The sequence below is a fragment of the Paroedura picta genome, chromosome 8, assembly GCF_049243985.1.
Source record: "Paroedura picta isolate Pp20150507F chromosome 8, Ppicta_v3.0, whole genome shotgun sequence".
Lineage (NCBI taxonomy): Eukaryota > Metazoa > Chordata > Lepidosauria > Squamata > Gekkonidae > Paroedura > Paroedura picta.
Window position 1 is genome coordinate 30,356,530 of NC_135376.1, and position 120,733 is coordinate 30,477,262.

Consider the following 120,733-nt stretch of genomic DNA (forward strand, 5'->3'; position numbering starts at 1 on the left):
AGCATCTCTTTTCACAGATGACATCTTGGAATAGCTTTTGGATAAATGTCAGAGCATTAAAAATTGCATCAGTTTTGAAAAAGGGCAAATTTCTTTCTTCAGTATTTCTATAAAAAGATCCACACAGATCTTAAACCATCATGATTGCTGTCTTCAGACAAAGCCTATCCTGCCTCTACCACCTTGTCCATTCCATTGTCCAGGGTATTCTTACCCTCTTGCTCACATGGGCCCAATGTAACAGTAAAGGCTGAGGGATCTATCCCAGTGACAGAAGGGCAAATGCTGCCCATTAACTTCAAAGGAAATGCAGTTCTCTAAACACGTGGAGACTCATAAAAAACAAGTAAAAGCACAGTAATAAGAAGATGCAGCAATGCACAATAAACTCTGGATCCTAGACAAAACATAAATTAATTCCTGAACTGCCTTTTAAAATTATTATTATTTAAAATGTTATATCCCACCTTTCTGTTCTTACAGGTGCCACCGAAGTAGCTAGCAATTTATTTATTTTTAAACTTTTATTCCACTCCATCCTAATAGACTCAGGACAGATCACAGCATAAGTAACATCACATGAGTAAATTTCCAAAACTATAAACATAAAAATCTAATAATTTAAATTAGACTCTAAAACACAATAAGAATAAAATAGCAATATTTTGCATAACATGTAATGGTCACCTCTAAACTGGACTTCTACAACTCGCTCTACGCAGGCCTACCCTTATCCTTGATCCGGAAACTACAACTGGTGCAGAACGCCATGGCCAGGATTCTCACTAAGACATCATGGAGATCTCATATCCGGCCGGTACTCCAAGAACTTGGCTGGCTCCCAGTTGAATTCCAGATTAAGCTTAAGGTTTTGGTAATCACGTTTAAGGCCATATGCGGTCTGGGCCCAGTGTATCTGAGAGACCACCTCCCTGCCTTTGCCTCCAGAAGAGCGCTATGCTCTGCCACTTCCAACAGGCTGTGGATCCCTGGCCCTAAAGAGGCACGTCGGACCACAACAAGGGCCAGGGCCTTTTCAGTCTTGGCCCCCACCTGGTGGAAAGAGCTCCCCGGAGAGATCAGGGACCTGCCAGAACTTCCACAATTGCACAGGGCCTGCAAAAGGGAGCTCTTCCACCAGGCATTTGGTGAGGCCGACTGCCCCATAACATCTACAGGTCCCCCTCCCCCCCCCCGACTGAGGGATCGAACCTACTGAGGGAGTGTCAAAGTTATTGTTGAAATACTGTTCTAGTTGTTCTAGTTGGTATGTTATTGTTATTGTTATATTGATTTTGACAGTGTTCTATGTAAATGTTCCAAAATGTTTTATGTAAACTGCCCAAAGCCGTAGGGAAAGGTGGTATAAAAATCTAAATAAACAAACAAATACATAAATAAAATATTGCCCTTAGAAATTTTTTTTTGGGGGGGGGAAGTTATAATAGCATGGCCCTCACTAGAGGTATAGCTTGACTGATACGAACAGGGAGGTCACCAAATTCTGATGTCCAATGTCAGGCCTCAACCATAGGCCTAGAGGAACAACAACAATTAAAACATGCAAGATAAAATGACATTATAAAAACACTAAAGTCCACTCCCTCCCAAACATACATCATTAAAAACATTTTTAAGTTAAATAACAAGAATCAGACCATTTAGTCAAACCATTGGGCTATTGTCTAAACTGACTGCGGTGGATTATACATGGCAAGAAACTTCGCAAAAATTCTGCCCAAAAAGATGTTGCTGTTTTTATTTCTGCATTTGGAGCTGGTTTCACCATGGAAAAGCCGTCATTGTATTTTTGATTATGCACAGCATTCCCCCCTCAGACTGCGTCTTTTCAGTGCAGTATTTAAAACTAGCTTTAAAATGACCCTTCTTTTACAGCGGTCATTTGTTTTTGCATGCATAAATGCAAGCGTGTTTTTGATCTCCTCCCCTGTGCCATCATGCACCAATGAGGGAAATGGACAGCCTCTAGTCTCTCATCCACCAATGGGAGTTTGAGACACCCTTGTTCAGCACAGACCCTCCCACCTTTGCTATGGCAACATTACACCAGCAGAAAATTAATGTATTCATTCCTTCAGAGGCATTTGCAAGCATTTTAATCTACTCTCTACAAGGAACAGCATACCTCTGAGGGGGAAAGGTTGTTGTGTTTTCAAAAGACTGTGTGCCCCTATGGGAATTTCTTGTTGAGGTCTCCGTATTCATGAACGACAGTTCCCATAAGGCCCTGCCAGTAGCATATGCCAGAATGGTGGTCATGTGATATTGCAGCTGACCATCGCCTGTCAATCAGCATCTAGCACAATGGGGGAATTGCCGCCCCACTATTTGCTATGGGAAGTCTTTCTTCCAGTGCATAATCCTTGCAGAAAAGCATGGCCATTTTAAAAAATGAGGATTTAAAAGGGTCAGCATGCTGGCTTCAATGAAAACCTTTCCACGCATAACCCACCTACAGAAAGCCTTTCATATCCTCCTCCTTTTAGTTGATGATGCCAGGAACTGGAGCTGAAACTAACTGGGTATAAGTCTGAGCCACAGCCTCTCCCCTGCGCCTAAAGTGCAGAAACGAGATTCTGTTAGCCCGCAAACTGGCGCAAAATCTCCAAAAATTGTAGTATTTATTTCTTTTTTTAATTGGGTTAAAATATGCACACTACAATGCAAAGCAAAACATTCCATTATTATACAACAACAACAAGCCTTTAAGAGCATATAAAACACAATATAAGAAGGGAAAGTGCAAAAGGATCCACTGCTAGTGGAAACAAAGGCAAAGATCATGCTTTAGGCTAGGACATAATACATTCACGATTTCTCATGGCAAGATATAAAAACTCTGCAACTGATTCAATTATATCAGGGTTCTGGGATGTCAAAAGAAACTGATAATGTCATTATTACACATTATAAATCCCAATGGCAGCATTAAATATATCCCACAAAATATTCAAAATATTCATTTTCATGAATCCAATTTGGTTGTTCTATGCCTGGATAGGGGCTGACTCCAAGTGTTAGATAATATCTTTCCATTATGAGTCCAGATTTCTAACATCACTATTTTTGTTTGCAAAGTTATGAGTTAAAATATAAAAATCTATTATGTTCTCATATTGTCAAGATTTAGAAACAGGATAGGGGGAAAAATCATGCAAGAACTGTTTCTCTATACTCTTTAGGGATGGAACCATGCTTATCTGAATACTTTTCTTTTTGTAACAGATGTCACTGAATAGCTTTTCTCCAAAAATGTTTTGCTCTGGCACAACTCCACCGTATATCTTCACTAAGATTTCTTTAAACATTATGACCTGGTCTTTAAGGTAAGAGTAAAGGCTGCAAGATAGCCCACACATACAACCACGCAGCTATAAATGTAACACTTGATTTGATCTGCTAGGTCACTAGACCACAGCTTCTTTGCATATCAACACAAATAAAACTTACCAAATTTTCTAAACAAACCTCTTTAGCCTTCTGCCACTTTTCTAGACATATTCCAATTAGAATTTCTAGGACAAACATAGTAAAAATAATATCTAACTCTGTTTAAAAAAAATATCAAAGTTACAAGTCAAATACTATGAACGTCAGTGGGAACTTCATGCTCAGTGGGAGGAAATTAAATATGGCTCCTTCAGTTATTCAGAAGTTGGCAGCCATAGTTCATGTCAAGAAAATTATGAACATCTGAAAATGTTTGGTTTGGAAACTGTTGTGGAAACTAAAGAGCTGTTTCTATTCCAGATATAACAACTTTATCTATGTGCGAGAAAGCAAATTTCCTTCATTAAAGCATCACTATATTTTAGGGAGTTCATGCCACAGATGAATGTCTCTAAAATATGCACTAATCACAATTTTGTTTAATGTTCAAAAATAACACATTAAAATGAAGTACTGACTGGTACATATTTACTGATTTGGTTTGCCTCCTACTTTTTGACTGCAATCCCTCAAGCAGGTTGCAATATTAATAAAATGCAACAATTGAGTTGTAAAAATCTTACTATTTCAAAATGAAAGTGATAAACAAATAGACCTTAGAGAAGAGAGTGAAGAGGGAAAGAGCAGAATAAGATGAAAAATGATATTTAAAAAATATTGAACCCTCTCCCCAGTTGTCATATTTGGGTTTGGAAATATCTGGAGATATGGGGTGGGGTTTGGGGGTGGGGTTTGGGGAGGGGGAGAACCTCAGCAAGGCATAATGCCACAGAGTCTACCCTCCAAAATAGCCATTTTCTCTAGTAGGAGATCCCCATATGGCAACCTTGCCCCTCCAATAAAATTTTAAAACATGCAAACATACTGAGTTGCCCACACATTGAGAACATTTAGTCCCTTGTGACTTGGACCGTTTATGCACTGGAGGTTTCATGCTGGGCTGCAAGCTGGAGTTTTAGTTGTGGTGGGTTGTCCCACCTCTTCCTGCACCCACATAGGGGAGCATTTGGCCTGGTGCACGTCATCCGCCCCTGATTTGTGCTCCTGCACAGGAGCTGGGGCAGTGAAGTTCCCAGTGCATAAACGGTCTTGGAGAGGAAAACCACGGTAGGTGACTTTTCACTGCTTCAAGGAGAGTAATATATGATAGTCTTCACCCATTTCCTTCCTTCATTTGGTTCCTAGCTCTGTTTTCCATTTGCACTTAAATAGAATAATTGAATCATAGAGTTGGAAGGGCCCATACAGACCATCTAGTCCAACCCCCAGCCCTAAGCATCCTAAAGCATCCAAGAAAAGTGTGTATCCAACCTTTGCTTGAAGACTGCCAGTGAGGGGGGAGCTCACCACCTCCTTAGGCAGCCTATTCCACTGCTGAACTACTCTGTGAAATTTTTTTTCCTGATATCTAGCCTATATCATTGTAGTTTAAATCCATTACTGTGTGTCCTTTCCTCTGCAGCCAATGGAAACAGCATCCTTCCCTCCTCCAAGTGACAACCTTTCAACCTTTCAAATACAAACATACTGGGTCAGATCAGCAATATCTTCATGTCATAAGGGGTCATTATATTCATTGGTTGTTGCCCTGTGGCTGGTGGGAGAACAGGAGCAATAGAAAAAGTACACCCTACTTCCCCTCTGAAACTAGCACTGGACCTACACCCTTTGTACTGTATATTTACAAGCCCCGTTTGAACATTATGACCCTTCACAAACTGCTCAGAACTTTGGTGACTGGGTAGGTGTATCAGATGCTTATGGAACTAACTGCCTGCCCTCACCTCAGTTCTCCATTGCAAGAAGTGCAGAATTCCATGGTCTTATTGTCTGATTCAGTCCTAAGTGATTGGGAGTTGTTCCAAAGCTCTACGATGGCTCACACCACATAACTGTTCCACATGCCTGTATCACTTGTGATGGCATGTGTTTTCCATTTTTTTGTCTTGGTTTCCCCTAAATAATCCATGAGCTCAACCAAGGTATCCTACTACTAAAGGTGTCATAATAATAATTCTAACTTGGACCAGCCAACCAATATGAAAATTAACTCTTTATTTTTGGAATCTCTGAATTGAACTTTCTGTTTTCAGGTTTATCCCTGGGCACAATCCAGTTGCTGTCCCATTTTTAATCCCCTTGATTTCAATTAGAATAATGGAAGCATATGCTTAATTTAGATCAAAAGGAGTTAGAAATGTTAATGTTGGCTGGATAATATCCTTCAGAATTATTTGGCTGCTAATAAAATATGGAGTGTTGATATTTATATGTATACTAATTATTTATTCCACATTATTCACATCAATATTGTATAATAATTACTGTTTATAAGAATTCATGACTTACAAACAGTAATGATTATACAATATTGAAGTGAATAATACTGCCTGAGACTGTTAAATCCAGCAAGCTTTGTTACAAACCAGTGTATGGTATCTAGTTATTACCTGTGTTGCCACCTGAAGAACTGTGACTGTTCACAAATAATATATTGATTCATTGCTTGAATGATATCTTTGATCTCTCAGAGGCTTCTATACTATCTGGTTTGTTTGGAATTGCCAATGTATTCATTTATGCAGCTTTTACAAAGAATTCAGATGTTGCTGCCAAACCATTATATTGATCATCTTTAATCCGCTCCGAGTGCCACTCGAGGGCCAAGTGGCCAATTGGGAGGCGCGCATAGTGCACCTCCCTATTGGCCACTTGGCCCGCCCTGGACTGGACTGGCCACCCAGATGGTTCGCCGCCGGGAACATCTCCTTTCCCGCCGCCGGAACATCTCCCTTCCCTGCGGAGAGGCTGCCCGCCAAACAAGCAGGGCCGCCACCTCGCTCCTCAACCTGACCACCCAACACGGAGCCTCACCAACGACGGCCCCTGTGGAAATTTCCGGCCCGCCAAGGCCAGCCCCCTGCCCTGCCCCGCTTACACACCAGGCATGCGGCGACTACAGCGCATGCCTGCTACCATCCCTCTCGCCCCGTTGCCACCACCACCCCCTCTTGCCGGGAGCGCCGCGAGCCGCTGCAAGCCGCCTCAACTGACGAGGACCCAGCAGGACCCATCGAGCCCCATCCCTGCCAATGATCTCCGGTAGGCACTGCCACGAGCCCAGTGGACCCGCCCACAGCCCCAACACCAGCCTCCTCTGCGCCCATGCCCACCCTGACCCCCACAGCTGCCCCAACACCCACAGTCACACAGCTAGCGCCCGCTGTATTTACAGAACTGCAGGCTTAATTTCTAGTTATCCATATTGTCCTTCCATCTTGCTTCAGACTCAGATTGTATCTTTGAGGGGAGAGTTGTTTGCACGTTGTTGTTTTTTTAGTCAGCTTTTTTGTGCCCAATAGGGGTGTACACAACCCCCCCCCCCAGGGTTTGTGGGAGATTCCGGGGTATTGGACCCCTAGGCACACACACACTCATAAATTCAGCATTCTGGAAAACACCTGGGTCCAAATACCAGTAAGGTATTCAGATCTTGGTTTTTTTTCCGAAGTCACAGATTTTTCTACTTCAGTAGACCCAAGAATGGTAAAAAGCACTAAAATTTAAAAAGCCAGGATCAGCTTGGGTGTGGGAGCTGGGAACTTTCCATTAGTGTGACTGATCCCAGCCTGCCTCCCATTACTCAGCTGCAAAGGGAGGCAGTCCCAGCTCATGGTGGGGCTGAGTTGTCAGCACCTGCTGCTCAGGTCAATGCTAGGCTGCCCCCTTCCACCCATAGCTCAGTTTAAACTGAGCAGCAAAGAGAACCAGCCCCAGACTGGGGGGTACTGAATGGGCCAATTAAGCTGTGAGGTCTAAATGGCTGGAAGCCATTTCAGCAGTCTCTTTCACGCCCTCCTGCCAAACAAAGGGAACCAAAAGAGACCCGTAAAATGGCTTGCAGCCATGCCAGCTTTACAGTGGGCAGGTGTTCTCTGTCATGATCCAGATATGACCTGGCTATGAATTAAGTATTCTGTTTCCCAGCCAGTTTGCTTAAATTTTGGCATCAGAGATAAGCATGTTTGAGTTTCGAGTTATCAATATGTATTTTTTTTTCCTGTTCTCACAACATAGTGTCTATTTACACCATCCAGAAAATAACATTTGCAGAACATACTGGGGCATGTTAAAAAATAGTCATAATTTTCTTAGATAAGTTATAGCACTATCCAATGGCCTGGTTAGACTTCGCTGGTGGAATGCTTGTTGCCATAGTTACCTACAAGAAACACACACAACATCAACAGCAGACTGCAATGGAAATTAAATTGCTGAGGCACATCACATCTGGATATTGCATGGATATTGTATTTTGAGAATTGTATAACATTCTAATTAATTTAATCATCGATACATATTGTGATTTCCCCCACCCCAGTCAGCTCATGAATGCCTTTGAAAGAATGTGTATGGAACAAGATGTAGTTTGTGCTAGCTCTTTTAAAATGAATGAATTCAAAAGGAAATAGGCCAACAATCCATTTATTTAAACATCACCAACATATATCACTCACAGTCTGGGCCCAGTGTACCTGAGGATCCACTTCTCTGCCTATGCCACCAGAGAGCATTATGCTCCTTGAATGCCAACAAGTTGGCAATCTCTGGCCCCAAAGAAGCAAGTCTGGCCCTGGGCTTTCTCCATCCTGGCCCCCACTTGGTAGAATGAGCTCCCAGAGGACATCATGGTCCTGTAGGACCTAGCACAGTCCCGCAGTGCCTGCAAGATAGAGCTCTTTTGCCAAGCTTTCAGTTGAGGACAATGAGCCAATACAATCAACAGAGCGCACCTTGGACCCTCCCCAACCAGATACACCTCCTGATTCAACACAAGGTAACCCCAAGTCTGGCCACCTCATCAAGAGACAGTTTGTACCATTATATTGTTAACAGTTTGGATGATTACAATGTTTACAAGTTGTAAGTTTTAAGGTGGGACTCATCTCCAGGGGACAGAGATCAGTTACCCTTGGGAAAATGGCTGCTTGGAAGGGTGGACTCCATAGCATTATACTCCACTGAGATCCCGCCCCACCCCAAATCCTGTCTACTCTCAGCTCCCCACCCCAAGTCTTCAGATATTTCCAAACCCAGAGCTGGCAACCCTACGCTGCTTCCATATTAACCCTCCAGTAACAATCCAGCCAACAGTAAGTAAGCATCATGAATTCAGTCTGCAGCCTAGACCAGCAAGAGAAGGAGTCATGCAGAGAACATAAAGTGATAAAGAAGATGAGAGTCTGCTCTGAAACACTACTGAGAGTCGTTCTAGTTGCCTCTATGAAAAGTATCTTGGGAGAGGTAAATACAAGTGTGGTGAAACTACCCTAGGGTAATGTAGTGTTTAGAGAATTTAATATCCATTGAAGGCAGAGGTGACTATAAATCCCAAAATAAAATAAAAAATTAGGTCTGGGGAGACCTGGGTTCAAATCCCTATTCATTCATGATGCTCCCAGGATGACCTTGAGTGAGTTTCTTTTCTTAGCCTAACCCAGCCCCATTGGTTAAGATAGAGGAGTGGTCAACCATACATTGACTCTTCCCTCTCACTGCTTCTCCCTCCTCCCATGTTACTATTAACCAACAAAAATGTTTGAGAACTGTATATTTTCAGACCTTTCTGCAGTGTCACTCATTTACATGCTCCCCCTCCCCTTTAAAAATAAATACTTGTCCTGTGCCAGTAGGTTGCCAACACTGGGTTGGGAAATTCATGGAAAGTTAGGAGTAGAGCCTGGGGAGGTCAGGGTTTGGGTTGAGGAACAACCTCAGGAGGGTATAATGGCCTAGAGTCCACCCTTCAAAGCAGCTGGTTCCTTCAGGGGAACTGATCTCTGTTGTCAGTTCAGCCTGGAGAAAAGGAGGTTGAGAGGGGACATGATAGCCCTCTTTAAGTATTTGAAAGGTTGTCACTTGGAGGAGGGCAGGATGCTGTTTCTGTTGGCTGCAGAGGAGAGGACACGCAGTAATGGGTTTAAACTATAAGTACAACGATATAGGCTAGATATCAGGGGAAAAAATTTCACAGTCAGAGTAGTTCAGCAGTGGAATAGGCTGCCTAAGGAGGTGGTGAGCTCCCCCTCACTGGCAGTCTTCAAGCAAAGGTTGGATACACACTTTTCTTGGATGCTTTAGGATCCTTTGGCTGATCCCGCGTTGAGCAGGGGGTTGGACCAGATGGCCTGTGTGGCCCCTTCCAACTCTATGATTCTATGATTCTATGTCTGGAAGTCAGCTGTAATCCAAGGAGATTTCCAAGCCCCACCAAGAAGTCAGCCAACCCTTTGTGCCAGGAAAGAACAGCTTACATTTGACATACCGACTGTGCTGGCGACGTCACTACCTACAATATTACACTGGCTTTTCAGGAAGAGACGTCAACAGAAATGTTCAGAATGGACCAGTCTCTCAGCTGGCTTCGCTCACTTCTTGCAGGCGCAGGCATTCGGATGAGTCAATGTCTGCATCGCATTACAAAGGTATGATGGATTTCTTTCTCTCAAAAAAGAAAATTTCCCCATGTTTAACTTTCCATGGCAGCATTCATTTTTCTCTTTGAAGTGCTGTTTCCTCAGAGTTTTGTGGAGAGCGCGGAACATTATGGGGCTGTTTTCCAATACAAACGATTGTCCAGACGCCTTTGAAGGTGTGATGAAAGACTATACAAAATCCACACCAACCCTGGTTTTTAACCAGCTCTTAAAACCGAAGGGTGAAGAGAAAATCTTACACCATTAGTTATGAAACTATTCAGCCTCCAGGGAACACTTTCTACTCTGACTCATATGCTGAAGAAGGCCTACACATCTCCATGGGGAGTCACATTTAGATTGTGGGATCGGAGTCAAGTGCTCTGTTTACATATTGCATTGGAAAACATGGCTGCTCTCCTATGCTTAAAACAATGAATAAATGGGGGGCCCATCCTATCTGAGGGACCGCCCCCATGAATGCTTTTGCCATCCCAAACAGCATGAAGTTCACTTTTTACAATTTTTACATGCTATTACTTTTTTGCATTGTTTGCACTTTCACCTGTTTGTGGCAGTGTATTGGCTTTCAGAATGTCATATGGAAATAACGCTTGGACTCCTATAGGCTGTGAATGATGAGCACATTACATGCGTATAGGAAATATAATGGATCCCACAAAGCCTTTTCAAAGCAACTTTGTGATGACAAAGTTGCTTTGAAAAGGCTCTGTGGGATTCACTATATTTCCTATACGCATGTATACCACTTGATATTGTCGGCAGAATGCCTGTTCAGCAGTCAGGACACTGAACTGATTAAGGGTAACAAAAGCTTTGTTTGTGAAACTAACCAACAGGATAGGAAAGAGAAGAAAGGAATGAAGCTTCCCTGGTAGCTGAAAGTTCTAGGCTGTTCTAGAAGAAAAGCCAAAGGTTAACATTCTACAGACAGACAATGAGAAGCCCTTTTTAGAAAGAAGCTATAATCCTGTCTATTTAGAGCTTGCTGCCCCCTGCAGGATCTCCTTCTTTGTACACAAGATATTCCAAAAGAATTGCCCACAATATGACCCTGTTAGAACACAGTCAGTCTTCCCTATGCATTGTGAGGGAAGGTTGTCTGCCCAGAATATTACTCAGTAGCATTGAAGAACCCCTGGTAAGCTTCTGGGGAATGTCAGGGTTGTTTGGAACAACATGAAAGATACTGCCTTACACAAATGTTGAACATCTGGGATTGAATTCTCCCAAGTGTGATATACTCTCAAAATCAGCTGTGAGTACAGATGGGCAAGAACCAGGAATGTTTGGTTTGTGGTTCATGGGGTGTTTAGTTTGCAAACCACAAGCCATCACATGTTTATTCACCAAATGAACCAGTTCTGTTTGTGAGGTTCACAATATGATAGAATACCTCTTCCCTAGTAGGCTAGGAGATCTCTGTCTGACTCTTTTCTGCCTGCCATCTAAGTTTGGTGAAGATTGGATTTACGAGGTCCATGTTACAATCCCCCTAAAGAAGGTGCCCCAGGAAAGTACTTTTCTGCCAATTGGCCTGCCATGAACTTGATTCCATGAACCACAAAAAGTCAAATTTATCATGAACTTTATTTCCTAAAGCAGTTTGTACCCATCCCTAGTTGTGAGGACATGTGATTTGAGGATGTGGTATCAGGAAAGGGAGGTCACCCATTCTGTATCCTTTCCTCCTATTGTTTTTTTCCCATATCAGGGCTACTAGCTACTCAATGGGACAGTCTCACATGAAGAAATGATACAGAGAGGCAAAGCTGAATGAAGTTCTACCCAAGTGCAGCAGTCCCTAGCCATATTAATCTTATCATCAATCTTTTGAGATTGACGCATTGTGAATCTGATGACGGATTCCCCACTGCCCTCAGAGAGAACTCTCGTTTCTTCTGTCTCAAGATCACACTTCTCAGAATCCACTTTTCAGTAGCCTGAGTGTGCTGCAGTAGGTGTACAACAAATTTTAGTCTTCTATTGGGTATGCTTTTCAATCATTTTGATACCGTCATCTGCAAATTAGATCCAAGCATCTTTGTATACACAATCACAGACACATTGTAAACAATTAAAGGCCAGGGAAGGAAGTCTATTTCATCTTCATCACTCTTTACTGGTTTAAAGACTTTTTCTTTCCTCTTTGTTTTTCATCCAGTTAAATGCCATGCAGTTTTCAAAAACAGATTTGAATAATTTAAATATGTTCCTTGGTAATGGCGGACTACAAGAAATCAGCCCAGATAAGCTGTTGAAACCACTGAAATTTTGTGTTTATTAGCCTGGGAAATCTTTATCAACAATCATTTTAACCTCCAGATAATTTCTTTATTGATAGCTTCCTCTAATAAAACATCATTTCTCTCTCTGGGAAATCAGATTTCACTTTAGATATAGACAACTCTTGTACTTTGATCTAGTAGACATCATCCAGTTATTGAGAAGGCTCTTTAATGTGGCAACGGCTCTTTGTCATTAGCACACAGCTGGTATTGATTCTCAGAGCTACAAAGTGTCCTAAACTCCAACACTGACATTTGATATCATCATGGAAAACTCTTTGGCAAGCCTCCTGCCTTGGGGAGTCCAGGAAGGCCCAGTCAGCTGGTGGAACCAGGAGTTTTGTAGAACTCATCTGGAAAGCACATGCTTCTGGGAGATGCAATTAAGTATGAAATACATATTTAAAACTTTCCAGTTTCATTGTCATATCTACTAGGTTAAATGCTATAGAGCGCACATATTTGTGCTAGTTGAATCCATGCCCACAAATGCAGTGCTTTTAACAATTTATTTAAATTTATATACTGGCCTTATATAAGAACATTCCAGAATGTAGTTAGTGAAGGATAACAAGTGAAGGACAGCCTTTTAAATGGTTATCGATTGTTATAGCCATAGGAAATACAAAAGCCAGTCTAAGTATTGCATATATTACTTCTGATCCCCCCGCAAAACAAATCTTATCCCCGTACCACCTAAACAGGAAAGCTATCTTGAATAAGGATAAAGGGGTTCCCATAAGGGTGATTTCAAAAAAACATTTTTATAGACAGCCAAGTTCCTATTAACTGGGCCATTAACCAGTGTGATGTCAGCAGATGTAACTGTTTTCCAGACCACATCAGTCTTGTCATTTGTAGTCCTGGGCTGGTTGGTATGAGTTTCCAATTCAGAATACCTTGTCCTGTGAATACACACATATATGGACCAATCCTTAACATCAGTATTTAACATACCACATGTCTATATTAGATATGTTCAATAAATGTTAACTAATGCCAGGAGCTTGTAGATCATTATCTGTATTAAAAGACTCAAAAAGATGTGTGAATTTCTTTAATAAAGAATAGGCACATTCTTTTGAGAGTGGTTTCCAGTCTTGTGTTCAGACTACTCTTGTGTGAAATTGCAACCTGATTGAAAGGTGGGTTCCAATCACACAGACACATATGTAAAGAATACATGTCTTCCCAACCATGCATGAGAACAACTTTATTACAACCCAGATATGGAATTATTTAGTAACATTTTCAAGGAAAGTTGCTTCCTTAGTTGACCAGGTGTTTATTACATCTCAAATCTTGAGCAAAATATACTGGTCCTAAGTAATTTCCTTCAGGCTAAACCAATGTGTCTTAGCCAATCTTTCAACGTAAAATGAGTGTTTATCAAATGGGATTGGAATAAAAATTATTTTAAGAAGCTAATAATAGTGTAACCATGCAATTCACTATTTGTTGGCCCCCCTACAGGAGACATACTAATCATGTGTCTGGATTTTTTGGAAACAGAATTCTTGTTATCAAGAGGAAATGGTCCAACATCCAATAACATCTTGCCAACTTTTGTTGCTAGATACAGAAATTTAAGTCCCACCAATGCTGATTTCATGGGATTTGGATCACATTATTCTTCATAAGTCAATTGGTGACTGTAAAAAGACCATAAGGCACATCCCTGGAGTCCATTACACACAAATTTCTTCCAAGGAACACATGGCTAACATAAAGATTAATTCTTAATGGATGGACTAGTCCTGAAAAAATGTTCACTTCACAGAAACTTTCTGTAGTTGTCCTGTCCTTCAAACCTCGTGACTGAGATTTTTGTGCAATTTCCAGTATTTCATACTGTGGGTTAATCCAGAAATATTATGAATATTTTATTTCCTACATGAGCTTTCAAATTCTGTATGTATGCTTGTTTGTATGGCTAGTCTGGATTTCAATTTAAAATTGAATTAGATTTATAGCATATAATAATCTAGAATTTGGAAGAAAGTGAAATGGAAAACAAAACACTATCCCAACACCAAGAGTATTCAATATTCTAACAAAATAGAAAGTGGGTTGCAAAGGTTCTGCAGTTTTCAAAGAATTCATACATGCACTGTGTGAGAATTTTTATCAGCATGCCTGTAAAAGCAACTTCTCCCTAGATCGTGTACTGAAAGAAACATTAGCACAAGTCATACATACATGGCTGAAAGAGGGGATGAGATAGTGGATTTTTCGCCTGCCGCCTTAGTAGTAGTAGTTATATTAAGGGGAATTATGGGGGTGTATTGTGTTTTTATTCTTTTATTGTTTGTAAACCACCACGAACCCACTAGGAAGCGGCAGTATATAAATCCAAATATAAATAATATAATAAATAAAATATAGGAAAAGAAATAATAACTATACAGTAGGCTCCTTTACATACAATGTTTAATATGTTTAATATTTACGACACTAAGGACCTTAAACAATTCTATGGACCAGAAAGCTTGAGCAACCTAAATATCACTAAAATGGGATGGAGTGGAATAAGATATTTAGGCAAGTTCCATTTAAGTCAATATCAAGGAAAGTCCAAGAACATGCAATAAAGGTAATACAAAAATGGTATTATACACCAATTAGGGTATATCGGATGAAGAAAGCTGGGGATAAAAAATGTTGGAGAGGCTGTGGAAAGGAGGGAACTTTTATTCATATGTGGTGGGAGTGTCTAGCAAAACTGAAATTCTGGGAGACACTTTTTTTGGAAATTAGTAAAATTATCAAAATGAAATTGGAACCTTCAGTCCAGTTGGTTCTCAATTTATTTCTCAATAAAAATGTTCAATGTAAGCAGAAAATATTGGTGAACTTTCTGATTGTAGCTGCCAGGATGATAATTGCCACTAACTGGAAAAACAAAGATAATATCTCATTAGATAATTGGCGAAAGAAAATTAGGAAATTTATGATGTTGGAAAAGTTAACAAATAACATTAAAATAATTCAAGGGGAGAAAAAGATTGAACATTTCAATACAATTTGGCTTGATTTGGCAAATTACTTAAGGAAATTTTCAGACTGTAAGGTATGTGAGCTAGTGTTGTAATGTGAGACTTGGAATTAGGATGAACAGTTGAAATGTAATAGATGAAATGGACACTGTTTACTGGACTCAAAATTTTCATGAAGCTACAGAGTTGTGTTGGCTTGAATTTTGTTTTGGTGGGGCGTTTCTGTTGATTGTCTGTTATTTATTAAATAAAATTTAAATTTAAAAAAGAAAAAAAGAAGGCTTGAGCACATTTTCCTTATTTTGACACTTATTTCTTTTTTGAGGGGGAGGCGGGGTGTTCTTGACTTGGGTCGGGATATTTTCTCCTTTTTGTTCTCGGAATGATTGAATCATTCATATAGAATGAATATTCCCATTGGAAAAATAAGGCTTTCCAGAACTTAACATACTTGCTCATGTTTTCAAGAAAAAAAATAAGGCGGCTTTGCTTACTGTTGTAAAAATATATTGAATTTTAAAAAGAAACAGATGAAAACAAGTAAATCTCCTAAACTATTGACAGCGTGGGAGTAACAGTGACAGATAAGTTCAGAGGAGGAGATTTGCACATGTGCCAAAATTGAAAGGCAGAATGATGGAAGGAGATGGAGTTCTACTTAAAAGGCATAGCAGGCAAGTTCTTACCACACACAGCCAGTGCTAGAGTCAACAGGCCTATCTCACTACATACTAATTTTGTATCCCTTCCCTAATCAAACAGATAATTTTTGCACTGTACTTTTGCATCCTGATTCCATTCTTTACAACATCCCTCCTACCTTCTGACCGTGATATAAGGACTTGGGGATCTCCATTGTTGCTTGTGTCTGACAAAGCCAACTTTGACTCTCGGAGGTGTATACTCCCAGAATCTTGTTGGTCTTTAAAGCACTATGAAATCAAATCTTGCTATTCTACCGCCGATCAACATGGCTACCCTCTGAAACTGTAGTAGACAAACAAAAATACCCCATAAAATTGTGTGGTCTGGCAGTTTTCATTCTGACATAGGTGATTTTTTTTCCCCACAAGGAAACATTATGTGATTCTTCCATCTAGTCTGAAATGACGTTGTCTAGGAAGTCATACCTGCTCATCGTCTGCTAAAAAGCCCAAAATATATTCAAGATGGGGTAGCCCAGAGTCCCCCTTTTCCCCCATACCATAGGAACAGAGAATGAAATCATTGTCTTGATTGGCAGGTCATGATAGAATCATAGAATCATGGAGTTGGAAGGCACCCCAGGGTCATCTAGTCCAGCCCTCCGCCCCCCCCCAAGGCAGAAAACTCACAACTACCTGTCCAGCCACAGTGATTCCAAATTCATAACTAGATGATGTGTCCCCCCCCTCAAGAAAACCAGAATCCCTGGCCAGTCTGGCCTGGGGGAAATTCAACTCTCAATCCCAAAGTGGCATTTCCCTGGGCATGCAAGAAACGGCTACAAGAGCCAAGCACTGACACAGTCTTCCAGTCCACCCACTTACAATCTGCCTAAGTTTTCAGAATCCGAAGAAGCCCTAACGTCCGCAAACACTGAACTGCCAAAAATGCAGCTTCCCTCTGAGGTAAGCAGATATGATGCTGAAAGCAGAAGGGAGGCACATTTCTATGTTTTGACTCACCTCCTTCTCTCAAGCTTCTGATCACCTTCCCACTCCTGTTACTATGACTCGCTTTGCTAATTAATTTTCTGAGAGGTAAAATTGGAGTTATGATCCCTTGAGTGAAAAGCTGGAAACAGATAACTCGTGAAACTCAATTTTAATTTTATTTTTGAAGTGTAAATGTCCAATTACAAATAAATAATTCATACAATATAACTGAGTTATGATAGACACATTTTCAGGCAGTTCAGAATAACAACCAAGATTAATGAATTTACATAAATAATCAATTGCTATAACAAAAAACAACTTGTCATCCAGTTACATTTTCAGCTTGGTCTACTGTTTATAAATTCTTTCCTTTTGCCAGTTTAGAAGACAACAGATGTGTACAGTTCTCTTACAAGCCCAGAGCACACATATCACATACTTAAAAACCATTAAAAAAAAGAGTCCAATGAGGAAGTCTAAAGGAGGGGAAAGAGAAACCTTGTGCATGTTGGCAACAAACAGCAATTTTCCATGGACTTCTATTATGCTGAATTTGACATATAAATTCTCACGGATGAATCACATTCATGTCACAATTCAAAAAAAAGTCCTCACCATTATTAAAAGCAATAGCCTATAGTATATTTATAGGCTTCATAGTGAATTTTAATTGCACACTGCTTTTAGCCTTAACTTCAGCAAACATTGTAGTGCTAAAAAGACAGCTTCCCCTTGAGGTAAATAGATGTGAATTCTGTAAACTGCAATAGCAGCAACATCAGTAAAACTGTCCACTTTTTCTGGCATACAGAGGAACAATCCATCACTGCTGCTGTTTTCCTTTCAGTGAAACTTGCATTGGTTTCTGTCACAAATCTTGGTGAAATGAATGAGTTTTGGGCAGAAGCAGTGCTGGGTTGACAACTTCTCCTGCCCATCTCTGCAAAAAGCTTTGCTTTTCCTTGTTGCATGAAATATCTGGACCAAAATAGCTTATGTTGAAACCCGAAAAAAATTTAAAATGCTGAAAATGATAGAATGTACACAGAAACTCATGAGAGTGTATCTGTCTCAGATGATGAAAATCTCCTTTACCTGTCCAGTGATGTCAGATCTATTCCCTTGTGGCAAGACCCTATAAAGCTTTTTAACAGTGTTCCTAGTATGTCAATTATTAGGTGGGAAAGACTCAAATGGTTACCCCTGCCCATGTACAAGAGATACATGGATTCATACCTTGGAGAGACAGCTTCCTAATTGTAAAGGGGCCTTAATTATTAATGCTGCAATCTATCTTTCATAGCTTCCATACGAGTTGTCATATATAAAACTCCCTCAATAGAGAGCACATAGTAATGCACACAAAAGCCAAATTGGTTCCTCATTCCTAAAAATATCTCATTAAAAAACCATAATAGTTGGTGGGGCTTGGTCCCATGGAACCAGTAAACATGTAAATAAACATTTATGAAGAATGAATAGTTTTGTGTCGCAGTACAAAACCCATCACAAATATCACCCATGGATTACTAAAACAGAGCTCTGTATCATTTTAACATAGTAACCAGATATTTAGAAACTCAGACATTATACAAAACCATAAAATATTTGCAAAGGCCACATATGTCAGCTGTGTTCTATCGGTAGAGGGCATGTAAGAGCCATAGGGTTCAGTTACGTTATAGATGCATGGCTCATACCTTTTAAAAGATTTTAATGAATCCACTGGAATTTCATTCCATGATGCCAGATGAATAAGATTCTTGAGAGGCAACACCAGTGCAAGGAATTTCCATTTGTTAAGCAATTACTCCAAATGTATTTTATATGTTTTGTAAAACATGTCAGTATGAAACAGAACTCCACATATTACTCTCTTTTGTTTCAAAATTTATTTTCCAATTAAACTGCAACTGTAAATTTGTTTCTCAAATCTATCAAATTCACACTTTCAAAGAATACCAAGCAGCAGTCATGGATTGTATCAAGTAGAGGATGGGCATAATCTAATCCTAAATAAGTACGTCTCAGCCATATTGCCTTTGATGGGATAAATTTAAATTCTTCATAGTGCCATTCAGGCAGAGTTACAGCATTTAAAGTCATACATACAGTATAGGGTAGCACTAGAACTCTCCCACTGCAGGTACCAAGTTCAAGAATGATAAACTCTGACTGGATTGTATTAAAGTCTTAAGTATCTAAAGACCCATTACCAGTATGTAGATCCAAGACCACAATTCTTATACTTTTCTAGGAAAGGAAGTAAATATTTACACATTAAAGCCTTTCCACACTTGCACAGATAAAGTTAACTAATGGATGCCGTTCATAACACCAAGCTGCCAAAATAGATATATTTTTTAATATCATACTGAAAAAATTTGCTGGTGAAAGGCTCTCCAAATATAGAGCAAAGTGATACCCAAAATTTTCAACTCAGCACACTAATCTGGAGATCCATGTGGCTCAGTTGCACATACAGAACTCTGGAAGAAACAGGGATTGCATCATTCTCTTGAATGTCAAGAAAATAGCTTATATTCATCTGCAATTGCTAATTGCCAATGCAAAGCTTTCTGAGTTATTTTCTACTTTGATGGAGTCCAGCATTTGAATTTATAATTAAAATTATTTTCAAACTAAATATTTTGGGCACAACAATGAAACATCCAAATAAATGAGATGCGTGTTATGATCCCGCATATATGCTCAATATGGAAAGATGCTTTATGGGAATGAGCAAACTGATGTCTGACATAATGTTCCTACAACAAGATCCCAACAACCAGGTAATTAAAAGTTTCATCAGACTTCATGAACCACCACCCGTATATCTGAAAAGTTCCCTTCACAAAGAGCACAGTCCACCATCAAAAAACTTTTCTGCAAATCCTACCATGACAGATTTGCGGGAGTGCAGCTTCAACTCACTGTGTCTGGGGGGTTGCAGGAAAACTTGATAATGGACTGTATCTTGAACATTTGGGCTTCAGCTAGCCTTGAACTGGACTATAAATGTTGATTTGTACAAAACAATACAACAAGCCTGAATTGTAAAGCTGGTAAAGCACAAGTAAAACTCTCATCTTTTGAGACATTGTTGAACATCAGGATGTATTTCTTTTTTAAACTGAGTTCTCACTATTTTATCTCACTAGTTTTTCTTTATAAAATGGCCTCAATACATTTTGAAAAGTAAATCATTTCTGTTAAGACAGATTGATTTTAGATGTAACATTTGCTGTGTTAAAGAGAAAGCTTTGCATCAATAGTTTCAAAACAGCTTGTTCTGCAGGTACACCTGCTTATATACAATGTTTTGCCATGACCATTTTTCCTTATTTCAGATAAAAATAAAATATATATGTAGGAGGAAACTGTCAGGCACATACATCCGCTGCTGTTCTATAACATCAGAATATCAGACTGTTTCTCTTGTAATTTTATACAAAACAATTGCACAGCAACAAATAATCTGGATTTCTGGCCAACAATGATTTTTTTTTACCTATAAGTCATTTAATTATACATAATTTCACATTGGTATCTCTTTAAAATTTAAATACTTATGTAAAAAAGGCCCCCAAACTAATCATATAGCCAAGTTATCCCTCTATATATCCAAACTTCAAAAAGTTACAAACAGAACATTGTACAGGATTTATAAATCAGGTTTAAAAACTTGAGGCTTTAAAATCATGTTCATCCAAAAGGACTTTTAGGAAAAGTCACACACTGACAAGGTAGCAAAAGAAACTGAGGAAAAAAGGAGACAGACACAAATTTGCTGCCTTAAAATTTTACTAATCCTGCCAGTTTAAAGATGTTGATATTATCAGAAGTAACAGCATAAGCTGAAAGTGATGAAAGATGTTTTTGTTGGTCCCGAGTGATGAGACATGTGATTCAAGTATTTCCTATTTGATCTGAGCTCACCATAGCAAACTGGTGCAAGAAAAGAGGAATTATTTTACTTTTGTTCCATACATTTGATTAATATCTGCCTGGTAGTGTGCTGTAAGCTCTTTACGCTTCAATTTGAAGGCATCTGTCACCAAACCAGTCTCTGGGGTCCAAGAGTCAGAGCACAAATGAATTTTCAGTGGAATTTCAAATTTCTCCAGATTTGCTGCAATGACAGGAAAAGGTCAACTTAACTGACACTGACAATTTAACATGCTCATTATATTATATTCTTAACAGCTGACTAGTGCTGACAGCAGTCATGATCTCTTAGGAATACATTAGAGGGAATTCAGACTCTTTCATTCACACTCATTAAATGCCTAGTGACATCCATGCGGACAGTGCATGCGGACCTCAGAGTCAGGGCCTGCACGCTTGAAAGTTCAAACAATTCCATACAGCTTTTGTATATAAGGTTGTAAGCAAAATTGAACAATGCAAGGAAACGAGTAATGGTAATTAGTACGCTATAATGTTTTGGCCCTTTCTATCATTTTTATATGGTGTTGCTACTTTGCTGGAAGCATTAACAGTTTTGCCAATCAACTCTTTGTTAAACATGTCAAAGCAAGACATCAGCTGTGAAGGATAGAGGAAGTGACAAAAGGAAAATTAAGCATAAATTTAAAAAGGATGGTGACAAATAAAACTGTAGAAAGCAGAATAAATACATAGATCCAATGTTCCTAAAGTTCTGTGGATTACTGTCCCATAAGGTCCATCTAGAAGGCATATGAATGGCAGTGTGATTAGCAAGAGAAGCCTGCACAAGCACTAGTTGGTATTGATGCAGCTACAACAGGATTCAAGACTTGCCAAAAGGAGTGCAGCATCCAACCATCAACACTCACCTACTCCTACTTGCTATACTGAGAGAGAGAGAGAGATGGTCTATACTGTCTCAAAGCATTGCTGGACAGCCTAGCAGACCTTTGGCTACAGAATTATTTCCCTTCTTTCCATTGCTAGTTTGCCTTCTGCCTTACATAAGCCCTCTTGGTACCCAACAAAGTTCTAGAATAATAAGATAGACAACCATTTAGAACCTTTACAGATATATCAAATGGTTTACAAAATAATAGGATATTCTCGGAACCACACAAATTCTTTGTTCTACACAAGAAAGAGAGAGTGGGTGCTGATGAGGTACCAGAATTGCAGTTAAATATGCCACATTAAATTCTGTTGCTTGCTTACAGTAGCTCAAAGAACTACAGACTGCTTCATAAATTTCAAAATATTCTCCCCCATTTTTTTAAAATTCCAAAGACATAAAACACTAGTGGCAGACACTGCATTTCTAAGAACACCTTCCAGAGACCAAGCCCCATTCAGTAAACATGAGTTGGATTCCTGCCTAGGTCCTTGGGTGCACGAATATTCTCATTCTCTGACTCCTGGTGTTGCTTTAAAGTAGGGTTGATTCCCAAGTCACCAAGTAGCCAAAGAAGTGTCCCCACTACTTCCTAGATCCCTGGATCTGATATGCAATAGTAGGGAGATACTGACTGCCAGGTGTAGCTGTCCAGAACTGGAAGAGGAAAGATCTCTGCCCTGAACATTCCAAGTATTCTCTGCACAACTGTCCTTTTTCTGGACACTTCAGCCTTGGAACATCCCTGATTGCACACATCTTGTAATAATAAAAACTAATTTAATTTTAGAGAGATTCTTCTGTATTTCCAATTGTCTCTTTGGCCCATTGTGCACGGCCGCCGAAACGGCAATTTCGGGTCACATGGAAAACGCGGAGGGGGAAGACGCGACGCATACCGGTTATACACGGGGCGGGGCGCGACGGCGGCAAAACCCAGAGTAACCGATTATGCACGCGCCGATCCGGGCGCCGCTTCTGGTTGCGCCCCGCTCACCCGGAAGCTGCGCTTTCTTCCGTGTTTCACTGACGCGGCTTTTTCGGCGGCATGCACCGAAGCTGCAGCCGGTTGCAGCCGGCTCCGTGCGTTATCCGTGATTTTAGTCGCCGCCATTCCACCCCGAATGTGCGCTAAAACCCCCGTGCATAATGGGTCTTTTAAATGCAATACTTCTACGTTTTAAATATTTGTTTTAATGGAGGAAGTAAAGTACGTGTCCTTTGCTTACCTGTGTGAGCAGCATCGGCTAAAATCTTTTGTACTTCTTTCTCCATTTCAGCAGAGTTACATATTTCTTCCAAAGTTCCTTTAAATCTTCTCTTTCTTGCTAGCTCTGTAAGTTCTTTATGGTTTGGCACAACAAATCCAATGATGTAGGAGTGGAGACTAAGAAGATAAATATACATCAGCATGAAATCAAGGATGAATTTTGGTTCTTTGTTTTATGTAACTATAAAGTTCTATGACACTGCAACACATTTTTTTCCTGAAGGTTTTTTCCTAGAATATAAAATACAAATCTTAGACATGAGCAAACATTAATCCTGTGGCAAGTTTGCTACACTTACACATTCCTCTAGTTTATAAGCTCTTACTACAGGGCCATGGAAACATCCTGCAATGAGCGAGCACCCACCCACCTCCTGTCCTCAGTTTTGCGTTCATGATATTCACACCATATGCCATTTATCATGGGGGAGAGGAGGACAAGTGGCATCTTCAAACAAGATTATCACACTTATTGGTGCATGCAAATGCAAAAAATGCATGCAAATATCAGACACTCATAGGACACCTACAGAAATAGCAACATATTTAAATTCTTAGATGTGGCATTACATTAAAACTTTCCCATTTGCACATAGCAGTTATGTACACAGACATTACCTCTTGATAGGATGGAGAGGTCTCGGATAAGGGGCATGCATCAAATATTTGCACATTTTCCAAGGGGAAAAAAAACTAAGAGCCTAGCTACATGTGACTGCGGCTTTTATGAAACTCCTCTCACAACCAATCAGGAGATGCTGGATTTGTTCAAATCAGCCCGTCTTGCATTTTTGTTCTTTACTAAGATTTATAAGGAGGAGTGAGGAAGACTTGTAATAGGTCTGTGCAGCAGTGTGTCCACGCAGTACTGGTGAGTTGGAAGGGGTTATGCTGCCAGGGGATTTTATAATTGTATTTTTATTGATGGTTTATTGGGGTTTTATTGTAAACTACCAAGGAGCCAGCCTAGCCCAGGAGTGGCATTCAATAAATCAAATCATATATAAATAAAATAAATAAACAAACAAGTAAAAATGTGAAGGAAAATGTGAAGGCTAATAGCTCCTTCCTCCCAGGAACCATCTGTAGATTAAATATGACTCCTCCTGCCTTTAATCAAGAAACAATCCCCTACTTCTGGCAGGACGGGGAAATATGGCAGGAGCAAAGCACCGAAGTCCCTCCAGAATCCTTGCCCATCCAGTTGGCTGTAGGAAGGAGAACTTATGGTGACCCCTGCAAGCAGTTTTCAAGGCAAGTGAGAAGCAGAGGTGGTTTTGCCATGGCCTTCCTATGCACAATCTTCCTTGGTGGTCTCCGTTCCAAGTAGCATTCTTGTGTAGCTTCTGAGATCTAATGAGGTCAGGCCATACCAGGCCATCCTCCCTCACCCTAAGCAGCACGATTCTAAGTTCACAGTGCTTTCTTCTGGGGAAATCAGGTGCCCACTCCCAGCTGATCACCTGAACTAACATGGAAACTTTGCTGCCTTCCTGATTTACTGAAATGCAGCAAATTTAGAATGTGTGTGTGTGGGGGGGGGGGGTTGATCAGAAGTCTAATGATTTTCCTTCTGTTCTCTCTACCCTGAGCAGTCAGCTTGGACTGCACAGTAAGTGAAAGACATGACCTCTACCTCCTCTCCTATTTACAATGGGGAACTCAGTTTCAATGCTTTTGTCCCTACCTAGCATAGGGGTAGGGAATGAGCTCTTTACCCTCTCCCTTTTGTAACACAGACATTAAAAATATTGTTCCTGTTCCCACCCAACTTGGCAAGAAACCTCTTTCTTCTCTCCTTTTTGCAATTTTACTCTATAGCTTTTCTTCTGAAGAGCAGTGGACGAAAACTCAACTTGCAATCAACTGAGAGCTGGCTTCTCACCAACAGAAGGGTGCAAAGTAGTTTGGTAGTTGATAGAGTTGCTCAATGCAATCTGAATGCCAGTATAACTGAATGTTTAATCAGGTATGTTTGATTGCCAAACAGGTTCACTGAGGAATTTGTGGCATCCCTAGAGGGTTTAATGCATATAATAAATTGGAAATTTCTGAAGGGTCGTAAAATACTTTGCCATTTTAGCACAAATAATAACAGGTACTCCAGACATCTTACCTGCTTGCATATACACAAATATTATCTACCAGTGGAAGATTCTTCAAAGCTGCTTCAACTTTACCAAGAGAAATATACTCTCCCGTTTGAAGTTTTACAAGATCTTTTTTACGATCTAGAAAAAGCAGAATAAAACAAAAGTTATTCCTAACAAGGTTTGCCATACTGCCAAAATACTCCTGATAGTCCCATTGTTTACTGCCACACTAAGGTCATCAGAGGTTTAACACTCTAAGGAAGTGTTACAACTTGCTTAATCCTTTTTAAACAATAAAACTGGAATTTTAACAATATAACATTAGCATTACAAATATAAAAATATAAAAATGTATCTAGTGAATTTAATGTCTTGTGTTAAATGTCACTACATTTTCTTTTGTTCCCAGTCATTTTACACACACATACACAGGCGCATAATATATATCACAATCCAAAGAACATTTTCCTAGGAGTAACCCCTATTGAACAGACCTACAGGTCTGTTCTCTCTTTGTTCTCTCCCTCTAACTCCTTATTATAAGATGACAGAATTTGCAGCTTTTACTTCTTGTTGATAGGCCATGGTGGGAAAGCGTGTAGAAGACGGGGTATCATTACAGGGAATTGTTATATTTACTATCTTATGTGTAAAATAATACAAATCTTAATGGTAATAAATGAAAAAACATTAACAGTTCGATCCACTGCACATTTTTGCAACAAAATCCCAGTGAACTCAATTTGTTTAAAAAGTGATTTTTAAAATGGCTCTTTGTGCCTTTTCCATCTTAACCTGATCAGTGAGAAGTATCTATGCCTGCTACAGTCAAATGCTACTCAACTCAACAGGCAACTGCATAAACTCTCCCACAAAATCACAGTATATTATGTATGAAATGTAAAACAATATCAAATAAATATTAGAAGTACTATAACCCTACCATATCCATGGCAGTAAAAAGAATATTAAGCCAACAATATCTGTTCCCTCTTAATAAAACAGTAAGGGGTGTTGGAGTGGGCTGTGTCCGTGATCAAAACTCCCGGATTGGCCCCTTGGCCCCGGACTGACAAGCGGAGGGGCCAATTGGAAGGCGCAAAGTGCCCTTCAAATTGGGCCCTCACCAGGACAGACCAGAGTTCCAGGGCAAACTAAAGACATGGCTGCCAGTCTGCTCCTGACCACCGCAGGGAGAGGAGGTCAGCAGGGCTGCCAAGGGGCATGAGAACAGAGGCTTGGACAGGCTGTGCCAGCCCTTTTCGCCCCAAGGCTGTCCTGTCATGTACAATTGTAAATTGCCTCAGAACCCTGACAGAGCCGGCAGAAGGCTGGTGAGTGTGCTCCCCCCTCCCTTGAGGCCTGCTGCGAAGGAGCCTCTGACAGGCCCTGACTGAAGGGAGGGAGGTGTTTTCCTTCAGAAAGCAACACAGAGGGGCCTGAGGGCATTCCTTTTGAGGGGGGGGGAACTTTCCCCTTCTGCCAAACAGTTGGCTGACAGGGAGGCCACAGAAAAGCCCCTTCTCACTTAAAATACTGCTCTGGCCGGGGGTTAGACACAGCCAAGCCATGTTTTTTTCTTCTTTGCAACTCTCTGCAGATTTGAGGCCACTGCACAGCGTTATTCTGCAGAGGAAGCTGGCTCTTTTGTCTCCTGTTTCATCTGCACAACAACCCTGTGCAGTAGGCCTCAAGTCTTTCAATTCAACAACAACCTGTGTGGGAGGCCTTAAATGTTTCTTCTCTACCACAACCCTGTCCAAAGTAGCCCTTTCTGCCTGGGGAGCTGATCGTTATACTCTCAGGTGAGCTGTAATTCCAGGAGCTCTCCAGGCCCCACCTAGAGGTTGGCTATCAATGGGTTGGAAATATTCCTGGATGTTTGGAGGTGGGACTTCAAAATCGTACAATGCCTCAGAGTCCAGCCTTCAAAGAAGCAATTTTTGACTGCAGTTGGGAGGGATTTGTGCAGGTGTGTCCTTCCTGGGCTATGGGCTATAGCCACCCCTTACCAGCAACTGTTTGTATTCTGGGGCACAGACAGGCAGACCAGCATCAGTCCTGTGAGTCTGGAAAGTGCAGGAAGATCTAAATAAATATTTACAGCCTGAAACTGTAAATAGTGAACAAGTAAATGGCTGGAGACACATGGGAACTGACTTGACTTCTTCCAACCTTGGCCTGGCAAATAAAAAACGAGTATAAAAAAACCTTACTAAGGTCAAGACTGCTGTGCACAGAGAGTCTTCCTCTTGGGGTTGCCAGCTTCCCTGTGAGGCTCTCTACCCCACCTCCCTCATCGGGAGTCTGCTATGGGGAGAGAAAGGGAAGATGATTGGAAGATGCTTTGAAACACCTGAGGCCTGCTGGGTCACTGCGGCCCATTCCCAGTTCTCTCAGACCTCTCACAGCCTAACATAACTCACAGGTTGACTATTGTGGGGAAGAAACGGAAAAGGTGTTTGTAAACCGTTTTGAGACTCCTTTGGGTAGTAAACAACAGAGTACAAAAATCCATTATTCTTCTAAGGAGCAACCATGAAAGAAGCATGTGGGCACATAACATTTTATCAATAGTGAAAAAATGGAGAAGAAGGAACAGGGTGGACATCTGTGTACTGTGACTACCCCATGTTTATTAGGGCAGAGGGGCATTTCGGTGTCTGTGGCCTAATTCACAAAAGAAGGGAAATGACGCAGAACTGGGAGGAATTGGTTTTACGTAATCTTCCCCTAAGAAGAATCTCCAGTCTGATTTTCCCTTCACATATCTGAAGACATGGCTCTGGAAAGCTCATCTGTAACCACTATGCCACAATTCCCAAAGGTCAGTCCTCTCCCATACTCAATGAACATTCTACACCACAGGTTCTTGGCACCCATATCTCCACACGCATGCCCTCATTTGCCACCACGCCACCACAACCTCCCACACAACACACACATTCAACCCCATGCCCTTACAGACTGGACAACTCCTCCCCTTCCTCTTCCCACTGCCAAGCTCTAGTGCCCATTGTATTCTTGGATACAACGGGCTTTACCCCTAGTACGTTTAATAAAAGAAACATCTTAGTAACTCACCAATAATTTTTAGACACCCATCTGCATGAAATTCTCCAATGTCTCCAGTGTAGAGCCACCTCTGTCCATTCTCATCAACCATAAAATCAGCTTTGGTTCGTTCTTCATTTTTGTAGTAGCCCATTGTCACATTTTGGCCTCCAATAAGAACCTCACCCCTGGGATATGGTTTATCGGTGTTAAAATAACCACCTACAGAATTTTCATAAAGTGAAAATTTTAACACTTGTTCAAATGCAGAAAAAGAACATTCCAAAATACAGTATGCAATTTTTTTCATGGAAAAAAGGCAACAGGTAAGTCACACATTTCACCTGGAATGGCTAACCACAATGCATATACAAAACAATTCTATCTCAGAGGGGTTTTGGAAGAGGGTGAACTGTTTAGGTATGTGTTTCCAAATCTCTGGGTGTAAATCAGTCATTGTCTTTATCTGCTAACAGACTTTTATGGTTTGAGTCCTTGTATCTAGCAGTTGCCCAAGTGTGGCACAAGCCTCCTTGGAAATACAGTAAAATAGTTTCCCTCTTTAACATGTCAGCAGAGTATCTAGTCTAGAACTATATATTCTTTCAAAATCCATGGGCACTTATGTACTTTTGAAGGAGAATCAGATAAACTAAGCAGAGACTTCAGTAACCTATTTGTAAAATGTATGTTAAAGGTAAAGGTAAAGGTATCCCCTGTGCAAGCACCGAGTCATGTCTGACCCTTGGGGTGACGCCCTCCAGCGTTTTCATGGCAGACTCAATATGGGGTGGTTTGCCAGTGCCTTCCCCAGTCATGACCGTTTACCCCCCAGCAAGCTGGGTACAGTATAGTAAAAGGGAAACCAATATATCTCTAGTAATTTCATTTGGGGGGGACTCTTTTCAGTATAGTTTCTCCAAAGACTTAGCATTTTTATCGTGTATTTCAAATCTTCCAAAGTGCTTCACGCCCTTTAGGAGCCACAGGAAACTATTTTATAATTGAGAAAGACATTCTTTGAATATATTATTCCCCCACTGTGGCTTGGCAAAGAAAAGAGAGCCATCGTTCGGAGATGGGAGGACAGCAGTTCATGCAGCACTATTCTCCCTGTTACACGCTTCAAATTCTTATTCCATAGCAAATGGATTTTCGAATTCAGAAGTGATATTCGAAGCAATAGCAGAAGCTCTTTCTAAAAAGTACGTCTGAACACAGCCAGGGGGGTGGTATACTTTAGAGAGCCGGATTAGTATCAGGAAGAATCAGGTTTGAATCTCATCTTGTGCCACGGATCCTCGATGTGAGACCACAGGCCAGTCACACACACTTAACCTAACCTACCTCACAGGGTTGTTGTGAGGATAAAATGGAGGAAAGGAGAGTGATGCAAGCCGCTTTGGGTCCCGCGACTAGGGAGAAAGTCAGGGTGTAAATCAATTAAATAACAAATAACACAGGTAAGTCGCTGAGGACACAGATAAACAGGTCTTGGAATCAGAGCCATACTCATCATTTAAAAACACACACATACATAACCCTTTTAAAGTTTGCACAGAATCTTCTCACATTTATTAAGGTTATTGTGGACAATGAAGATTTTCCTACCTTCCTCCCAGTTCACTAGTTTGATTTCACAGCACACCAGGGGAGCACCCACTCTGCCTGTTGTATAATCCCAAACTGAAATGGAAAGACAATGACGTTAAGGAAGGTCAGAGGCGCTCATTGTACTTTTCTTACCTGTGGAGGTGCAGAGTCTGTGCTTAATGGAGGTACCTGCTCCCTGAAACTCTCCAGGGAGGAGAACTGATACCTGACTAGGCTCAACAGACCAGCCAGTCTTGAGCGGTGAAGTGCTTTGTCATTTAAAAATCAAGGTCAAATACTGCTTTACAGCAGCTTCAGGAATAGAGATACCAGTTGGGCATTTTACACGCAGTCTTGATTTTTTAATATATTAATTTATTTTAATTATGTAAAGCTTAGCAGAAAGGGGAGCACTGTAGGATACAAATGCAAAAATTAACAATAAAATATGACACAAACAGCAACTAAAACTCATAGTAGTTTAAAGCAGTTTGACATTCAGTATCTGGGTCTGCTGAGTTTTAGATAGAGTGAAGTTTCACTGTTCTTAGGAGTCAGATCAGAATGCTTCATGGGTGATTTAAAAATACACTTTTATTAAAATTGCCACCTGCAATTGAAATTATTTGACACATGTATGAATAAATAAATTATTTGACACATGCATGAATAAAGAGAGAAGCTATGATTTCTGAGTATCCTTCCCTTATTTCACACTTGACCTTGTTCAAAAATTGAACCTATGCAATCACTTGCCATTACCACCACATAAAAGGTCAATTTGTAGTACTCTGAAGAAAAGGAACCTCCAAGAGGTTCCTTCTGAGAGAATCAGACAAGTAACAGTTTCAGACAGAACAGAAATTCAAAATACTTTCTTTAGAGCTGGTAGCACTAATCTTACTATTCCTTCTCAGTATTTAAAAAGACAACCACCCTCAACCATCCCACATTTTCAGATATAGAGAACTCTATGAATTCCAGACACCCCTACCCACTGAACACTAACTGGCACTCAATTCAACACGTTCTACTAACTTTCTGTGATAGTTCCAGCCCCAGAGGATTCTGTCAGGCCATATCCCTGTCCCACAGGACAGCAGAAGCAGATGTTCATAAATCTTTGTGTTGCTGCTGAAAGCGGAGCTCCTCCACACAACAAGACCCGAATCTTCCCACCTAGCAGCATTCGGACTTTCCTGAAAACGAGGCTAACAAAACAAAAAGGCAGAGCATATTTTTATTTCTTAACAAGGGATAACAAAGGCCTTGCATACCTTGCACCATCCAATTCAAAACCTCTTTCAATGTTTTTATTAAATGGATTCTGAGACAAGAATTTTCCTCTTGCTCAGCATTTCAGATAGTAACTTTTAACAGATACATGTAATCTAATAAATTGGGGATTATTTATTTGTTTCGTTACATTTATATACCACCCTCCCCTGGAGCTTAAAACGGTTTATATGGAACGTAAGGAATTATACAATGAACTCAGTTTTACTAATAAACCAGAATATAACAATGGTAACAGAACAGAACAGTTTAACGGAATACTAACCAAACAAGCCCATGGAGTAGATTCAGATACATAGATTCCAGGGAGAGAGGTTCAGGGGCCCAGTTGTTGTTGATTCTGGCCGACCTCCGCCAAATGCCAGGCGGAGGAGCTCCCTTTTGCAGTCCTTATGAAACTGCTTTAGCTTTGTCAGTATGAAAACATAATCCTCCATACCAATCACAGGCTGCCTTTCTGCTATGCCACAGCTGACTAGCACAAGCTTCTTTCCAAATATTTATTTAGTTAGTGTATTTATATTACAAGAGCCTCTTGTGGCGCAGAGTGGTAAGGCAGCAGAAATGTTGCCTGAAAGCTCTGCCCATGAGGCTGGGAGTTCAATCCCAGCAGCCGGTTCAAGGTTGACTCAGCCTTCCATCCTTCCAAGGTTGGTAAAATGAGTACCCAACTTACTGGAGGGTAAACGGTAATGACTGGGGAAGGCACTAGCAAACCACCCCGTATTGAGTCTGCCATGAAAACGCTAGAGGGCATCACCCCAAGGGTCAGACATGACCCGGTGCTTGCACAGGGGATACCTTTACCTTTATTTATATTACATTTTCCTTCCACTACTGAGAAGTACATAGGATTCCCAGGAAGTCTGCATGCAGGCAATGACTAGATTCATACCAGCTTAGATTCAAACACAGCCAACATGATGTAGTGGTCGAGTGCCATCAGGTTGATTCCTCACTCACATACAACCAGCTTGGTAACTTTGGACTAGTCACAATAATCTTAGGGCTGTTCTCACAAAGCAATTCTGTTATTACTCTCTCAGAACCACCTACCTCACAGGGTGTCTGCTTTGGGGAGAGGAAGGGAAGGTGATTGCAAGCTGCTTTGAGACTCCAGGTAGAGAAAAGCAGAATATAAAAAACCAACTCAACTCTATCATATGCCTCCTAGACTGACCTTGGCACCAATACCTGCCACCATGTTAGCTACTCCTCAGTCAGTCTTGTTTTTAAATTATTTGCATCTTAAGAAAACTTAGTTACTTACCTGTCGCAAAGTGGAGTCGTGTAACCTTTTGAAATCTGTTCCATCTTGTAATTGTAAGCCAATATAAACAGATTACGCTGGAAACTGGACATTTCATTAACTCTATTCATGACATTTTTGTAGATTCGATCCATGATTTCCTGATTAAAGAAATGGATTACTTCTAACAACCAAGCAAGATAACTGTACAATAAAATTGGTTTACTGGCTAAAACTGTGAGATTACACTATACTTATATTAGATTTCATGTTCCCAAAAGGTTAATTACAACAATGATGATTTAAAAAAAATACTTAAACTCTTAAATTCAGATTTATGCCAGACACTGAAAGGCTGGGGAGAAATACTGAAATGATCTAACCTCACAAAGCCACTCTTGCCTCACTGTTTCTTCAGCAAACACCATCCCGAAAGGCAGAAAAGAGAAATGGGATGGAAAAATGACATGGGCAGCAACCCAAAAGAACACTTTCCTGGGAGAAAGCCCTACTGAATACAATGGGACTAACTTCTAAATCTATGTCCTTAGGATTGCTTCCATTGTTTGCTACTGTTTTCACAAAAGCAGTCTTTTCTTTATATATTCTCTGACTTTAAGCATTAGGATGGAAAAAAGGAATCAGACAGGCAGACTACAACTGCTCTGCCCCTGCTCGTCCCAGGGAAGCTTAGCAAAGATAATTGTGTTACCATCATTTTAGGATCTATACAGTTAGGGTCTATATATAGTACTATGCAATTTTTTTCCTGCCTTACAACACAGACGTCTTCCAGAGAGAAGCTAGAAAGAGCAAAAGCCTGTCCCAGCTGGCTTTCTGTCTCTCAAGATGTAAAGAAAACTCACTATACAATCTAAATAAGAGAGTATTGATGAACACAATTTCATTATCTTATATTCTAGTAGATAGCCGGGCCAAGCTGTGGAAACTTATATCCATGGATCAGGATCAGCTGGAGAGAAGGGAGATTTTTCTGTGAATGTGTTGTTTGTTGCAAGTTCCCACTTGTAATATCAAAAATTAGATGGTTTATACTAGATATATAATAACCTAAAGATAACACAGGTTTTTTAAATAATTGGAGTACTCCTCAGGTATGTGGGAAAGCATGATTTCATTAATCTACCAAAAGAAAAAGACCCTATCCCTAAATAAAACAGCCTAGTGAGGTGCCCTAGGAAGAATGGCATGTTGAGAGCAATGAGAATAAGTGGAAGAGACAGACAGGGAAATTGGACCTCTCAAGTCTAAGAGTCCTGTCTAATACCAATTCATAACTGTCATCAGGAAAGCTAAAGTAGTGCCATCCATAAACAAGGGAAGGGGTCCACATATCCTATATGCGGGAAAATTGTAAGCTTTTAAAAAAGGAAACCTCCCCTCATAACAGCATGATCCAAAGTGTGAATGGCAACTGTGTATTAGTTTAAAAACAACATCAAGAAAAGAACCAGCTCAAGTCCCTAACAACTTTTTAGCATGTCAGAAGGGAAAACTGATAGAAAAAATAGACATCATGAAGTGTTGCCTTGCCCTAATTCTCCCAGGCAAACAGGACCAGGATGCTGTAAACTTTTAAAGGGCTTTGAACATTTCTCACAGAGACTGTCAAGATCCGATGCTTGTGGAGCAAGAAGAAGCTCCACAACTCAGAAGTGTCACATTATTGTACTATAGGAGAAGCTGCTTAATTGGGTTACCCTTCTCAGACCCCTGTTTTCTACAGTTTCATTCCTTCCAACAAAAAATTGTTCTTTGCCAACTTAATGGGACAGCAAAACAAGGGCATTCCAGACAAGACAAGCATGCACACTTAGAGAACTCCCCAGGAATGAAGAAAAAATTCTACTTCATAGTTGTTTTTTTTTAAATCCCATGGCCTCATGGGGGTTTAGCATGCTCAGTGCCCTTTAGGAGGCAAAGAATGTTGAGGGCAGTTAAGAGGGAGAGGGAAGAAAAATGGAGATGGAGGAAGAGCATATTTTCTCTATCCATTCTTTGGAGCAAAAATTTTAAATGATAATGTTGCCTATATGAGAAATAAAATACTTCCTTAAGTCTCATTAGCAAATCTTATTTCAGAAATGCTAAATTAATATGTAGTATGAACCATAATAAAATGCCATTAATATTCAAACACTTTTATTAACCTTACTTCTCTTTTTCAATGTTATTTCCTAAATTATTTGTTCAGGTTAATTCAGCTATTGAGGTTTGCTTACGATTTACTATTTGCCCACACAACTTTTTCTATGACAATATCCCTACAGAAAATGCACAGTATATTTAGGTGCTAAATTTTAGATTCAGCCTCACTGATTTATCAGAGAAGTTCTAGAAAGGATTTAGTGTAATTTTCCTGGAGAAAAACCCCCTGACCTTTGGCATCTCTACATGCATCAGCCAATGGAGGAAGCAAATAATATACAGGAACTGCTCTCAAAAGATTGTCTTTGTATGTTACATTTTTAAAATGTATATTTAAAACTAAGCTTACCGGCACAGCAGCCATTAGAGTTGGCATCAATGCAGAAACATCACCTTTACTTCCCTTCTTTATTTTAGAGGACTAAAAGAAAGTAAAGTAAGCTTTAATTCAGCCCACATCCCAAAACACACAATTTGCTTGATACAAAAGATTTGTGTTCATGACATCATGTTTCATCATATCTAACCAGAAAATAAACAAACTTGTCATGAATACTGAAACACTAATACTGCTATAAATAAAATCAAATAATCAAATAAGGCAGGTTACAGCGTGTATATAAAACCCCATTAAAACCCCTACACCATAAAACCAACATAAAAACCTAACAAGATTAGTGACGTACTCCATTACAGAGTCTTTCTCTGCGGAAGCCTAACAAGATTAGTGACGTACTCCATTACACCCTCCCTCCCTGGTAACCCCCCCTCGGAGGGATTGTTCGTTGTAATACCTAGCCTGAGGAAGGGTCTGGTAGATCTTAGTCCTGGCTGAAACCAGAGACCTGGCAGAAGAGCTCTGTCTTGCAAGCCCTGCAGGACTGTGGCAGCTCCTTCAGGGCCCTCAGCTATCCTGGGAGCTCATTCCATCAAGTTGGGGCCAGGACCGAAAAGGCCCTGGCCTGGGTCAAGGCCAGGAGTACCTCCTTGGGGCCAGGATTACTTAATACTTAATTACATATTTTGATACGTATTGGGCAAAATTTAATATAAATTCTGCTTTACACAACCAACCTACCTGATCACTTAGAGTCTGAGGTGATGAGTAGCCAATACGACATCCGTGGGCCAAGCAAACAAGCTCAGCACTTAACTCCAGAACATGAGCAAGAGGCAGGTATCCAATGTAAGTATCTTTTTCTCTGAAAAATATTACAACACATGTTGTGTTCATTATTGCATTCCTCCTTCAATTTTAAAGGAATTCCACCATTCCTCCAAGGAGTTCAAAGGACATATGAAGTCCTTCCTTCCTTCATTTCATCCTCATAACGAACTAAAGTTGGTAAGGCTGAAAGAGAGTGACTGGCCAGGTAAATTTGTGGCTGAGGGCACCTTTGAACCAGGTTTCTACAGTCCAAGTCTGGAACTCTAAGTACTACACTCTCTCTGAGCAAGGGCTGCCACCCCACTGCTATGACTTCAGTATCATGATCTGACTCATACCCTGCTATGGCACCATTACAACACACACATATTGACTTATGTAGCAACAGGAGGCTGGTGATGATGAATAATGCTGGTTCGTACTAACCATCTGATTGGATGTTCTCTTCCATAGGCCCTCTCTCCCTTGGAGCAAAGCTGCAGTCTTGTACAGCTGCTTGTTTGCACTAATGTTGAGGTGACACAAATTTTTCCTTAAACCAAGATTCAAAATACTGAGACATTTTGTCTCAGTTTCATTTTAAATATGAACCATGTTTGTGTCAACTCAGGGAGTGCTAGCCAAAGCAAATGAAAAACCTGAAAAAGACCTTCAATCCCACGTGGTTGAAGTTTTTAACCAAATTTTCAAGTTCTTCCTGTCAACATACTTTTACACTAGGGTTCACCTTTCAATAATGAATCATTTCTGAAAATTAACCTGAAAAGTAACTGATCTTTAGTGAACAAGCAAAACTAAAGATTAGTAAGTCAGAATTCTCTTAAATGGACTTCAAAAAATGGTAGAGGACAGGAAGGCCTGGAGGATCATTGTCCATGGGATCGCGATGGGTCGGACACGACTTCGCACTTAACAACAACAAGTCAGAATTCTAGCTGCATATAAACATGTCTGTGTTTTGTTAATTTATTACAGTTCTAGAAGAAGAGCTTGGTTAAATGGAGCATGTGATCCCAAGATGCTTGGAAGAAAACTGGGCTAACAAATATTTTTAAGTGAATAAAAAAAATTATCTCCAAATATATTGTAAATGTATCCACTTGAGTTAATATAGGAATTGTTTCAATCTTACTAGGAACGTTAAAAATGGCCAGGTACATACATGGCAAGATTTCATACTTACCCTAGATCAGGAATCCTTTCAGCCATTCCAGTTATACCAGAAACAAGGTTACAATGTGAAATCATAACTCCCTTGGGAATTCCCGTAGAACCACTTGTGTACATAATGACTGCAGTGTCTGATGGTGCTGGCCTCATCTTCTGTTTGTTGAGTGACACTTTAACAAAATAATTACCAGGAAAATATAAACTCAGCTGAACATAAAGTGATATTGCAAGCATGATTAAGTTACTCTAATGATGAATAAAGAGGTTACAATTCTTCTATTATTTTTTTTAAAGAGGTACCCCAAGAAGTGAATTCACCTAACCTAAACCAACCAACCGTCTAATGACACCTAGCAAAGTCTCTACAACATTCTGCAACTTATTTCAGCTTCACACCAGTTGGAAGAGTCTTTCTCTGCGGAAGCTTATCTTTTCAGGTAGTTTTGACATTTCTGCCCATCTCATCCCCTGCAGAAGAAGCAACTTGTATATACAAGCTAAAATGTATTCTGGAAATCCTGCTCTATTTGGGGGGTGGGGGGTGGGTGGGGAGAGATTAGTCAACAAATTGACCATTTTTCTGCCTTTCTCTTTCTCTCCCATATTTCCTTCATAGTACAACAACAACAATAAGGAACCATACACATACACCAGAATAGCGGATACTCACAGTCTGCCTTCTAAGCAAGATATGTTTATGTATAACTAGCAACACAGCAGCACTCTATAATTAACATGCCTGATTTTTTCCACTTTCTACTTCCACCCCCCACCCCCCAAAGAAAAAACCCAACTACCATTACAGGAAGAACGAGAAGATGATCAAGTAAGTAAAGAACTATACATACTATTTTCTGCTTTTGCTCCCATAGCTTGAACAGATGTCATAGTGTGAACAATTACACCTTTGGGGAATTCTGACCATGTTGTTGGTTTGCCATCCACAGTAATAATATGGCGCAGTAGTGGAACCTGAGATGCAATAATCTGTGGAGGATACATACAGACATTTTCTAACTGGTCACAGCCCAAGGCTAACAAAGTTTGCCTTGCTTCTTAAACTTTTCAAACAGAACACCATATTCTCACAGTATGGATCGGACACATCTGTTGTTCCCTGTTTTCTCAATCAACCTATTAATTCACTTTAACTCAGAGAAATTTAATTTATTTATTTATTTATTATATTATATTATATTTATATATTGCCCTCCCTTGAGGCTCAAGTGTCTCAAAATGCCATGGCTGCCAAATCTCTCTTATTAGAAAGAATATTCGTACATTTTATAGATCAAGATGAACAGCACTGTTAATCTGTCTGTAGCAGCAGAAACGAGCAAGCAAGAGTCCAGTAGCACTTCCTTCATAGGTCCTATCCGCCTAGAAACACCCAGGAAAAACAGAATGTTTTATTTAGCTAGAATGTTAGAAGATAAGAACCCAGACACTATTTTTAAAGTGGCTAAGTTTGGTTCCCTGGCAATGAAGCTTTGGAAACAATGGTTAAAATACTGCTATACTCCCCATAGCTAGGTAATATATTTTACTGAATGTTTTATTGTTTTTTGTAATGCTCTACACAGTATTTTTTGTTCTGTATGCTATGCTTTTTTATGAATGGTCTTGAACCGCAAGAGAATAAATTCTGATTCTAACCCGTAGCACTGTAACTACTAACATTTGTGTCAGAGTATATGCTTTCATGAGTCACTGCTCACTTCTTCAGATGCCATAATAGCTTAAGAAGTGAGCACTGATTCCTAAAAGCTCATATCATGCCACAAATTCTGTTAAACTTTAAAGTACTACTGATTCCTGCTCTTTTCTATTCATGCATTTTATTATTTTATTATTATTTTATTAATTTATTTTTATTTTCTTACATTTTTATACCACCCTGCCTTGCGAGTCAGGGCAATTCACAGGGAACATGAAATTCAATATGACAAATATACATGAACTCAGCAACTGCATCAATATCAACAACGGCAGCATCAACAGCACTGAAACATTGAATTATTTACTATTTAACCACTAACATTCTGACCATAACCCAGTAGAGTGGTTGGACTGGAATTGTGACCCATGGACATATCTGGTAGAAGGGGGTTCTAGAGGGCCCAATAGATGTGGTCAGTTCACTGGCCTCAACCAAATGCTTGGCGGAAGACCTCCACTTTGCAGAACTGCACTAGATCCAGCAGGGCCTGGATCTCCTCAGGGAGCTAAATTCACTGGGGGGGGGGAGAGAATGACCTGGCCCTGATTGAGGCCATATGTGCTTCCTTGGGGCCAGGGATCACCAGCTCGTTGGAGTTGGCTACGCATAGTGTTCTTTGAGGAGCATATGCTAAGAGGCAGTCCATCCAGACTGCTTACGGCCTGAAAGGTCATATCTAATGAAACTAATATTAAATCTCATCTGCCATTAGGTTCCAGAGTTCTTACTATCATTATAAAATCCTTTAATAAACGACAGTTGAATCTTTATTAAGGAGCATATGATCTTTGAAGTATATTTTTAATAGGCCATGAGTATGTTTATATATTTGGAGCATTAAGGTTTTAGCTTATGAAGTTCATATTTTAAAAGGCATTTAATGGCTTTTTTATGGAGGAAAATGGAGTCTGGAGATAATTTCCAAGCAATTTAAGCAGCATATCTGCAGAAGCAACAAACATATAAAATATCTATACTGATTCCGCACAGAGGCGCAAAACTTGCACTGCCTCCTTGATTGTAAACGCGCGGTTGTAAAGCCACACGTTTGCAAGCTTCCTCACAGGAGACCCCTCCCACATTTTCCCACCGCCTCGTCACGGCTTTTTGCCTCCTGACGAGGTGGCAAGGGAAAACAAGTTGAAACCCTCTCCCTCTTCTCGGCATTTCAATCACAGCACCCCCCCCCCAGACCTGAAATCAATTTTTTTAAGTGCACTTCCACGGTTAACAAGTTTGCCTGGTTGATCCCAAAAAGATCATAATCACTTAGGGGACATTTTATTTTAACTTAGACAAAGTAGCTTTGCGACGTGGACAAGATCATTAAAAAAAAAATTATCAAGCAGCAAATGGAGAGGCGAGGGCGGGTATGAGGGCGGGCAAAACGCTGCAGGGACTGTCACACATTTCTTCCTCCACACAGGCTTGTCCCTGGTTGCTCCTTGATGTGAAGCGTGATACTAGGTGGCAAATTCAGTGTTGGCAATTTCCTTCATCTCAAGGCAAATCTGACCAAAACTCGAGCCAGCCCTTGGGCAGCCTCAGGTTGTTGATAACATCATGCAGAAGCAGCACTAAAACCCATCAGCAAGAGGCTGTCCAGGGGCAGATTCCTCATGCGGAATTGGTCCTAGTCAATATAAGCAGCATATCTGCAGAAGCATCCAACAGATATCTGCAGAATTGTACATGCTAAAGTTCCTATGAAACGAGAAATAACTATATTAAAAGGCTAAACCCATACTGTGGTGCAGAATTATCAGGCAACTATCCACTAACACATTCTGCAAGCTAGCAAGCTGCAAGTAGAATTTATATTTTTGTTTGTACATTATGGTATAAGCAAATCTGTAGATAAGAGAAATATTAAGTTCTACAGTATTCATATAACATTTCCCTTCATAATATTAAGAAAAACAAAACCTATGCATACGGATATATAATTCATTTATACAAGATTACTCCTTACCTTTAATTTTGTTTGCATCAGTTCTCTGCTAGTAATAATGGTTGTCACTTCAGTTTCATTCAAACCATGAACTATTGCAGGGCCGCCCAGAGTAGCATACAGCGTAACAACTGGAAAAAAACAAATAATGAATTTCCTATTTGAGATGCCCATGACCTCAACACTTATATTGCATGCTGAAAACAGTACAGCTGCTTCAAATACAGTATCTGGAACTTTTTGAAAAGCAGAAAATGCAGAAAGTATTTTGATTATTCCATGCATATTTGGCTGCATTTCCTCAAAAGTGTGACTCAGCTTTTTAAGCCCTGTAACAGAATCTTTTACTCTGAATTTTGAATCATTCATGTTCATTATCATTAAAGTCATTATTATTATTAATAATAATTGGTGTAGTAGAAATATTAAAGAATTACATGGATAAGTAGTATGCACAGACTTCCACCCTGTACTGTACATATTTGCCATTCCATATTGTTAGAAAAAAGCAGGGAACCCATGAGATCTTGTAGGGGGGGAATCTCATTCCTTCTCTGCTTTCTACCCACTAGTCAACTGACATTTTTTGCCCCTGTATCCACAGCTTTCCCTTCTTTCCTCCCACTGGCAGCTTCTATCCAGAAAAACTATGCCACAGTAACACATCTCCAGTTGCCAGGCCAGATCTAGCTGCATGATACAGAACCCAAAGGAGTTGCAGGGGGACCTCACTTTCCCCTGTAACCCCCAATCCCACTTTAGTTTCTCTTTCTCTTGTACTGGGAACACCCATAACCTCAATTTTCCGTGCTTTGTTTTCTCCTTTCCACCCCACCAACCAATCTACCTTTTTCCTCCCGCCCCCCTTTTCAGCTGCGTTTATTATTTGCTTCATTTATACCCCACCTTTCTCCAGTAATGGGAGTCAAAGCAAATTACACCATTCTCATCTATGCTATCGTATCCTCACAAATACCCTGTGCAGTTGCTTAGGCTAAGTGTACATGGCTGGCCCAAATCACTCAATGAGCTTCCATGGCAGAATGAGGATTCAAACCTGGTTCTCTCTGTTCTTAGTATGAAACTCACATGGTATGCCTTTTTGTTGCTACCAGGTCTTGTCCCAATGAGTCCGCCCACAAAGGCCAAAAAAGCCCTAGAGAGGGGCCAGCCATCTCATTCTGCCTTTTACTGGCAGAAACCAGGATTGCAACTGACAATACAGTTGTGGTTGACTAGCAACTGCCACAAAGGGTACTCATTTCTCAAAGCTAGAGGCACTGCTTTTATTATTTGGAGTGGTTAACTGGCTAGCGTATCTTTATTTAGATTTTCTGCAAAACTGGGGCTTTTCTCAGATTTGTAGAAATATCTGTTCATGGCTCCAATTTTCAGATTCAAGCATTCACAGATTTGGCCATGCTGAGAATAAGATACACTGAGAATAATAAATTGAAACTAACAAGGGAGGTAGAATTTGGAAGCAACTACTTTCCCCTAATTATGAGGACAATATATAAAATTGACAGGCACTAAAGACAGCCACTAAAGAGGCTTTGATTTAGTAAAGTGATTTTGTATGTGCAAAAAAAAAAAAAACAACTAGCTGCAATTAATATACATGCTAAAGGAATGTGAAGTCATTCTTAAAGACAGCTTCACGTCCCAGTTACAAATGGATCATATTGAAAATATCTTGGCAACCAAAACCAGTGGGAACTGTTGGTAGCATAATTATGGAGCAATTTTCACATAGCTCAACTCCATGGTAAGCCAAAGCGGTGTATGTAACCCTAAATTGAGTGCACTGTGATGTCCTCCTAGAATCATGTCAACATCCATAAAATTGGAGCAATGTAGCCCTATGCTATGCACTGAAAGTGACCTCAGAGACTAAAAACCCAGTACAAAGTTAGATGTGCATTTAAGGGGGTAAATGTAGGAATTGCAACTAATACCTCAAAACTCTTATTCAAAAGTGAGCTGTTGAGCGGAACAACAAAAAAGTCTATTTAACAATGAACCACAGTTCCAAATTGTTGCAGAGCAAGTACACATGCACATTGTTTTCTTTAATTTGGTGGGAGCAAAGTACAAAAGATTGGCTTTATTAGTTCCCATGAGCTCTTTCTGTTTAGTACAGTGACCCCTGTTATGTAAACATAAGATTCCCCACGCCAGCTTTCTGCAAGATGGTGGGGAGGGGTGGGGGGAGCATAATCCCTTGAATAAAAACTCATGCATTTATTCATTCATCTAAAGAGTGTGAAAAAATGAAGTGAAAAATCATGCAGTAGTTAATGAAAGCAAAAAGTATGTGCCGTTTACAAACTGATGTACTGACGTCATGGAGAAATGGATGAAGCGAGCTCCAGCAGCTGCAAGCCATTATCATGCAGCCTGATCTGCTGACTTACCACTGATCAGCCAAAATACGTAACACATTCTTGTGCATACATGAAACATGATTAAAAGTTACAAACAACTCTGAAATAAAAAAAACATCCAGTTGCAGTGATCCAAAGGCAAAGAAAATTCTTCAAATGTAATTTTGCCTAGTATGAACCTAGTCTCCAATACAATACCATACTTAATTGTCCAATGCATAATAAAGCAAAAGACAAAAGGCTAGCTGATTCTATGAAAATATATGTTGGATCCCTGCAAAATTCTATGCATGGAAGTCACTTCTTCGCCTTTATGCTGCAGCCTGCAATGCCCCCAAAATACTGCTCACACGGAACAGAGGTCCCTTAGGAGCAACATGAGGCTGGCATGGAAGGGTTGCCACTGCAGGACAGGAAATAGGTGAAAATAATCTACCCCCTCCCCTTGCACATCCAGATCGTTTCTACAGGATTCAGCCTTATACAACAACCATAAGAAGAGCCCTGCTAAAGCAGACCAGTGTTCCATATCGTCCAGTATGCAATCTCACACAGCTGCAATGGAGAGCTGATGAACAGGGCATAGAGACCAACTCTTTCTCTTGATTTTGCCTCCTACAAGCCAATAATATCATGTGAAAAGCCCTGCTGCGTCACCGTTAACTGAAAAGGAAACACTAAACTGTTTTTCACATGTGTTATGGAAACAACTGTCACTGATCCCCAAACAAATAAAAAGATAATGAGGAGTTCCTCAAGCATTCTGATCCTTTTTTGGTTCAGAAACAAACAAAGGCAACTAAAGAGGGGTCCAACAGAAGTTTATCACAGTGACCACAATATGGAGAAAGAACAGAGCATTTCTCCTCTCTAGTAATGTTAGACCTCAATGACGTCAGCTGATCAATGACACTGACAGGAAGTAAAAATCAGGACAGACAAAATCAGGTAGTGCTTTTCACATAAAATGTAATCAGTTTATGATTATATCGCTACATGATGTAGTGAAAGACACCACCTTACCTGGATTTAAAAGGGGATTAGAAAAAACTCATGGGAGACAAATTCACAATTAGCCATGATTAAATTCAACCTTCAAAAGCTGTATAGTGCGGCAGCGGGGCCCACAGCAAGACAAGGTTGTTGCTTTCATACTCTGCTTGCAGGTTGAAACATTTGGCTGACCACTTCTGAAAACAAGATGCTGGACTTCAGTACAATCCAGCAGAACTTTTGTTTCTTGAATGGGCATTCACAGGAAATATTATGGAAGAACTTCAGGGTTTGGGGAATTTTGTTTCATTACGTTTTGTTTTGTTAAATAGGGTACTATTGTTTGCAACTACTAGGTTATGAAAATAAAATAAGAATGAGGCTAAAAACACAGTATTCATTTTATGCTGATTCATGTACGTGTTATAGGAAAAGAACACAGACATTAATGTAGCAGACAATAAACAGACAATAAACATAGCAAGATTAAGCCTAGCACATGACGAACATAGGAAGAGAATTACTTGTCCAAAACTGGAATAGCAAACATTTTTCCTTGCAAAAATTCAATTCATGCCATTTCCTTGACAGCAATTCAATGTTTGGAAATGAGTACGTGAAAAGTGTATGACCATAATACCATCTGCCAGAAAATAAGTCAGCCAAGTTCATTCATTTGAGATCACGAAGTGATGCGTCATGCTGTGAGCTGAGGCACGTCTCAAGAACTTGAGATGTCCAGCTAAATCCCCACCATCCCGCCTGATGGCCTGATACAGATGCAAACTTCTCTCTAACAGATGTTTAAATGTTTTGAGACACTTTTATGTAACAAATGAAAGCCTCATCTTGAAAAACAGCTTTTTAATGGTCTGAACTGAATTTGCTAGACAACCTTAGGAAGAAAGATTTCTTAGCTTTTCTGAAGATTCTTTAAATATACAATACTTTAGGTCAGGGGTAGTCAAACTGCGGCCCTCCAGATGTCCATGGACTACAATTCCCAGGAGCCCCTGCCAGCGAATGCTGGCAGGGGCTTCTGGGAATTGTAGTCCATGGACATCTGGAGGGCCGCAGTTTGACTACCTCTGCTTTAGGTTCTCAATTACAATTTTAAAAGAACTGAGAAATAAGCAAAATTGTCCATAGATTCTGCCTTCCAATAGGGCATCCCCAAATGTATTTTATTCCTTTAAAGCAAAGTTTCTACAGTGAATGTCATTGTGAAACACATATGGAAAATATTATGCCAGATTGAAAATCCACAGAGATTTTTCAGAAAAGATAAAGAAGCAGGAACCTACTATTCGCTCTTGCTCACAGTTCTATCCTGAAATATTCCCAATGGAGTTTCACTTCCTCTACAGGAATCACTTCAAAGCTGAAATAGATCTTAGCAAGGTAGACATATCAAATTTCAAAAATGTTTATGCCTAAATTACTGAAGAACACAGTATCAGTCAGTTATTGCACAAATATGAAATGTGGGTTCAAATACCTTGTTTTAATTCAAATATAAATAAGGTATGTATGAATTGCAAAGCACAAAGCCAGGGTTTAGCTTAGTCAAACGGAGGCAAAAATTTAAGGCAATTTAACTGCCTCAGGACTTCTTGGACTAAATCAACTTAAGGCAAAGCACTCTGATTTAATCAGATTGTAGCCTGGGTTACAAGTTACAGACATGTGCAGAATATTTTGCTTTAAGCGAGAATGAAAGTTAAAACACATAATTTTGCATATGCTGAGAGCTCAAATAAAGAGTTGCTTTTTGCATCACTAACCAGTAACATTAATTTCTGGAGAAAAATTACATGAATTGGTGATGCTCAAACTCTGAATTCGGGATTCCTTTAAAATTTAGTATATCTCCTCAAATCACCCAACTCCACCTAGTGCTAATTATTTGTTGCATACCTGAATGTGTAGATATTTTCAACTTGCATCCCAGTACTGCGTCTGAGCTGGGTACTCATTTTACCGACCTCGAAAGGATGGAAGGCTAAGTCAACCTTGAGCCGGCTGCTGGGATCGAACTCCCATCCTCATGGGCAGAGCTGCTGGGGGGTAAACGGTAATGACTGGGGAAGGTACTGGCAAACCTGAGAATCTGTGAGCTGGGACACTAAATATTTTAGCATGAATGTTACAAATTGGATCCGTTTTGCTATACTGAACTAGAATAAAGGAGACAGTGTAGCTGCTTCCTACAGTTTTCACACAGGACTTCAGAGGAAGAAAGGAAGAACATCCAGAGTCCTGGTAAATATGGCTATCAGTTCCTTTGCAACAATTTTCTTCCCCATGGAGAGCCAGCTTGGTGTAGTGGTTAGGAGTGTGGACTTCTAATCTGGCGAGCCAGGTTCGATTCTGCACTCCCCCACATGCAGCCAGCTGGGTGACCTTGGGCTTGCCAGGGCACTGATAAAACTGTTCTGACCGAGCAGTGATATCAGGGCTCTCTCAGCCTCACCCACCTCACAGGGTGTCTGTTGTGAGGAACGGAAAAGGGAGGCGACTGTAAGCCGCTTTGAGATTCCTTCAAGTAGATAAAAGCGGTATATAATAACCAACTCTTCTTCTTCTAACTTACAGTTAGTCACAGGCAGTATGCTGAAAAAAGGGACAACCTATACCTACAAGTATAATATTTCAAACTAGTCCATATTTTCCTGCTTTAAAAATAAGAACACCAAAAATTGACAAAATATTAAATGATCAAAACAATTACTAAGTTCCTATAATTACTAAACAATTACTAAGTAGGTCGACCTCAACTGCTCTTCCTCTCCAGGAACTGCTCTTCCTCTCCTTGGATTCAGAATTGCATGGCACAGTGGGCACTCAGCCCTTCCTGCCTCTTCAAAAAGATGACCCTAAGAGTGATCTGAGTCATGCACTGTCACAGCCACTTTACTCACTGACATCGCACAAAGTCAAGTAATATGCAAAGAACAAGAGTTTCATGTAAAAGAATTCCAAAAAAGCTGACCTGAGCATTCCTGGATTGCTTGCACAATCTATACAGCATCTATGATACTACATCATATGCTGCATTTATTCCGAGAAACAGCAGCACAGACATGGATGCATTTCAAACGATATTTAGAGAGACTCTGGAGTAACAACACTGTTACTTTATTGTGCCAGATATTTATTCCCTGTTGCTACACAGCACAGGAATGTTTCCTATATACCAGAGGTAGTCAACCTGTGATCCTCCAGATGTTCATGGACTACAATTCTCATGAGCCCCTGCCAGCGTTTGCTGGCAGGGGCTCATGAGAATTGTAGTCCATGAACATCTGGAGGACCACAGGTTGACTACCCCTGCTATATACATTAGACAGCATGTATCATTGCTTTCATGCCACAGTATCCAAATTTTTCAATGAGATGAAAAGTTAGGCCATTTTTTCCCCCAGTTGTGACATACATACTCACTGTTTACCCAGAAACAGAAAACAAGTTTACCACAAAAATCCTGCCTGGCTGTGCCTATAGCACAGTGGCAAAAATAATATCCTTTATCCAAAAGTGCTTTTGGTTAGCTAGCCTGTTACAACTCATCTTACTTATTAGTCGATAAAACCACCACCACTAAGCATGTACAATAAGTCTACTGGCTTTACTTTGAGCCTCTCAGCCAGAAACAATGCAGCCATATCAGCTCCCAGAGCTATCAAGCAGCCAGCTCTTGCCACTGGCCCAACTCTAGTAAGAGCAATAGTGGTAGAGTAGGATACTGACAACAACCATGCTCATGCTCTGCTCTTGCCTACATGCACAGGCCTTCCAAATGTCAAAAGGTAATGAAACATGAAGGATAAAAGCTTGTAGAGATTATTCAAAAATACAAAATGTACATCCAACTCTTAGTTAAAAGACAGTACAGATACATTTCACATAACAGGATCTACTCTTCTGACAGCAATAATCCCAAGGCAGGGACAAGATGCAGAAGCAACAACACATCCATTAGCAGCAATTACAACATGATCTGCCCGGAAGGGGCTGCTGAATCCAAAATACTTTCTGCAACTGCTTTAAATGGCCTATTATGCCAACCTGACTTTCAGTGGAGTTATACATTTCTTGACTGCAATGGGCTTAGAAGGGTGTGATTCTGTTTAGGACTGCACTGTTAACTCCTTTATATCTGTGACTTGCAGAACTTTAAAAAATGAAAATACCCTCTGAACAATGTACTTTTCATTTGTACATGAATCTTATTATTGCCACTTCTATAGACAATTTGATTGCTCTGGTTAATGTGTTGGTGCGCAGGCAAGATACAAAGAAACAGAGGCCTTGCAGTAATATGGTTGTTTCATTACTTCTGCCTGGTGCCAAATGTCAGTAACACAGGAATTTGGAGAAAATCTTCAGAATGAAGGGCATATTGTGTTTAGCTATAGTAGCATCTTTGTTAGCGAATATAGACATTCAAGTGATCCGAAAACCTCAATGATATACAAAGGTTGATACTCCTCCCAGGAATACTTTGGAGAGGAAAAGACCAGATTGGCCATAGCCATCAACAAGGAACAATCACAACTACTTCCCTTCCAACCCCTCTAGGGAAGAACTCTTCTCTGACAGATGCACAGGGACTGCAAAAGGAAGAAAGCACTCCATCTGCCACTGCTGACCCAAAGACTTCTGGGAAGCTACACCTTCCCCACACAAGAAAGCAAGCCAGTAAAAGAAAGACCTCAACTGGATAGAAATGCTTAGGAGACTGATTTTTGTTCTTTGCCTTCTCCCTTCACTCTCCTTACTAAGTCAACCTTACCACCTGAGAGCAGGGACTTGTATTTCTTGACTGCGGTAAACTGTTTGGGAGTTTACTATTTGAAAACAGGATATAAACAAAATGAACAAATGAAGGAGTAATGCGGCCAAAGAAAATACCTACGCTGATAGTTGTTCATGAAACAAGCTTGTGCAGCAATCATCCATTCTGCTCGAGTCTCACAGAAGATGGCGATGGTTGTCTTTGGTTGTTGACCTAACACAGCTAATCCTTTCCCAAAGTTATTAGCTTTATTGTAAACTTCTTCATATGAAAGCCAGTTATATCTTCCAAGGATGACCTGATGAAAATAATATAGACTTTTATTCAGAAATTAAAGCCTAAGCACTTGCTTTCATGCAGCATTCACGCAGCACAACAGTTTCGCCACCCTGATCTTTTCACCCTTTCCTTCCCCAGTGGCCAGCATTAAGATTTAAGGACCTTCAGGCCTGTAAAGTCTTCTACAAAGATTTGGTACTACACAAATAATAAAAACCAGTAATAAAAAATGCAAGAGGAGCAATGAGGGATTTCCAAGGATGCTTGTATCGTGTTGCTGTGTCCCCAAGTCACAGGAGTCGGGACTACAAGAACACCCCCACAAAAACATACAAACTAGGGTTGAGCGCTGCAGCGAGCTTCGGCTCCTGATGCCTGAGGCGGCCAGGGCTAACATCTTAGTGCTGGATACTCACCAAAAGCAAAAAAGAAACAAAGAGTCCTGCCACCTATAGAGCCAAGTGAGGCCTGTTCTGTTATTTCAAGAAACCAACTCACTTTGCTATCACATATTACGGCCCATAACTATATAGAAGAATTTAGCTGTCTACTATGAGGGGACAAAAGGGGAACAAAAACCAAACCTGAGAAAACAAGTCAGAAACCTGAAGGTTGAACAGCACATTTGATCTATGGTCATAACATGTGCAACCACTGAGACTGTCCGTGCAGTACTGCACATACTGCTATTCTTATGTTTTAATGTTGTTTTTAATCTTATTAATGTGCACTTAATAATAAATATTTGAATTTTAGTATATATTTCAGGTTCCTGCTATGTAAGGAAGACACTTCACAGAATGTCCACCAGAAACTCACGGTCTGCTGAATAAGGGCTGCAGACACACAATTCTTTACTCAACTGCTCTATTTTGAAGAAATCTGATATGTTGAGCCATTTACAAAAATCAGGAGTATTTGTGCTGTACTGAAATCATATTCAAATATGTCTTAATATATTTGGCATTCTTTGCAATTTCATCACAACTACCTAAGAAGCAGAAGTTTCAATTTCAGGTTTGAAAAACCACTTTAAATAAATTTTGTTTCATAATGGCTGTTTATTATGGGAAACAAAGATCAAGGCAACTTAGGTCTAATAAGCTCTGCTTGTTAAACATAAGTTGCTGCCATGTAAGGTTACCATATCAGCAAGATAGGGAAACTTGTTTTCTATTCTAAGCCACCACGGTCAATTATGTCACGGGTAGTCCATGTGCTGTTTTAGCCAAGCAGTAATCAATTATGTATCATCAGTGACTTTAAATAGAAAATTGTTCCAGGAGAACCACCTTCTTATCTGGCGAGCTGGGTTTGATTCCCTGCTCTTTCCCCACATGCAGCCAGCTGGGTGACCTTAGGCTCATCACAGCACGGATAAAGCTGTTCTGACCAAGCAGTAATATCTGGGCTCGCTCCGCCTCACCTACCTTACAGCAGTGGTCCCCAACCTGCGGGCCGTGGCCCGGTGTCGGGCCGCAAAGGCCATGGCGCCGGGCCGCGGCTCCCTCTCCCCGCCCCCCCCCCCCGCAGTAAAAAACTTCCCAGGCCGCAAGCTTGCGGCCCGGGAAGCTTCTTACTGCGGGAGGGCGGGAAGAGGGAATCAGGGCCGGGCAGCGCCCGCGCATTGCGCATTCACGCATGCACAATGCGCGGGTGCGGCCCGATGCGCGGGCACGGCCCGCGGGCGCAGCCCAATGCCCTGCCGGTCCCCAGCCTCAGAAAGGTTGGGGACCACTGCCTTACAGGGTGTCTGTTGTGGGGAGAGGAAGGTAATTGTAAGCTGCTCTGAGACACCTTCAGGTAGACAAAAGCAGCATATAAGAACCAACTCTTCTTCTTCTCATCTGGCAGCCTTATTTATTCAGTTTTACTATGCATCTAAATCTGTTTATGCATATAAACCTGTATTGAATAAAGTGCATCTTACCAATGAGGAAAGGTTGAAGAATCTAGGACTTTTCTTTTTAGAAAAGAGTCAACATGATAGGAAGAAATTTGCTGCCAGAAGATGTAGCGATGGCCACAGAAATAAACAGCTTTAAAAAGGGATTAGATTCATGGAGGATAAGTCTACATATAGCTACTAGCTGTGATGACTGTCTTCACATTCAGTGGCACTAACCTTCTGAATCTCAGAGCTTGAAGCCAAAATTAGGGGAAGACCTCAGACTCTATCCCCTGTTGTTGGCCATCCAGAGGAACTGGTGTGAGAGTGCTAGACTGGATGGACCCCTGATCTGATATAGCAGGCTCTTATGTTCTTAAAAAGGAGAAAACAGCAAATATTGCCATTCACAAAATATTGGTAAATTTTTGACAAAAAGCATAAAAAGATAAATACTGCCCTCTAGTGTGCAACTAGAAAGGAAAACTGTATTAAGAGTTAGGTAGAGTGAAGTGATTGAAGGAACAATTACAATTTGAGGTATGCAGATAACACTACATTACTGGCACAAATCAGCGAAGAATTCAAACGTCTACTGATAAAGGCTAAAGCACAAAGTGCCAAAGTTGGATTACAAAAAGACAAAAGTAAGGACTACTGGGCAATCACAAAAATTTTAACACTGATGATGAAGAAATTGAAATTATTCAATATTTTCTATTTCTTAGCTCCATCATCAACCAAAAGGGAGAATGCAACCAAAAAGTCAGAAGGAGATTGAGCCCCAGAAAGGCAGCCATGAAGGGACAAGAAAAGATTCTTAAGTGTAAGGATGCAACACTGGCAACCAAGTCCAAGTTAATTCATGCCATAGTATTTCCCATTACTATGTATGGGTGTGGAAGTTGGACACTGAAGAAAGCTGATAGAAATAAAGTTGATTTATTCAAAATGTGATATTGGAGTAAAGTTTTATGGCTATGATGGAATGCCAAAAAGACAAATAAGTGGGTTCCAGATCAAATCAAGCCTCAACTCTACTTAGAAGGTAGAATGACTAAACTGAGGTTATCGTAGTTGCTCACATTATGAGGCAACAAGACCCACTGGAAAAGATATAATGATAGGAAATGTTAAAGGCAGCAGAAAAAGAGGAAGACCCAACATGAGATAGATTGTCTCAAGAAAGAAAAAAAAAACATGGCCTGAGTTTGCAGGATCTGAGCAAGGATGTAAACAACAGGACATTTTAGGGATCATCAATTAATAAAGTTACCAGCAACCTGACAGCACTTAACACACAGTATGCAATATGTATTAAAATTTCAGTGTATAAACAAGCTATGATGTAGGAGTATATTAAATTACTGTATAGCTTCTGTGTGGTTATTAACTATGCAATCCTACACAAAGTTAACCCTGTCTATGCCCACTGATATATATGCAGCCAGACCGGAGTAATAGCATAGAACTTCACTGTTAAGTTGCAATCTCAAGCATGTGTATGAAGAACAGGTCACATTTAACTCAGTTATGACTTTATTCTGAGTATTCATATGAAGAACTGTAATACATGAGTTCTGATTGTTTTCAGTAATGAAATATATATTATTTTTTTAATTTCATGTTTACTCAAATTATGAACTACAAACTCACTTAGATGGTGAGGAAGACCAACGAAACTTATTGTATGCATAAGATAAGATTGTAACCAAACTTATTTTGGAAACCAATTTAATAAAGACATCGTAAGCTTTGTCAGCTAAAAATGCTGAGCTATTTGTACTTCTTATCCCCAAATTAAAAAATAAAACACTAACTAGAGCAGATTTCAATCATTTTTAAATAGTGGAAGAAAAAGGCAAGAAATTTGATTAATCAGAGAAATGAATAAGAACATAAGAATCATACCACATAAGAATCATACCACATAAAAGGGAACTTGTGACCAAGGACAGTTTACCAGTTAACCAGCATGCCCTGTGGTCCGAGGGATCTGCCCAGCAACTGCTGATGAAACCAGACTGCCTTTTACTTATTTCCACACACACACCCCTTCCCTTCAGGGTTGCAATGAATCATAGAATCATAGAGTTGGAAGGGGCCATACAGGCCATCTAATCCAACCCCCTGCCCAACGCAGGATCAGCCCAAAACATCCTAAAGCATCCAAGAAAAGTATGTATCCAACCTTTGCTTGAAGACTGCCAGTGAGGGGGAGCTCACCACCTCCTTAGGCAGCCTATTCCACTGCTGAAGAAATTAAGAAAGCCTTTAGCATAGAATTGGCCTAACTGTGGATCTCCAGATGCCTATGGACTACAGTTACCATAAGCCTCTGTTGGAAAGGCCAGCAACAGGAGCTCATGGTTATTGTAGCCCATGGACATGTGGAGAGCCACAGTTTGGCCAATCCTGCTCTAACAGCAACAGACTGAGGCAAGGAACACGTTTCTCTTTCTTTCTGTCTGTGCCATGCTGAGGAGCAGCCAGTACTGTTGCCTGCCTGGGCACTGGCCAGTTCTTACTAGCAAGAGTTTTCTAGAGCCTGTTGTATTTTTTGTGTGTGTGTGCAATGGGCTTTATTGCTAGTAAGAATACAAGAAACTTGCTAGATCAGACCAGTAGTCCATCTACTCCAGCATCCTGTCTCACACAGTAATCAAGCAGTTACTTTGGAGAGCCAGCAATAGAGCAGTAAGGCAATGGAATAGGGTGCCCGAGGAGGTGGTGACCTCCCCCTCAATGGCAGTCCTTAAGCAGTATCTGGGCAGATACTTATCATGGATGCTTTAGGTTGATCCTACACTGAGCAGAGGGTTGGACTAGATGGCCTATATGGCCCTGTCCAACTCTATGATTCTAGGTATCAACCTTGGCTTTTGCCAGACTCGTGTAAATGCCTCGCTGTACAACTGCAAGAATTGTGAAATAACAGTTCCTTAAACAATTACTCATGAACTGAGTATCTGCATTTATATAGCACAGGTTGCTGGTGTTTACACCATTGTGCTCCATCAGAGAACAGCCAGACACGTAGTCCCTAAGCAAGTTGGGTTCATCTGCACGCAAGCTTAGAATGATGCCTAGATATGATATCCGAATGCCGCCCAAATCAAAACTGAAAGAACGCACTGAAGAAAAGGAGTGAGAGGTTCCTGTGATTTGCTCCACCTTCTCTGCAGCAGGGTGGACAAAGCGATTGGAAGAGATCTACCAATCATCACTCCCAAGATGTCACACAATTGTGAGAAGGACAGAGTCTGCTTTTTTGGACTGAGGATGACAGCCAAAGTGAGGTCTCTCGGTTCATACAGCTACAGAGGGCAAGGGTCAAAGAACGTGAAACCTCTTCCCACCTTCATTGTTTCCACTGTCCCTACACAGACACTCACAGAGAAACCAAAACGGGCGCAGACAGCTGCTTCTAGAGCTATTCAGCCACCCTACCAGATTCTTCCTGATACAATCTTACCCCCCCTCCCCACAAAAAAGAGGTAGAGAAATCAATGACAAAGTACACACAAGAACTAAATGGTCACAGGAGTGCCAATGGGCACTTTATGTCCAAAGAGACAACATTTTTCTGGGGCTTTAAGAAAAAAAGCCCTTCAGTGAATAAGCCTAAAGTCTTCAGACAATCATTTTTTTTCTCTTTCTCAGGAAAAAAAAATAATGAATTGTTTCACAATTTCTCAGCTCTCTGGTAGTTGAACAACTTGTGTAACAGAATGACCTTCAGGTTCCTAATACTAAGCATTCATTCCACTAATTATACTTACAAAAGAAACTTACTAAGTAGCAAAAATGCTAATCTATCCTCAAAAGCCCAATTTGTAAGCAACAACATGTTTTCATTTATTCTTCAAACTAACCAAGATCAATGGTATGCACCGTACCAATGGACCGTGTTCATTTCCTCTTCATGAACAGTAAGTGGCCCACAAATTTTGGCCTGGCACAGCCCCAAGCTGCCCACCATCACCATTGGCCCTTACAATCCCTCAAGCCCATGGTCAGAAGAAGAGTACTCACAGCAGCGTTTTTTCACATTTTGTGCAACCACCTGCTAAGCAGGATCCTCCAAGTAAGAGCTATGGCAGTGGCAAATTAGAAGTAGGCTAGCCTGAGAGAGTTTTATTGATTCACTTTATTGGTGAACTTCATGGGTAAAATGGGAATTTGAAAAGGGGGCCTTCCAGAACCTGTTCTAACTAACATATTACACCTGCTCAGCATCAAATCGACAAGTTATCAAAAAATGTTAATAGAAGGGGGCAATTACAGACTCGTCACCACTGCAGCACTTCGAAAACACCAAGAAAAGGAAGGGGGTGTTTGCTCACTGGACAGTGTAAGTGTCCATAGCTTGGAAGAGGTCCAAAGTTTTTATTCATTCTATGTAGGTTGATTTGTCTAAATACAATTCTTGACAATACGCACTGTACAGCCATCATCCTTCAATCCACAGAACAAACAGAGGTGCTACTGCTGGAGATGGAGGTCTGACTGAAAAATGAGTCCTGTTCTGGGTGGGTTTGCATTTCCTCAACAAGCAGCTTCATAACTTGGGAGTGTTGCTGGATCCAGACTTCCTACTGAATAAACAGGTAGTAGAAGCAACCACCCGCTTTGGCTGGTAAGCCAGCTGTGGGCTTTTGTGAGAAGGAAAGACCATGCCACCAGTAAGTGAAGACTTCATTGTTTGGCTGGTGTTCCTTTTCTACCTTTTATTATCCCTCATCCCTGTTTGTGTATTTTTATGTGTTTATATTATGTTTTTAATATTTTATTTCCATTTGTATTTTAAATGCTTTCTACTGTCTAAAATGTTTTAATATTTGCTTGAATTGGGTAGAAAACATAGAAATGCCTTAAATAAAACATTATGCAGCTGGCTGAGTTTAAAACAGGATTTTGCTTCCTACACAGATTATATGATTTGCCAGAGAATATGAAACAGAAGATTGAGTAGCAAAGAAAAAGGTAATTTGGCCAAAATATGAAAAAACAGGCAACTATTGAACAGAAATTTTAGGGACTATGGTGAATGTTCACACTGCCAGAACTTAACAATTCAGACAGGGGAAGGTAGTCTCTCTTCATTAAAGGAGAGCTAGGGGGTGAGGGTCTTTGTGCTGACCAAGGACACTGGCAAAGGAGGTGAGATGGCAAGAGGATTTGAGAACTACTGACTATGAAAGCAAGGTAGAACCCAGTTCAGCTGTCCATCACTGCCACAGATCCTCCAAAACTTGTGAAATACAACTGAAAAACCATTCCCATAATATTTTTCTATTTCATATACACAGCAATGTGATATTTGGACAAATTGATCCTCCAGGATAATGCTGCCACCATTACAGACCTCTTCTCAGCCCAGGAAAGAAACAGGGATAGCCTTTGTAAGTACCTGGCTTTGTATGTTAGGAAGACTCTACAAGGCCTGAGAGACTCTTGCAAGGAAGAAGGGGAAGAGTTGATCAGTCATTATTACACCTACCCCTATAAAAATGGACAACAGGGAACTAGAACACAAAATGGGAAACCTTCAGGACAACTATCACTTTCAAGCAAAGAAGCAAACATTGCAAATTATCTGTCTTTGACCCAAGTATGTAAATATGAAAGCACCCTGAAAATAAATATTTTCTTTTGGTAATATACCTAATTATTTATATACAGTGCAATCTAATAAATTATTCAACTGTGAAGAGTATTTGCAAGAAACTCCCTCCTTTCGTACTTGCAAGAATGTGCAATGTACAGCCAAGCCTTCTGAGACTTTCAGTTCAACAGGCAGGCATCCCTCAGACCAATCTTTCCAAAGAATACAGTTTTATATTTACAAAGCAATTTGGAACATCAACATGCCCCTGTTCTTCCAGTATAGTGCAAATTCTTTACACATACATTGTGCTTGCTGTTTAAGATCTCTCGTAACAGAGATGCCAACACAATGAAATTTTAAGCTTTTCCTCCTTTTAGAGTAAAATAACAAGAAACGGAGGAGTAACATACCTTTTTAAAAACTTTTCCAGATGGCTGGATTTCATCTTCTTCCTTTAAGATTTCCCGTGTTCCCAAGAGTTTCTTATCCTTAAATTTACTTGTGGCATACTTGAAAGCTTTGTCAAGCGTATCACATCCAGGATATAACACAGATGCTAAACAATGTAAACTGTTAACAGATCTGTATGCACTACCTGGCTTGTTATTCACTGGTTTTGCTTTAATTTGCCTTGATTTGGCGATAGCATATCTTGATCCAGAAAATATATACCATGGGATATAGGTTATAATCGTATATATCAGGATTACAAATTTGATAATATGAAGAAGAAAAGGATTGATATTATGCTTTAACTTCATTGTGTCCATTTTTGAAGGCTATAAACTACGCAGAACAGCTTGACAAATATATCATATAAAGATCAACAAAGCCCTGAAACAGAAGAGAACAAAGAAAATAAATTCTCATACATTGAAAACACTTATTTGTTCATTTCTGGTCACAAAAATATTTAGAAGTTTTTTTGGACTGAAATCACATTTTTTAAAATAAGAATATAAATATCAAATATAAACAGAAAGCCAAACAGTAATGAAGTATTATTAAATATTTTAGCAGTTCTTTCAACTATGGTCCCTTGACTCACCAAGATATGAAGTTCAGGAAAAGAACTGATCTTTTCTAGATCCCCTTAAGATCAGGGTTTGGGACAACTATGAATTAGGACAGTAAGCACTAGGTGGATGACCCATTACCAGACAGTCCAGGCATTATAAACCCAGATCTTCAAACCATGACTCACAGAGCAGTCCTAAACAGTGTTGTGCCCTTGTAAGCCCATTAAAATCAGCAGACTTAGAAGAGTACAACCCTGCTTCGGATTCACTTATGGAGAAGCAAAACATGTCTTGGACTCATGTGATCCTTCATCTCCTCTCCTGCATAGACCTAACATTACTAATGCTTGAGTTAATTTTAGCAAGTTTATCAATTCAGACACTACAAAGAACTGTAGTTTTTTTTTATTTGCTAAACATTTGGGTCGTTATTTAATTAAAGGCAAATACAAACAAAAGCCATGCAGTGCTCAATATACATACTTTTCATTGTAAATTATTAATTTAATGGGAGGAAATATTTCCAAAGCAAAGGCAAAAATTGTTTCCACTTTCATACTTCCACACAGTGCTTGGTTACAGACAGGAAGAAGTATTTTGTTAAACACCAAGAAATTACTCACATACTTGAAAAATAACATTATTCAAGTTTCTTACTTTTTCACCTTGGCTACCGAGCCATATTGCTAACTGATGCAGCCATTTAACATCCGTTTAGTTCACTGGCATAACTTGAATTGCCACCTTCTCTAGTAGCTGCAATTTAAAAAATAGAAGCATATTTTGGAAGGGTAATGCAAAGTATGAACATCCAATTGATGGAACAAAATGCTGCCAATTTTAAAATGTTAAAAACAAATTGTATTGTAAAAATCCAGAAGCAATCTGGTGGGATAAAAGTTTTATATATAACTCTGCCAACAGCCAGTCCAAGGGCTCGTGAGAGGCTGTACTTCTACCCTACCAAGAAGTACTCCACTAAGGGAAAATCGGTTTGCTCACAAAGGGATATAACTGCCCATGTCATTTTGATACTCACAATCTGATCTCCACTCTTCTACCCTCTACTTATTTTTCCTAGTACATCTTATAATTTAGTCTGAAACCTTGATAACAAGAACCTAATTTCAGTTATGTGAGTTATTTTGAGAGATGCCTGATAATAAAAAATAAAATAAATATTTTATCTACGCTCTCCCATATAGCTCAGGGCAGTTCACATAAAACATTGCAGGGGTGATACATAGAACAGTCTAAGCATATAACACAGTCATAAAATAACATACCAACAATAATCCAACAGTGGTTCTAAATTAACAGAATTTCAGTGGCTTTGGTTAACTATAATAAGAACACCAACTTAGACAAAACTCCCAGGGAGGTCAGACTAGTTCAGGTCATGGAGGGGGTGACTGAGGGGGGACCAGCAGATGTTGTTTGGTCAGTCAGACTCAAATATAATAAAGAATGCACTATAAATCTAGATGATATGCCATGTTAAATTACAGTACAATATAAAATCTACAACAGTATTTAGAAAACACAATGGTATATGGTACAGCGTTTGGAGTCAGACCAGGATTGGAGAGCTTTGCCAAGTATTTGCGATCACATGCAAAGGTCTTGCCTTCATTCCTCATATCTCCAGGACTATGCTCCACCATAAAAGCACACACCTGAGCAGGGCCTTCGGCAAGTGCCTGTACACATGCATTCTCTTTTGTGGTCCTCACCTAACTGAATGACCTGCCTGATGAGGTCAGTAATGCTCCTACTCTCCTGGCTGTCTACAAATTACGCAAAACTTAATTATCCAGCAAGGCATTTTTACGCAAGCAATAGGGATGCACTCTAATGAAATGGTTCAGAACAATGCCTTGGTAAAAGGGATGTGACTGTGGACTAAACTACTGTGTCTATTGTTGCAAGTATGCTCTTATTATACAATTTCTACATTGTATTACACATCATGTTCAAATGATAATGCTCTTGTTCGGATGTCTCCTTGTCGTCAGATTTCTACAATCCAGGCCCTATTGACAGCTTGTCCCATCATGTTGAATGTACTGATGTATACTATGTAATCCACCTTAAGTCTCAGTGAGAAAGGCAGGCTATAAATCGAGCAAATAAATGTAAATAAATAAATGTCTCAGAGAAAAACAGAAACTATTACAGTTATTAGTTTCCTTTTAAAATGAAGAATTCTAAAAACTGCATGATTAAATTTCTGCCTGAAATAAGATGACAGATTTACTTCCTTTCCAATCCCAATTGCTGCAATTAAATTCTACCAGTAGAATGGAGAACTTAATATCTCAGATGTGCAGCTTTAAAAAGTTTGCATACTGATATACAGTTTGTAATCTGCAACCACAATCTGATACAGACTTAGAAAGTAACAATTAAATCCTTGAAAAAAATCAGTAGTTGAAATCTGTTTAACCCTGAGCTGGATTCTGGCCTGTAACTTTAGACTACAGCTCAGTTCTCAAGTCACTTGCTCTGGAGCACAGATGGAAAGACTGACTGCATTTGTTTGTTTAGTAGAAGAGAAGACGAGTTGGTTCTCATATGCCGCTTTTCTCTACCAAAAGGAGTCTCAAAGCGGCTTACAATCACCGTCCCTTTCCTCTCCCCACAATAGACACCCTGTGTGGTAGGTGAGGCTGAGAGAGCCCTGATATTCCTGCTCAGTCAGAACAACTTTCTCAGTGCTGTGGCGAGCCCAAGTTCATCCAGCTGGCTGCATGTGGAGGAGCAGGGAATCAAACCCGGCTCGGCAGATTAGAAGTCCACACTCCTAAGCACTACACCAAGCAAGCTAGTACATTGTTTCCTGCCCTTCCTCCAAGGGGTTTGGGGTGGTATACACTGTTTTCTCTTTCATCATTGTCTCCAGTGAGCTTCATAGCCAAGTAGAGATTTGAACCAGGCTCCCCCAGATCCTAATCTGAAATTTTAACCACTATGCCACTCTAGCACTCAATTCTAAAAAGTCTGCCACCAGAAAGTGTGCATGTGTAACATGCACACGAAAACTCACACCTTGAATAAATCTTCGTTGGTCTTAAACGTGCCACTGGACTCAAATTTTGTTGTGCTACTTCAGGCCAACACAGCCAGCCACTTGAATGCCACCAGTAAAGCTGGTCTGTATCACCTTTCCCCCTGGGATGCTTTTCAGTAGCAGGATGGCATGTTCAATTATCCTTTTATACCTTAAAACAACTGTCCCCAACCCCCGGGCCGTGGATCAGTACTGGTCCGTAGATCAGTCAGTACTGGGCCGCAGATCCTCCTAGTCCTACTCCCCGGCTGCTGCCTTGGGGGCTGCCCTGCCACTCTACTACCGGCTCACCTACAGTGATCTCCGGTGGCCGCCATGGCTGGGGGTCCCCCTTGGCGTGGCATTGCACAGCTACTGCTGGCAGTGCCCCCCAGTGGGCGGCAGGAAGTCAGGGGCACCAGCGGGGAAAGCAAGCAGAGGAGGTATTCAGGTAGCGGCAGCAACGTCCCTAGGCTAAAGACTGCCCCCCCCCCTTGGGCCTCAGTAAAATTGTCAAGCGTTGACCAGTCCCTGGTGATAAAAAGGTTGGGGAGCACTGCCTTAAAGTACCAAGGGGTACTGGTGCTTGTAAATAGGGGTCACAGGTGGTTTGAGTAGTGGGGGTGGAGGCATCGTCTCAGGAGCAGCACAGGCACTGCCTATTACAGGATTTGCCTTTATTCTCTCAATATGCCAATACTCTGAATCTGAATCTATGTATTCTTTCCTCCTTTAATTAAGGAGGCTGGTGCTATGGCACCACTCTAGGGATTTCTATTCTAAGAAAGTAAATAAAAAATGGCATGCTCTGCATTTTATGTTGCTCACAGTCACTGTGTACAGTATATTTTCTTAGACATATTAATGAATTTTGGTCCCCAGCATTACACCAATCAGTTCCATAGAAGTCAGTAAACTTACTTTAAGAGAACTTGCATTGAAGTTTTTAGTAAAAATCAGGTATGAAAAAACAAAGAAATCATCATGCTCTTGCTCATCTCTCCAGATCAGGTCAGTCGAAATTTAGTCAGGAGTTCTGAAAAACTGCCTGATATTGCTAGAGCTGATCCATATTATCCAATCTAAGCTGTGATTTTACCCATTACTTTCAAAAGCCCACTTGTTAAATTGGGAGGGGAGGAATCCATTAAAATGTGTTTACCAACTGATCAGATAATCTTGTAACAAGCAGTAAAGCACAAAGCATTGAGTCAAAGAAACCTTAAATGACTTCTCATTGTTGTTGTTGGTACTGACAGGACAGTTTCCCGACCCTTAATCTCAACTGGAGTTGCCACAGGTCACACTGTCAAAATCTGAAAGACAAATAACTTAGAATTATTAAATAATAAAACAGTAACTAAGTACTGCTGTTTCACCTAAACAAATGCAGTAACCTAACATTCATACACAGAAGGGATAAAATTAATTTTCATCAGAACAGTTCATAAAGTATATGTGTCAACTTATTTGGCTGTGTGTCCCAATAATATGGCACAACAAGTACTCAGGGACACTCACAATTAGATAAACATGAATTTCTCTCTGACTAAGTAAGATACAAAACATACCAATTCCAGGTTCAATCACTTCACTACAACTGCTGCTGGCCTTACACCAACCACTTATGCTCACTGACTTGTGGCCAGATAGCCATGTGCGTCCACCAGTATATGCAGAATTCGGTGTCAGGAATGAAGTAACCAACAGTTCTTTTGCTAGCTTACTAAAATCCTGCTTTGTGGTGATAGATATACACAACTACCCATAGGCTGGGAGCTGGCACTGACAGGACTATGAAATAATGTCCCTATGCCACTACACTGTCAATAATCACGCAGAAGCACTCAAACTGCCTATATGGCTGGAGTCCAGTCCAGCATCTCCATGTGTAGTCTTAACCAACCCATGCCTGATTAAGACTACACATCTACAAGGCAGTAAGGCAGGTATTAAAACTTCTGCAAAAGATTACATGTAGTCAGAATGAGAATTTACTGTTGCAATTTGTCTTTTGTGAGAATGCAAAGTTTACTTTCTTAGGACAATTTCAGTTACTTTGCTTAGGCTAAGGAGGAGGCTTATTTAATTTCCTAGAAAATTATCCTAGATTTCTAGGAATTCAGAGCAAGCAAGAACTCAGTACAATGAGACAGTTCTGAATCTTTGGAGAATATGTCACTTTTAAGATAAAACTGGAAGATATTCATCAATTTTAAATAAAAACAATTTACTTGCAATTTCCTTCTAAAATTGGGGTTGTTGTTTTTTAAGTGCCAAGAAAACATTACCTCCAGTTACAGCAACTTCAGCAGAGACGGCCCACAATCTCTACTCTCTCCTACCCGGCCCAAGAGAGGCACGCCTGGCCTTGACCAGGGCCAGGGCCTTCTCGTTCCTGGCTCCAACCTGGTGGAATGAGCTCCCAGGTGAGCTGCAGGCCCTGCGGTACCTTGGTGCATTCCGCAGAACCGGCAAAACGGAGCTCTTCTGCCAGCTCTACGGTTGAGGCCAGGTTAGTGCAGGAAGAGCAATTGGGGCCCCCTGTTGCCAACAACGGATATAATCTGATTTGTCTCTCCGCTTTCTTCCCTCTAGTAGATGAATGAGTGAGGGGTTGAGGGCTCCGCTATCTTCACTTGCTGCTGATTGTTGTTATAGTCCTTTTAATGGGGTTTTAATTGGGTTTTAGCTGGACATATGTAAACCGCCACGAGCCTTTGGGGGTGGTGATAAATAAATAAACAAACAAACAAATACCATATGGCATGAGCCAGTAGCAGGCAGCCAATTACTGACCCATGCCATGCTCTACATCCCAGGCATGCTATGTCTGCTGGGGATCAGCTGCAGAAAGATCTATGGATAATACCAAACAGGGTAAAATACTCCATAATGTACTTGATATAGGATTTAACTTTATCTTTACTCATGAACTTCCAGGGGGCACCATGTTAGCTGGTGATGAAAGCAACATGCTGGACTAGACTGACTAGTTTCTACTTATGATTAGGACAAACAAATTCCCCTGAAATTAACAGGATATGAAGCCCAATGCTAAACATCTCCCCAAAGCAAATTACACTTTCATTATAGCTTCCTTGCAGGTGGAATATTTAGGACTGCAGACTTGCAATACTAAGCATACAGTCAACTGTATCTTAGATGTTTACTCAGAAGACCTCAGATCAATGGGACTTACAGGTGAATATAGGATTTGAACAAATTTGATCTCTTGATGTTTTAATAGGCAAAGTTTTCTTCAGTCTTAGGGATATATAACCAACCAGCTTAGAGAAAAATGTCACGTCCTTTTAACACAAATGGGCACCTTAAGTTTTTCATGGCATGCAGGTAAGTAACAATATCAGGTTAAGAGCATCCCATTAAGCGTATGTGGTTGTCTCCATGGCAAGAGATTTTTTATTTCTTCAGGCAATTAGCAATCCTATTTATAGACCACATGCCAGAATATTGAACTGAGGACTTCATTTATATAAGTCACATCTAATATGTTTTACCTGTTGAAGTGAAGCTTCCTTTAATGTAATTACTACTTATCAATAAAGACTCTGCATCAGTAAAGACACAGTTTACATGTAATGTATGATCTCAAGAATGAAGTGTTGTATTGACTGGCTAACTGGGTAGGGTTTTTTTTTTTTTTACAGACATTACTACTACTGTTTAAAAGTGACCTTCATCCCAATCCAAACACATAGGGGTTACTGCAAGCACAAGGCTAAAGAAAATTTATAATACTTTTAGGCTAAAGCAGGACAGAATTTATTTTAGCAAATCCAGTCTATTAATTATTCAGTTTTTTGCTGTTATTAATTCATATTCATCATACAAGTGGTTACTTAACATACATTCCTTAATTTTACTACCTGTTGAACTTTTGAAACTATGTATTATTCAGCTGCACTTCAGGTAGCTACTCTAAACAAATGGGGAGAAAGGTGCTGCAAGATCCTGTTGTCAAAATAGGAATCCATTAGTCGAGCTAATAAGAAACACATATTTGCTTCTCAGTAAATGTGCACCAGATAATTTTCCCCAGGTGGATTGAATGCACACATATCCACACCTTAGTTGGTGCAATAGCAGATACTGAAGGAACTGATGATACCTCCCACCCAGTCAATACGTTTCTATGCAACCCTATTCTAAAATGGGGGGGGGGGCAGATGAGGTTGCACATCTGCAAACATTTGGGGGGGGAGTAGAAATAAGCATCACACATCCCTAAGTTCAAAAGGAGAAAATGCACCCCCTAGTGTACACCCCTAACCGATGAGTACATGCATTTTCTCACGTTCTGCAAGATATAGCCTTAGAAACGGGATAACCTGGACAGAAAGAAAGTATGCAATTACTCTGTTCCCCTGGAAGCTGTTGCCCAGGTGACGGCTGCTGGCATCTTTTAGAAACCTGTTCCCCGCTTTGCAGCAAAGCTTACCTGCGATCCACCTGGGTGGGTGGCCAGGCTTCGTCCTGTCCCCCCACCCACCCCCGCTAGGTGCACCAGGCAGCACCCACTGCCATTCAGTTCCTCGCGTTCGGGGGTTAAAAGCCACCTCCGAATAGGTGTTTCCTTGGAAACGGAAAATCCGCTTTGTGACGCGCCGGTCGCCGGCCGCTTCTCTCCACCCCCCACCTGTGGACCAGACAAAGGAGCTCGCTCTTTCCCCACGAGGCCGAAGGTAGCGGGGCTTCCTCCAGCAGCCCGCCCCTGCCGACTATGTCGAGGTTGGTCCGCGCGAAGGGCGCTTCCAGGAGCCCTTGCAAGGAAAGGCGGCGGCAGCAGCTGGCCTCTCGCGCATTCCTCGGGGCTTCGATTTCAACGCTAAGCAAGGCTTGGAGGGGAGGGTGGGCCCAGTCTCTCACTGCGGAGAGGCAGGCGGGCGGGCAAGTGCGTGTGAAGGGAAAGCAGGCCCGGGACTCTGGCCTTCCCTCAGCTCTGCAAACAGTCCCTTCTAAACCAGGTTTAGGGTATAATCACAATAAAATCAGAGTCCAGTAACACCTTTAAGACCAACAAAGATTTATTCAAGGCGTGAGCCTTGACGAAGGGTGCTTGCACTCGAAAGCTCACGCCTTGAATAAATCTTTGTTGGTCTTAAAGGTGCTACTGGACTCTAATTTTATTGTGCTACTTCAGACCGACCCGGCTACACATTTGAATCTAGGGTATAATCACGTTCAGCTACCCAGCTACAGTTGCTGACAACCTGTGTTTTGTAAGGTCTGCTATACAGATATGCAGTCTTCAGAACTGAATGCTTATTTCTGTTCAAAGTATATTTCCTTAAATAACAACATTTAAGGTAAAAATGGGAAATATATAATAATTCATACAATCAAAATCTGGCAGGTTCCAACATAGCCTCACTAACAAAAAAGCAGACACGGAGCCTATTCTCACCATGGGTCCTTTTCAAGTGGACAGATGCATCCCCAACTGTGGAATGCCGAGAGTGGAATGCTCAGAGACCCCTGAAACTGCACTCCTTCTGTCTCTACCCAAACACGGAAACTTCCCCATAAGTGACTGCCTGTGCCGAGTTATATCTCCTGAATCATTATGTTTAGGATGGTAGCTGGAGGTATGCAGCTATGTTTGTTCGTCAGGTTTCCGGTATAAGATGGTATCTAAGCGTCCATTGTGTATTTTTCAATAAAGTCCAGAAAATGTATTTCTTGCATAAATTGATTCATTGTCAGGTTGATTGTGAGGTGAAAGTCACTGAATGTCTGGTGTCTGATAGCAACCTGAATATCTGATAGCAATCTGAAGCCTCAGTGGTATATATTCTGTTGGAAACTGGCACTATGGTATTTTCACCTCCATCAGAATTTTTAAATCCTGAAAAAAAATTAGATACGAACAAATTCTGATGGGATAGATGATCTGACATTCTAGCTTGGAATCCCCTCCCAGCTGAGCCTCAGAGTGTTGACATGGTTAAATACTTTTGACCTGGAGACCATGGCAAATGACTCTAGACAAAAAGTGACTATATTTGATTTAATTATCATGTAATTTTCCCTTTTGTCAATCAATGATTAGTTATTGTTGAGTATAAGGAAGATGAGGATATGCTTTGGAACTTCTTAGTGAAATCCTCAGACTGGTAATGAATAAAACGGGAATATAGAGAACATTTAGTGATTCTGAATTTTGTCATCGTTACTGAGACAGAAATCTAAAAAAACAATACCTCAGTATTAGCTATGTATAACTGGATAGTTAAAGATTCTTCCATTCTTTCTGAGAGAAAAAGGTTCCTTGAAATTTAAATACTGTAAAATTCTTTTGAAATGGGTGTAAGTTGATTAGTAGTAATTTTTCTGAGGGTTTGGAGGGATCAGTTGTTGGATTTTAGAGATCTGCAAGTCTCTGTAAAAGTTTGGACTAAGTTGCAACAGTCTGATTTGCCTGTATACTAGGCCATTGTCAGTGTGGATCCATTTGGACAAAGATCTGATCAGGGACGTATCCTATGAACATACATTATGTGGGTCAGTAATGTGTCCATGTATGGTAACTGTCTATACACATTGTCTCTGTGACCACATTAATGTGGCTTCAAACAGTTGCAAGTGTAGCTTGTGAAAGCTTGTAATCTATGTAATTCCTTTTTTTACCAAACCCCATCTGGTAATATGCAGAACTAGATGCCTATCTTTTATCCTCCTCCACACCCACATTAATCCGATCCAACTAAAATCCACACATGAAAGTAGCTTTCCACTTACACGCCACTAGCGAGATCAGATACAAAATCTTATCCAAATTGAATGTAATGCAGAGAGAGTGCATCTGTATTGTGACACACATTGATTTACCCCTCACGATTTAACAATTCCACATGAAACTCAGGTTATGACTGCTCTCCTTCAGTCTCAGATCTCATGGCAGTGACTGAGAGCTTGTATCTAATACCCTGCTTCCTATTGTCAATGTTGACTGGCAGCATGAAGCTACTGCATATGTCAGGGAAGGGCAAGGACTCCTACATGTCCTACAATTCCGTCCATCTGTAGGAATCACCTCTTGCCATGCCCCTTCTTCTACTGTGGTACACTAGACAGTCACTTTACTAATAGAGGCCTGGTGCCAAAATCATGTCAGTGAAGGATTCCTAGAGGGTGCCTTTGATCTCAAAATAAAATCATCTTGCATATCTCATTTAAATCCAGTGTTTTGTGTTGCCTGCAGAGGGCATGCCTCTGGCCAAAGGTGACGTATAACTGTTTTCCTAGTTAACAAATCAAGGTAAGATATGATCTAAGTCATGCTAATGATGCCAATTTTGAATCCATATAATAAATATCAAAACCCTAAGTTCCTTAACATGTAAAACAAAAAAAAGACATGTCTTCTTAGAGACAGAACAGCCTGTGTTTCAGGAAATAGCTAGTTCATCAGGCTCAAATCCTCCACACACTAAAAGTGTAGGCTGCAATCATATTTAATGCCAACATTAATATTTTTCTTTAGAAAAAAGATTATTTACACTTAGAATAATTCATAATCTTATTACTTACAGAATGGATCATGAATCTGGATTGACATGCATGACTTCTAGAGCAAAAATTGTCTGCAGCCATATGAAGAGCCACCTATGCATGTTCTTGCACCTATATTTACATGTCTATAAATAGGGAGAAGTCTCTCCAAGACCATATGAGCGGTTGATAGGCGTTTCAGTTCATATGCCATCTCATTTCTATGGATCCCTTACCCTTTTACTGAAGATGGCTCCAAGCCACAGGTTATATAGCAATGGACAGAAATAATGACTGTGTATGTGCCTTTACATTTACAAATTCAAGAAGTTTGGGAAATTCTACTTTATATTCATAGCTATCATTATTTGTATGTAGCACTATCAATGTACAGGGTTCTGCCAGGTTTCTGGGAATGGGTAAGAAAGTGCCCAAAAAATTACCTTTCTTCATAAATGCCATTTCAAAGAAAACTTAATTTTAAAATAGTAACTTAATTTCTACTTTTAAGATATTTCAAAAAGTGTCATTAAAAATTGCTTGCCCATGTGAGCGAGTGAAATGTATTCTAGATATTCACACCACTCTCAGATAACTCTTGGAAGCATAATTATTTAACACAAATTAAACTTGACCTTCTGATCATTATCTCCTACCTTACTCCGTGTATGCCAGTGAAAGAACAGCTATGAGACACAAGATATGGGATTCCTAATACCTTTAATTGTATTTAAAACATCCACAGAAGGTCCCAAACTGAATAAGCATTCTGAAGTATATGAATTGTAGTGCTGGAAATGCCAATAAATCACATAGCGTTATCAAAGTAAGAGATGGTCAGAGGGAGTTTGCCATTGCCTGTCTATGTGTTGCAACCCTGGACTTGCTTGGGGCTTGCAGCACATGCCCTAACCCCTAACCCTGCCCAAACACTAACCTGGGCCAACCCCGCTTAGCTTCCAAGATTAGACAAGATCAGGCTAGCCTGGACAGTAACAACGTAGTAATCTAGATTAATTAGACGTACAGGTCATCTAGTCCAACCCCCTGCTCAATGCAGGATCGGTCTAAGAATCCCTGACTATTCATGCAGCCACTGCTTGAAGTATTCCAGTCAGGACCACAAACGATGGCCCAATCAAAACATGCCCTGCCCCATCGATCTGCTTTCCTCTTGCTGTAGGAGGAGCCTAGACCCATGCCTCCTTCCATGTGGCTGGATGGATGATACCTCTTCCCTGCAGTAGAGTCTTCCTTGTGCAGTGCTTTGGACTAGAAGCTTTGCTGCCTTGAAAGCTTCCCACTTATCATTCTCCTCTCCTCCAGCCAGCCTCCCCTCCCTGCCTTGTACAACCTTCCCTGTTTCATCCTCTCCCATAGAGATTGGTGCCTCCCCTGCCCTTTAACAAAAAAATTGCCGCCTCCTCCTCCTCTAAAATTTCTGGCTATGGGCCTGCAGCCAATGCAGGGGCAGGGGTATGTGTGTGCTAAGCAGCCAATTCCACTACTCTTCTTGCAAAAAATATACTTAATATCCTATCTGTATCTTTCCGCCCATAATTTAAACGCATTATTACAAGACCTACCCTCTGCTGCCAACAAGAACAGCAAGCCTTGTCCCTTCTAAGTGACAGCCTTTCAAATATTTAAAGAGAGCAATGATATCCCCCTCACAACCTCCTCTGACATCATCCAATGTGGATATTATGCCCCTGCTGATACACCGCAAAACCACATAGCCTTTTCTATCACTGCATCATAATGAATGCTCATATTTAGCTTACAGTCTACCTGTACCCCAAGATCTTGTTCACCCACACTGCTACCCAGAGGTTTATTCTCCATCCATGTCATTTTTATTCCCCAGATGTAGAATTCTACATTTATCCTTGTTTAACTCAATATTGTTCACATCTGCTCAATTTTCCAGTGTACTAAATTCTATCTCTACCTTCCCAAGTGTTCACTAGTCCTCCCAATTTTATATCATCTACCGTTTTAATTAGTCCCCCACCCCAATTTAGATAATTTATAAAAATATTGAAAAGTCCCAGCCCCAGAATCAAGCCCTGCGGCACCCCATCAGCTGAAACATTGACTACTCCCTGGGTACAGTTCTCCAATCAGTTCCCTATCCACCTAACTATCCTAGATAGTAGTCCACAGTTCTCCAGTTTACCCATCAGAACATCATGAGACTTTACTAAAGCTTTACTTAAACCAAAGTAAACAGCATTCCTATGATCCAGTAAGCCCATCACTCGATCAAATAAGGATATGAGGTTGGTCTGGCAGAAGCTGTTGGGGACAAATCCTTCCTCAGATCACTAAGTTGTCCTTCAGATGCTGACTAACCCCTTTAAAATCTGCTTCAATATCTTCCTGGGGAAAGAGGTCAGACTGACTAGTCTATAGTTTCTTGGGTCATCCTCCATTTTTTGAAGACTAGGATAACATTCATCCTCCCCCAGTCTTTTATCATATTTCCCATTCCCAAGAGGTCTTGGAGATGATGGACACACACTCTGCAGGCTCTCCAAAAACTTTTCTCTCTAGAAACCGTCTGGCCTGGAAAATTTGTACTCATCTAATGCAGCCAGATGCCTCTCAACAACCTCTAATAACTGGATGCCCAGGATATTCACCTCTAGGCAATTTATGCTGGTGCAGGGGAGTCATGTTCTTGGTCTATATTATATCCCAAACTCTATGGCACATTATTTTTCAACCCTAATAATTCCATTGTCTCACATAACACTTATGTTAGCTAGACTAAATGTATTTCCTCTGCAGTCAATGAAGGCAGGTATAGGAGAACTCCCTGTAAAGAAAGAACTGGTGGACAAGTTTTTATCTATAGTTATGGCCCACAGGATAGTAAAAGGTACAGGTTTTGAGACTTTTGTACCAACTGTTCCGTGGTCATCTGCAATTTTTATTGTTTTATAAATCTGTCATCGAATTAATTTTGTATGCTGCTTTATATCTTGGATGTCCTTAAAGGTTTTTGTATTGCATTGTAACCTGGATGCCCTGGCTTACCTACAGCGTCTCTAGATGGACCTGTACTCTTCAGGAAAAAAAAAAAACTGAGCCAAAAATTGAGACTTTCTGATCTCTCTCTGTCCTCTATATTTCAATAGAGTTTCTATATTTCTACCCAACAGTAGTTGTAGCGCCTCTTTGAATTTGCATAGCTGAATAAGTTATTCATGTTGTGGCGAGCCTCCCTGGCCAGCCTCAGATCACTCTGAGTTTTGGCTTCTCTGATGGCTGACCTATACTGCCTAGCAACATTTAGATACCCTTCAGAAGTAAGTCCTTCCCTCCATTTCTTGAACATTTCCTTTTTCTTCCACAGTTCATCATGGAGTTCTCTGTTCATCCACAGTGGGTTCTTGGACTCCCTACAATGTTTCCGTCTTGCTGGAACAGTAATGACTTGATCTTGCAAGCTCTTGCTTTAGGAGAGGCCTCCCTTCACTTGTTACTTTTCCTTTCATCATTCTTACCCATGGAGTGACTTTCTGGGTTCACTAAAGTTTGCCCTACAAAATCTAACATACACGTCTGGCTACAAACATCCTTGGCCCCCAGAGCAAAAAGAATTCAAGAAGGACATAATCATTTCCCTCAGAGGTCCCCACCCCATCTACCAATTTTTAACTGTTGGTTGATATTAAGTTAATTATAGCCAAGCTCCTTATAGCTTTCTCCAGCATATGAAAAAGGAAGTTGTTGGGCAGGCAGATCAGGAAGTTGTGTGACTTTTAGCCGAGTTTGTCTCTAAGCACACATCAGGGAAGTTGAAGTCACCCCTAACTACAAGATGTTATTTGGATACACTGTCAAGTTGCTCAAGGAGTGTACCTTCCACCTCCTCATCATGGTCATGCAGTCTGTTGCGGATTTTAACCACAATCATTCCACCAAGTCTCTGTAAAGCCTATTAAATCATATCCCTCTGTCCACGTTAGAAACTCAAGTTCTTCCTTCTTATTGCCCCAGCTTGGAGCATTATTACAAAGGAACCTCTGAAGCCTCACACTGCTCCATTTGACCTGGCCTTCCCAGGTGGGCTTCTGCCGTTTGCTCACCTTCACTGAAATCCCTATGCTGGTCATCTCCTTTCCTCTGCGGTGTCAATTTAAAGCCCTCGATGACTTTCCAAAGGTTGCTGAAAAACACATTATTTTCCAATCTTGATACCTGAACGCTATCACATGTTAGTAGGCTGTCTTCCAAAAAACATAGCTTGTGGTCCCAGAATCAATAAAGCTCCTGCTGGCACCACCAAAGCAGCCAGTTTACCTCCCTTATCTTCCATTCCTAAACTTTTGATGGGAAGGATTGAAAAGAATCCCACTCTCTTCAGCTGGCTCCCAAGGAGAACTTCATAGTAAACCTACATGTGTGTGATAGTGTTCATGGTTGTGTCATTTGTTTTCATATGGACCATCATCACAAATAATAATCTGTAGGTTTGAACAGACTTGGCATCCAGTCTGCAATATCTTTGTCCTGGGCAAGCATTACACCTTTCAGGCTAGTGTGTCAGGCCTGGACACGTGATGTTCTGTACTGTTCAGCAGATAGTCACTGAGGACTAACATTTTCCTTTTCTTTCCGATGCCATTTCGTCATATCCCCAATACCCTCCTCACTCTGTCTTTCATGAGTTTGTGGTTCTTCCTTTCACTCTCCTTTCCACCACAGTCCCAATTTACTTTGGACTCTGCCCCAACTTCAAATAAAATTATAGCTATCAAGAGATCTGGCAATGGATTTTCCCAGATATTGGATTCAGAATAACTATTTCAGCAGCGGGAATTAAACTTTCCTGCCTCTTCCCTTCGACTGAAGTCCACACCATGAAATATTGTTCTTGAGGGATAATGAATCCTAAGCAACAACATGTAGAGGGACTGCAGCAGGAAAGGGGAATATGTGGAAAGTGACAACTGAGGCGAGGAAAGGGAAGGTGATTGTAAGCCACTTTCGGACTCCTTCTGGTAGAGAAAAGTGACGTATAAGAACCAACTCTTCTTCTTAATCTGGATCCAACCCATAGTGTTTTGGAAAATACTACCTTCAGCTGAAAAACATACCTGCAGGAAGCCAGAATACTATCAGTGTAAGAGAAATTTTGCTCTCCTTCCTTTGCAAACCATCCCCCTTGTGTAGCATTGTGGCTGGCTGAGTTAGCACATAAGGCCTATAACAACCCTCTGTCCATTATAATCGAGTTACTAGGAGAAAAGCATGTTATGATTTGTAAGCAACCATGTACTTTTTTGTGGAGGGGTGTTGAAAATTTGCCAATATCAAAAGGTGAAGAACATCCTTGAGTTTAAAAGCAATTAGTGTTATTTCTAACAGATAAGTTCTGAAACCTATCTTTGTTGTTTCAATATGGATTGTTTATCCTTACTGCTACCAGCAGTATGCTTTCTTTAGGACAGCCTTTCTCAACTTTTTTACTTTCAAGAAACCCCTGAAACACTCTACAGGCTTAAAGAAACCCCAGAAGTAGCACAATTGTGTAGAAATGTGGTTAGGAAGCATAGCTGTGTACACGCCCATCTAGATCCCCTCCCTTTCCCACCTCCTCCAGGCCCATCATTGGCCATTTTGGGAGGGGGGGGTAGATTGAAATTACCATAGATGGTCCTATCACCCAATAAATGTTTAACAATTTTTAAAAATATATTTAAAAAATAATTAACTCCTACTCATTCAGAAAACCCTACCCATTCAAGAAACCCCAGGGTTTCACGAAACCCTGGTTGAGAAAGCCTACCTTAGGGTCTGCCCTTCCCACTGAGATTCAAGGTGAATGACAAAAAAATATATATTTAAATGTTATAGGGATGGTTTATTCTGGTAAATGGAACATAACCACCAGTATCGCAACAATTAGTGGTAGTAGTACAACAGTGAACTGTATGGCTTATTTCTAGCTAGTAAATGAAAGAGAAGGTGGCTGAAACTGGGTGATGTTATTCAAAGAAAGTGTAAACCATTAAAGGAAACATACACTACTACCATTTTTATATGATTTAATTAGGGTGGATTCTATTTGGAGATTACTCATATGTACTATTTCGATTAAAACACCTGAAGTGAAAGCAAAGTAATACAATAAAACAAAGTAATGTTTCTCACATTTTCTTACAAGCAAGGCAGTATGTGTATTATACTGACAGTATGTACACTATAACCTCAAATTCTCAAACTATGCTATGGGGAACCCTGGGATTCTTGAAACAACTGCTTGCATATATTACACATCTTCCTCTATAGCGCATAACTGGTAGTGGTGGTCATGGAATCTAAAGTTATGTGGGTTAACACAGTGAAATCCAATAGTCCTAAACTCAGGAAATGACCTTTTGATCTTATCTTGTAAAGGGTCCTTCTCCTCTAAAATGCTTCCTAGAAATCTCTGCAACATGCTGGGGTTCCGCAATAGACAAGCTGAGGAAAGAGTCCCCTGACTATAGAAAACCTGAAAAACAAGCACTGTTCTCACACATGCTCCAACTGAGCAAGCCTCTGACAGTACAGCAGTTCTTCCAACCTCAAATGTTTTTAATCAGAGATTCCCTATGGAATTAAGATGAGGAGACTAGTTCTACAAGGGATATATCAGTGAACAGAATGGAAGAGTCTCCAGGTGTGTGTGTATATTTGTAAAATGCAGTCAAGTGGCAGCTGACTTAATGGTGACATAGCAAAGAGGCTTTAAGGTGAATGAAAAACAAAGGTGGTTTGCCACTGTCTTTCTCTGCGCTTTTTCCCTTCCAAATACTCTCCAGAGTACAAGATCTGTTAAGATCCAGTTATACCATGCCACCTTCCTTCTCTTGAAGATATCAAAGCTAGTTGCACTTACTACTACCCTAGAGCCTCACAGGTAACCAGTAAAGAACAAATATATTTCTTTCTTTCTCCAAGTACAGGTTTCTACTGTCTATTCTACATAAGCAGGGGCTATCTCATTCATTTCAACATCAGAAAATGCTTGTTGCACACTTTCTGTTGTACTTATAAAACACTGCTCAAGTGCACAGAACTGGGTTCTGGAATCCTAGTGTTCACATTACAAATTCTGGATTAACACAACTTTCATTCCAGCCCTCCAGCCTACTAGCAAACTAAAACTGCAGAATGTTGTGTGTGATAACATTAACAGAAGAAGACTGCAAGAGTCTAGTAGCACCTTAAAGATTAACAAAATTTGTGATAGGGTGTAAGTTTTCATTAGTCTAAAGAAATGAGTAGTGACTCACAAAAGCTCACATCTTGCTACACATATTATTAGTCTTTAAGGTGATACTGGTCTCTTGCTCTTTTCTAGTGCTATATACAGACTAACATGGCTACCCATCTTGATCTACCAACATTAACAGAGGATTTCCGTGGCCTTTTGCTTTGAAGTCTCATCATTCATAAATCCATATCAGAATAGCTTCCCATTTATGTGTGTATTATTGATTCACTGATTAGTACTGAATTACTGATTAGTAGCAGCAAGGCATAAAGTCACCTATCTGCAAAAAGAGTCTTCATTGACAAACAGGATTCATCACATTACGCAACATGCCTTAATTGCTTCTTGAAAAAGTAATACTACATAAGGAATACAAACAGTGATGTAGATCATGTTAAGAACCTGCAGCTAAATTTTGTTGGATAATTATCTGATCGTGATCTACAAGCTGCTATTAATTAGCCCAGTATGATTTCAACCTAATTTTAATGAACCATCAAAATATAAGTGAGCCATCACTTCACTACTGAGGAAGCTATCTAATACTGTATCAAAGAAACAGCTTATATAGCTGCAAGAGGCAGCATGGCCACAGAAATGCACTGAATATCTATCAGCCATGTTTTCTGGCACACTAACATTAACAGGATTTTAACCCACAGCATATTCAAGCAGAGGGCTTGGATCTCAATTTCTGTTGTTGAGAGCCCCTTTCTTTGGATGTAGAAAACTAATAATAATTATAATGAGTTAACTCTTGGTTCCACTTGTCTGCATCTGGTTAAGATAGCACAGATTACAACCACTGCAAAAACAAATAAGACTTATTTACAGTATCCTATTCTGCCAACCTTCTGACTACAAGACTGTGTAAGAACATCAGAGCCTAATGATACTTAGTCAAAGCCCCTAAACTCTACTCAAGTTTCCCACTAACTACAGAATAGTTTTGTTTACTAGATGTCATCTGCACTTAGTGCCTATGTGTTATTAATACAGTGTATACTGACAGCCATGCATGCACCTGAGTAAGTATGGTTTGTGTGAAAGTTGAACTCAAATACAGAAAAGACTTAGTTCTATCACACTCAAGGCCCAAATGATGGACTAGAAGTGAAAAAATATTCCTTCCAAACATGCTAACATTTAGCTGCACGGCTTTCTTTTGTACACAATATGTGTAGGATTCCTTTTTCTCAGCCAAATTTCTGCTGGTGTTACCACATGTCTACATAGCATTAGCACTCCATATATGGAACTGCAAATCTAATTTACATTAATGACTGTGACCACAGAACCAGTCTGGGTGTGTGTATGTGTGCCTGAATCTGTGCATCACAAATTTTCATGCAGGTTTGCAGGGCCGCTTTCACCCCTGATTCTATTACAAATCTGAATCCTTATTAGTCCTTTTATCCATCCACTGTGACTATAACAACAAGAAGTAAAAGAGTCATTAAGGAGTAATTAGAGGCAGCTTCACATTTGCCTATTTAATCCCGAGCTAGCAGCCGTGCGATTCTACACCCGCTCCCTTCAACACAGCTTCCCACTCGAATCCTACTTAGACTGCGGTCATTCTGTTTAGGACCGTACTGTGGGACGCGTCTGAAAGCGCTGCCCTTCCTCTAGTGCGAGTCGGCAGACATGCTAAGATCACACGCCGTCAACAACGAGGAGGAAGCCGTGCAGGAGCGAATCGATCCCCTCCAAGGAAAATGAAACTGCCTACGTGTATTTCAGCGTGCGATTCTTCGGGATTAATCGCCCCAGAACGAAATCATGCCATCCTGACATCACAGTCCCCTCCCTCGCCCCTCCAGGGCGCCCGAAGCGTGCGGCCAGCCGGCCTGCCTGCCTGCCTCCTCTCCCCCTCCCCTCAGTTCCGGACGGGCCCACCGGCTCGCCCCTCAGCCTGGGCCCGGAAGGGGCTTCCCTCGTCGGGCCGACCCCCGCCCGGGCTCCCCCTCAGGCTCGCTCTGCCACACTCACCGCCGCTGCCGGAGGGAAGCCGCACCGGCGCGTGTGCCCAGAGGGACCCTGGCCTGGCGAAGCGCAGCCTCCACGTCAGGCGGGCCAGCGCGGCGCAGCCAATCGCGGGGCCCGGCCCTGGCGCCCCTCCCGACCCCACCCCGTCCTCCCCCCTCCCAGCTCGCGCACCTCGCTGTAGCTGCCGCCGCTGCTCCTCTCGCCGAGCATCCTCCTTCCCTATGGGCGAACGGCGCCTCCTCATTGGCCCGCGCCGAGTGGCGCGCGAGGGGCTGGCTCTGCTACGTTCTAAACGGCTGTGGCTGCGCGCGGCGGAGGGAAGGAAGCGCGTGCGCGGGGCGAGGGTTACTATCGGTCAGGCACCGCTCGGGGTCACGGGCGCGGGAGGAGGCTGTTTGTGCGACGCGGGGCTCGTGCTGGAGGGAGCAAAAGGACGGGGAAGGAAGGCTCGGCGTGCCGACAGACAGCCAGGCAGACCGAGAGATAACCTCCGTGCTTCGGTAAACCTGACGTCGTCATTCTCTTCCCTTTGACCGTCTGCTGATGCATGGGTCTTACTACCGAGCTGTATTATTTCGGAAGTACCGTGAACTGCTGGTATTTTGTTCATTATGCAAAGCAGTATGGCTGGCTGCTTACCCACTGCCGTTTAACTCCGAAATCTAGCCAGGTTATTATTTATTACATAATAATTTAATCCCCAAATGCTATCTAAAGCTATCAGCATAGTGCTGGAAGAACTTGAATGGAACACTTGAAGCCAGATGTCTGAGGTTATGGTTCATTTCGAAGACACAATTTCTAATTAAGGGAGGGGTTCCCCACTCCTTTCTGTGCTCAGCCACTTAGAATGATCATTAATGTCGCAGTATGAAGGCCTATTTTCACTGCAATCCAAAACAGCGTTATATTCTAAATCCATGGAACTGCACCTACGAAGTGCATTCCTAAATACATTTATGCAAAAGTAAAGCCACTTTTAAATCGTAATTAGTTTCTAGCAACAAATAGGGAGCCCAACAATGTTTACCCAGAAGTAAGTCCCATTGCTTTCAACGGAATTTGCTTTGTTTGAGAGTTCCATGTATTTTACAAACTGCAGCATGATTGCATGTCATGTGTAAGTTGTGAACATCTAACCATGTTGAACAAAGTGATGTAAATGAATAAATAATAATAGATTTTCACAGTGCTCTGCAAGATGACCTCAGTAGATGCACCTCAATCTCATTGTCCCACTCCGTTATGGAACGAGATAATGGCCATGGAATACGCCACTTACTTTGCAAATACTTTTTTCTACCGCTGCACTAAAGCCCCAAATAAGCAACATAGGAAGCTGCTGCCTATGGATATGATTTTCCACTTGGTGTTTTTATACCTAGAGCAATTCCACGTGGCAGGTCATTTGCCGCAAGCCTTGCAACAGGTGAATTACAGGCAAACTTAAACATGCCTGGAAGCCCAGTTACCTGAATCCTTGCCAAGTGCATGTGTCTGAGTGCATAAAGACAAGCACCTGTAGCTTATATTTTACAGGCTTCTGCCAAAAGCACAAGTATAGCAGCAGCAAATGCAATTACGGGTGAGGTGTAGTGGTCTTTGATGTGGATATTTCAAGGATTTGCAGAGAACTTCTACAGCTGATTCCATTTTAAGTTATTCACTCTTTAGAAACTTGCCTCCCTTTCATTCTATGGTTGTTATACTAAGGTAGGTCTATGTGCTAGCACAGGATCTTAATATTTTGCTTTGTTTGCTGCATCACACATGCTTCTAGTAAATATGCTCATGTTCTGTTTGTGGGTAAAACCTGTTCAGCAGGAAAGGTGTGTTAAAACTAGCCTGGGCCAGTCATCTTCAGAAAAGAGGTTGGAGATCCATAAGGTATTTGCGACTGAAATACTGCTTCGTTTAGCAATGTATTGTACCAGTTTATTTATTAATAATATCCTGTCTGATACTGTATGTTTCTACTTTACACAGTCTTGACCCAGCTGGTACAAAAGTATAAAGTTGTGAACACACGGGGTCTGACCATTTGTTCATCTAGCTCAAATTATCAACCCTGAGTACAAAGAGCTCTTGATGTAAGAAGGATCTTTTCCAGTACCTGCTACCTGTGATTCTTTACCCGGAGATGGCAGGCATTGAGCCTGGGATCTTCTGCATGCAAATCGTTTTTGTTTTAATTGAAATGTGGCTTTTTCCAAAATGAGCTGGCAGAGGAAATAGAACTGTAATTTGCTGTTCCACAGAGGAATTCAGCCACGGGTAGAGTTGCCAACCCTGGGCTTGGAGTCTGGAATTCTATCAGAATTACAACTGATTTCCAGACTACAGAGATCAATTACCCTGAAGAAAAAGGTAGCTTTAGAGGACAGCCTGTATGGCATCACATCCCTGCTGAGCTCCTTTCCATCTCTAAACTCTGCCTTCCCTAGGCACTGACCTCATATCTCCAAGAATTTCCCAAGATGGACCTGGCAACCCTAGACAAACCTCATAGTGGGGATCAAACCTTCTCCGGTTTGCTTCCTTTGTTTTCAGTTAACACATGTTGGCTTAAATTCAGTCATGATTGCTAGAGTGGGTTACAGATTGCACACTGTAGAGAGGAAGAAAGGGAGTGAATTGAAGAACTTCCATAGACATTCATGAAAATGTTCAGAAACTACAGTAGAAATTTGCAAACTAAAGTCAGTTACACATTCCATAGAACTAGGGAACATTACTGTTTCAGCTTTTAAGATTCCAAGGGCACTTGGAGTTTCCACTAAGTTCTGACTCTAGTTGTTTCTTATTGCTAAGATTTGGCCTGAGAGAAACAAGACATCAGTTGTAGCCTGCACAACTTGTTCACAGAATCATCTGTGATTGCACATATCCTTTTTTTACAAGAGGATCTTCTGTCTGGCATAACTGGCTTGTGATTAGTAGAAAAACAGTGTTTGTTCTGAATAGAAGTTAATTAAATGTATGTGTGTTAATGAGGATTCAAATGTGTGCTACACGTAAGTGTTTGAAATTGTTTAAATATTACCATGATAGGTATGTGGATTCATTTGAACTGAAAATTGAAAAAAATCTTCCCTGTTTGTTTCTGTTTTCCTTCCAGTGCTGAGCCATACTTCTTCATGAATACCAAGAAGTTGACAGATTCAGAAGAAAGTATGTTCAGTTCCATGTAGCTGAGAGAACAAAGTAAAAACATTAGAATGTCTTTTTAGTCATGGGAGTGAATTCAGCAGCTAGTAAGCTGATCAACCACCCAAGTGTTCACCCAAAAATGCAAAAGATCTGACTCTAGGGCAGGGGTGGTCAACCTGTGGTCCTCCAGATGTCCATGGACTACAATTCCCAGCAAACTCTGGCAGGGGCTCATGGGAATTGTAGTCCATGAACATCTGGAGGACCACAGGTTGACTACCCCTGCTCTAGGGACTGGTTCCCCTGGAAGAAATGGCAACTTAGGAGGGTGAATTCTATAGTATCACGTGCCTGCCAGGTTCCCTCACTTCTCCATGCATGGCCCCAACTCTCCAGGAATTTCCAGATGAGAGTTGGCAACCCTAATAGCAGGGGATATGAAATTCCTTTATACTAAGTCAGCCCATTAGTCAGTATTGTCTACTCTGACCAATAGCAGCTCAAGGGTTCTTGACAGCCCTGGAAGGGTTTCCCAAATAGGTGGAAGTTTTTAAATACATATTTTTTTAATTGTTTAAACATTTATCAGGTGATATGACCATATAGGTTCATATCAACCTGCCCCCCCTCCCAAAATGACTGGGATGGGGGTGGGAAAGGGGCGGCCCCCGGGTGGGAAGTTTACACAGCTATGCTTCCCAAACATATTCTGCATGATCATGCCACTTCTGGGGTTTCCCAAAACCTTAAGAATGTTTCAGTGGTTTCTCAATGGTAAAAAAGTTGAGAAAAGCTGCTCCAGAGTCTTAGGCAGAGCAAGGCATTCCTCTTGAGATCTTCTAATTGACATGATGGGAACTGAACTTGAGATTTTCTGCTCGAGATCCTGAAAATGGACATGACAGGGAATCTTGGGATCTTCAGTATTCGAAACAGATGATATCGTTGTGAGTTATGGTCCCTTTCGTAACACACAAAAGTATTCTTTCAGACTTTGGAAAGGGTGGATGGGCTCAATTTATAGCAAAGTTTGAAGACTCATACTCGAACATGTTCAAAATATATTCAAGGGGGCAGAGATTTGAGATTTTATATATTTGCGGGGTGGCGGGGGTTGTTTAAAACATTTTGTTTTAAGTGCTATTGTAATCTGCCTTGAACCATGAAGGAAAGACAGAATAGAACTGCTTTAATAAATATGATATTGCAAAAAAAACAGCAGCTGAAGAACATTCATATCAGGTACTTTTTTGGCTGCATAATACCTAATATCAATACAGGTCAAAAAGTCCTTTGTGGGTGGGAGTAAAGGGATTTGCCCTTTCAACTGCTTAGGGCTAGTAGTACAGAGGTCTAGTACCATATAGTTACGCCATCATAAAACCAATAGCCAGAGAGAGAGCTCCTCCTGAAGGATAATAATGTGGTCTGAGCCATGGGTAGGCATGAGACAGTCCCCCCCCCCCATTCCTTTGTTTAGGGGAACTCTCCCAAGGCTGAACTACTTCAGTTTTTCCTTAAAGAAGGACTGGAGCTAAAATATCTGACAATGTTTCTGGGGGGCGGAGGGAGTATTGCAGAAAAGCCAGCCAGAAGGGTTGTTAATGTATATAGGGGAAAGGTCAGTAGACTGGGTCAAGTCAACAGATGGCTTAAAAGGAGCAGACAAAGTAAAATCAATAGATTAGGTAATAACCCTTGTTAGGCTGTTCTGAGCTTGTGTTATCTCTTGCCCTTTTGTCAAGGGTTTATTTGTTTGACACTGTTTTGTTAGTTTCAGTGACTAGAGAAGAGTTCCCTGATGATCACCTGATCAAGCTGGGACAGGAAGAGGCAGCAATGAGGAAGAGGATATAGATCAAGGTGCCTTACAGGGGTAGTCAACCTGTGGTCCTCCAGATGTTCGTGGAATACAGAATTGTAGTCCATGGACATCTGGAGGACCACAGGTTGACTACCCCTGCCTTACAGTGCCAGAACCCCACTCATCTATTCAGTAGGGCTTCCTTCCAGGAAAGCATTTGTAGGATAGCACTCTTATTTGCTTTCAGGGATTTTGGGACTGCTGGGTCCCAGTTTTCAAAAGTATGTTGAAGAAAAGGGGGGAAATGGGCAGCACTGCCCATGGAGACGATATGTAGATGGACTGACTGACATGCACATTGATCATGTTCTTAAATATTAGAAAGGAAATGCAATGATGTGTGACTGTAATTTTAAAAAAAAGTTGTAATAAAAAGTATGCTTCTGTGTCATACTAAGATCATGGTTTTACCATGCGGGTTATTTTTAAGATAAAGCCACCAAAGACAAATTTGCATGGGGAATCTTGACACCTTAATGGTTAACAGATTTACTTGATGATTAACAAATGTAGTGAGGCACTAGCTTTCTTGATCAGATGAAGTACAATAGTGTGGTTAGTTCCCTTGGGATTTTGTCCTTCCAAGGAAAGCATCCTTGCTCTTCCTTTCATCCTTAGGTCCCTCCCCAATCCTTTACATTTTTTAAAAGTAAGAACAATCTCTAAATCATTGTGCCATTGAGATACAATTTAAACCAATTTAATTTTTGAGACTGAGATCCTGTGAACGGCTCATATAACTGGAGTCCATTTGTTTTCTATGGGTTCCGACAGTTGTGTTGGCTTCTGCTTTACAAGTCTCAAATTTTAAAGCAGGGATCTGCAGCCTGTGTCTCTAAAGCCAACTGTGCTCAATACAGACTAAGTGTGGGTCAATCACATCTTTAAGTTAAGGTATATTAGAGGGGTAGTTGGCAGGCTAAAATGACCTATGGGTGGGAATGGCGAGAAAATATTTCTGTGAGAGATGCTTTAGAGGCATTACAGAGGTGAATAGATGCTAATAATCCAAGGGCAAACCATGCACAGATTTATGCAAGAACACTAAAACAATTACATAGGATGCTCCAGTATATATTTATGACTTACTGTGTGACATTATGTGTGCCTGTTTCTAATAAAGGACTTGCAACAACCCCCTCTCCTTTCCCTGCAGCCCCCCCCCCGATCAATCTGCATGCTGTTACTTTATTTTTATTTGTTATATTAGTTATTATTAGCAAAAATGAAGAAGGGGATGACAGAATGAGGTGGCTGGATGGAGTCATTGAAGTAGTCGGTGGAAGAGAACACTCTGTGCCTGGATCTGGACTCTGATCCCGAAAGGATCCCGAAGTGATAAACTGAGCCACGGTGATAGAACTAAAAACTCATGGAAACTTTGCTCTATGAGAAATCTCTGTCCAAACATACTCTAAACAAAACAGCCAGCCTGAGCTCCCCTCCCTTCTGCCTTCTGCACTCTAACATGGGAGCATACAGGTCAAAGTACATATGATGTTTCAGTTGCAGAAATTTTTCCCCATGTTTTTTTAATCCAAAGTGGCTGTGGAGAACTGCAGTCATGAGCAGTAGCTTCGACAGGAGGAGGGGGTGATGATCCCCCTTGTGGATGTTTTTCTAATCAAAATTGCTCCTCCAAGTTGCGTTTTGCCTGGCCAAAAAAGAAGAAGAAAGAAAGTACATATTCTAGAATTTCTTCCACAGGGCAGAAAGCAACTTAGAGGGTTAATTTTTATATGGAAAATTGGCCTTTAGGAAAAAAATGTAATCATGTTCCCACAGTGTGAACTTCTGAACAAGACTGTAAACTACCATAACTGCTCCGGGCAAAGAACAAACATGAGAGAAAACATTCATATGACTGAGGATCATGTGTGGTTTGATGCTTTAAAAATCAAGACATCTTTTTAGAAATGGCAATTGAGAATCTTTAGTATGCAGTTCTACTTTCTTACAAGCTGTACCATTGCATTATTAGTTAAAATAAAGTCACATTTATAATTATTGCTACCACTAGATAGTTAAACTACAGAGCCTCTTGTGGCGCAGAGTGGTAAGGCAGCCGTCTGAAAGCTTTGCCCATGAGGCTGGGAGTTCGATCCCAGCAGCCGGCTCAAGGTTGACTCAGCCTTCCATCCTTCCGAGGTCGGTAAAATGAGTACCCAGCTTGCTGGGGGGTAAACGGTCATGACTGGGGAAGGCACTGGCAAACCACCCCGTATTGAGTCTGCCATGAAAACGCTAGAGGGCGTCACCCCAAGGGTCAGACATGACTCGGTGCTTGCACAGGGGATACCTTTACCTTTAGATAGTTAAAAGTAACTAGATTAGCTTCATAGAAAACCTAGGGGCAAATTTCATGACATTCTTCCAGCAGCAATAGAAAGACTATTGAGAACATTGTCCTACTCAGAGTAGGGTCATCATTGTATTACATGCTCCTGCTTCAAGTAAAGTAACAATTACTTCCACATAAGAACTGCTTTTATCCCCATTCCTGCAATGTCCTTCTCACAGCAGTCCCTATGTCTACTTTCCTGACGTCCTTTTAGTGGGAGCTAAATGTGTTGCATTGTACATCAAATAGGGTAGAGTCAAATTAGTTTGAAAACATAAGGGGAATTAAATTCCCAACAGAAGTGATATGGGTGGAAATGCTGGGCCCAACGTTAGTTAAGTGGGAGCGTATTGCCCACCTGATCAAACTCTTAAGACTGATACTGGAGAGTAGCTAATGCCAATTTTTAAGAAGGTATTCAGAGCAGAACCAGGAAATTAGAGATGTCAGCCTGAAGTATGTTCCTGGTAAATTAGTAGAAACTGTAATCAAAAATAAAATGATTAGGTACATAGAGGAACAATGCCTAGAGAGGGACAATCAGCATGGCTTCTGCAAAGGGAAGTCCTGCTTCACCATTCTTTTGAAAATTTTAGAGGAAGTGATCAGGCATGTGGACAATGGTGATCTGGTAAGCATTATACATACAAACACACACATATTTATATTTATTCATATACCACCCCTCTTGGACTTGTCATCTTGAGGCAGTAAACAATTGTTGACATAGTTAATAACATAATATGACTAATGTGGTATCTGGACAAAGCTCTCCCATACCCGCGAGCTGAAGGCTGGTATTATATGCATAGAATTTTTATTACAACTTGGAGTTGGTGGAAATATTGAAAACTTCTAGGATAAGTTTCAAAATCACAGGAGGAAACAATCACTGATGAAATGTCTACTTTGAAAACGGAACAAAATCTAGAGTCCGTCCTGCTTGTTACATTTATCATTAAAATAGAGATTGTATAAATATATTGTTAACTGATTTTGATAGCCTGGGATAGGTTCTCTTTTTCTGTTAGGATATTTATTTAGAACCACCTGTTTTTTTGTATTGTATTGGTCTGAACCAGCAGGATTCTTCATATGTTCTAGGTTTTTTCATATGTTCTATGATCTGATCTTGATTCTGCCAGAAGCTTCCTAGGTAACCTTGGGGCATTCACTCTCTCAGTCTAACCTACCCCGCAGGGAAGAGTGGTATATAAATGTAGCAGATAAATACAATTCTTGTGAGAATAAAATGGGAAAGGAAGAGTACACACCAATACATGAGGCTGCCTTATTCTGATCCAGGATTGATTTTTCAAGAACAACATCCTTCACCAGCAGCAGTTTCCTAGGGCAGTGGTCCCCAACCTTTTTATCACTGGGGACCACTCAACACTTGACAATTTTACTGAGGCCCACTGCCGTAACACTCTCTGACACTGGTCGCTATGGGAATGTTTAAACATCCCTTCATAATAAGATACAGACACGCCACAACAATGAACATAAGGAACATTTTATTTTCATGGAAATTTTAACTCATGACAATGACAAATCAATGGGAACCCTGAGCTTGTTTCTCTGCAACGAGATAGTCCCATGTGCACCTGCTGGATCGTGGATGAAGTAAAGGGCCGGGGGGGGGGGAGGCGTCCTTCGTGGCCCACCTCCAGTTAGTCGAGGAACCACATGTGGTCCACGGCCCACAGGTTGGGGATCGCTATTCTAGGGTCTCCGGTAGGGGTCTTGTCACCTGTTAAATGATTCTTTGATCAGAGATGTCAGAGCCAGAATCTGGGACCTCCTGCATGCAAAGTATATACTCTGCCACCATGCTATGGCTCCATCCTCAACCACAGCAGCTCCCCCTCAGTAATGTCTGTTACCCTGACCTTCTTGGGGAGGAAAAGTGACAAAATGTACTATAGGTACATTATCATCATCATCAAATGTTTATTTAGCATCAGTGGCATGTGAAATACTGTCCAAAAGATGCTGTTTTTGCTTGGAGTACCTGCAATCCAAATGCACAATGAAGAAAATGTCATTGGTTGTCCATGACTAAGGGTGGTTGGGTGAAGTGTTAAACGAGTCAGGCAATGGCAAGACCAGAGTGGCTCAGATAGATTTGAAAAGAGATATGGAGATGGGCTGCTTCATGCATCTGACAAGTGGATTTTGGCTTATGAGAGTGTGCAGTGCGAAACATGTTAATCATTAAGATGTCATAAGACTTTAGAATGTTAGAAGACAAGAATGTTCCAACAATAAACCAATCTCACACGCCCACACACAGAATATCCTCTTTGATCCCTTTCCTATGCTTACTAATAATTTTTAGTTATACTTCCAGGTCTCCTTTTAAAAGCACAGGAGAGTAATTTTCCAGCTGAATCCTTGCCACAAATCTTGGGCAAATTCCGTGCAATGCAGTATGTCCTGTTTTACAGGTTAGCATTCATTATGCCAGAGAAAACACATCATTAATAGGAATACTCTCATTGTCTTTCTCTGTCTAAACTCTCCGCCTCATGCAGCAGCCAACCAGTACTGAACCAGGCTGCATCATGGAACTTAGCAGCAGTTTACTTGAACTGTACAGGGATAGGGAAGGCTCATAGGTCTAACTTTTGCAAACATGGTTAATATTTGTCAGCTGGTAGCACATGAGTTATTTCAGAATGAAGAACTGGAAAAAGTACTGTATCATGTCAAAGCACATTGTCTTAGCAATGTGTAAGAAAAGCCGGGTGCTGTCGTGCAGCACAATAAATAAGAAACATAAAATAGGGAAATGATGGTATGTTTCACAGGACCAGCTTCTAATAATGAAGACGTGTGAATGCAACTCCATAAATCAAGTCTGCATAAGTTCACTAAATAAAGCTATGAGTTATATGAGGATTTCTTCATGTATACTGGCGTGGATCCAGGAGATTGTTTCCATGGGCAGAAGGATTTCTATTCGTGGTAGCTTGCTTTCCTCCACCCTCCCACGGCAACCAAAAATGGTCACCAATGCTACTCAAAGGAACAGTATTTCAGTAGGTATATCAGGCTGCAGCAGAAGGAGGAAGTCAAGAAAATCACATTCCATTGACAGAAATCCCTCAACCCATGAAAACACCACTGGATCCAAGGCATTGAGAGGACCAGCTGCAGATTTTGGAGATCCTTATCAGGAAGCCCTCATCACTAAATATGATGCTACATATTATGTACCAATGCACCTATGCAGACACATCCTACTAGAGTGAGGACAACTAAAAAATGTGGAAAATTTGTTCTCCGTTCCCTTGATGATAGCCCTGTTTATTGAGGTATTCTAACAACTGAAGACTTCTAAATCAAGGTCTACTTCTTGAGGTTTTCTGACAATTGAAGCATTAACCCACCACCATCAATAACAAAAATACTAATAACTTTCTTTATATAGCCTGACCTTCCCAATTGGCTCAGGGAGCGGTGGGAAGAGTTGGGACTCATCACCTAACGGCCAATCAGGTAGAGTGTCCTATCCCTGACTAGCCATTCATCCAAACGAATGGCCAATCAGGTAGGGTGTCCTGCCCCTGGCAACATCCTCCTCCAACTTCTTCCATGTTGAAGAAGTGCCATCCCACAGTAAGCTAGGCAGCTGGCAGGAGCTGGGAGGGAGGGCAGGGGCCTGGGAACATGGGCCCAGTGGAGAGAAGGAAGGACGGAGCCCCCAACAATGCTCACCGCCACCCTGAGCAGCTCTGTCCATGGCCTCGCCAGGACTGCTGGTGGAGGAGGAAGTGAGCCTGTCCCACCACCACTCCCACTGCCCCAAGCAGCCCGATCTGTGGCTTTGCCAGGCCTTAGGGCTGCCTGGGATGTGGAGGGTAGGGAGAAAGGAAATCCCCCCCCCCAGTGCTCCCCCCACCCTGAAATGGCCTACCGCAGCCTCTCCAGGCCTCGGGGATGGGGTGGGGGGAGTAAAGGCTAGCAGCCATTGTATTTTAAAGTACAACAGGCTTTCTTACTAGTATATAAATAATACAGCTACATTGATGAACAGTTATTAAATGTTTTAATTTAAAATATATGAATCAAATAATGTTATATATAACAGAATGCAGCTCCAACAACAATCCTTTAAATGGAAAAAACAAATATCCAAGCCTTCAGTTTGTATATCACTGAAATAAAATGTGTCGTTTTTCAATCAATTCTAAGTACTTCCTCTTATCAAAAATATAAAATTTCAGCAGCTGCTTTTGGATTAAATAATTCAAACAATTTCAGCAGGAGACTGCCTCTTCCTACCTTAATTTCCTTGTCATCATTATAGGAGTCACCAAATATTTTTTTCACAGGCCACAGCACATTCCAGGAACAGCATAATAGAGGGCATGTCTGGATATGCCAGTGTTTTTATAGTTAAGGTTCATGTATTACTTACTGTTTTACTGAATGCTGCCAGTTGACATCACCAAATGAAAAAACAGTCAGTTTTGTGGTCAACTATGTAATTATTGTAATAGTGCTTTTCTCATTGCACTACCCAATGTGCTGTTTGCAGAAGGGTGAGGTTCACATTTAACGTTTAAATGCTCTGTGTGCATTTGATTTATACTAGCAAAACTCCCATGATACGGAACGCCTCTCATCTGTTACAAAGTTTCTCTGTGTTCTTGGCATAAGTTGGCCCCACGCCCTATAGGTAGAGAATAGGCCTGTAGGTGGACAATGGGCCATTGGCAGTCATGCCTGGTAGATAAGTATTGTCCATGAACAGCACTTGCCACAGTGCTTTTACTGTGGGCTATCAGTACACGTTGAGTTAATGTTCTTTACTATTCATTCTACTATGTTGCTTGCCATTATCCCTGTGTTATGATCTGATTAAACGGTATTGTTTGTTACATGTAGACTGCCCTGAGCCTTCAGGGAGGGCGGTATATAAATAAATAAAATAAATACATGACACCATTAGCAAAAACGCTTGGTAATAATAATGAATTACAGGCATTAGGAAACTATGCTGAACCGCAACATGGTTTGTGACAGCAAATGGTGACCCATTAAATCACTTTGCAATATACCTTCTAGTTATTCTAAAACTGACCAGATTTGGAAAATGTATCCTCAGTGATGGAAAGAAAGCAATATTAAATTCATTCCTCAATCATTCTTCTAGATGTTTCTATACTAGAAATTGACAAGAAGTTTCCATCCTCTCCAGAATTTTTTTTTTTGAGGGGGGGGGGGACAAGCACAACAGAGAGAATTGTACATTTTAGCTAATTTCATGGCTCTGCTTCTTGATCTGAGACCTTCTGAATCTTGACTTTGCCTAGAGTATATGTGAAACTGCCTCATACAGTCAGAACATTGGATTAGTGAAGCTGCTATAGTCTGCTGTGTCCAGGGCTTCATTGCTTAGATCAGCAGTCCTCAACTTGCTTCCAGGGGTGCTGGAGAGCCAGTGACCCGGGCACTGCACATTCGCGGCAGCACTGTGCACGCGTGGAGCTGCCATGCATGCGCATTTGCACTCACCAGCAGGGTGCAAAAGTGCACGTGCAGCAGCACTGTGCACATGTGCATGTGCGGAGATGTCGCGCACGAGCGGAGCTGCCACACACGTGCATTTGCACCCTGCCGACAGGCACAAACATGCACGCATGGCAGTTCCACACAGATGCACATGCACAGAGCTACCATGCATGCACATTTGCATCTGCTGGGGTGCAAACACGCATGTGTGGTAGCTGCGCACATGTGCGTTTGCGTCTGGCAGCCCGGTACCGGGCTGCGGCCCGGGGTTTGGGGACTACTGGTTTAGATCACCTACTATCATATCCTTTTAACTGGATATATATATGTGTGTTGGTCTCTGAGGCCTGTATATACCAGCTATCTAGGTTCAGCATGGATGGACAGTCTTTGTTCCCTATTGGTTTTACAGTCTAGGGTTTGTTTTAAAAAAGATCTTGGTGATCCCTCCTACCAGCTGTTATTCTGAAGGAATCGACTTTGCTAAGAAGAGTGAGGAAACAAATAAAATTAAAACCTAATAAGAGTAAAATGTCGTTAAACATGAAATTAAACAAAGCAAACAGAACACTGGTGAAATACCAAGTTTTCACACTTGATTCTGCTTTACAGTACAGAATAGGTGGTGCTTGCTCCTAAATGAACAGAGCTTCTCTCTGGTTCTGTCTCTCTCTGTACACTTGAACATGAACTAGAAGGCAAAGTGACCTCATTCCTGCCTTTGCTATCGGATGACCTCAGGATGTGATTTAAAAGGTCAATTGCCACTGACACAAGGACAATCTTGAACTTTTAACTGTCAAACATTATCGCTAGGTCAAATAACAGTACTCCATTCATCAATTGGCCAGTAACCTTAGAGGAATTTCATATTCAACTGCAGGCTCTCCAGCCTCCACCCCAGATTGCCCCAGTGAATTGTCAGATGACTGTTTCCCATTTTGGTTGCGTTTGTATTGTCAGCAGCTTTTAATGAAAACATTTGCCTATTGCCTAGTATATATTTCCCCAAAAGGTAAAAATAATGTCGAATAAAATAATGGCCGATTGGGAGACAGGTTCCCGCAGCATTTTGGGACTCTGTTTTCATGATCTATGTTTTTGTGCTGGGCCTTCTTAATGCTATTTTGTAATTAAGATATTTTGTGTTGTTTTTATTATTTTTATTTTATAAGCTTTGGTTCCTGGAAAGGATGCATTAAAAAGTTCTAAATAAGTAGAATTAAATTTTCTGAGCATGATAATAAATTTCTGAGTATAATTTAGCCCAGATGCTTGAAGGCCTGAAGGCAGAAACCAGGTACACGTTGTTGGCAAAGTTTAACTATCCACAAGCTGCTTAAAGAATAAAAGTTTTATTTAGAAGATGAACAAGCTTTGTATAGAAACGGAGAGAAGAGTCCTAGCCGTCTAACCATTCTGTATTCATTTTGGAGGCAAGCAGGGAGGAAGTATATTCAGGAAGACTACAATAGAGCCAGTCAGGATGCTGGAGGAAATTATTTGAAAAACATTGGGGGGGTTTTCGCACGCCTTCAAAATCGCACAATGGTTGCCAATTGAAAACGCTATTGATTTGCCGTTATGCACAACGTCGTTGACAATCTGCCACACACCTGAAACCGATCCGCAAAAAGCGCTTCCTTGTAGCGCTTTCAGGGAAATCCCCAAAAGTGGATTCACCCTCCGGAAAGCGATACACTCCTGCAACCAATCTGCAACACTAGCAAAAAAGACCTGTGCGTTAACATTGTTGTGGTTTCTACAAAGTCCCTCCCCCTGGCTCTCTCCTCTGATCTTCCGGCGAAGCGATCGCCATTTTTTTTTCTCCGAGCGAGCGGGGATAAACGCACCAGCGAGCCTCTTTCTGTTTAGAGGCTTCCCCGGCTTCAGTCCCTCCCCAGAGTCACTAAGCACAAACAACACTTTGGACACAAACAACAGAGAAGCCCGTTTGCTGATGTATTTTCCCTTTATTTTTTACACGAAAATCGGGCCCGTGAGAGGGGGGGGGGATTTTTTTTTTCACTCGGAGGGAGCGTGGCAACGATCAAACGACAGCTCAAACACACCGGGCAGCTGGATGGGTCTCTCCGTTGCAACGAATCAACACAGATTCGTTGCAATGGGTGTGTTTTTTTTTAAAAAAAACTTTCTTAAAGGGAAAGGGGCTGTTTGGGAGCATGCTAACGGCTGCCCATTGGCTGCTTGACGGCCAGGGGCGGGACGAGCTTGGCAAGAGCGCTTCCTTTCTAGCGATTTTTGCCGAGACCGGAAGCCTGTGGGAAACGCTACAAAACGCAACTGGATTCCACTACAAAGGCAGGTATGCATAACGACGAATTCCACTATTTTAAATGGCGATTTTTCATTCAGCAACCAATTTGCTACAAAGAACCCGGTGCGGAAAGCCCCTGGAAGTTCCTGTTCTAACTATGCTAAATACATGTCTCCTCTGATGCCACCTGTAGGATATTCTTCATATCTTTTTGGATCATGCACTCTACAGATCTTGCATTTTTCAACCAGTGAGGGAGCTGGAATTCTGACTAATATATTAGTTGTGGAATTTCATTCAAACTCAAGGCATACATTAGGGGGCATCAGTTTGGCACAGTATGTATACTTTGCAAAACAGGGATAAGGGAAAACAATAATTTTAAATGACACAAGAAGGAGCAACTCCTGATCATAATAATGAATTACAGAGAGATATTCATCAAGAGATAAGGAAACTGTTGAACTTCAACCAGGTTGGGTCTGGCAGTTTGTTCTCATACCAGTAAATGAGTCATGACTGTAATATATGGACTAGTTATTCTGAAATGAGCCAGAGTAAGCAATTTGAAAAAAGTTTCAGTGATTGAAGGAAAGTGGTTATATTCATTTTTCAGGTGATCACCTTGCTTACAGTTTCTTCCCTTGACAAATAAGTAGAGATCCCTTACTGGAAAATGTCAGCTTGGTTTGGGTTGTAGCAGCACCTTAGTCCTATAGTTACCACAAAGGGTTTCTTACCTCAATTAAAAACAAAGTGGCAGAAGAAATTCCTGCAAATTCTGCTTGCTACCAAATTGCAGATGTAGAATTTAAACCAAAAGTATATTATATGTGGGTATTCGTCCAAGATGACAGCATCACTCTTGAAGCTCAACATATAAAAACCTAGAAGAAGACAATGGTCCTGCTTTGACCCAGGTTGCAGGATGGTGGAGCAAAATGTACCTGGGACAGCAAACTAACTGTGGAGCTGCCCTGCTCCAGAAAGAATTGGGACCTGGGGTCAGTAGCAAGCACTGGTTGTTCATTGGCTGATCAAAGCAAAGCAGCTAAATGAGCAACAACCTTCCCTATGTTTGAGGTTTAAATATCCTAGGCCCATTCACACACGCTGGATAATGCAATTCCGATATGCTTTTGCAGCTGGATTTTCCTGTGCAGAAGAAGAAAATCTACTGAATTGCAATGAAAGGGCATTACCCAGTGTGTGAAGGATGGGTCCTAGAGGGAAGTAGAGTCACCAAGGGCATGTGCTGATGCTAAGGATTTCATGCTGCAATTACATTTGTTCCTAATTGTGGAAGGGGCTATGACTGCAGGGTAAGCAGCATCACAGGCGGCAAACTGGACAATTCTCCCTCATATGACCACTTTCTCATGAGCCTGTCATCCCTGACTATAGCTGCCTTGTTCCTTAGGAGGAGCTTCTGATCTGAAGCCTGGCACTATGCAGCCAAGGGACAGCTAATCCTGGAACTGGACTTTCACCTTAATCTCCTGTCATGATTGCTCTGGCAGCAAATTCCTTCACTGTGGCCTCTTTAGTTTAGTGGGGTGGCAAGGGTATTCCAAGTCCATGGGGTGTTAATGGGAGTTCCTGGCCCTCCTGGTCTTTTTTCTTAGGCGAGAAGTCTGTTCCAAGGTCCAACCCTGGAAGGATCCTAACAGCACCAATGGAAAAACAAAATAAGAAAGCTCCTAATACTATCAAAAGATGAACCCCAAGGCATGTCTTGTTAAAGAGATCTCCACAATTAAGACGAAGCATTCAACTCACTTATAATGAAAGCTGTGAAGCTTACTAAAAAAGAAATCAGGAAAGGTTTTCTGCAATACTTAACAATTAAGCAATCACATGCTAATTAAAGGGAATTTAGATTGTGTGGCTGACCATAGATTAGATAACTCTGAAGAAAACACTGCTTGTATTTATTTTGGATGTCCTTTAACAAACCTGTTAGACAAACATGCCTTAATGTGGCAAAAGTGTAATCCAATCCTAAGAGATTTACACATTTTATCCCACTGATTATTATACGCCTCTCCAAACTCTTAGCTCTACTAAACTAGGTCACAAGCAGATTTGGGGTTGATTCTGTTCCACATAGCTGGTGTGTACATCCCTACAATCTAACAGAGCCAGTGTGGTGTAGTGGTTAAGAGTGGCAGCTTCTAATCTGGTGAGCAGGGTTACATGAGCAATCATGAAAAGTGTGGGGAAGCAACTATCTCTACCATTTGATAGAGATGAGCTAGAAAATTTTCAGAGCGCTTAGATGGTTTGGTTGCCAGTTGGTTCATACTTCATATAACAGTTTTAGCACAGAGCCTCTGCTTTGAAAAGACTTGACGACACTTAGGATGACCGATGGTGGTGGGGAGTAAATAGAACCAGTGCAGAGGATTAAAAATGCATGACTAGCACAATGGTGTGCAGAGTTGTTCCATTCTGAACCCACTGAAATCAATACCTTCATAGATTGGCTTCCATTCATATGCAGAGATGCATTCTCATAATTATTTAGGCTGCTAAAGCTGAAATGAAGTAAAGGGCATGGGCAGCTGATTTGTTAGTTAATCGTATATGTCAATAAAACCAAGGTGAGTTACAAATTCACTAAAGCAATTCATCAAATTAAAGAAGCCCCAAAACAGTCACGGAACACTAACACTATTTCCAACTTTTCTTTTTCTCATGGTAGTATATTCTTTCCGTTAGGAGAAATATGAGTGTTAAATCATAATTTAAAACAGGCTAAATTTAAACTTAAACTAGCCATCTAACCATTATATATTCATTTTGGAGGCAAGCAAGGAGGAAGTAATCCTTAGACATACCTAGCGATCAGATATAAGATGTGTGTATTACACTGAAATTCTACTAAAGAATTAACGTGATGATGCCCCGGGTTAGAATTCTTGGTTGCTAGCCTCACTCTTTGTTCCATGCTCAGGTCATAGTGCTCTGCTCTTGTGGATTAACCACAAGCACTTCTGCTAGGGGCTACTTCCACATGGTGAAGGTTTACTGTGTCGCTTTCATTACCAGCATAAATGTAGGCACATGTGCAGAGTTTTCTGCTCTCCTCTCAGCTCTCTGCCATTGCCATTTCCCTTTTTTTATTAAGTTAATTGCTATCGATGTATATATAATATCCATGGTTTCAGTGAAACTGCAGATATTTCAGCTCCAAACAACCAACACTCTTTACTAGAACCAGAAAGCACTAAACACAAACAAGAAAAACGTTTTTACATACATGTTTGTGACTCCCCCCAAAACACCCAGTTGGTCCTTAATGGAGACCTGTGGTAAGTTCATAAGACTGATTAGTAGAACCCAAGAACTGGCAAACCCCTAACAAAAGTTCAGGATTCTAGTCTTGGTTTCAAGTTCAAGGCTTCAGAATGTCCACAGACAAAACAGTATAAATTATCTTTTTTCTAAAAGCCCTCCAAAGTTCTCAGGTGGCACAGTGAGGAAATGGCAATCATGAGGGGCCGCTGAAAAGAAAATGGCACTAATTTGGGTGTGCAGAATACATCATTCCTCCCTCATACCAAGCTCATGTACATTAACTGCACTCTTTCTTAAAAGACTGCAGTAAAGGATATGTGGGGGAAATGATTGGAACACAGTGCCATGTGCTCCAGAACAAAGCTCTTTAGTTTTGAAACAAAGGCAAGAAAAATCTCTGCATGGGATAAAAATGAGACCATGAGAGAAAATGAAAATATTAGTCTAGACAAAGGTATTTTTTGTGCCAGTAATGTTGGTGGGCATAGTTAAAAGTAGCTATGTTGCCAACATTCATGATTACCTGATTCAGAATACTAAACTGTCTGATTTGTAATGTATTATAAATCAAGCATAATCTCCCCCAAAAAGGATTTCTGAGTAAGAATACAAAATAAGGGTTATGCTTGTGAACTGTTACTTGAATGTGTAGGATATAAGCTCCAGGCCTAGGCCTGGATTCTAGACCCTCTGTTGTGATTCACCAATAGGACTAAAGTAACCAATCAGTTGACGGTTGTCATGAACCAATCACAAGTGTACGTTAAATGTCAATGGGTGTATTTAAGCAAGAATTTAAGGCCTGGCAGTTCTGCCTATTGCTGCTTAGTTCTTCGTATTCAATAAAGTTGCCTTGTTCTTTGGAGCTGAAGTGTCTGTGTCTAAATGAACCCACAGACTTAATAAGATTTGGTATATGTATCTTACACAACAACGTTCAACTTAACATAGGTGCTTCGTAGAGACGTGTCCCAAAATGCGTTCACCCAATGTGTACTTTGTACTGAATAGTTAAAAAATAAAATATATGAAATGAATAATTTAGATCTAATTGTTTGTCCATGTTCTAGTTACTAATTACCATTCAGATAGGGGGGCACAAAGATTGATTGTGAGGGCTCCAGGAAACCATGCAGTTCCAAGACATTCTGCAAAGCCAGTGTGGTGTGACTGAGAACCAGTAGGGTGTAGTGGTTAAGAGTGACGGACTCTAATCTGGAGAAGTGGGTTTGATTTCCTGCTTCTCTCCACGCTTCTCCACACGTAGTCAGTCATAGTTCTCTCAGAGCACTCTTAGCCATACCTACCTCACAGGTTGCCTGTTTTGGGAGACAAAGGGAATGTGATTATAAACTGCTTTGAGATTCCTTCGGGTAGTGAAAAGTGGGGTACAAAACCCTAGTTATTTGTCTAATTCTTCTTAGCTAGTGGCCCACAAGGCATATAACAGAGAAGCTCCTGAGTCTTGACAGCACAAGATTCGGACGCCATCGTGCACAACCCTAGTCTGTATTAGTTCTTTCATCAACCATCACTGATCATCTCACTTGCAAGTGTTTTCTACATTCATACAGAAATGTTAAGCCTCTCCAGTTACTGGAGTCACTTCCAGTGACACCCCAATATTACAGGGAAAGCTTTTATTTTAACCTTGTATTAGTTATTCTAGTTCCAGTTGCATAGCTTGAGCTCAAGAAAAAAAACATTGTTTTTCTCTAGAGCAAGATGAACTAACAATTATGCCCTCTGTTTTGCTGAAAGTGAATAGGAGAGAGCCCTAAAAATATATTAAGATAAGGAATGGAGATATTCTGTGAGGGGGGGAATCGTGTTGAAGATAATCTTGGTTTACTCACTGAGCTGAGTGGGAAATTCAAACCAGTCCAATTGGATCTGCTTAAACTTGTAGCAAATGTTAATGTGAGCCTAGGCCATTGTCCTCAGGAATGTCGAAGCAGGTGGATCTGCACGTACATTGATTAATGTGCTAGTTATCCTACTAATTAGGTGGGTCTGTCTGCACTATCAGTCCTTCCAGTTCTGTCCTTTGTTGTGGAAAGTCAGAAGATCTGCTGAGAAGTTTATCAATGTTCTCAAGATGGTAGGAAGAGAGCTCAACAAAAATGAAGCTTTATCATTTTTTTTAAAGATCATTTGAGTGCAGATTTCCACATGTAGAATAGAATTCACAGGAAGGATTTGTATTGCCTGAGTGGACAGAAGGGATTGCAGACAGAACACAACAGAGTTTGTGTCAGTTTGAACCCAGTCATAGAACACACAGAAACAAATAGCCAAGAACACAGATTGGTTCTGGGGTCCTCACCCTGTGTCAGGTGTGAGGCAGACACAAGTTGAAGGTTCTCAGTTCTTGTGTGTACAGTATCTGGTTTGGGTGAGGACTGCAGTGTGTGGCCTATGGACCCCCAGGTTGAGAACCACTGCCCTAGAGAGCCTCTGACAAGTCTGAGTCATCAATACTGATTGTGATGGGTCAATGATCTGATTCAGTGAAAGGCAGCTTCATGTGTTCATGTGCTTAAAGAGGTCAAATCTTGCTCTTCTGTTGCAGACCAACTTGGCTGCCCATCGAAAACTATCTCCAGGGAGTCTGGTAACCTTTTTATAATCTCTGAGATTTCTACAAACATAGAAAAGTCTCTGTTCCTTGGAGAGTTTGAAATTATACAGGGTTTTAAAATCAAGTAGAATAGTATTTTTATTTCACTGTTGGTTGTGTGTGTGTGTGTGTGTTTTAGTCAAAATAATACCCCCCCTCCGGGCCACTGTTCATAGCACTGAGAGAAGAGTGTGCAGAACACTGAATTAGGAGATTTGCATTGACTAACTTTGCAGCTGCCAAGGATTGCAAAACAAATGGATTTTCCATTTTTGAGCACTCCCTAGGCTAGTTATTTTCCTTCCATAATCTGGAGAGCAGCGAAGTGATGAAAAGGAGAGGTGCCATCTACTGGAACTAAAGAAACATGAAGCAGATATGTTTTGCCAGTAATGGTAGGGGGGTAGCTTTCTCCTGCAGTACTAAGTAAGGCAAATGCATTTGATCTCTTAAGCACTGTAACACAACACTGAGAGAAGTCTACAAATACCCAACTCTATCTCCTCCACCTCTGCTACAGCTGCCAGCATGGCTTCTCCCATGCATGAAATCAGCATGGCTTCTGCAAAGAACTTTTGGAGCTCTTTAAGAAAGTGAACCAAACACAAACAAACCATGGTGATTTGGTAGACATTATATAAAAGGCTTTTGACAAGGTACTACACCAAAGACTCCTTAATAAAACTTTACAGTCATGGGATATAAGAGGACAGATTCTCTTATGCATTAAAAATTAGTTAAATGGAGGGAAGCAAAGAGCAGGAATAAATGAACAGTTCTCACAATGGAGTGAGATCCCAACAAGGATTGGTGTTGGGGCCACTTGTGTTTAATTTGTTCATAAATGATCTGGAACTGGGGGTAAGTAGTGTGGTGGTCAAGCTTCCAGATGACATAAAATTATTCAGGATTGTGAAAACTAAGGTTGACTATGAAGAGCTCCAAGAGGGCCTTCACAAACTGGGCAACAATGTGGCAAATGAAGTTCAGTGTTCAATTTTGATCTCTTTCAGTCTGACATTCATCCAATTTATGGAACAGAAACAGCTTTGCCCTGAGAGAAAATCCATCCCAATCTACCAATAGAATATCTCCCTACTGGTTCTCAGTGGCCTTTGATACCATCAATCATGGTGTTCTCCTGAGTCTCCTGGCAAAGATGTGCATGGCAGATATTGTATTAGACTGATTTTAGCCCTTTCTGAAGAGTAGGTTTCAGAAGCTGGTGGTAGAAGACTTTTGCTTGGTCTCTTGCTATTATTCCTATCAAGGTCCAGGGAAACTGTGATAGTTTGACAGGAGTTTAGACAATGAGAAAATCTCAAATAGTATAAGAAAACTGATTAAATACATACATAATTGTGGCGCTGTGAATCAGGAATAAAGCTGATCCAGGAACAAATGGTCAACTTGCACAAGGCAGGGTTTTACCCCTGATGAAAGAGTGCTGGGGTGTGCTCCTGGACACAATGAAGACCTTAGATATTCTGGTAAAAAAACAAGGAATGCATTCTTACACTAACTATAGCTTTCACTGAAAAAAGTCCAACTAATAACCTGTCAGGCATTGTCGTGTGAATGTTAGTATGAATTGCTGTTCTGTGCGGAGTTGCCTTTATGTTTAATATTTGCCAATTATATTGGCTGCTTGTTTGCTTCCACTTGGGTTTAAGACAGAGGGCCCTAATCCAGTAGTTCTCAATGCTGCAACCCTTTAATACAGTTCCTCATGTAGTGGTGACCCCCAACCATAAAATTATGCAAGTGTTCTTTCACAGAAATTAAACCGAAACTGACCAATGGTGTAAAGATCCATGGTTCATGATTGTATATTTATTTATTTATTTATATTTATATAAATATACTGCTGATTTATATAAATTGGTTTTTTTCTGGGATTTCTCAGTTCAGTTCTGCCTCTTGCCCCACCATGCCAATCTCGCTCTTTTCTGCTGTTCCAGACAGACAAACGATCTATCTCCATCTACCCCACAAGACTGTTGTATGAATGGCGCCCCCTCCCCCGGCCAAGCTGCTTGCTCTGCCAAAACCCCTGTGAAACGGTCGTTCGATCCCCAAAAAGGTCCCAACCCCCAGACAGAATCACTGCCTTAATCTCTTTCAGTCTGTGAGCACATTTGGAATGCTGACAAAGGGTGAAGGTCACAACTAGAAAATGGCTGCCATGGGAGGTGGAGCCAACCCAAAAATGGCTGTGATAGGAGGCAGAGCAAACCACAAAATGTCAGGAATTGAGGTTATGTATAACTCTGAAACAGGAAGGCCTGGAGGATCATTGTCCATGGGGTCGCGATGGGTCGGATACGACTTCGCACCTAACAACAACAATAACTCTGAAAACATTTCTTCAGAATTTTAGGCAGAAACTCTGTCTAAAAGGATGCTCATCTAAAACTAATATTAATATAATTAACAACTAAAATTAATATAACTAATACGTTGTTTTAAAAAAACATTTTCTTGCACACAAAATATACATGTGCTAGCTAAGAAACCTTCATCTACTGCATCTTTTCATTTTGGAGGCATCTATCTTAGAGACTGCCTCTCCAAGTATTCTCCCTGAAAAGCACTTGGCTCTGCCAGCACCTACCTGCTTGTGATCCCTGACCCCAAGTGCCTGGGCCGAAAAGGCCTGCTGGAATGAGTTGCCAGCTGAGATCCAGGCACTTTTGGAATTATCAAAGTTCTGAAGGGCCTGTAAAACAGCACTTTTCAACCAGGCTCATGTGTAGCAGGCACTCCAAAAAGGCAGTATCTTGGGGACCCCTGATTTAAGGGTATCTAGTGGAACTTCTTGACTCCTATGTTCTGTCTCATGCTCTGAGGCTGGTCAAAGGAACTTTACTGCAGGAAAAAGAATCATGATCACAAGCATATACAAATGCATAAAATCAATTCCACACAAAACTGCATTTCAGGTATATTTGTGGAAACTATTAAATCTTTTCTTAGTGCATACTGAGTGCATTGCACAAGAAGAGAATCACTCTTGTAAGTTTTTGAAAGGACAGTAAGGGGGAAAGGGGCTCTCTGAGTGATCAAACATTTATCTTGCACCAGAGTCTCCCCATACTTGCATTTAGACAAAGGCAAGGGACTTGTGTTCTGGTATCCCATACTTTTTTTTGTTTTTGTCAAACAGCTTCTGTAGTTCTTGTAGGTATTTCTCATGCAGCTGATCAATCTCTTCAGGGGTGGGATTTGGATTCTGCTTCACAGCGAGAGGCTCCCCAACTACAAAGGATTAAAAAAAATATATGTATATGATAATTGCTTAGATGTTAGAATCCAAAGCCAGACCTTTAACAGTTCTGTTGAAGTTGGCATTTTCAGAGTTTGTTTTCCATTGCCTCTTCCACAAAAGACATGCAAACAACAATCCGTTTTTAAAATGCACATAACTGGAGGGTTCCAGAACGGTAAGAAACTCTCGGCTTTGTCCAAATTTTAGCTTCTATGTACTGGCAGGTCACTTTAAACCATGTGCAAAAATGGACACTAACAAAATTATGCAGCCTTCAGTGCCAGTTGCGCTGATGTACCCATTTTGACACTATGTTGTATCCTGAAATCAATACAAAAGAGATCCATTTTTAAATAGTTCCATGTGGTCTTTGCACTGCAGAACAATGGAAATGTCCAAGTAACAAAGCTAGCCCTGATGTAGCTCTGGAAACTGTGTAGGGATCATGTTCACCAGTGGATCAGGAGCTATTAACATAGGTGTGTGCAGTCTATTCAGAAAGTACAATGCAGCTCCCTTTGACTCTTAATTATGCAAATCAGTTTGAAATGCAATATTAATCTGCAAGTGAAGCCAGACAAAGTCAACAGAGTTTCCAAATTGACTCACTAAGCTCAAAACAGATTATTCAGCATAGGGAAACCCAGTTTGCAAAGAGACTAATGCTCAGTACATTCAAGAAAACAAAATTCACAAATTTTGAAGTAGAGATAATCAAGGGCTGAAAGCATTTTATCCCCCTACTAGTAAAACAGGCATTGTTCATTAATAATACAAAGGATGTGGATGGTACTGGCAACCTCCTCCTCTCCCGATACAAAAGGATCTATTTGTGCATTCACAAACACACATAGACAGGAGACAAATTTTGTGATGTACTTTCAATATGTATGAAACAAGTGTTCACATTAGAGTTCTTATGCTCACTTGGGGAAGAATGTCCTACTTCCCAATGGAACATAATCTACAAAGACCAAAAAGTTTGCTGATAAATTTCTTGCTCCTAGTTTAATACGTTTGTTTGGTTGGTTTTGTTAGTGTGTTTGTCATATTTGTATGCCACCATCTGCAGACCGACCATCTCATGGTAGCAAACAATAAAACATACAATAAAATCAAGGGTTGACGTTTCCTCCAAGAATGCTGAGAGCTGATCCAGCAAGGCTTCTTCTAACACCTTACCCAGAAACACCAGGTAGGAGACTGGGTAGTATCTTGCTGAGTCATGGGGATCAAGTGATGGTTTCTTCAGTAGTGAGTAGACTGCCTCCCCCTTAAGCCTCTCTGGAAACTCTCCTGATGAGGGAGGCAGACTGACAATCTCCTGGAAAGGCTCTACTACCATCCAGTCATTTGAGTTGAGTAGGCAGGGATCAAGTGGGCAGGTGGTCATCTGCACCAAACTCAGCAACTTGCCCACCTTGGTTAAAGAAAGCCAGCTGAAATCATCATATCCCCCCCCCCCGACAGCCAAAGAGCCTTCAGTTCCCTTTTGATATCAAGCATGGGGGGAAGGTCATGGTGGAGCAGTGAGATCTTATCCACAAAATAACTCACAAAAGCCTCACAAGTTAAATCCAATTGACTATCATTTTGGTGCCCCCCTTTGAGGGCTGTAAGTGTCCAAACTACCCTAACCAACTGTGCACAGCAAGACCTCCCAGATGTAATAGGGGTGGCTTAAAGCTCTTGTTTAGCCACCTTCACGGCCATCTCATACACCCTGATAAGCATGCGATGTGTTCTCGCTGCCTCGTTGAGAGTCTTCCTCCACACTCGCCCTTCCCATCTCACTTCCCTCTGAGGACATCTTGCTGTCTCAGTTTCCAGAGGCTATAAAGAGGACCAGAACAATCTTGTCTACCATGCACTGTCTTCACACCCAACGTACACATGCATCTATGTGTTTTTGTAGTTGGGTCTATAAAACAACAGCCTGCAGGAAATCTCTGAACACCTTCCATCCAAAAAGGCACCTGCTGGTTAGATTTTCAATCAACAGGGCCAAATAGATGCATTCATTCATTCTTCTCAGATGCTGGTCTTCTGCGACAGCATTCATCCTTATTTTACGCCTTGTTCTCCAGTTTTCTCCAAGTATTTTACCCCATCAACAAATTTGATCTTTGCTGCTATTGTATTTTAACAATGATGTAACAGGGGAGTTCCTGCATGCTTTAATCAAAAGTAGAGCCAGACTAATTTTTCAGTCCTCCATCCCTTCACTTTTGGCAAACATTGCCGGTCTCTCTTACAATGCCATTTCATAATGGCTGTAGCTAATGGCTCTACATAATGCAGCTACAAAGCAAGCAGAGGGAAGAGTTTAGGAGTTTAGAGTTTAAGAGTTTAGTTTTGCTTTAGGATGCTTTGGGCTGATCCTGCGTTGAGCAGGGGGTTGGACTAGATGGCCTGTATGGCCCCTTCCAACTCTATGATTCTATGAGTTCAATAAGCTTAAGATAAAACCCTTTAGGATCCTCAGACATGATCCAACTCATGCAAGATCCAGTTCTGACATTACTTTGTCCTTCTCATGGCAATGCCCCCTATGCCAGGTTTACTGCACTAGTACTGAACCAGCAGTAGAAAACAGGCACTTGGTGTTCGCACTGTAGCACCCATGAATGGAGGAGGGATATTAGAAAGGGTGGTTAGCCATCTCCAATGCATTACAGGAAAGAAATCAACAACAGACTACCACAATTTTCTATGGAAACAGAAGACTTCGACAAGTCAGAAGACTAGATATCGGGGGGGGGGGGGGAGAATTGACAGAGTAGTTCAACAGTGGAATAGGCCAGGGGTAGTCAAACCTGTGGTCCTCCAGATGTCCATGGACTATAATTCCCATGAGCCCCTGCCAGCAAATGTTGGCAGGGGCTCATAGGAATTGTAGTCCATGAACATCTGGAGGACCACAGGTTGACTACCCCAGGAATAGGCTACATAAGGAGGTAGTGAGTTCTCTCTCACTGGCTCTCTTTAAGCAGCAGCTGGACTGGTGCTCATCCTGGATGCTTTAAGGCTGATCATGCATTAGGCAGGAGGTTGTACTAAATGGCCTGTATGTATTTATTATTATTTATTTGATTTTTAAACCGACTTTCCAAGACCCACTCAGGCATAAAAGTGCACTGTTAACTGTCCATGTAGGTAATCAAATGCTACAGAAAAGAACTTACCAACAGTGTTAATAGGTTTCCTGTAAGGCATCAAGCCAAAGCTATGCTGAAAAATTCCTCTGCCATGAAAGAGAGGCAAAGTAAACCCGACCAGGTTTTGCATTGTCTCCTGAAATGCTCTGAGTCGTGATCCTTTGGGATTTTCAATCTGGTTGAAGAGCTCATTTTCACCAAAAGAAAACACTGGTACAAGCTGAGCCCTGCCAGAGGGGGGGAAACAAACAGTAAGAACTCTCTGCAGATGTAATTTACACAACGATTTGACAAATGCCTCAAGCTGCGTTATGGATCATAATATTCAGTTATACCAGATTTGTAATACATTATTCATATTTCATCAGTGTATCAAACAATACATTGAGCACCCATGCCAATTAAAGAGTGGCAAATCCACGGCACTCACGAATAAGCTAGGGGGTTCGATACTCTCGGGGGACTGCCCAAGTATGCAGAAAAATGTCTTGGAAATGTATTAAAATGAAAGGACCTTCCTTACAGTTAACAGAAAGAAGTCTAATGAAGCCTGAACCCGCCAGGGGAGGCATGGAATGCTGAGTGCTGATGCAAGTAAGCCAGGGAGAAGAATGGAATCCTGGAGTGGGAAAGAAGTATCTATGTGTGTTTCCAAACCGATTATTCATCCTCCCTTTGATTTTGCACAGGTTCCCACCTTATATCATTATAATGTTCAACAAATTTTCTTTCTTTTTAATTCATGAAGCAACCTACTGGCTTCCAGAAACAGCTCAGACAAGTTAACTGGGCATCCTTTCACATAACCCACTTACTGTATAAGTTCACTAGATTCACTATATAAGACAGAATCTCTATAGAGAAAAATTGTGTAAGATAAAATCTTTTGCATCCATTCCAGCATTGTGTAGTGGTTAAGAGTGGTGGATTATAATCTGGAGAACTGGGTTTGATTCCCCTCGCTTCCACATGCAGCCAGCTTGGACTAGTCACAGTTCTCTTAGGGCCGCTCTCACAGAACAGTCCTGTTAGAGCTCTCTTAGCCCTCCCTACCTCACAGTTTGTCTATTGTGGAGAACGGAAAGGTGTTTGTAAGCTGCTTTTGGACTCCTTCATGCAGAGAAAAACAGGGCATAAAGCCCATCTCTATTTCTTCTTACCAGTGACAGGGTTAGATGGTGCCAGGGTGCCAACTTGTCCAATTAGTTGGAAATACTTCTCAATTTATTCACTCTGAGGATGTAGACAGAATTCTTTGAAGTTTGAAGCCTACCAGCTGCTGGTATGACCCTTGAAATCTGCTGGAGTGCATCCTATCTAGATCCAAGATATATATATTTGTAATAATTCATTAAGACAGGGGACGGTTACTCCAGCATTGAAACAGGCTAAGGTGCATTTACTTCTCAAGAAGCCTACATTGGATTTCAGATAACTCAGTAAGTATCAACCCATTTCAAATGCTCCATTCTTGAGCAAGGTGATGGAATGAATTGTGGCTGGACAACTCAAGTTTTTCCGGATAAAGCAAATTGTTTATATCCTTTCCAGTCTAGGTTCAAGCCTGGTTATTGTTATGTGTGGCAGGACCCTGCTCTATAGACTGGCATACTGTCCCCAACGACTAGAGGCACGCCTCAATTGTCTAGGCTTATGTCAAAGCCAGACACTGTTAAAGTCTGCCAAGACCCAGAAGGGCCAGACTCCATTTTCTCCCCATCTTGCTCTTAGCCACAGAGTACCTGGTTCAATATGTGTATAACAAATGTGTTCTGCTAGTAAGCCACAGTCTCTCCCTACCTCTCAACTGCAGCCCCCAGTACTGATGTAGTGTGGGCACTTACCCATGTTCCAGAGCAATCTTAATGAAACCCTTTCTCTTGAGGAGATAAAGAGTAAAGCTTCCAGGACGGGCATCCAAAGACTCTCTTGACCCTCCAATTACAATCACAGCGATATTTCCTCCTTTTTTATTGCTCAGTACATGAGATATACTCTTCTTAGATGGAGAAACCATTCCTGAAAAAAAAATTGAATCCATAAAAGCACAGACCAACTAATCTCTATTACATACTACCTTATCTTAACACAGCCCGCGGCACCATGGGTGCCGCGGACTAAATAAACCCGTAAGGGCTTAGTGGGAGGAGTTAGGGCGGGTTCTGTCCAGGATGAGGAAGGGTGCCGATTGGCCCCTTCCTCCGGACAGACCATTGGCCGGGCCAATTCCCGCCCTGCCGACAAGGGAGCAACTGCGAGCCGCGCTCCGCGGGGCTCGCAGTTGCTCCCTTGCCAGCGGCCAAGGGAGCCCCCGCTAGCCACGCTGCTCGCGACTGCCGGGGGCTCCCTTACCTAGCGCCCGCTGTCTTTTTCTTACAGCGGGCTTGATTACTAGTATGTAATATAAGCCATCTTGGTGTAGTGGTTAGGAGTCCTGACTTCTAATCTGGCGAGCCAGGTTTGATTCCCCACTCCTGTTTCACATGCAGCCAGCTGAGTGACTTTGGGTTTGCCACAGCACTGATAAAGCTGTTCTGACCAAACAGTAATATCAGGGATCTTTCAGCCTCACCTACCTCACAGGATGTCTGTTGTGGGGAGAGGAAAGGGAAAGCAATTGTAAGCTGCTTTGAGACTCCTTTGTGTAGAGAAAAGCAGCATATAAGAACCAGCTCTTCTTATGCTAAATACGTGCTGATATGAAAATGTACAAAAATATGACATTAATTTTCAATTTGAGCCTTTGGACATATCCTGTAAGAATCAGACTCTGGCCATGACATGACATGTGAATAGCAACACTGAAAACTTAACACACACACACACACCACACACACACACAACTCTGAGGAATTCATGTGTTATGACAGCTTACAATTTACAAATGTTTTAAGACTATAATTTACACTTGAAATTTAAAATTTGTTTTCTGGTTTTTTTCAGCTGAGTGGACAAGTCAGAAGATTTGTACATTCATAGATTTTGTACCCCATTAATGCATATTTAAATTGTTTGCTACAAAACTGTGTGAGATCTGAAAATGCATCAAGTTGTATCTAAAAACTAGAAGGCTCATGATATCAAAACGTTTAACTAGACATTCAAACTCTCCTACCAGATGGTGTTAGTATATTTTGATGCGATAGCCTAGGGACTGTCAGTTCTCTGCTCACAAGTAGAACCATTCCTCATTGGTGTCTAGATAACAAGAAAATATAGAAGCACAGTTCTGTGGTGAGCTATATTTAGACAGTGGAAAATGTTCTGTCAGTATATAGTCAGTCTCCATCAATGCCAATCCATCTACTTAATGACAGAACACAAAAATGAAATATCCATTGAGGCAGGAAATTTCCTTTTCCTTTATCATCTCCTTTTGGTGAGGCTGATGTACAGCTTGTTTCTATTTTTATTACAGTCAAGGATGTTCATTGTCAAGGCTGGTTGGCACTTTTGCTGGTCTCCATACAAACGCCTCAAGAGCACAGTAAGATAACGGCAAAGCAGAGTTACTGTTGCCAGCCATCGCTGTAATACTGGTGGTGGGGGCCCTTCTTTGTGAGCTCCCAGATGCGCTGACATCACCACACACAAACACACTGCAGTTGTTGTACACAGACATTTATTGTGCAAATCTGGAGGCAGGTTTCAGCCTCAGCTTCCCATTTGTATCAACAGGATCAATGAATCTACATCATAGCAAATACAGATTACATTAGATATTTGTCAGGCTAGATCAATGCTAGGACAGAGTCCAAAGCTGTAGTGCCCTCCCATGTTTCCTTTTTTATGGATCCCAACCCAGGAAGAACGTCAGAATGTGGTGAGGTGGAACAGGCTCCTTTCATCCTGCTCCCTTTAGCTCCGCCTCTTCCTCATCCCACTCCTACCAGTTGCCTCTCCTGTGGCTTCATGGAATTGGTCCACCTTGTCATCATTGAGCTGAGCCTAATAAAGGCTTTCCTGGGGCTACACTGACCCAGCTTCTTCCAATGGCCTCTCTTCAGGGATGGGACCTTGGGAATTGAAGGGAATCTGGGCTGACGGCTTCTATGGCTGGGTCCTCACGTGTCCTACCCTTGAGGTTTTAAGAGGTCATTCTGCTTACCAGCATAGGCCCCAGCTGTTGCTGGCCTTCTCTGAGGTACAGCCTGCTGCCTGAGTCTGATAGGCACTAATGCTTCTACTAGGGTCTTTCCGGGCATGGCCTAACCCTTGTTGTCTTCCCTAAAGCCTCTGACAGGGTTGCCTGCTTTAGCAGCACCTGGGCAAAACTGCTCCCTGTCAGCATCTCTTCTGGAGCAGGTAAATGTTGCGTGGGGCTGCCACCACCAGACACAAACACTTTGCAGAATAGTAGTTTTATACATAAAAAGGCTTAAATTATTGAAGATATGGATGCCAAATATGGACAGTGTTGCGCTTTGTCTGTCAAATTGGCCTCCAGTTGATCACAACTCATACAGTGCCAAACTGCCTAAGATTAAGTCCTCGGGTTGTGTCTAGTTCACCACAAAGACTTTCAACCAGATGTGAGATCCAAGTTCCTACTTGGAACTCAATTTTCAAGTGTGCAGGGTCCCAATCTGGATTGGGTCATAGCACACAGGGACAGAAAGCTTATATCCTCCCTCTCATACTAATTTAGGGCTGAGAAATTCTACTGTTGCTTGGCAACAGGCGGAAGATGGGAGAGACAAGGACTTCCATGACAGGGGTGCTCAGCAGGACAATGACATCACTTCCGGTGTGACCTAAAAGTGATAGTGAAGCACTGTGGGTAACATTAGCATTTGCCCCAAACCCTATGGATTAACCACAGAGTTTAGTGTAAATACTAGATTATTAACAGCATTATAATGTCATTTTCAGGTTGTGCCACAAACCATCAGCTTATCATAAACCCTTCCCCATTTCATGTGAAAATTTCTTCTTGCCACTAGCTGAGCAGGAGCAGGCAATGAGAGCTGCGGATAGGAATTTTTTCCATCATGAGAAATGCCTGGAAATCTGAGGGTAGAGCCTGGGGACAGCAGAGTCTGGAGAGGAGGAGTTCAGAAGGGATGGGATGCCATACATTCCACCTTCCAAAGTTGCCACTTTGTCTAGGGACAGCACAGAGTCATCAGAGCAGATAGAGGAGTTTCAATGCTGCGGAATATTTTTTCTATGGAAGTGAACACTTACTGGCAAAACACAGAAATCAAACTTCACCGCTGCCATTCTGAGGAATAGGTGAAGTTACTGTTTCCTTAGCTTTTATTTTTAGTTTATTCAGGTAGTGGGTTTTGTGTGTGTGTGTGTGTGTGTGTGTGTGTGTGTATTCTCCATTTGATACACTTTCAGTTGTATTGATTACTTTTGTGTAATTACAGTCTCTTGAGATTTTATTCTTTAATGTTTTAGTTTGCTTAAAACTGCCTTGAACATCATGAAAGTGGGGTATGTTTTTTAAAGCAAATACAAGCAGGGAACATGCAAGGATTAGTTGGGGGACATATCCCCCCCTATTATTTCCTGTTTTACTTTCCTGAAAGCTCCTATAGCCTCTCTACTTTTTCTGCTTCTGTCTCTCCTTTTGACCCAGCCCATCTACTTTTTATCAGTCCCTATCTGCTGCTTTCTCTCCTTCCCACCTCCTGGCAACCTCTCACAAAACTCTGCACATTTTCAGCCACTGTCCCGGGCCAGACCCAGCTGTGGTAGGAGTACTTTCATTTCCCCCTGTACCCCATTCTTCATACCACTTCCTTCTTCCTAGCAACTCCTATATCCTTACCTTTCCCTACTTGCTTCTCTCCTTCCTACCTGCAAGGCAAACTTATCTGCCATCTCCAGCAGTATTTATTATTTCATTTTTCTTCCTCGTTGCAACCCTTTGAGGGAAGGTTAGGGTGAGAAAGTGTAATTGATCCAGGGTCACCCAGTGAACTTCCATGACAGAGTGAGAATTAAAATGTGAGTCTTGAAAACCCAGTTCAAAATCGAACCACTACACCACACTAGCTTTTGTTTAAAAGCATGGCTGCTGCTGAATAATAATCAGCAGCCAACTTTGGTTCAGTCATGAAGCCAGATGATAGCAAACCTGTGGCATATATCTGTAGAACGTTTAGTCCATGGGTACAATCTCTGGATCTAAGTATCCACAGATATGGCCATGTTGAGAATCAGATGTGGGAATAAGACAATCATGCAATGTATTGAGTTCAGATTAAGAGGAATTCATTTTATACAGATTGTTGAAAGAAATACTTCTAAAGTCACGACTAAACTAACAAGTGTCTACTTACCAGCATACATAATATATTCTCTGAAGAAAGGACATCTGAACCAGCAAGACTCGACATGAAGGTATGGAGTCATACCAGGGAATATTTCCTTAAAACCTGTATGTTCTGTACAAAAGTTTCCAAAGGCTCCAACAACAAGGACACCATGTGGATGAAATCCAAAGAGGTAGTTTTTGTTTGGATCCAAATCTGAAGTTTTTATCAGCTGAAATAATTGACCAGTAAAATTCTTATGGTTTTGTTGATAAACATGAGAAGAAGGTTGTTTAGCATCAGAGAAATGGTATAGGATAGTTGGTATAAGCCTTCTGTCTTCACATACCACTGTCCCAAACCACATTAGTCCTATGCACATCTGAGAGGCACAGAACTTCAGTACATAACACCTCACCCAAACCAGGGACATCCTCGGGAAGGACAAAATGTATACTTAGGTCCTAGTCCCTCTTGTCTCCTAGCCTGAAAGTTAAGCTGTTACTAGAAACTGTACTATCATAATTTTCCTCTTAGGAGTCACCTCAACTTCCAATTTTAATTATGTATTCCTAAAATAATTCATCTTATTGCAGGTAAGTCCACACGAATTCTATGTGTCCTATTATGTACCATTTGTCATTGCTCTGATAATTCCTTGCTGCTTCTGTTCTACATCCTACACATTTACAGCCCACATACGCAAAATATTAGCACAAGGGGGGGGGGGGATCCAGGAACAAAAAGATTAGTGAGCCTACTTCCAAGTGGACTGCAAATTTATTTATTTATTTTATTTCTTGACCACCACTCCCAGACCCTGCCAGCTCATGGCAGTTTACAATAAAAAATCCATAAAACCAGATAAAATACCATGCTGGTGGTAAGATCCTATCTAATCCCCCCACCCCACATGTCCATGCCCAATAACACACCCACTGCCCTCGGAAGAGTTATCCCTGCCTAGATGTCTGGCATTTGGGCCTCAGATGTCAGGCTAGAGAATCCACTTACATGTGAATCTATTCACAAACAGATACTCCCATTTTAGGCAGCACAGTGACAATATCATGATATTTCAGAAAGCCAGAATAAGCCTGGGCATGTTTACCCAGAATCCTATCAAGGTCTATTAAATAAGGAAAGAGCTTTTAGGACTGCACTGTTGTTCATTGTTAATGAGCTACTTTGTTTCCTGAAATTTCAACCCAGAATGATGTGAAACCTATACCAACTTTTCTTACTAGGTATTGGGACATTTTCTAGCAAAAACACCATGCAGATATACCATGATTCAGAAATTAATGTGGTGACATTGCCAACCTTAATTTTTCATAAGACACCATCAAAAGTTTTACTCACTTTAATTGGAAAATATTCCTTAAAGTACTTCCACACAGTCCAGTTTCTGACCCACTTGGATCTTCTCCCTCCAGTTTGGGGGGATTCCCAGTCATAGTAGAGCCAGAAGGCATAGAAAACTGGGATGAACCAATAATCTCCCAGAAGTAAGATTATGAAGATTATACAACAACATTGTGCTGCAAAAAAAAGAAAAAAGAAAGAACCACACATACTGAAGTGGATATGTCAAAAATGATCTCACAATATTTCCCCCAGGGTCCAAATTGTAACAGTCATTCTATATATGCTTATGGCCGAGGCCGGCGCCACCTGGTGAGATCGGGTCCCCCTCTTCTGCAGTCCTTTCAGGCTATCCCTGGCCTCCTCCTTGGGTAATGTCGCCGTGTTGGGTTGGTTGATGTATTTATGTATTCGGATGGTTTTTATGTATTAGGGGTTTTTATCGGGGGGGGGGGTTATATGCTGTTACCCGCCACAAGCCTTAAGGGAGTGGCGGGCTATAAATTCAAACAACAACAATAACAACAACAATATATGTGTAGAATATGCAAATAATACATTCCAGTGTCCTCCTAAACAGGTACAATTGTGTCCTTGCCATTGGAGCAACAGCAAGTGGTGTGGAAGTGAGCGCAAACAGTAATCCATAAGCCCTGTTTCTGCATCACTTGCTGCTGCTGCTGATTCCTTCATCCCTTCTGCCTCCAAATAGCTGCTTCAGATACTGCACCACCCTCCCCCCACAACCCAGCTTTCCCCTTCGCCGCCAAGGCACTTAAGGCTGCCAGTGAACCCCTGCCACTGCTTAGAGAAAACAATTCACTGTGACATCACCACTGGAACAAACCTGGAAGCAACACTGTTGATCAGGGCAATGCTCTAGAATTGCACTTGAAGCTTGGAGCGAAATCCTCAAACATCACCCCAATGCAACAATCACACAGGTTTAGCACCACAGGGGCAATGGCCTTTTACATTTCTCTTCCCCCGCAAGCCTCTTGCTGGTTGCCCACAGTCAGGTTGCCACCTGTGAGCCAATGCATGGCTCAACTGAGGGGGGGAGACCCTTTCAGACCCCCCCCCCCAAAAAAAGAGAGAGAGAAACATGGAGGTTAGTTCTGCCCACTCTCAGTTTTATCTCTAGGCAGGGTATCCAGTCATTGTACTGTTCCTCCTTTGAGCTGTATCAAACCAGAAAGCCTCAGGAGGCCCACAAGTCATTCTTATGGCATCTGTAGAAGCTCCCATTAAACATGAGAACGTCCTGCATTCCACATGGGGAACGTATCAGCTGCCTGGGGCCCTACTCTGGGGAGGCTGCCCAGCTACCACAGCAATCAGCTACACGGCATTGGAGTAGCCTACCCCCAAACACCCTTCCAGTTGACTGCTGCCCAAACCCAGTGATCAGGGTGGGCTGAGAGGCAAAAGGGGCCCTGTCCTACTGCCCCAGACCTGTCCACTCCAATGAAGGGGACAACAGGAGCCTGCTTGCTTGCAACCACCATCCCACTCAAAGCAGTGTCAGCTGTTCGTGCCCACTTGCCCCTCTGTGGTAGCTGCTTGCGTGCCTGACCTGTCTGGGCCCCAAGCGGCTGGTTTGTGAAGGGGCTGGCTTGGGGTGAGTGCTGTGGCCGTCCAAGGGGTCAGTGATTCTTGTGCTCCAGGTAACTAGTACTGCCTCTGGGAAACTATTACAGTCAGCTTGCCGAGACCTGCTTCAGAAGCCTGTGTGCTGTGCTGAATGCCAACATTGATATATACATATATATAGGGAGGAGAAAAGCTTCACTGTCCTGAAGCAAGCTACCTCCTGCTCTGCTTCCTCTGCACTGAGCGTTCTGCATAAGTCAAATGAAAAGACTATACCGGTGGAACACGTCTCCCTTGTTTGGCATAGAAAAACAAATGTTGTAGGACTTCCATTGGCAGATCGGGCCTTTAACTTACTGGGAGAGTTCCCAGCTGGTCACTGGGGATAGAAAAAAGCTAGCTCAAGTGGTCCCTGCTATACTGGTGAAGCTCCAGCCTGGAGAACAGAGATGATGCCCACTGGTGTGGTCACTGATCAAATCTGAGCCAAGCAGATCCTCCGGTTCCATCAGCACTGCCTGGCTCCACTTGTTCCGGGCTATTTTAACAACCCAGTCTGCTCCTGAGTTCTTAGAAAAAGCATTTAATAGAACGGAAAGAGAACCAGTTTTCTTAACTTGTAAAAAAAAAAAAGAACAGGTATATTACAGTAAAATGCAGCATATTACAGGAAATATAAGCTACGAGTAGAATGTGTTAAAACAACCTTACTCACTGTTAAGAGATTATTTCACAAAATCAAAGTTGGTTTTGAAAATATTTAAATTGATGCCCCTTGAAAAAGCTAAAGAGCGAAACGCGTTGGGATCTGTTGAATATCAAAGAATAAAGAACAATGGAAGTTTGAAGTCTCCATAGAAGTCTACTCTGTATATTTAATTCACCATATTGGTATCCCAGTGCCTCTGAACTTGTCCTATCAAATCCCAGCAGTCTATACACTCTACTTGAGGTTGCCATTGAAGACTGAAATCTACAATTGGTACAAAATGCTGCTGCCAGGACCCTGAACAGAGTAGATTGTAGGGACCACATTGCACCACTATCATTCCACTTATATTGGCTCCCAAGCTCAATTCAAGGTACTCGTTTCAAGTGAGTAGCCGTGTTGGTCTGAAGTAGCACAACAAAATTAGAGTCTAGCAGCACCTTTAAGACCAACAAAGATTTATTCAGGGCATGAGTCCTCAAGGTCAGTGGTCCCCAACCTGCGGTCCGCAGCCCGGTGCCGGGCCGCGAAGGCCAGGGCGCCGGGCCGTGGTTCTCTCTCTCCGCCCTCCCCCCGCAGTAAAAAACTTCCCGGGCCACAAGCTTGCGGCCCGGGAAGCTTCCTACTGCGGGAGGAGGGGGAGAGGGAATCAGGGCCGCGCCGCGCATCGCGATTTCGGCCACGCGGCACGCATGTGCACATGTGCGGCCCAGCCGTGCATGCGCGCTGCGCGGGCGGGGCAGTTCCCCTGCCGGTCCCCAGCCGAAAAAAGGTTGGGGACCACTGCTCAAGGTAGTAGTATTGACCTTTAAAGCCGTATACGGCATGGGGCCAGCACGCCTCAAGGAACACTTAATATCCAACCACTGAAATCATCTTCAGGGGCCTTTATTAGGTGCCCAAGAAAGGGCCTTGGTTGTGGAAAAAACCCTGGCCTTCCCTCTCCAGGAAGATTTGCCGGTCAGTCTCTATCATTGCCTTCTACCCACCAGTGAAGCCTTTCTGGCATTCCCTTAATAATTTTCACAGACTGTCCTCCCTGTGTGTTTGTTTGTTATATCTGGTTAATGTATTTTATAAGCTATCTGTGCTTTAAATGCTATTTTGTTTTTTGGTCGTTGGGTACCCTAAGCCAGGTGGAAAGGTAGCATGCACATTTTAAAAAGAAGATGTTCAGTTTCAGGGTAGGTGCTAAGAAACAGCACGCACTTCTTTTTAAAGGAAATGTTACCACATGTCATGGTGAGAAGAAAAAGAAGAATGTGTAGGGGAAGTGGACACTAAATGTTAGAAACTAAAAGGTTCAAGCTCAGCCGTGAGAGGCCAGTGCCTTTTATTCTGCATAGATCTCGCTATCCCCTAATTTAAATTGGTATGTAGAATGGAAACCCCATCTTAAAACCTTCCTTTTGTAAAGTCCATGATTTATAAGATATTGACTTGCCCATCTTATGAGGCATGAGTAGCCATCCCATGCACAGTCTTACAGTCCAATAGCACCTTTAAGAGCAACAAAGAATTATTCAAGGCGCAAGCTTTCGTGTGCATGCACTCTTCCTCAGACTAAATGGACAACGAGATATAAGGCAAAAGCAAATTAGTAAACTGTCTCATAATATCCAAATTATGCCATATGATTTTTTTTTTTTGCTAAAACAGCTAATCAATCCCTCGAGTTCCGTTGTCGTTCACAAAAACACTGGAGAAATAAAACTGTCCACACTAGTAATTAATGGCAGACACTGTCCCAGCAACAAGTCGGAAAATGCTGCAATTAAGTTGGACAACATATGATGGCATTCTTCCTACCTGTAGTTTCTGACAACCGCAATAGGGCTGTGCACTTCTGCTTGACCCTTAAGTGCCATTTGGCTCAGGGCATTCAGCACTGCTGCCTGCGGACGATGGCAGTCCGATCCCCCGCATTTCTTTCGCACTTACTCAGGGAAAGCCCCTAGCCCAGGCACCGCCTGCCTCGTCGCCGTCTCACCCCGAGGTCAGCTGCACTGTCAGTCAACGGGGCATCTCCCTCCCAAACCAGCGGCCGCGGCGCTGATCCCTTCTTGCCAGAGCCCCAGCGGCGATGCGCCTGAGAAGAAGGCACGGCGGGGCCCACCTGTCTTAAATACCGACCCGGCATGATGAAAGTCGGGTCGGGCCAAGGCAGCTGTACCCGAGAAGAGAAAGGCGAGTTACCCAGCGCTAGATGGGCGCACAGCCACTGGCACACGGCGGCTGCCTGCGCCCTCCTCGTCCAGGGAATGCTGAGCGGCGCAAACTCGACTTTCATGGCGCTGCCGGCCCGGAGGGGAGGTAGAGACTGTCCATAGCACCAAGCCGATCTACTTGCCTGCGGGTCCCAACGCCGCGGCTGGCCAACTCCTCCCCAACCCCAACCCCAACCCGGAGAGGCCACGCGGGGCAGGGCAGGGTGCGGCGGGAGGAGACGGGGATCCTTCGGGCCTCGCCGGCGCACACGTGGGCGGCTGCGTTTGGGGCCTGCCCGCCCCTCGCTCGTCTTCAGGCCAGTAGGCGAGGCCAGCCCGGGGGCTGCGCGCTTCTCCGCAGAGCGGCCAGCCGAGCTCTCCTTGGCGAAGAGAGCCAGCGTGGTGTAGTGCGCGAGAGCGGCGGCTTCTAATTCGGCGAGCCGGCCTTGATTCCCCGCTCCCCCTCATGTGGCCACCTGGGTGATCTCGGGCCAGTCCCAGGCCTGACAGAGCTATTCTGGCAGAGCAGTCCTCTCAGAGCTCTCTCAGCCCCACTGTTGTGGAGAGATTCAAACGAGTGGCCGTGTTGGTCTGAAGTAGCACAATAAAATCAGAGTCCAGTAGCACCTTCAACACCAAGGCCAGAGCTTTCGAGTGCAAGCTTAGTCTGAGGAAGAGTGCTTGCACTCGAAAGTTCACACCTTGAATAAAGCTTTGTTGGTGTTAAAGGTTATGGAGAGAGGAAGGGAAGGCGATTGGAAGCCGCTTTGAGACTCCTTCAAGTAGTGAAAAGCGAGATGTAAAAACCAACTTGAGAAGGATTCTGAATATACCTGCTTCTGTAGTTTGATGCAACCTGATATCTAAAAAGTGGACTCAACCCCCCCCCCAAACCACCCACACTTGGTTGGGGTAAGTCCACTTGAAATAAGTGTTGCTTACTTGCAAATAAATGTAGAACAGAGTGGGTTACATGCCTGTAATCCTTACCTGAGAGGAAGCCCACCTGGTGAGACTTCTAAATAAACATTGGGGTTGCATGTGGACAGGCAAGCATTATTTAGGTGTGCTGACTATTTCTAGTATAAGCCTAAAATACTTTGAATAGAACTGAGTAGACCTTATTCAAATATATCCTGCCTTTCATTGCAGATAGAGGCAGCTTACAAATGATGATTTAAACATACGCAATGAAAACCACAAATTGCCAACCCCCAGGTGGTGGCTGGCCAACTGCTATTACAACAGATCTGGGTTTAGGCTTAGGAGGAGTTGTTTTTCTTCGCAGTTCTTGGTCTATGGGTTTTGTATTACTTGTATTTCTGGTGTTTTATCGGTTTTAATGGGATATTGGGTTTTTTTAGCCGAATTCTGTAACCTGCCTCTAACCTCTGGGGGAGGCAGGTAAAAACATAATCATCATTATCATCATCTCCAGGTGACAGGTATCAGTTCACCTGGAGAAAACAGACACTTTGGAATATAGATTCTATAGCATCCCTCCTTGACTCAAACCCTGCCCTTCTCAGGCTCCACCTCCAAAATCTCCTGATATTTCCGAACAAGAACCAGCAACCCTACTCCTGTCTCCTGCTTGGCATGCAGAAGGCTCCTGGTTCAATCTCTGCTCTCTTTTTATAGAATATTTATAGGCAGCCCTAAAACAAAGACTTGATGTGATCATGAAAGCAATGTCAAAGGAGTGAAGGTCTGTTAATGGGTGGACTTGGTTTTGATAATGAAATGGTAAGGGGCCATTTAGGAGAATCCACAATGGCCATGGGGAGGCATTGTGAGACCAGGTCCTGTTAGGGTAGACTACTCAGAGGAAAAGCTTTATCAAGAACTCCCAGCTTCACTTGAGCCTCAGTGGGATGAGAGATTAGCCCAGCCAGATGTTCTACAGGCAGAGAGCGCTGACCAGCTGGAGAGAAGGAAGCTGCAGACAAACCAGGGTTTAGATTCCAAAGTTGTTGCAGGAGTTCCTCATTTCTCTGCCCACCTCCAGCTGCAGCTCCCTGCCAGCTCCACCTGGCTCACCTGAGCCAATTAAGCAGTGTCAGCTATGTGCTGGAACAGAGTTCCAGTCTAAAAGGCACCACACTATATTAACAAAACAGCGTGTGACTGAAGACTTGAGACATCACAGAGCGAGGACTGCTGACAGCTTATATTGAGACTGGAAGGCCTGGGTTGTGGACCTGCTCCTTCTGCTGATGCTCTTGGACTGCCTGAATGAACCCTTCACTCACTGGACTGACTTAAGATATTCATTGCATTCTGTCTGTCCCTTTGGCATTCTATTTTTGAAATCTCTCTGCCTTCCTGTCACCTCATCTGTTTCTTTCCAGCAGAGAGCTGAAACCAACACAGGTGGCAAAAGAAGCAGCTGTCTTCCCTCCCTTGGATGGAGGGTGGGCTGATGGGGTAACTGACCAGCAGCAGGGCCTTTCAGAGAGGCCATCACCTCTTGCACCAGGCAAGCAGCAGGAAGAGGACAGATAAGTCCCACAATTCACCCTCATTGGTAGAGTGCTCTGTCTCTGTGGGTGGCACACCCCCACAGAGGGCCAATCAGCTAGGGAGCGAGTTGTCTGCATGCAATTTGAACTTTATTGATGATGATGATAGTGATGATGATAGTAATGATTAGTTATTATATGTTTAGTGATAAGCTTTTCTGTGCATGTATACTTCTTCAGATATGCTGAAACAGAACTTACCAGTCCATACATCTAGGTAGAAGGTGAGCAACAAATTAGCATACAACATAATTATAATGATGCCTTGAATAAGATTTCATTGGTCTTAAAGGCACCAGTGGATTCAAATTCTGTTCTGTTGCTTTAGATCAGCATGGCTTCCCATCTGACTCTAATGACATAATGGATAATTCATATATTTCAAGAGACTTTGTATTGTCTAATTCATCCATGTAGCCATGTTGGTCTGAAACAGCAGAACAAGTCCAGTGGCACCTTTAAGACCAGCAAAGTTTTATTCAAGCTTTCATGTGCATGCACCCCTTTGTCAGAAACAGTATATCCTCATCCTCAACTATTACAGATAGATAGGTGATAATAGCTAGGAAGGGCTGGCTAGAATGAAGATGCATAAGAGACTGGCTTATAATAGCTGAGACTGAATTATGGTTGTAATCAAGATCTGTGACTTGCTGTAAATAAGCATACAAATACAAGAGTTAACAGACACGAGAAGATGTTTGAGGCCAGTGTCAAACCAAAGATCAACAAAGTTCAACTACGGGTATCAGCAGGGAGACTACCATATATAGTCACATACAAGCCAACCCGCGTATAAGCCGAGGCACCTAATATTACCACAAAATCTGGCCAAACTTATTGACTTGCATCTGCTGGGCTCTCTGACATCCCTCCCATGTCCTGAACCCCAGAACCCTAGAAGTTCTTGTTTAGAAAGTTATTATTGTACTGTTAACTGTTATAGAAAGGTAAAGGTATCCCCTGTGCAAGCACCGGGTCATTTCTGAACTTTGGGGTGACGCCCTCTAGCGTTTTCATGACTGCCCCATACCTGTGAGCCAAAGGCCACATATATATTATTTAAATCCTGCCAAGAAGAATTGACCCTATTGAAGGACTTCATTAGCAAACAAAAAACAACCACTGATGAAAACTTACTTGAAAATGGTTATAATCTAGAGGCCATTTTGGTTGCTCAAATAAAAAGAAGAGATTAGACATGTTTGTTGCATTCATTGTGAAATTGTTTATTGTAGCCTAGGATAGGTTCTTTTTTCTGTTGTTGTACTCATTTTGAACCATCCTTTTTTTTGTGGTG

At 41.5% G+C, this 120,733-nt stretch overlaps 2 protein-coding genes and 1 long non-coding RNA gene across 17 annotated transcripts; 1 reads left to right on the forward strand and 2 right to left on the reverse strand.

Annotated features, from left to right (window-relative positions):
- Positions 1-17,043: 17,043 nt before the first annotated feature.
- ACSL3 (acyl-CoA synthetase long chain family member 3) lies at positions 17,044-77,561 on the reverse strand. Of its 13 annotated transcripts, none has more exons than XM_077348901.1 (17): positions 77,441-77,561; positions 61,714-61,808; positions 58,101-58,199; positions 56,835-57,258; positions 48,767-48,944; positions 40,490-40,599; positions 37,646-37,784; positions 36,811-36,967; positions 35,538-35,661; positions 34,809-34,880; positions 32,312-32,451; positions 30,784-30,956; positions 29,764-29,838; positions 28,183-28,374; positions 25,122-25,236; positions 22,965-23,122; positions 17,044-21,024 (listed from the first exon to the last, which is right to left on the reverse strand). In XM_077348901.1, the coding sequence occupies exons 4-17, from the start codon at positions 57,192-57,194 to the stop codon at positions 20,861-20,863; spliced, it is 2,157 nt and encodes a 718-aa protein (XP_077205016.1). In that variant the 5' UTR covers positions 57,195-57,258; positions 58,101-58,199; positions 61,714-61,808; positions 77,441-77,561; the 3' UTR covers positions 17,044-20,860. The 13 variants fall into 13 exon arrangements, with proteins under 13 accessions (XP_077205016.1, XP_077205020.1, XP_077205015.1 ...); XM_077348905.1 differs by having other exon boundaries at positions 61,655-61,808; positions 77,441-77,558; XM_077348900.1 differs by having other exon boundaries at positions 77,273-77,458.
- Positions 77,562-77,628: 67 nt separating this feature from the next.
- Positions 77,629-80,492, forward strand: LOC143843201 (uncharacterized). The gene is made up of 2 exons (XR_013233492.1): positions 77,629-77,769; positions 80,388-80,492. It is a non-coding gene; the product is annotated as an uncharacterized LOC143843201 (long non-coding RNA).
- Positions 80,493-86,553: 6,061 nt separating this feature from the next.
- On the reverse strand, positions 86,554-117,333 carry MOGAT1 (monoacylglycerol O-acyltransferase 1). Of its 3 annotated transcripts, none has more exons than XM_077348915.1 (7): positions 116,901-117,333; positions 112,400-112,578; positions 111,065-111,269; positions 106,616-106,790; positions 104,799-104,998; positions 101,489-101,603; positions 86,554-86,638 (listed from the first exon to the last, which is right to left on the reverse strand). In XM_077348915.1, exons 1-7 carry the CDS (start codon positions 116,992-116,994, stop codon positions 86,578-86,580), a joined length of 1,029 nt encoding a protein of 342 aa, XP_077205030.1. In that variant the 5' UTR covers positions 116,995-117,333; the 3' UTR covers positions 86,554-86,577. The 3 variants fall into 3 exon arrangements, with proteins under 3 accessions (XP_077205030.1, XP_077205032.1, XP_077205031.1); XM_077348917.1 differs by lacking the exon at positions 86,554-86,638 and adding an exon at positions 91,514-97,044 and having other exon boundaries at positions 116,901-117,331; XM_077348916.1 differs by lacking the exon at positions 86,554-86,638 and having other exon boundaries at positions 101,328-101,603; positions 116,901-117,324.
- Between the last annotated feature and the right edge of the window lie 3,400 nt (positions 117,334-120,733).

Bases quoted from the DNA above. Each gene is read 5' to 3' on its own strand.
- ACSL3 (XM_077348901.1), bottom strand. From the start codon at position 57,194: ATGGACACAATGAAGTTAAAGCATAATATCAATCCTTTTCTTCTTCAT. The intron at 32,452-34,808 runs GTAAGCTTAGTT...TTCTTTAATCAG, and splicing joins CTCTAATGGCTGCTGTGCCG to GAAATCATGGATCGAATCTA. The intron at 28,375-29,763 runs GTAGGAAAATCT...AAAATTCTGTAG, and splicing joins ACTAGTGAACTGGGAGGAAG to GTGGTTATTTTAACACCGAT.
- MOGAT1 (XM_077348915.1), bottom strand. From the start codon at position 116,994: ATGAAAGTCGAGTTTGCGCCGCTCAGCATTCCCTGGACGAGGAGGGCG. The intron at 101,604-104,798 runs GTAAGTTCTTTT...AATCCTTTGTAG, and splicing joins GAAACCTATTAACACTGTTG to TTGGGGAGCCTCTCGCTGTG. The intron at 86,639-101,488 runs GTATGGGATACC...TTTGGATTGCAG, and splicing joins TTTGACAAAAACAAAAAAAA to GTACTCCAAGCAAAAACAGC.